The sequence below is a fragment of the Siniperca chuatsi genome, linkage group LG12 (assembly GCF_020085105.1).
Source record: "Siniperca chuatsi isolate FFG_IHB_CAS linkage group LG12, ASM2008510v1, whole genome shotgun sequence".
Classification (NCBI taxonomy): Eukaryota; Metazoa; Chordata; class Actinopteri; order Centrarchiformes; family Sinipercidae; genus Siniperca; species Siniperca chuatsi.
In genome coordinates, this window is record NC_058053.1 from 8105130 (window position 1) to 8221321 (window position 116192).

The following is a 116192-nucleotide window of genomic DNA, read 5'->3' on the forward strand; positions in this document are numbered from 1 at the left end:
ACAGATGAGGAAAGAATGCAGAGATAAAAGACCAAACATAACTTAATGGCACATTAAGTAAATTCCTTTGTTTGGGGGCTCTGAGGTTAAAGGAATAGCTCGACATTTTGTGAAATACCCTTACTAGCTTTCTTGCCGAGAGTTAGATAGAAGACTGATAACGCTTTCATGTCTGTTCGTCCAATATGAAGCTACAGTCAGCAGCTGGTTATCTTAGCTTAGCATAAAGTCGGGAAAAAGGGAGGTTAAGTGCAGGACTATTTCTTGGTTGGGAGCGACTCTGCTGGTTGCCTGGCAGCCTAGCGGTGACGACAAGTCTCTAGGTAGTAGGTAGTAGTCACTGCGCCCGCTTGTGTAATAATTCCCCAAATTGTTGAGCCAGTCTTTTTAGATGTGATCTGTAAGAAATTAAACTACAACTACATATGGTCAATTTGAATGGATCAACAATTTCAGCAATTCATGTTGTCGATGAACATTGCTTATTATAGTGATGAGACCATATGAAAAGATCATGGGAAATATTCTTTGTTGTCATGATCTTGCTATAGATGTCTTCCGGTAAGGAATTGACTTATATTTAAACCACTGTTTGTTGTCTTGCCACTTATCAGGCCATGTCATGCATCATGCACATTTGCTTACATTTGGTCATACATATATATTTGGTAAAAAGGACTTACAGTGGGAAGCTTTGCACTGGAAATGGCTTGGCTAGCTAGAACACTAATCACCTGAAATAGTCCTTTTTCACAGTCTGCATTCTCTTCTGTACTTTTGTTCTCACATACATCTCAAACATCATCAGTCATTGCCCAAGTACTGTCCTGATTCAAAGTCCACATTTAGCCAAGTATGACATTTTGCTGTCTTCTGCTTTATTGAGCTCAAAGTGCAATATCTCAACCAGTTCTAGGTAAATCAGTAGAGCTAAAGGTTCCTTCTGGGGAAAACCGCTGGACCAGAGGGGTTAGCCCTCTTCCATATATAGCCCTTCTTGTGAGGAAATGTTTGACCCTCGCTGATCAATATTTTAGAAAATTGCTCCTTGTGTCACTCCCCATCTCCCAAGCTGACAAGGACGTGATCACAGTATGTGTGTGTGTATGAGGCTTGAGTTAAAGTGAATCCGTCAGCAGGGCCGTAGCATTTCTCTCCACCATCTCATTCCCTGTCAGGCTTCAAGAAAGTGGAACTCAAAACCCAGTGTCAGCTTAGGTCGAGCGGAACATGTTGCAAATGGTGTTAAAAGCATGTACTCGTTGGCCTCCACTCTCAATAATTAATGAGTGGAGGTCCACAAAAATGATCCCTGTTTCCTCTTCGATCCTTCCCTTGGTGGAAGAGTGCATGAATTAGTAACACAGATCAAACTGCAGTGTTAGCGCAGATCAAGTATTTGTAAAGAAGCTGAAAGGACTATATACACGAGAGGTCCCATGAGATAATGTGGATGTGCCTTGCATGTTCCCTGTTCCTGCCACATTGAATTTTAATTTGGAATGGAGCAATTCTACAAGGTATAAGAATGATGAATTAGTTATCAAAACACAAGACCTATCTTTAGATAGAAATGTCTTGAAAAAGAGTTTTAAAAAGCTCTTTTCATACAGTTTAAACTGAAATATTTGCAGCCAGAAAAAAGAAAGAGTTTTCTGGAGAATGCACCTTTATATCTTTAACGTCAGTGAACAAATCACTCAATAGCACTTCAAACTGATTTAACCTCAGAGGGTTGGTCTGCTTCAGCTAATTGGATTAAGCTATCATCTTGTGTGGTCTTCTCTGATCTAGCCTCAAAAAGGCCATCTATGCTGATGTGGTATGTCAGTCAGGGACTGCAGTGCTTCCAAACTCTGCCGTAACATGCATTTACAGCAGTCCCTATTGGATTTGGGGTGACTGGTCATGAGCAATCTATTAAGAGTAAGCCATGCAACAGAAAAGGCCCTAGCTAATATTACTTTGCTACAACTCCCCATATAGCTTGATAGTACTTTTGCCAACTCAGTCTGACTAGCTTTCTCGAGAGCAATTGGTGAGTCACAAACTAATAACTTTATGGACAAATTACAGAGTCTACAGACAACCAAATCATGGATCTGTATGCATGATGCTCTTGCTATTGAGCAAAAACTGAGTTTACTTGTAGGGACTGGTCCATGACATTTGTTCTTTTCAATATCTGCCCTTGAGGGAAAAGTCAAAGAGAACATTTATCCTTCATAAAGCTTGTAGCAGCTAGCTGCCTGTCTGTCTCCTTTTCTTCAGCTTCCTACACGTCTTTCTTTCCATCTTCACACTGTTCTGTTTATCATATCGTTTGCTTGCTTGTACTGTAAATCTGCCTAAACATCTCTCTGTTACTGCACCTTATTTCTTTCTAGAGCTTTTTACCAAAGAGAGCTTTGGTGTAATTCACTGCAGTAATCCACCTACTTACAGTCTTTTGGTTGGTTTCTGCATTTTTTGGTTAAACTAACAACCTAACCTGTGTTTAGGTGACCAGTGACACAGCTCAGGGTCTGAAGGTTTAAACCTCACGAAGGACAGACAACAGGCACTAGATCTTCTGGGTATTACAAAAGATTATTCACGAAAAGGCATGCACACACTCAAACAAATGCACATGTACCTACAAATGATGTATAAACACTTGCATGCACAAACGATCATACACTAACATACAGTATGCTAGAAAGACAGAGGTATGCTCTCTCCTGCCATCTCTTGCACACATGCTTTACACACACACAGGCCGACCAAAAACACTGATTACAGTTTGCATGCTGTGGTGTTGTTGCTTGTAGGAATATGCAAAATGTATGCCTTTAATTAGTTTGTTTACTGTGAGATTAACTGACTGACTGATTAAAATGTTGTTTACCAGTCATGTCAGGCAACAACAATATCAATTAAGCAATTGAGGTTAAGATTAATGAATATGTCTTGCTAACAGTTTGGTTTGCAGTGCCAAAGGATCAACCTTGTCAGTGTCCTGGGAAAACCTTTTATTTTCAGAACAACTGAATGAAAATAGGTAAAGAATCAAAAACTTTCGATTTATACATTTCAACGTACAGATGTTGATCTACAAGGTAATGCAATGGTTTTTCAAGCCATTTCGCTCTGCACAGCGAAGACACACGTCACTACATATTACTTACATGCATGCGACTGTAAATTTAGGCGTCATTGCAAAACAACCTGACCTTGTCCTTGAAAACATGAAAGAAGTGATGCAGACCTGCTAGTTCATGCCAAGGGATCATAACATAATAAATCTCATTCACCAGCACAATGTTGTTTCAGCTCAAACCTGCAGTCACTTTGGGACCTGCTCTCTATCAAAATAACAGCCACTGTTCAAATAAACTCAACACACAAGTCCAGGCCTGGTGTTTCTTCATGGGCAAGAGCTATTCTCATGAAGATTAATGTTTTTTTTCTTTCGAGTAATCTGATATTAAACAAGTATTTATGAAAGATTATGATATCTGTTCAGGTTCTGAATAGTTATATGATCATTTGGCATTTGTTTCTTTCCACGTGAGATGAAATCATTAAAGCAGAAAAAAGAGAAGTGAGCATTTTGATAAATTTCTGTACACTTACAGCTGAACTTTGATTTGGCTGCCACTGAAGCCTACTGGTGGAAGAACCCAGCAGGGATCTCAGCATGTTTTTAACGTTTGCATCAGGTCGCTGTCAACACATAATACGAGCATGCATTATACACACCCTGTCACTTAAATGTATGTGCCCGCGAAAAGAGACACGCAAGCTTGCATAAACAAACACGCACATGCAATTCACACACGGTGTTGTTGCCACAAGAACACATCGGCACATAAACTATTTATACATGTGGAGAGGAAGATGAAGAGCATGCTCACTTAAATCAGTGTACTAAAAGATGCACTACACTTGCTAACCTCAACATACAGATGGTGCACCAAAGAGGAGAGAGAGAGAAAGAGAGAGGCTGGAGCGGCAAAGGAAGCTTTCCTTTTTTTTCTCCCTGAATGTGAGCAGTATGTTTGGATAAGAATAGAACCGCATGACTCTGAAATAGCACCTTTTAACTGCCATCTGTTTACTTTGAAAGTGTATCTCTTGCATTCTTACACTTGACTTGGTGACTTCATCACTTCCCTCAGGGCACAGAATATATATGTGAGTCAGGACGCTCAACAGGATTTCTCTCTGCACGCAAGCAGCAACTGGTAAGGGAGGGTCTACACTTGACCACAGACTTGTGGTCTTATCTGGTCTGGGTATATCTTAAGTTCCCTAACAAAACATTCCGGCTATGTACAGTCAAAAGTAATTACTGTGATAACTGTAATTACAATATGGAGGCCAACTATTCTAATGATGGGTCTTTTTTTGTAAGTTTTTCAGTCAATATGGAAAGAATAAAAGCTTCTGCATACTTTCTCCACAGCAGATTTGACATTTATTAGCTGAGCTTTCTGTCGAAGACCTTTTTAAAGCATGAGAAGCACTTGTACCCAGACTATATGCGGTGGATCCTCCCAATAAAGAGGGCAATAACCAGTTATAAACCTGTGTCAAATAAAGGCTCTGTTTTCTTTTCATATTATTTAGATTATAATCATATAAATATGAGTGAAAAAAAAATAAGATCTACATTTTAAAAACTAAATTGGAAAAAAAAAATGACATAACACAAATATACCCATACACAAACAATAGCACATACTGTATGCAGTATGGCCTTAAAGGGACAATCCACTGATTTCTCACATCAAGTTTAGTTTACTTGCCACAAAGGGTGTTATTCAGCCTGTGAAAACAGGTCTATAATGTCTTCTGTGGCTCTGGAGGGGCTTCCTAAAGTCTAAAAAAATCTCTGATGATGTCATAAGGGTTTTGGACTTGGAGACTACAAATTTATAACAGAATGCCTGTGTAACAAACTTGAGGTGTGGAGTTTGAGATATGTGAGTATTTACTAGGCAGGGAAGATCTGACAACAGTGTTGGGTTGTATTATGGGAAATGTGGGATCCAGTGTTCTTGGGGCTTAAGCAATAGAGAGCCAATGAGAAACCGGATCTAAATTGATCGAATATCATTGTTTATTCAGTTTTTTTTTTTTTTTTTTTAGCAGTCTTTAACAAACATCATTTCCCATAAGTCCTAGACGTTTCTCGAGTGGCCCTCTGGAGTGGCCCATCAAAAGACTTCAGAAACAGCAAGACAGTGAATTTTCAAAAATATCAAATGTTAGACCATTCCAGGTACCTACTGTGGCTGTACCTGAAGCAGCATGTTAGAGATTTGATGTTTCAGACAGCGGACTGTCTTGGTTTTTATGACTTTACCTCATTCCTTTGTGGCTAAAATATCAGATAATAAATATGTAATCTACAATGGCAAAACTGTTATTCTTCTACCTATACAAAATAACATTGGTACAAAATAAAGTAGCAATAATAAATGGAATATGTGTGATCCTATAGGAACCTGAAGTAATCTTACCATAAATACACCAGCATACAGTAACTGAGAGATTCATCATAATATGTATGCTGACAGCAGCTGACTCATGACAAAATAAACATAAAACTGTTCTTTTACCAAATATACTGCTTTCATGTATTTTATTATTCATCACATTAAAGCCCCTTTCAATATTATGGTCTTTCTTTATTGTCTTACAAATATTAAGTTATCCACAAAAATAAAATAACTTAGATAATAACCATATTAAAACATACAAATACATACATACATTACATTTATGACATGGAAAAAAAATGCATATTGCTGATATCTCCCAGAGTATTCCTGGACACAGTTCTGTATGTGCAAACTACTTATCATAACCAAAATAATCTGTTACACTGGAAACATAATTCCAGATTATTCTTTTCCCTCTGCTTTCAACACAGAAACATATTTGCTTGAAATAAATTACACTGTCTGATAAGGAGCCTCACTCGTACATGTTTCTTGAGACCGAATATGATCTTCAAAATGTGCATAGGCAGAAATCCATATCAACTTTGTTATTTATATACTTTGAAGTTGACATCAGAATATCCCTATTTGCACACATCGAAGAAGTGTGTAGAAGGTGAGTGTAGATATATCACAAGAAGCTTACAGTGTCGCACACAGTACATTGCATCACAAAACAGGAAACACTTTGATTGATGACAGCTTAGGATGTTTATAGTGTTAGGAACTGAAGCCTGTTCATGTGCGCTCAGTTTCCTGAGGCACTTTAAATGTATTGATGGTATTTGTGCAGCATTTTTCAGTTTTATTTACAATGCTGTTCAGATCATGCTGAAGATGAAAGCCGTACTTGTTAAGGTCTACTGTGCACTGTACTCTGACAGTCCTCTTACATTACATACCGCACACAACACATGGAACATTGTGGAGAACGTAACTCAGGACAATGCATCTGTGCTGTGTTTCAGGGAGGCTGTAATACACTATTTCAAAACAGCTGTCTTGTCACAATGGTTTTTCACATGGATTCACAAAATTAGCCTTATGGTGTATAGGGCTAGTGCTGGTTCTTACTCTGTTGGAAGCTGATTTGTGTGGATTTTATTTCAACACCCTCTTTTAGAGGGAAGGAAATGGTTTCAGTTGTAAGAGTCTGACATGAGGAATCCCAGGAAGCAGCACCAACAATAAGCCTTTCAGATCGGTCTTTTGATTGACTTCAGCTTCAGCCACTCTGATTCCTCTTTACATCCTTCTTTCCAGTGACTATCACTTATTATGAAAGTGTGACCCTTTAATGCAGTCATCTTATTTAAATAGTCCAGTCTGTCTTGGGACTTAATTTTGGACTCCACTCTGCTTTTTTTTTTTTTTTCTTTTACCAAAATGTGTGAATGTATTTATTAAGGGGTGTCATCACTGTTAGCAGGGTTACACGCGATGCGTACAACATAGTCATATTGACTGACACATCTACAGTGTCAAATGAGCCAGACAATCCCCTGATGTATTTTTAGGTGTAACATGATGATTTGCTATAAATATTGAAACTTCTGAACTGCCCTTGAACAAGGCACTAAATCCTTGCTCCTGCGCATTGTGAATCCTGATGTGTGAAAGTTCTATTTTGTCTCTTTATGTAGTAGATAGGAGACATGGCAAATACTGTGTAATATGACTGTGTTTATGCTGTAAGTCATCATATAAGTGATGGAGGGACTACTGTATAATGTATGATCTGTTCGAAAAACATGAATCATGTCTTCCTCCATTGTTTAAATTTCATGGGATGCAGACATCAGCCTTTTCACCTTACATATTGCTGGTGCTATGAAGCAATATTATTTTCTATCTGCATGCAATCTACTGCTTACTCTCAACTTCCTCTTTCACCTGAATCCTATGCAGCTGTATGTCAGTCAACATATGCTGATGGAATAACAATAAATTGTTTTCAGAGCCCAAATTTCAAATTTGGAGCTCTCAGATATTTATCTGATATAACTATGTTCCTTTGTCTCAAGAGGAAGGCAGTAAACATCCAAGCTCTCTGAGTTGTGGCAGCTTTAGACGTATGCCGGATGTGCACACTCTTTTACCAACATGCACATCTATCTCTGCTGGCTCAACTGCTTCACACTCTGTCCTTGCTCTTCTGGAAAACAGCAGTCCACCGCAAAAAGGTATGGGGCACATATATTATTATCATATTCCCCTTTCAAATTAATAGTCTTGATTTAAAAATGTCTCTTTTTCTTTGTTTTCTTTATTGTGTACAGTCTTTTAGTGTGTGTTTCTTCATTTACAGACACTGACCCACTCTGTTATCCTGCACTCTTCACACACCACATAGCAGCACCAGTGAAACTTGCAGTTGCAGCGTTCACTCCGCGTCTGCTGCAGGATGTTGTGGCCTCTCCCACAGCACAGACTCTCACAGTTGTCCATGCCGGGGCTGGTCTTGTTGCAGATCCGACCCTGCGTGCCCGTTGAGTCCGAACCCAGGTCCCGCTCACAGAAATCCGGCGACTTTTCAAAGTAGACCAGTTCGTTGATGCTTGGCCGCCGCCGGTGTGTGTGGTGATGGTGATTGTGGTGGTTATTCTGATGATGGTGATGGTGGTGGTGGTTGTGGTGGTTGTTGTTGTTGTTGTGGGAGTGGTCGAGCTGTCCGGTGTTTCGGTTGTGAGCCTTGATAAGCGTGGCGATGTGGAAGCGCTCTTTGAGGATTGAGCCCACCACCCGGAACTCTGGGGTGACCTGCCAGCAGGTCTTCAGCTGGCAGCTCCCCGACGTCCCGTGGCACTTGCATTTCCTTCTCATGTGGTCGAGCACCACCTGCGAAAAACACAGATGGAGACAGACAAAAAAGAGAGAGTGGGATGGAGTGAGGAAGTGAGCAGAGGCGAGGAAGTTTAGAGGAGGAGGGGGGGTGAAATCAGAAGGATTAACGACTTCCTTGATTACTGGTTACATTTGAAGTTTAATATATACATGTACAGGGTGTTGCAGACTGCATGTCATATTTCATACTGGCTTTACTTCAGTTCTTTTTTTATTTGCTTGTTCTTCTAAGCGAGGCACTATTCCACTGTATAGTGAATGACACATAATGCCCTGAAGGTATATTGGTCCCGCATTTAAAAAGCCAGGTGGTCTGACTCCGAGCCTGTTGTCAAACATACTGATATCAAATAACACAGATGGATGCAGGCATTACCCAAACAGATAGTAGTGTCATTATTCATCTTTTGGCATCAGGTAATGACTCCAAGCATGACACACATGCAGACTAGTTGAGGCATCAGAGCATTGTAGTATTTACATATTTTCACTTTATTGGTTTAATGCTGGCCAGTGGAACCACATGAATATCAACAGCCAGTGTGTATTGTTTTCATTTTTATTACATTACAGGAAAAAGCATGACTCAATGAAAGCTTTTTACACACACGATGGGCTTGTTCATCTAACAAAGCAAAATACTACAATTTAAATCTTATGTAGGGTATTTAAGGTCAACAAGAACATTTCTGATGTCTGTAGTATATCTGCATGCATAAACAAGCACAAAAATTTAACACAAAATGTCTCATTAGAGCATGACCAACACTGCAAGACCTACTCATCCTACATAGCATAAACCCTGTCATCCCAGTAATATTTCCTCAAGGCTAAGTGTATGCATGTGTGTCTGTATTTATGTGTGTGTATGCGTGTGTGTGTGCCTGCGTGTGTTTATCAGCCATCACCTGTTCTAAACTTTAAGATCCAATTACCAACAGGAACACCAGGCCACCCAGAGTACTGACAGATGCTGCTGCTGTTGCCACCCCTATCAACACACACACACACACATACACACATATGCTGGACACTCGCACAGTTTTACACATTCTACACATGTGCTAGCAATAACGCTCTCTCTCTCTCACACACACACACACACACACACACACAATATGGCTGTCACCCACACACTCGCTGTCAGAATGAGACAGAAATGGCGAACTGATCAATTTAAGGAGATAAGTACAGGAGTTTATTAAAACACGTTGTGTGTGTGTGTGTGTGTGTGTGTGTGTAAGCATGTGGACTATATGGTCATGCTTGTGTGTACATTGTGTGTGTCTGTATGTGCCTATTGGACATGTGTGTCTCTTCTTGCTTTGCTTCAGAACAAGAAACTCTCTAAGAAGAGCATCCCATGAAATTAGATAGTCAAACCCCCTCCATTATTTAACCAGGATGGTCCTTTACAGAAACAACAGTAAGAACAGAAGGATAGAGTGATAACATAGACATCTATCTATGTGTGACAATCCATTCAATTTGGACCGATGCCAAAAATCAGAAACTTCACTTTTCCTACTTCGTTGTTTGATTCCATCTTTCTCAGAAGGAGCAAGAACAAGTTCTTGAATACAGTAGAGGGCTTGGTTTGCGTGCTATAAGGCTCTATTTCATGCTGCACAGTGGGTTTTGAGCAATTGAGCAAACCATGTAGATTAAATAAGGAAGAAAATGTTTTTCCTTGTTCTAGAGCATGAATGAGAGGACAGGTGAATGAGAGAATGAAATAGTGATAAATGGAGCAACCTGACTCATCTGTTTGGAATGAGCAAGTGAAAAAGAGCAGCAAAAAGAAAACACTCATGTTTGCCACAGAGCCAAAGCTAATAGCGATCCGTCACAGTCTAAAAAAAAGTAATAAAATAAATAAATCAGGTGACTGTTGCAAAACCTGTCGAGCAGGGAAGGTTATGATGCATCCGTCTAGAGCTGCAACAAATTAATCTATTAAAGAAATGCTGTTTAGCTCAAACGTAAAGATAATGCAAATGTGTTGAGTTAGGGTTAGATTATGTGCAAATATATGTTTATGCTAAGATATGTTTATGTTGCTATTACTCACCAAAACCCACCGGTAATGTAGAGCATTTAAAAAAAAGAAAAAGTTAGGATCATTGATGCTGCACCTTAAAATCATTTTGATGGTGTGTTATAACAATAGCAAAAGAATGCAAATTTTTAGTCTTCGCATCATTGCATGTTTTGCTCATAATGTCAAGATAACAGAAAATGACTAAGAAGTATGCATTTTGGATAAACATGGTTCTACTGTTATTGAGAGTGTTGAAAACAAAGTTTAAAGAAGCTGTGATCAGTGGTGAGGAGATACTAGAGGCTGTAAGACTTTATAGTAAACAACATTATAATAGCTCAAACAGCACTTGCACTGAGTTCAGTTCAGTTTGGTTCAGTTTTTACACAAGGGCAAAGGCTACCCCAGAATCACAAATGTGCTTAAACACACAGCAAAGTCTGTAATCATGAAACTCTCCAACCCACTTAAACCTTAAAGAGACAAACTGACCTAGCAGTCATAATTGCATCCACATTGCTACTGTTTGAAGGTACATTCGCAGCAGGATAGGGGTTTCAAAGGACAGTAAAACAACAAAAACAGCGGAAAAGTGTTATTTCTAATGGCATTTAGTCACAGTGTTGCAGGGTGAAAAAATAGAAAGCCAAATAGTTCTGGGAGATTATGAACCACAGCAGCAAGTCTCAAACTTTGTGTGTACCAGACCAGAGTAGTTTACATAAGAGTAAATACTTTCCTGAGGCAGAAACAACATATGGAGATACAAAACCATTGCTTTGTCTGGCTTCATTACTTAATGTTGAGAATGCAGCAAAATGCAACAAAACCCTCCTACGAACAGCGATTGTCCAATCATAGCTTAGCAACTGTAACATGGCAGGCCCATCGAGCTTTCTCATGCCATGTGTGTGTACAGAGCTGTAGTAAGAGCGAAACTTTGCATTCAAAGAGTTTAGAGGGTGGTGTCTTTGTTTTAGCTTTTCCAAAAGAGTAAGGAATGGATTCAACAGCTTATTTATCGTAAATTGTTAGCGTGTCCAGCTAACTATATTAATACAGTAGTAACAGCGTTACTTCCAAGTCCAAGGAGCACATCACTCACTAACTACATTTTGTGAGGCTACAGGTTATGTTAAAAAAAAAACATTATTCTCAACTAGCACATCTACTATATAATATTCCAACATTTCCTCAATGTGTGGACCCTGATTCTAGATACTGTTATTAGTTTTGGGGAAGTTTGCACTCAAGCAACCCCAGCCAACATGTTATACAACAACATAGCTTTATGCTTGCCAAACTTCAGTTAGTCCTCATCCTAAAAGACTTGTAATTATGTTAAAAACACACTGTTATAATCAAATACAAGCTAGACATAAGTCCAGTCTAATCTTACATATTTCCTTATCATACTTATAATACTAGTACTCACTAGCATTAGGCTGCAATACAAGAACAATGCTGCTACTTTATTTTCATGTTTTTTCATCAGCTGGTGAGGATGATGATTTTGCCTGGGACATACAGCTTTGGCTGTCTTTTAGCACGATATCATGTATGTAGCCATCAAGTGCACATTAAAAAACCCTTTACAAGATTGTCTTTTTAAAACAACTCAGCTTGAAACATTAGAGACAGCGATTTCAACCAACACAAATTTTGAGTGGTAAATCTGCCACTGTTATAACTGACACATTCTCGTACCACAATCGACGGGCTACAACATAATTATAAACTGCATAGGTGCTGTGCAAGAAAATAAAGTTTGACAGGCATAGCAACAGTAGCTAAGGGGTGGGGCCTTAGCAAAAGTTTAATTTTGCCACTGGTTTCTAATGTGATGCCTTATGTGTCACTATAAATGGATAATGCTACATCCTATATATTTTATGTATTCTGTCAAACAGTTAGGTTTACATCTTGTTGCTACTCAGCTTAAGTCCAGCCTGTTAACCAATGGCAAGGCCTGCAACAGCTTTTTAGATTTTGAGAGGAATACCACACCATTTAAAAATTAACCGGCAATATGCCTATTTAACATCAGGGGAATAACATCTGCGAGTTCTGTTTCATGGTGGATTTATCCATTAACCACCCAAGACATGCTGCACACCCTGTGCTCCGACTGGGCAGAGCTTAAAACAGGTTTGCAGGCTCCTAAAACCTCAACAAAAGAACATAACTCCAGGTGACGAGTACTTTGTGTGTATGGGGGAAATGTCAAATATTCTTTTGACATGTACTTGAAAGGCAAACAGGTTGAATCCAGACTCTTAACAGGTAATAGGAAATGGGGAATCTGTTTGCTCATGCTATATTAGAAGTGGTCTGTCAGTATGACATGTGAAGTGCTGATCCATCTGACAAAGGAGCTGGGGAAACAATAGTTTTTTCTACAAATGAGGACCTGATTTAACTTAATTTAATGGAAATGCTACATTACATTTTAAATTTAAATTAGTTTTAAAGGTGTCTGACAAAATAAATGAAACATATCATACCAGTTCAAATGCATGAAATTGTATTTAATCCAATAACCAGGAAACAAATTGGAGCAGTGAGCTCAGATCATTCACTTGTTGGATCAATCAAAACATTTTGACTGTATTTTTCCAGATCCAGACTACTCTAAGATCCAGGCTGGTTAATTGATGATCACATGAAAGGCTGGGATTTTCTAATTTCTTCCTGTTTTTTCTCATCTGTACCTGGGGCTATGGCAGTGTGTAACAAAGACAGGAGAGAGAGAGAGAGAGAGAGAGAGAGAGAGAGAGAGAGAGAGAGAGAGAGAGAGAGAGAGAGAGAGAGAGAGCACAAAAAAATGTTGTGTGTCTGTCTCTTTATCTGTGGTTTTACGATATCTAACTCAACTACTGTGGAGAGAAAACTGATGCAGTGATTTATTGTTGCCTGTGATTTATTGTAGATCTTGAGAATTAGCCCTGCAGGGCTGGTGGAGGAGGGGCTGGGTGGTGGAGCTGGAGGGGAGTGTACAGTAAATGCGGAGGGGTGGGGAGAGGACGGGAAAGGAGAGGAAGAGAGGATGACAGGAGGGAGAGATGATCTTTGGATTATCTCTTTGCTGTCCCTACACCGCTTGATACACAAAGGCTGTTTGTGTGTCTGTGAGGGTGTGTGTGGGTGTTATTAACAATTAACCCCTCATCATTCACCTGTCCGTCTAGCCGATACTCAATCATCATGTCCTGCTGCTATTAGCCATATAGATTAGATTTTAATCAACAATCAATTACCTGTCATCAGCTGTGATTGTCTTGGCAATGTGAGCCAGGAAATATACAAATATTGTACCTCTCCCACAACTTCAGTCACTTTATACAAGCTATAAAAAGCTTGCTCGTAAAGAACACTTTGCATAACACACTGTCAGCTACGGTGGTGCACGCTAATGTGTCCAGAAACATAGTAATGGCCTGAAGTCTGGGTTTGAGAAGAGTAAAATAGGTTACCATGTTAAACTAAGAAAAGAGCTGATGTTTTATAGATGTAACAAGTGACAATGATACAGTAAATGTCTCATTGCATTCTCCAAGTCTGCAAGTCCTTGCAATTTAAGTTAGGCAGAGTACTGATCTGAACGTTAAAAAACTGTCTTTTAAAATATGTGTTAACTTATAAAAAGACAGAACCCTGCTAATATACGCTATTCCATTCGTTACACATTGGCTTACATTGCACATAAACTTGAGATGCAATTGCCTCAAAGTCAATGGTGGACCACAGTAAGAAACAAACATCTGGTGTCAAGTTTTAATTGGCTTAGAGAGTAAGACAGAGACGTCTATAAAACAACCCCAGACAGAGATCAAATACAACATGTTGGTGGCAGATTAGGACTGCAGGCTACATGATATAGTCGACCGGGGGAAAAGTACAGCATACTGGAGTAGAGCAGAGCAGACTACTGTGCAAAGAAGAGGAGTGGACAAAGTGAACTAAAGATCAGAGCTGGTGTCTGGTCTTGTTTCCACAGTCTGATGTTGAAAACGAGTGCATTAATTAGGTAAAGGTAAAAGACTTTTATTTTTGCCTCTACTGGAGAGCAAACAGCAGGCAGAATCAAAAGCCAGGGAACAAGAGCAGAAAAAGAAAGCTTGATGACATGTGACCTAGGTCCCCATTTTTCATTTTCTGTTTTATGTTACAGTAAATGAAAAAGTACACTATGTATCAATCAATCAATTCCCTATAGCAATAGTCAACAATTATACTGATCATTTTCGAGGACATACAGATTTTATGAGTTTTTCATTCACAGCATGCACATGCCTGTTGCAGCCCTGTCATAATGCAAACTGCAGTATGCCAAAGGTAAAGTGTTACCACACTCATTTTAGACTAATGTAACACCTGATTTTGTCATCCTGACCCAATATCAAGATTTGAGTCAATACTCACTCAGCAATAATGAAGGAGAGAGATGGTGATGACTTACAGCATAGCTGTTTATTGTAGAGTTAAAGTCCTGTGGCATGACACACATAACACCACCAATCTCTGATGGAGGGAAGCAACAGCCATTGAGGAATTGAGCATTAGCTGTCTGTGTGCACTTGTAACATTAATGAGGAATCCCACACCAGAAATAAAATGCATTGTTGTGCTCCTTTTTGTCAAATATGGGATTTTTAAAAAACTGTATATATGTACGCAAGCAAGATGAGAAGTCAGTAATAATTTGTTATGTAGTGTTTGGTCTCAATGTTAAGCCACATTAATAATCAACAACTTTTTGCAATATGAGACTTATTTAATACAGTAAATGTTCACCATGTGGAGACATAGTCACTGACCAACTTCATTGCCAGTCATAACCAGCTACACTGTACCAGTACATGTATAATTTATGCCTTTTTATTGTTGGCCAATCCCTGTATCATCACTGCTAACCACTTTTGGGAAAATCCAAATCTAATGTCTGTATGTCCCAAAATCGACCCTTCTCGCTGATAAACAGCAGACTAGTCTGCATGCTGCCTTGTGTCAGTTCAAAGACAATCTACTAAAGGACCTTTAAAGCCAAGCAGAAAGCCAAGGCGATATCAAAGCACACAAACAAATCCCGCAGCAGCACATTAAGCCCAGACATCACTTTAAACAAATCAAACGCCTTGCTTCAAAAGAACAGCTAAGCGTACGCAGACAAATACACACGCACACATGCAAACACAGTGACATGCAATTACTGAGCAAGCGCATATCTACAGCATGCAGTGAGAACTACATTAGAACGAGTGTCTGTTCGTGTGTGTGTAGTATTTACTGACTGTTAATTGCACACAAAGTCCACAGCTCTCATTTAGAGACTAATAAAATGTTATTACCAGCATAAGCAGTTCCACCTGCTGAGCTTTTACTATGAAACATTTGCCTCTGTGTAATATTTATGTGCATGTGTGTGACTGTGTGAGTAAAAGAAAGAGTTGTAAGGATAGAGTGGGCACGAGTCTATGTGCGTGTACATATGCACATGCATGTGTGTGTGTGTGTGTGTGTGTGCATGTGTTGGTGTGTGTACACTATGTGGTGGGTCAGATCAAATGCTCTGCCTCTGTACTGTCAGGACGCTGGAATGCTCTGCACACTACTGATGATATGAAATGGCCTCTGAGGAGCACAGGACTAACCCCACACTAATGTTGCTATTTTTGATCAAACACACTTTGCTTTTCGTGTGGGTTCTGAGTCAATGAATTAACGTGAATGGGCTCTCCAGAGCAGTTTATCATTGCTTAAGGGTTAGATTAGGCATAAAATGATCCTGGGAGCCCCACTATTGCTGGTTTGGATCAAGGTAGAGGGGGTGCTACAGTATGTTAAGTGCTCTGGTGAATCAATGTCGTGCACACACACACAAAATAGGTCTTCAATTGCCTGAAAACATCAGCTTAAAAAGCATTTACAGTTTTCAGTAAAAACTGTACAGTTTTACAGTTGGTGGCATCTCAGTTCTCACCACATTTCTCTCCGGTATGAGTTGCCAGTGGCTGAGGTTATTTCACTTTTGAATCAATCCAATCACAAGTCCTTTCCTTTGCCACTGAGCATTACAATACACTATCAGTTGCTGCAGTAGGGGCTGGCATCATACACCAGTGAATCCACCTTTTGCCAAGAGGAAGCTGATGTTATTGTAAATTAGGTGCAGATTAACCACAAGAGAATACCTAGCACCTTAAATGAAATTAGCCTCAGATGGGTAAACATATTCAGTTACTGTGTGTCTTTGGTCCTAGGGGAACCATTGCAGATTGTATGAAAGCTAGGTAGAGCCACACAAAGCTTGTACTTACCCCTGACTATGGCAATTGGGCATCCTTTAGCCAGTCCATCACGTGATAGAGGGACTGGCCAAAGAGGATTCGGCCATTTCCACAATTTGGTCTTTGCATCACAGCACATACTCACATTTCTATTGCTGCTATTTTATTCCCTTAGTAGTAAAATTGTGCATTATATCAACAAAAAGGGCCTTTGAATTTTAGTACAGTACAGAATATGACTGCGTTGAATGCTTTTCACATGGTCTGAGCAGACGTGCAGTCATTCTTAAAGACAAAGTGAACACGTGTCCCTGTGTTAATTGGTATATGCCATCAATTATATCAAAATCCCTCTCTTCTCTCTTGCTGTAATATTTTAATGACTCATCTTGAACTCGGGGGTGTATACATGAATTAATCCAATCAAATGCAAATGCGACTAGCTAACCCCTACCATCATCAAGCCGCACTTGACTCACTCGTGGGTCGTTGTAGCAACATCACAGTGTGTTTCGGTGTGTGTTTGGATATCAGTCACCAAAACGTTGAAAGCATTTCCAAATGGGTAGAACAGTCCTCTACAGCTCTGCATAATGCAGCGTCTTTGTTAAGCCATGCCCACTTTTGAGTGAGCCAATCAGATCTGAAGGATTTGATTATAAATCCCTCTCGTAACTATACCCTGACCACCTGTTCACTCAGAAATACATTTCATTACAGATAGTAAAACTGCTGTTTCGCTGTGACTTTAAAGCCAAAACTGCACTGAACCGTTGGATCATTACTGGCACACTTCCTGCTGCACCTCCACTGTGAAGATCACCAAGAGTCAACAAAACACAAGTGCCATCATGAATATAACCCCTGAAAATGATTTGGAGCGAGTCAGGGCAAATGTCTCAAATGTTCATGCTCAGTTCCCAGTATTGAAAGCAGATTGGCATATTTAAAAAGGGTGTCAAAAGAAGTTGAAATGTAGCCTATAGTTTCATTCCTGAAACAGGGGATACCATCTCTCCTTATTGCCCTTAAGTCAGGCCCTGAGGGTAAATTGTAATTACCAGAAGATGCTTGCCAGTAACATGGCACACTGTTGCATAGCCAGCACTGTCACCACCTGCCTAATGAACAGACAGGATTCAACAGAACCTCGACATGGCTCTAAGCTCTGCAACATGAACACAGGAAAGCGTGCCAAGCATTTGTTTTGAGGTGTGCTCTCTAAATGATTGAGAAGAACTCAGAAAAAAAAACTTGGCCACAAAATTTACTACCCTGGTGAAGTGTTTCCATGTCATAAGCAGCCACTTTAAACATGTAGTCAGTCAACCGCTGTTATTAACTACTGAACTATTGTGTGTTTTGGTTCACTGCAACAGCACCATGGAGCCTCTCTACTGTGCACATTCACAGTAAAATTAATGCAGAATTCTGACTACTTGACTTTTATCAATTAATATTAATCTGAAGAAAAATAAAATTATTATAAATCGGTTGAATAAAAAGACTTTCATCACCTTTGTAAAGCAACTTTCACATTAAATAGAACCATGGATATTAGGTTAGAAAATACTTTTATTTACATGTGTTTTTACAAGTTCTAAAATTTGTTTAGAGGGGATTTATCTTTTATTATTATTAAGATTATTTTTCCTACTTACTCTAATTAATATCTTTGGTTTTTTTTCAAACGTAAACAAGCGGCTGGTACAGCTTGAACTTTTCATAAGTATGACGTAAGTAATATGCTGATATCATATGTAAATGAACCTCCCCTCCGCATTAATTTCTTGTGCCTCCTTAGTGTATGGCATTATTTCTGTAATCAGCCCTGTTGGAGAGAAGTTGGAGGAGGCAGAGCAGGAGAGGGGGAGGAGGAGAGGGTAGGAAGGGCGAATCTCTTTCTACTTTCCGCCCCAGTGTTTGAAGTCTAAAATCTTTTGCAGGGTTTTAAACATCTGTTTCCAAACTGCCAGCAGCCACTAATTAGGGCTAAAAACAAGACGGGACGTCGTGAGAACCCTGGGGTGGGCATGAGGCGACATGCACACCCCGCTAAAAAAAACACTGCATTCCTCTGCTTAAAGACTACTTCTCTGAAAGGGGGGAGTGGGGCCGGGGGTGGAGGGGAGGAGCCGGGCAAAGGGAGGTGAGGCGGTGGTAGTGGCAGGTAGGTGGGAGGCAAGAGATACGGGAAGGGTAGGCATTATTTTGAGGCCCCACCTGTCAGTGTTTTCTGTTTGATTCTAGGGGCTGTGTGTGTGTACGTGTGTGTGTGTACGTATGTGTGTACGTGTGTGTTTCAAGGTCTTAAAGGGGTTTTGTTGTGGCTTTCTATGCCATTTGAAGTCATCAAGGTGCGTGGTATTTTACAGTATAACAGCTCTGCAATGACTCATTCTAAGTCTGTTCTCTGTCTCTCCCTCCTTTTCTCTGTACTTCAGTGCCCTCTCTCTCTCTCTCTCTCTCTCTCAAGCTGTTTCTCTCTCTCTCGATCTGTTAATCGCTCTCTCTTACAGCCAACAATTGCCTCTGTACATCACACACATTCAAGCACTGATCTCCAGCCTGTGGTGAGCTGTAACAAGTCAGCTAGACCCCTCTAAGCATCTCCATGTAAACAAAGGTTTGGTATTGTACTAAAAGCTCACATAGTCCCCCAATTCTATACCTCATTACCTCATAAGCTCATTTTATAATTTCAACAACATAGTAACATTCTCCTCTCCTTACTAACAGTTTGGAGATGTTTCCTTTTTTTCTGTGCAACATTGACGTATTACCAGATCTATCAGGTAAGTTGGCAAAAGACTTCAGCTTTGAACCCTACCAAGGTTATCAGGGGTCATCAAGTTTGTGTCAAAATACAAGAGTTGAAGGTCAAGGAGCACTGGATGTCATTAAGTCCTACTCCTTAGTTAGAATCTTTTTCAAAAACTCAGTACAATCTGTTTGAGGTTGATGATTCAGACTCAACGTTTCTCTTGTTTGATTGATGCTTCGGCTTGCTTGGCAGCCTGCCACACTGAAAACAAAATTTATTGTGAGGAGTCTGACAGCCAATAGTTTAGCCTCTCTAAATATCCGTCTGGAAAGATCAAACTGTAAATACTGAGTAGTGCAAGTTTTAGTTTGTTTTCTTTGAGCTACTGTTCTCAAAGTTTAAAGGGTGTGATTACATATTTTGGTTTTGAAAGATTTTTGTCAGGGCACTTCACCTGCCAAATGGTGGAACTGGACTGGTTTGATGAGCTTGTTTGTATTGTATATAATCTAAAAAATTATATAATTTATTTTACTTGATAAACGTTGACTTTAATTGACATTGTGCCTCTGAAATTTAGCCTTCCATATAAGCTTCCACAGTAGCACCTTAATGAACTTGTTCTGTCAGTTTTTGTTTGTCATCTAGAGGTAATGTTGGTTTCCACATCTTTTTATAACTCTCTCTCTATGCAACTTTACAGTGATTCTATCAGTTTTTCAAAACATAAGCAGTGATGTCTTTCTTTTGTCAAACTGATCCCTGTAATAGTCACGTATCATGTGTAATTGTGGTTATGCCTATTGTATAATAAAAGGAGTATTTAAATATGAGGCTAATAGGCTAATTGGTGTCTGTGTCATCATGGTATTATAAAAAGTCAGTGACAATGATATATGGCCATCTCCACATATTTTGAGGGCAGAATTAGCAGCAAAGTGATGGTTAGTGATTACTGCCATTTATACTTACTTAAGCTTATGTTTATGCTTTTTATAACCCATTATTTTGCATTGTTACATATTTTTTTACATAGGTTTCAGTGTCTTGCTCAAGGGCATTTTGACAGGATACATTGCTGCAAAATGACAAACCAACAAGTAAAGACAAAACAGGATCAAACCTGGGGTGTTTGGGATGTGGGACAGTGTATCAGTCACTCTGCTGCCCTCCAAGGCTTCAATTATTGGGAAGCATGTGGCCTCAAGAGATAAAGTAGACAGAGTAAAGACAACATACATGAGGCCACACTGTGATCCTGCCTGTTACCAAGTTTCATGACCTTACTTACTACATCCAAACAAAAAGAGAAGGTCCCAAAAGACAAATTATTCTCTTTCCTTGGCTCATGACCTCATTACTAGTAATGTCATATCAGCCCCCACCCAAAGTTTACTCCCAAGTACACAGCACTGATTGGAATTGATGTCACCAGTTCTACATCTATGACTATGACTACCAATACAGCTACTGCACGGAGGCCAGCTGTTGTTGAGTTCGGCTGACGCACTCCACATTTGTGTTTTGGCTGCATAATCAAGGAAACCAGAAGTAAACTGATGAAAAGATACAGGCCCAAATTACTCAGGAGGAAACAGGGAACAATGAGCAATTTATGGTCGCTTCTTGTCTCTGTTCCACCACAGTGCTGGATATCGTTAAGGCTTATCAATGTCATTTACATCTTTCTCTCCCATTGTCCAAGGCAGAAACCTCTGTAGGAGTGTGTTAGTCCAAAAGAAGTTACGATTTTAACCTAATACAACTGCTTAATGGTTAATTATTACAGTAACATACAATTTAGATTTCAATTAATAGTTGATCCTTAAATACTTTATTTGAAGCTTTTACGCAGTCAGAAATACCCCACAATATGACTATAACAAACAATAATGATGATAATTATTATTTATTATAGTCATCGGTGACTTGATTACTACATAATGATTACTACAAGAGAACGAATAACATGAAATGTAAGTGTACCTACATGAGAAACAGGACACGGCTGCTATTCAGCTGGAAAGATACATAAAACTATAGATGAAGCTTCCTGGTATTGAGTACCACCACTCTACTTGAACATAATGACTGATGTGAAACTACAGTAAGTGACAGAACATAGCGAGCACAAGACCACCATCATAACAGAACAAAGTTAGTCCAACCTGGCTACTTCTCCCGATCTGTCAAACAGATACCACATCTGTAGATTTGTGTATTATCTACTGGCCTTATTGTCAAATGAATCTGACAATTATACAGAAATTACTAATTAAAGCACCAAAATAACCATTTGCATCAAGGCTTCTTTTGACTTTAAAGGGACAGTTCACCTGCTTACCTGTAGTGCAATTTATCCATCTAGATGGCTTGAGTGTGAGTTTTGGAGATACTTAATCAAGATAATCCACAAAACTTGTTGTGAGTAGTTTCATGTAGGAACTATCGGTAGAAAGAAAATAGTTCCTATGTGAAACTACACAACACATCTGTGGATTAGCTTGAGTAACAGGGTCATGATTTCTGGAAAGAGACATTGCTGTTGAGTTTTTCAAATGTATTTTTTTTTTGGCGCTTTGAGCACCACAAGCCTAGTGCCATATAGTCCCATTATATTCAAAAAAGGCAGACATCTCTACAGCCGATATCTCCCAAACTCGGCAATTCAAAACAAAACTATCTAGATGGATAAATAGCACTGCAGGTAAGATTTTGGGGTGAACTGTCCCGTTAACATTATCATCAATCAGTGTTCAAATGAATGTTGATCATTGTTATATTATACTGTAATCAGATTTGTCTAAAGTGGAAAGTTACTCCAGACATCTGTATGTGTTAATGTAATCCCCAGGGTTGTGCATTAAGGCAACCCTAATACATAAAAGAAGAACATATTGGGAATTCCCACTGTGGCCACCTAAACAAATAGATATACCTCTATTTGGTTTGCACTGAGAGAGGGTAAAAGGGCAAAGGCCACCTCAGGCCAGTACATTAGATGAAATTGAGCATATAAGACACCAAGCTCATAATGATATGAAACAATGGTTTGAAATGTTTATGAAAATACTTTTTTAATCAATCAAAATTGATTATCTGACCTGTTTTGCAAGTTATCCAAACAAAACTAAGTTGATGTCAACAAAACCTAGCTATACAAATATGCTAACCAGTGTAACTAAATGATAAAATACATTTTTGTCTTTGTCTTCTGCATATGAAAACGAAAATACAATAAAAGGAAAATACACTAGCAATGGCAACCAGTGTAGAAGCCCCACACCCTGTCTCTGCTCCATTAATAAGGTTGTTTTTCAAATAATTCCTCTTTAGGAAAAACAACTTCTGCTGCCCTGTAGTGCCACAAAAGTGTTTGAATTGAACCTACCATTACAGTAACCATTACAGCGAGTGCAGCTTAGGCAAACTAAATTCTTTAAATACACAGACACACACAGTCTCCACCAGCAGAAATAAACAGCAATGTAACAATGACGGACCACTGTTGACCTAGCCAATAAAATCAAATTCCATTGTGCACTGTATTGTTATCATAGGCCCAGTAGCACTCGACCCACCCACTCTCCACCTGTTTTATTGTGTAATATGTTTTCTTGTAGAAATGATATTAAAGATAGTGTAATAGTTACATTAATATCAGAGGGAGATAATGTATCTAATTGTGTTAGGTAGGTTTGTAGATACAGTAAATAAGGCATAGCAGTCAACTTATTTAACTTGGTCCATTTAAAATGGAAGCAGCAACTACACCTGTTGATTTGTGGTAATATGGTAGTAATAACACAAACCACCGTCTCACACTAAATTATTTTCAGTCTAAAGGAGCACTGTGGTGATTTAGTATTGCACTTTCATAAAGTTGTGAGAGACTGGTCAGAGAATGGTCATTATTGAAGCAGCAGAGGCCTGACCTTTAGTCCCAGGTATGGGTCAAGATCCAAAAACACTTGATCCTACATTTCCATTAATGCAGCTGGATAGCATTTTTCATTAGACCCTCCCTGCCTGGTAAATGTACACATACATGCAAACTTTGGAAAGCTACCTTAGAGAGAGCCAAAGTAATTGATTTCAAAGTGAATCAAGGCCGTTAGATACAGGTCCTGGAGTTATAAAAATCACAGAGAGCAAAATTAAAATGTGAGATTTGGGCCCATGAATGTGTCTGATATGAATGGGTAAACTGGATCAAAATCTTGCTCTTAGAGAAAATGCTGCAAGGCTTACAGTTGCAAGAGGAAAATATTACAAATACAAAAACAGTGATACAAACTTGGAGAAACAAAAACACTCAAACGCCCACATCCTCTCACTTCCGATCCCCTCCCCACTCACCTGTCTCCCAACTCTATTATTATGCAGCCTCATACGGGCATGGATGTCCTTGTAGGTTTCGCGGGCATCCAAGAAGTCCCTTGAGAACTTCTCGCCGAATTCCACATCGGGGCTACAGCCGCCCCACTCCCAGGAATCCTGGGGTCCCGGCAAGTCGGCGGGGAAGTGCTCCATGACGCCGTGTACCATACCCTTCCCTCGGTGGATGGCCTCCAATTGCAAACGGTGCAGTTTGATGCGAAAGGCCTCCTCGTCCCCACGCCGCTTCTCGTCACAGCTGCATGCCTTCAGTTTGCCCATGGAGCAAGCGTTGGCCACTGCATGTACCACGCCTGCTGCTGCGATGGCATACGCAAAGGCACTCTCTCTGAAACCTGTGGGGTGAAACGACAGGATCGTGGTGTTGTTATATAGCCTAATGTGGAAGTAGAAGGTTATAGGAAGTGCTACAATCTGGAAACAGAGTTTGGGAAAGTAAAGACTGGGATATTTTGTCTAAAAAGAAGTGTCATAACACATAGTTTCATAGCTTAGTTGAAGACATGTTTTTTCAGTTAAAATGGCAGTTGGAATGGAATTTAAACTCTTCTTAACTGACACTGTGCTTCACTGCTATTTCCAAAATTACACAAGTATCATACAAAAACCTTACGAAAGCTGACATGAGGATGGCGTCAATATCCGGCAATGTGCCACGTTTCTTTTAAGAAGCCGCTGTAGAGGCATTTATGTTATAAGATGGAGGGGATGTAAAATGTTAACAAATGTTCAATAATAACCTGCAGGCAGAACATACCAGTGTGCATGTCAGGTGATATGAGAGGTTTACCAGGTAGATGGAGGATGGAGGATAATATTTGCCAGATAACAATACTATGACTAAGGTGCTGTTTGCAAGTGGTTTTTAGTTGTGGTATATTTTTCTATTTTTAACTGAAAAGCTATCAGAAATAGCAACAAAACTGTTTAATTCCCCTCATTAAAGTTCCATTGTAAAACTGCTGGATGCAACTTTAAGATGTCAAGTGATTTTCCTAGCCCTAAAACTCAGTTTAACAACAGCTAAATGAGCAAGACAAAGAGATGTTTTAACCTCTCTGTTAGCAACATGTGTCATAATGCCTTGAGAGTTTGCACGCTTTGTTTCACCCACCATCAATAATGCTGTAGTAAAAGAACTTCCTCTATTTTGTTAAAGATCTACATAAGAGTTTATTCACACGTTTATACACACACATGTCAAGACTCATATAACCAGGGGAAATATCTGGGACAATAGCAATTAAGTGTTCCAAACACTTGTAAACTTCGTCTCTGTGGGCCAGCTGAACATGAACAGACCCCCACCACTCCCATCAGAGGACTCACACACTAAACAGCCCTGTGTCTCCTTCTGTCTGTCTTGCTGTTTATATACAAGATATGTGGCTGTGCAACTCACTGCTGTCTACTTACATGTACTATCTATGTAAGTGAGTAGAATGGTACTAGATCGTGAATGTGTGCTGCAGCACTGTACTAAACATGCCCTCTTGAGCTTTTGAACCACTGAGCTTTTTGGATGCATTTCTGGCTCTGCATGCCTCCCTCAGTCAATCCTCTTCCATGCTTTCCTCCACAACTGTTCCTGATACCTTCTTTAAAGTCTTCAACCATTTCAAGAGATCTTTCATCCAGGTTGGTTATCTGTAACTATTACCTTTGCTATTCTGAGGTGACTGGTACTTGGACTTACTTCTCTGGCTGACTGAGTGGCATCAGATGACTGGCGTTTGATCATTTTATCTGTTTTTGTCATATTATATCTTGCAATGAAAGTTTAGGACCAAACTACGTGTTACTATACATGCATGTGTTTAGGTTAGATAGGATGATTATTCCATACCGCAGCTTTTGCCTTGTAATCACTTCAAATTGGTTTAGACGGACTACTGCATGTAGAGGAGGTGGTTAAATGTCTGTGTGCATGTAATCTCTCTATACGACGTAAGACTGCTTTTGCCTTTACAGCTAAACACATCCCTTTCTCCTCGACAGCAAGTCTAACTTGCATGCGGCAGATGTAATGAGTGCAACTCCACCACAACTGATCTGTAATTCAGCAGACTAATGTTACAGTACTCTTCTCTTACAAACACACGCACTGGTAATATAAACACACATACACATTCACCCTGTCCATGTTGATATATTTCTGTGACAAAAAAACATCCATGTCCAATTGTGGAATCCGTGAATATTGAAGGATGAAGTGCGACAGCAGCACTTGCACTTGTACCCTCTACAGTGTTTGTTGTTAGATCTCACATTACTGCCTGGGAGCATGGTGCCCTCAGGTTCTATAAAAGCAGCCCCACTGGCAGTCACTTACTGGTGTAGAAAACAGTTGCGATTATAATGGAAACTTGTAAAGAAAACATGAAAAGAAACCACTTAGCAGTTTATAGCACACCGCTTGAAGGGGAAATGATCCAGGCTGCTTGTTGGAGTCAAATAAAAAGCTATTAACTGGAACTGCCCCTTTTAGCACTGTTTGATGTTACTTCCTTATTTATATATTTAAGTAAACTTGACATTATTTTGTTTTTGTGAGATATGATGTAAAGGTTGACATATTTGCTGGACTTGTATACTTGACATTAAAAAGTCGGAGACAGCGCAATCACAAGGAGATGACGAGAAATTCATCCATAGAGCAAGTGACGGTCTGTAGTTCTCCCATGCAACTGTACTGCACATTTGCCAGTAGTAGCAACACTATTGTCACTGTAAAGCAACTTTACCGACATACTTATTCAAATACAAAAGTTGTGTCACTCCATCAGACCATCATCTTGCTATTTAATGGCTCGGAAGACAAACTTATGATTCAAACACTCCTGCCTGGATGAAAGCATGCGGATAAAGCAGAACTTAAAGGATATTTACAGGATATTGTCACATTCTGAATGATCACTTCTATGCTTTGCTTTAGTTTCCACTAAATCAAGCTCAATTAGTTTTGCACAAGACAATACTAGTTGAACTCACTTATGCAATTCTCCCACTTGAATTCAACTAAATAAAGAGATTTCTGTCTAGAAAAGTTTCTGTCCTTATCTAAAGAAACTGTGTATTCGTGATCTGTATATATTACAGTCAGAAACAAGATGTCCACCGGCAGTGTTATACTGTACCAGTGTTAGGCCGCGTTCAGTCCGACTTGAGCCCTGTGTGAAAATGTCATCTGGCACAGCGCTGGAGTAAACAGGCCTTAAACCAAGGTAGCCCCCTGCACTGTTGTAATGTTTTAATTCAGGGCTGTTTTCAGTCTGAATCACTGCTTAACATCTTGTAACTTTGTCAGTCAAGCAGATGCAGGTTGCTTTTCAATTAGCAAGGAAGCTGATAGTCCTCCTTTCAACAAGCTGGCGACAGAACCCACAGTGTCTCTAGCTGCACACTACCTGCCCGGAAACCTGCATCAACAATTGGAAACACATAACACAACATAGACATATTATCACCTTTTAGGTTGATATGATGACCTTGTTAGCAAAAGGTTGCTTGTTAACAAGTCCAATATTCACTCTCATTTTAGCTCTGTTTTGGTCTCCACCAACTCCTGAGGGAAATATCTGGCTCTTTAGCAGCTATGTGCTCCACTATTACCAGCTAGTCACTAACTTTGTCTGCTTTTTGATGGGTTTATCAGAGCTTTATTTGCTGAACACAGCTTCATGCTGCATCTGAAAACATGAGAGCAATGAGACATTAAGCCAAAACAGTAAAGCTGTTTGGCCATAAATCCAAACAATGAGCTTAAAGACTCTAAAACGCTCTGTAGATCTGAGGGGAACGGCATTGTCAGGTAATAATTCTCTCTGGGTTCATCACTAAGAGCGATCCCTTTAACATAACAACTTACAAGGAGTCATTTAATCTATTGTTATAAAAATATTTACTGTAGCAGCTTTAATGTTCAACATCTGATTAAGGATGAATGAATGCGGTTTTATAGCAGCAACAACAAAAAAGATGCACACAGACAAACTCTGAAATTGCTGAACTGACTATATATATATATATATATATATATATATATTCATAATTTGACTCACTAACTCACAATATGTTGCCCCCCCCACACACACACTACCTTGTCCCACACAAGGTGGGGGAAGTGAGAGGGATGGCACTTAGGCACATCCTTATACATAGAAAGCCTGTTTTAGCTCTTGCCCTGCTCTGAGCTGGGCTCTGCGACGCAGGCCCCCAGAAGACAGGGAACAAATCAATCTAACAAATAATTCACTGGCTGTGGCACGCCCGGCTGAACTGATGGCAAAGGAAGTGACAAAATGAATTAAAGATTCAAAGGAAACTGTCACTTTGTGTTACAGAAACCGACTAAACAGGTTTATGCTTTTGCCGCAGAGAGTTGGGAAAGTGCTGAGAGCAAATTCACAAGCACTTGCACTGGCAAGGGAAGTAAGAGCATTAGGAGCAGCCCAGTGAGGGAGGACGCAGACACAGGGACAGGGAAAGAGAGGGAGAAAGAGAGAGAGATTCTCCTATTTCTGTCTATCCATGTATTGCCTGACGTCCTCTTTAGCCTAGTTTTTAATGCAAGCTAAACGGGAATGAACATGGGCCCATAAAAGAAATCAGAATCCATCAGCAGAGAGACACGTGGCACAGCCAGAGAGGATCCGAGCAGCATCTGACGTATTAAAATTAGACACCACAAGAAACGTTGAGATGCAGAGCCCCTGATACGCAACTCAAAAACTTTGTGGACTATCCGAAGATTTGAGAAAACTTTGCAAGAATATTTGAATAGGCGTGGTTCCAAAACCGACAAAAGTCATTTGTATCAGTTTTACTAGAATGGTTTTGTGTCATAGTGTAAACGTTGCTTTACAGGCTTTTAAAAACATAGATAAACTTAGTTACAGTACAGTTTGGTATACATAAGCCTTGTGTGAGACTAGGTCATTTATTTTTCAGTGGGCAGTTACATTGAAAACATGTGTTAATTCCATCTAATCCATGTCTGTAAATCTCAACGGAACTGCCCTTTTGCAGTAGCTGCATGCACTAATGGCTGCAGCATGTTAACTTGTATCAATTTTTTAGCTTCTGTGGAGCTGAACGTATCAACATGTAACAGATGAATCATCCGATTTAAAGAGATTGTTTATGTCAGTGGTTTGGAGTTTCTGCACCCGAGGCAAACCAGGGATGCCAGACAACTAGCAACTGCCTCTACTAATAATGACAAACAGCCTTTCAATGAGTCAGTGAGGAGTGAAAGTAAGACCAGAGGTGTGTAAGCATATATTGTAATTAAGATTTTTTTTTAAAGTTCCACAGAGGTGACAGGATATAAAGTCCTCAATGAGGGTTACGAAATGAAAGTTTCATGTTTGTATTGCACCCAGATTAAGGAGAACATAAATTATGGCAACACTCGTCCAGGAAAGATCTGACACATTTAATCAGTTTTTTTTTTTATGATGGGGAATTCCATCAACAATTCAGTGCTGCTGAGTACACACTTTTTACACTTTGTGCACTTTTTTATATACTAAAACCTCCAAACTCAAATTAGCAGAGAGATGTCATCATACCAAGACGAGTGCACTACAATGCAATATATTAATATGATATGCAAGAAGTGTCATTAGAGCACTATGATGCTCTTCATCCCAACATGCCAGGGTCCTTTCAGTAGAAATTAATTTGCTAAAAACATTTTAGAGCCGTGTTTGCATAGGAATCTTCTTCCTCATTTGGTGAAATTGAAAGCAAACTCAACTCAAGACTCAAACTACCAACCACAATTGTGCATTGTTCATCCTGCTCTAAGAAATTGATCCCTTTTCCAGTCAATAACCTGGGATGGGTCCATCTGAGGGCTTCCCAACGTTAAAGATCCTCTTTCATCCTTTGTGGCTGAGTTGCAAAGCTCCCAGCACTACAAAGTGTTGGAGAAAACTGATCTGCATGAGGTTTGGTATTCTTGAGGTGACTAACTGCTTTTGAAATTACCTGCTCTTTTGTACAGGCTATTGAGGAGATACACTAAGGTGGTTAGAAAGTACATACCAGTATGCTAGTCACCAGAGATAACCTAACCATTTGGAGTTTCATTTCATTCCTGTGAGATAACATTCAATAATTGTATCTATGGGGGACAATGATGCCTTTTGATAATCTTTTGACTGTGTTTGGAGAATAATATTACACCAATGCTTGTTTAGGATGTGTATCTTTGTGGTAACTAATCTTTCTAAGCCTATCCTTTCAAGGTATTCAATCAAAGTGTGTTTGAGGATGAAACCACAGCCTTGTTTGAAGACCAAACTTTTGAACTGCATGCCTGTACACCGTTGTTTTTTTTTCAGCAGGTAGCCTGTGATGACATCTCACCTAGCCTACACATGATTGCCCTAAAGGTGTCTTGTACGTTTTCTACAATCTACAACATTTTGCTTCCCCCAGTCCTGTAACTCAAATTTAGAATGGATTTGATGTAAAATGGGTACAAGAAAGGCAGATGTGAATTCAAATGAAATTGTACAGTAGGCCCATTTCTGTAGTATATTGTATTGTGACCATAAAACTGACCTCTTTTAAAGACTATGCTGTCGTAGGGTATTTTGTTCCTAGTCTCCAGACTGGAGCAGTTCCAGCGGTGTCCTCTGAACTGGTGCTGGCACTCGTGGATGGCAATCTGGATTCCCTGGATTGCTGAAGCTGTTACGTCTGGGTTCCGCATGCACACCTCCAGCTGGCGTCGCGTCAAACCTGGCAGCGTCAGACACACCGTGTTGGCATTCAGGATCGGATCGATGTTGGGGAGCTTCAGGCCCAAGATTTCATTGGAGTCTACCCTGCATGGAGCACATAAGTCAGGTTATTGACAAGACAAATGTACAACTCATAAATCTTTTGTCTCTGTTCTGTTATCTTTTGTTGCTCACAGAAGTCTACTTGGGACTTGTACGCTTTCTATTGAAGTTCTTTGGGTGTCACACCAAAGCTCTTTTCCCACAGTACCAAACAGATGCCCTGACTTGATGGTCCCCAGTGTAGTCGATTCCTATAAAACCTCAATAACTGTGGGTTGATGGTTGCAAAACCATCCCCACAGGCAGTTTAAAGGGGAAATGCATCAATTTTATTTTTGTTTTTCAAATTGTTGTCACCAATATAAAAAGGGAACTAAAACCAGCAACATACTCACATTTGGTGTTAATTCAGGCCAGATTCAGGTTTTGGCACCTGATCCTTACTTTGATGTTGATTTATCTGTACAGTGCGAGATAATAACTATACAGTGGAACAGGTGAGTTGAAATGGAGGATGAGGGAACAGCATCCACTTTGTTGTAATGAATCCAATAGTTTTAGATGCACAGCAGGGAAGAAGCAAAGCCCCTCCCTCATATTAATCACCTCAGGAAATCAGTTAATATGTAAATTCAATGACATTTTAGTTGTAAGGTGTGTCTCTGTACTCAACCGTCTGCTGCTTCTGTTGCAAATCAATCATGCGAACAACAGTAATTGAGCTGACAGCGGTCAAAGCTCTTTTCTACATCACAGAGAAACAGTAACAGCAGTAACAAGAAAAACACAGACTGGGCTGATGATGGCTTGAGAGCTGAAAGGTGCCCAGCTTTTCTTTTCATTATCATTACAAGTAAAACACAGGTTGTGTGTCTCAGTGTTTGTATGACCGAGACACAAAAGTCAGGAGCATGCATGGCTGTGGGCGCGCACACACACACACACACACACACACACACACACGCACATCTGTATATGCACATGCTCAAGCACACCCCTGACATGCAGACACAAATACCCAGGTGTAGGGAGGAGTGTACACACAGAGACACTCACACAGCTGCAGAAACTTTGCAAACTATTTCTTTCCATATTTTCTTCAAAATGTGTAACTTCTGCAAGTTTCTCTGCAAGCCACCTTATCAAAGACACAGACTTAAAAGACAAACCACGTTCTGCTGGAAAAGCAACCAGTAGCTTTTACTCACAATCAGATATACTTGCTGTGACATCAAAAGTTGTTCATTTGAATAGTGGCGTCCTACTTTCTATGTGGCATTGCATTTTGCCTCTGTAATTCCAGTTAGGCTTCTGTTGCTACCTGTTGTGTTTCCTGCTTTGAGAGTAAACCTGTTTCAACAACTGTCTTTCCAAAGGGCAACTTTGTATTGATTGGCAACATTGTCTGGGAATGAGGGGTGCATGGGAAGCAGGTCATTATAGATTGTAAACTTGTAAAAATGTAGACTAATGTTTCATTATTGATTTTATGTTTTTATATTTTAGCTTTAGGCAGATGTCAGCCAGAACAGTGGGGGTTATTTAACTTTTGCTTCCATGAAGGAAAATTACTTTTATGTTGTTAAAATAGATAATTATTTAATTCACAATATCCTCGTGATAACTAATAATTTAGGCTACGATGAAAACAAATACAGTTATTGAACACAGTTATAAAAAATGAAGAACCAGAGATGCTCTTTCAGTGAATTAAACCAACACAGAGATTCACTTTTTTAGCTTGAATTCAGACATTCCTTATTAAACGCAACTCACCTTTTATCCAAGAGACAGATAACCGCCAAGACGCATGTTATTCTGAGGACTGAGTGTTCCATTCTGTGCCTTGTAATTATGGAAAAAAGAAAGAAAAAAGTTTTAAAAATAAACATGCAAGAGTTTAACGTCCAATATTCCGCCTTAAAGTTTAGGGAGGACAATAGAAGAGGGTCAGGTCAAGTCCGGCTAGACGTTGGCGCTGGACTTGACAGCTCCGACGACTCCGAGTCCAGATGTGCCAGCCAGCGGCGGGATACTCATTCAAAAAAAGTTTCATCAACCTCTCAGCTTACTGAATGGAGGAGGTCGCTACAAGTTTGAGGAAAAGTCAGTGTTGTCTTTCTCATACACATCCGTACACATCCCGGTATCTCCGCCAAGGTATTTGCATTGGTAACATCCGAGAGAGACGGCTGAACCAAGATAGGCGCTCTAAATGAAGTCTGCTTGACTAGTGATGTTTCGGTGCGCACCGATAGTCCTCTAAACTACGGCACTTAGCGCTTCGCCAGCCCACTTTTTTTGCGTCACCCAGGGAGAAGGAGAGCGCCGAGGGAGGTCAAGTGCCTCGTTAAAGCAGGATAGAGATCCTTTTAGATAAGGAATCCAGAAACACTTAGCCTGCGCCCTCTGTGAGGGAGAACATTCACACTCACAGGCGGGCTGAGGGTGACGGTGATGAGTGTATTGCAGAAGTGAAGAATACTTTTGTGTTGATTTCAGCGATCGGAGATTTGGTTAAAAAAGATCATGATGAAGATGATTATGAGGAGGAGGGATGAAGATGTCTGAGTTGTAAGAGAGCAGACTTATTTGAATTTCCAAAATTGGTGATTTATGATGATTAGATGTTGAAAATGAAAGACCATTCGATTTCCTCCATGATTTTCAACTCCTGTGTGTGTTTGCATCTGCTTACACTGACACACTTTTACTATCCTGCAATGACAAAAAGAACTAACAATTGGATAGATTGAATCCTTTACTTTATAACTAAATTCTTCATTTCACTCTTTACTTCATCTATTTCAGAGTAGATCTCATTTAGCAATTCAATTATCTTCAGCCTACAGTGAGGCTTATTTTGTGACTTGAGTTGAAGGGGCACTTTATTTTTTGTGTGTTTCACTTCCATAAAGTTGGGGGACTCTAAATGGATGCATTTTAAAAAGAAAGGTCAAAATTGAGCTGTAGAGGCCGAAATATCCTGACTTTTAGTCTATATGGGTCAACATCTTCCTATAATGCAACAGCATCTTTTCCTTACACCCTCCCTGCCTGATGTGAACAGGGGGTACCGTTTACATCATCAGGGTGGGTTATTTTCTCAGACCCTAGAAATCTCTTCCAGAGCCACACATGACATTATATAACTGTTTTCACAGGCTGTGTAGTGCTATCAATGACAAGTAAACTGATTTTGATGTGTAATATTGGTGGAGTTGTTCTTTAATAATTTTTTTTTAGTGAACAAGCATCTCTCTAAAAACAATAATGTGTGTATTGCAGGTGGGTTTGCAAAGTTTGAATTCTGTCACTGTGAGGACCCTCTTGTGCTCTGTGAGTAGAAAAAGTATCATGAAAAACTGAGGGCTTGTTAAAATTGTCGGCTGAAGTTCCCACTGCTCTCTAACCTTGCCTGTGTGTCACGGCCTTTAATCTTTCCATTTAAATAACTATAAAGTATAACAAAAAGCTCCCTTGTTGATGAAGACCACATGATATCACTCATCTCAGTGCTTTATGAGTAGCCTAGAATAAAGATTCAAAAACCACAAATAAAAAGGTTTTCCCCCACCAGTGGAGAGAAGCAAGCATTCTGCCAGCATGGAGTCACCAGAGTAGTAAAACACTACACAAGTTTAGCATTCAGACGCAATTAAGTTGCCATACACAAATCTAGAAGATCAGGGAAACAATCCCACATCAAATTTTCTCCCAGAGAGATTTATCACAGCACCCTAATCCGGAAGATTTGGCTGGGACGGCAACTTTGTGCTTAATTATTTCAAGGCATGTCAGGAAAGCAGGCTTGTTAGTAGACTTAGTGGTTTTTGTGACTTTGGGTTCGGTTCTACAGCAGGATGTGTTGCACACTGTCATCCCGATCTTTCTGTTTTGCTTGCTGTCATCATGACTGATGATAGCATTACTTTCTGATTCACAGTTGCTTATAAACATGACTCCACTTGGAGAGTCAAAAACAGCAGCAGAGAGGACCTCTATTGTGACGTTATTGTGACCCAGTGAGGCCATTCTATAAAATAAATCATGAAAAGTTGTTAAAGGTGTTTTTTTTTTCTTTACTGCATAAAATGTATGGAAGCCCATTACCACCAGAAAAAGAAAATTAATATAGATGAAAAATGCAGTCATGATAAAGATAAAAATGCTCATGGTAGGTCACAACATAGACATTTTGACTTACTGAGTCAGAATTCTGAGATAACAAGTCCAATATTTGACTTAAAGTAAGACTATGTAACTTTTGAGAAAAAAGATTTGATACATTTTTCCTCTTAAAAATGGAAAGTTGAATATATAAACTGTAAAACACACCTTTGCTCAGGTCAATATGCTCAGTGATTTTGCTGCTACAGCCTTACTTGGTCTGGTATGACCAATAGCTTATCGTGACTAATGTTAGCTAATGCTAACATACTTTAGCGAGAAATTGTTTTGTAAATGACATTACTCAGTCAGTTTGCTAACTTAATGACTCTTTTATCCCACAATTATCACTTAGGTTCTCTTTAAGTGACCTGTTTCATATATTGTTTAAAGCAGGTCGATGTACAGTAACTTCGGCTGAACAGCTGCCACTGTGGCAACAAGCTTTAATAAATAAATATCATGAGGTAGTAAGTAAAAAAATATGAGATAGTGAGTAAAATTATGAGATAAAAGGATAGAAATTTGACATATTGTGAGCGTTTTTATAATTTATCATCTACAATTTTGTCTAGTTTTGACTTCCTAAGTCAACTAATAAACTAGTAAAAATTTTCAAAAAAGTCAGAGTAAGAGAGTAAGTCAAAATTAGAATTTTGACTTACTCTCTTATATTTTGAAAATTTTTACTAGTTTTCTAGTAAGAAAGGTCAAAATTGATCTGTAGAGGCCGAAATATCCTGACTTTTAGTCTCTATGGGTCAACATCTTCTTATAATGCAACAGCATCTTTTCCTTACACCCTCCCTGCCTGATGTGAACAGGGGGTACCGTTTACATCATCAGGGTGGGTTATTTTCTCAGACCCTAGAAATCTCTTCCAGAGCCACACATGACATTATATAACTGTTTTCACAGGCTGTGTAGTGCTATCAATGACAAGTAAACTGATTTTGATGTGTAATATTGGTGGAGTTGTTCTTTAATAATTTTTTACCATGAGTACTTTTGTTTTTATCATGACAACATCTTTTTTTCCTTTTCCTTGCATATATGGGCTTCCATTGGGACTCTACTTTCTTCCATCTCCTCCAAGTGTCAAGTTTGTGCTCAGATTGGATGTCTCTGACCTCAAATTATTTGCCTACTATTTAGTCAGCATGGTTTAAGCAAATATCATTTAGGAACTATAAGCCCCACCTGTTTTTATTTAAGCATTACTACTCACAAAGTGTGTCAGGGATGATGACTTTGGGGCCTCATTTTTTTAAATTTGAATGTAGGTTATAGCAGGCAACAGAACATTTTTTACACACGTTACATATTCATGCTATGGACCTATTACACATTATTCATAATGAAAGGTATATTGTGCACACACACTCACGCACATGCAGACACATAATACACACAACTTCCACATCTGGACAGTAGTCCTCTGCCAAGGAGTTGGGTCTGCCGTCTTCCTTGCTCTCTCTCTCTCTCTCTCTCTCTCTCTCTCTCTCTCTCTCTCTCTCTCTCTCACACACTCCCTCACACACACACACACACCTTTAATTGTTTCCCATTCTTCAACGGAGAGCATGTTCCTGTTCAGTTACATTCATTAAAAATGATGTGGGAAACATTTCAGTGCTAGTCTCAGTTCAACTTGACTCCTGTGTCTAGAGACATAAAGACTTTATTTTTGTCAAATGCTGATGCCAGGTTCATTTCATAGTTCCCTCTTTTGTGCCTGAACGTTTTTGTTTTAACATGATTTTCCTGTAGCCCTGGAAAACATTTATTGTTTTTTATCTTGCACAGCTCACTCTCACTCACTCTGCTGCATGAAATATGAACCTGCTGAACATTTAATTCAATCATAAACCAAAACACTGAGTTTTCCCAACAGTGCCGATATTTTTATCGAGTTGCAGTGTCTGGTTCAATTGAAACTTTATTGTCCTGCAGGGAGAGACATGGCCGAGCTAAGTTTTCACAGTCTGGTGGCGAGTGCCATGTAAACACATTAGGTCATACAGTATTTATGAATATATAGTTTCTGGTCTTGTGCAATCAGACTGTTAACTTTTAGTGTGGCAGTATAGTGTAACAGAAGTGATTTACTACTGAAATGTAAAACATGGAAATATAAGATTTTATCTTTAAGCTTCTTTATGTTTGCCTTCTGTCAGACAAATCCACTTTTATAACTTTAAGTTCATGTTGGGCTTAAGGCCTAAATACAGTAAGTGTTTTGGATTTGTCATGTGGCCTTCGCATCAGGCTCAACAGAAAGTCTCTCTCACCAAGACAGTGGTGGCACTTATTTCCCTGTAATATTGTCTTGTAATAAACAGTAAATGCTTTGCCATACAACTTGTACCATGCTAATTTAGATTCCATGTTATACACAGCTATTCAGTTCTAGCAAATGAGTCATCCACCACACCTTTTTCCATATGAAAAAGTGACATTCAAAATGTTTTATGCAACAAATGTAAACCAAGTACATGTGAAATGATGGTAGGTAAAAGTAAATTCTGGCTTGACAATATGATTGTGCTTTACATACTTGACTGTGTCTTTCTAGTGAACTTGCAAGAACATAAAGTAATGATTTTTCCCCAAAAAACATATTTGCTCCAAAACCAACTTACAAGATAAAGTTTCCCAGATTTTTTTAGGTACACATTTAGGATTAATACCCACTATATACACAGTAATGGCAATATGTTTAATTAGTATATCACCATTGTTACCATGGTTTTAAATCAAGCATGAAAGCAGCAATGCAGTGGTTATATACAACAGCCAGATCATTTCCTTCCTTTCTGTTCAACAGCATTGGTGCTTTCATGCTTGGTTGAAAACCATGGTAACTTTGGTCTGATTATCTCTGTCACATTTGTAAACTGAAAGGTGCCATAGAAATGGTCCATCCGTCCATTTTGGGGGGGCCCAGCTGACATTGGGGTACACCTTGGACAGGTCGCCAGTCAATCACAGGGCTGATACATAGACAGATATAAATGGTGGTGCAGTATACGACTGCCTTTTACACTGTAGAGGGTTCCCATTGTATCTTGACTTTGGTGCATTTTACACAGTACAGTAATGAGCTTTCATTAATTTGGACTGTCCCTCCTTTACTGTCATGAACTTTTTAAGATTGACTTCATTGTTGCAGAAATAGCAGAGCAGTCGTCATGGTTACTTTCACCATTTAATGCGTGTGCAGGACTACCATGCACCCAAACCACTATTACTGTCAACCTGGGCTCTCATACATCCCAAATTAAGTAGAAGGTAATTTACTATGATAGGATTTATGATAGAAGGTCAGAAATAATTACAACATATAGTAATTTAAAGATAGCTTGTGGCTATTTTGCAAAATCCCTCATCTTCTCTCTCCGGCTAGTCTTGGCCTTTCTTCGCCTCACTCTCTCTCAGCACATGGATTAATAACACTGTGATAGTACACTGTGCAGTATATTAACTGACAGAAGTTATGTTTGTCACACCCTTGCTCTCTCTGTGTCTCTCTGAGAAGGGAGTTCAAGCGAAGTTCACGTTTCTTGGAGAGTTTTGGAGTGAGCTGACGAAAACGAGCAAAGCAGAGGAGAGCGCGGCAGAGCAGAGGTTAGTCAATTACAAGGCTCTACTCTAGTAACAAACATCTAACAAGCAAAATTCTTGGCTCTGCGTGTGTGTGTTTGTGAGAGTGTAGGAGACAGAGAGAGAGGAGAAAAAGAGTGTGGGTGCATGAGGCTGTCAATATGGTGTAGATGTTTGTATGTTTTTGCATGCAGGGACACATGTTGTGTGAGTGATTTTGTGTGAAATGTGGAGCGCAGGCAGGGCAGGACAAACAGTGCAAAGGAAGGGACAGCTGTGCAATTACACCATAGGGAGCTGGGACAAATGACAGGCCTGCCAGTTAAACAATCAGTATTCAAGATCGATGGCTTCTGTGATTGAAGTGTAGGTTTGAAAAAGAGAAAGTTAAAAACAAAGTACTCATATGAAAGCATTTTTGCTCTCTTTCATTCACTCCACACTCCACTTCATTTTTCTTTCTTCCTCTGAGTCTTTTTGCCCAGGACACTGACTGAAGAAACAACATGACACTGTTTGGCTTTATCTTAACAGCACAAGAGGGATAGAATTGTAAATTAGCTGGTAAATCAGGGCTCTAAATTTCTTCACTATGATTGATTTTTCATACTCTCTCATTTACTGTGTTGCTGTATAATTACTTTATCTCAGTTTATCTTAATAAACTACCAAACATACATCCACACATGCTATGCTGTGCTGTAGCTCTAATGTTTGCAGTATCTTCCAGTGCCAGTAACACATGCATGTTATTAGAACAGTCACAGAGTTGTTTCCTATGTATTGTATCTATGTTGCAATCCTCATGCCGAGACCCCAGTGTGGTTCTAATCAATTAACCCGTCATTGCGTGGAATGAAAATATCCCGGGGTTGTGAGAACTGGCTTTATTTTGGATGATCCTGACGATTCACAGAATGTACAGAGAACACATGCCTGAGGGGAGGTAAAACTTTGCTGAGGATCCTTTAACAAAACAGGCACCAAAGTGGGATGCTAAACTTCTGTGAATCCCCCCTCCCCCCCGGTGAATGGAAAAGAAAATATTTCTCAGGTTGTATTTTTTGGGAAAGGGAGAAAGTGAACAAGTCATATTTTAGACTCTCAGTTCAACCAAAATTACTACAGGAATTGTTGATTTGAAAAACAGCTCACATGGAATTTTAACAGTTTCACAATAGTGCGTTACTTAGAATTAGCTTACTTCTGTCATTCCACTTATTTTTCAAATGTTGAGGGAAAAGAAATGATATAGAAAACAAAGTTTTATGCATCAAAAAGCAAACACTTTTGACAATTCCAGTATTGTGAATTATGTACTTTGTGTATGTAGCCACCCATACATTCGGGTGTTTAGGTCACAAATTTTTCCCTAATCACCTGAGCTAAAAAACAACTCAACAAGCCATCTAACACACCCAGCAGAACACCAAACCAGAGGAGCCCATTACGTGTGTTATGTTTTTTAATTTGAGAAGTTGAAGAAGCTGCCTCTGTAACTGTGTTGGTAAAGCATGGATAAGAAAGGCAAATCATGCTGTTCTGAAGACTTAAAGACTGTTCAAAAATGCAAATACATGTATGGATTTGGGCGCACAGAGTCACTCACCCAGTCTTTTTGTCAAGAGAATCAGAAGTGCTTGTTTTCTTTGCCGCCTCACTTACCCCTGGGTATCCCTAATTGGGGATGATTACAACATGTTTGCATGCTATTGTTGTCTCAAAATGTTGTTGTGTGTGTGTGGGTGTGTGTAATTCAACTAGGGAGGTATACAAGGTAGCAGGCACAGCCGATCCAAGAATGTGTTTACAAACCCTTATCGTAGCTTCAGAGCAAAATTGCCATATGAAGAACAGTTGGATAATTATATGGCTTACTAAGCTAAAAATGTCAATAAAAATCTCTCTTTCTCTTTCTGGCACACGTAAAAGCAGTGCACAATGCTCGCGTACCAGCACAAACACACACACACACACACACTAACACAAGCACACATAATCTAAATCTTATACATATGCTAACATTGGCTGAAAATTTGAGGTGACTGAAACCAAGCCAGCTGATGGACAAGTCTACTTAAAAAGCCTTGAAGTGCGAGTCATGTGTTTTGTGTCATATTTCCCTTTATTATTTCATATATGCTATGTCTTACTTGATTTTAGCTTAGTGGAATTCAGTTTAATTCATATTAGTTTATATTTAATAGTCTTTTTTGTCTTTTGTTTTTTATCATAACTACCATCAGTCCTCTCAGTGAAGTCTGTCATGGTGGGTAGGATGGAGGCGTAGCGTTACAGTAACTTTCTGCTCCAAGGACGCCATCTTGTGTTCAAACACCAAAATGAATGGACCAGCTCTGTCCAACATGTGTGTAATATTGTGCAAACCAGACATAATTGATGTAGTTTTATAAACACTGCTTAGACCTATTATACTGTACAGTATTAGTGCCACGCTGTATCTAAATGCCATACTGTATAATAATGGCCCTTAACTGCAGAAACGCTGTAGCAGCTCCACTTGTAGCTGAGGTTAAGGGTTGTGCTGAGCGCTGGGACATTATTTCTCACTTACGTGCAGAGAAACATGGAAACGCGTAGAGAAACATGGAAACAGAAAAGATGCTTTGTACGCTGATCACAAGTTGCCCATGCACATGTGCACACACTTTAGCAAGCTGGTTGTCTGCTTCCCATCAAGGCATTCCATGACTGTTGTTGTACAAACAACCTTGTTTATTGACTCTGTCCTAAAGAGAAAGAGACCTGCCCTGCCTTCACACAGGAACAGACACTGAGCCAAAGCAGCCACAACAGACAGCAGGCCCCCCTTCTGTCTCCCACCAACCTCTGGCGGCCATGTTTTCACAACCCAAGATAACAGAGAGAAGGAGAGGAGGGGATGCGAGACGCAGTTACGGAGTTTGACAAATGACACCACTGCAAGTAAGACGTGATGGAGGGAGAGAGACAGGAAGCGAGAGAGAGATGCAGGGAGATTTAGGGGTGTGGGGGTGAAAGAGATGAGCAAATGATACATTGCGAGGTCATCTCAATGTTTATCCACCCACAACAATGATGTGGGTCAGTGAGTGTTTCTCAAGGCAGCAAGTGTTGTTTCAGGATGTTGCAATGATGACAGGTTCCTCGAGGAAAGCACTCATATTTTCTCAAGGAGGAGGGTTATTTTGCCAAAATTAATTTTAAAACGAAACTGAGCTTTATCTGACTCACACTCAACTCACCTCATGTTCAGGAACAACCCTGTGCATGATAAGTCAAATTCTAATGATGTGTTCTGTTGTACAGTAAATGTCATTTAAGGGTCCTGAGGCAAGCTGTGCCTAAAAGGCAGAGAAATGGACTATTAAATCTCCTAGCACTAGTGGCCTAGTTGGGTGGGCTGTGGAACTTAGGCAGCAGCTGAGCCATCACCTCCAGGGCCTGCATTAACTCATAAAGATCACTGTCTCCTCCAAACACGCTGAGCCAAAGTGGAGGTCAGATATGTGTGTGTGTGTGTGTGTTCATGCGGATGTGTGCAAATGTGAGAATGTGCGTATTTCTATCTTGGCAGCATGATAAATTATACTTTTAGTGCATATTTCATCTAGGAAAGAAGATTGCTTCATTTCACGCTCTGTATTAAACTTGTTTCTCTGTGTGTGTCTGTCTCTCCCACTCCTGTAATTACAGTCATTGGTATCAGATGAAACCCCACACAGAGTTGATCTCTAGATGTGCCCTTTGTGTAAGCAACATCTCACTGCTAGATTGATAGAGGATTGGAGGAGAGTTCACACAAATGGAAGAGCATTATAGTGTCGGGTTACCACTAAGTTCTCTTTCTGTGTCTCGTTCTCTCTCATTATCTTTCTCTCAGTCTTTCCCTCCTTTTCTTTTTCCTCTATTCATTAATAATTTTCCCTCCCTTGTCGCTCATTTCCCTGTACTGGCCCACTCATTTCTCATTTTTATATAATCTCATCCCTCCTATCCATGTTCTAGCTCTCTCCTTGTTTTTCTGCAAGTGAACACACACATACATGTACAGTAAATGCATGTAAATAAAAGCAGCAGACCACCAAGACTGCACTGTAGGAGATAAGAAATAGCAGGAATCTACGGAAATGACTGTCTGCAGCGTAACCACTATAGATCCATTTAAAGTAGCAACCCTTCATTAATGCTTTGTGTGAGGCTGTGTGTGTGTGTGTGTGTGTGTGTGTGTGCGCGCGCGTGTGTGTGTGTATACTCATTGTAGGTGGAGACAAAACTCATCTCTAGTAGGGACAATGTTGCATTCCTCAGGCACAATTTCTCTCTCAGAGGGACACATGGAAAAATACACCCATTCTAACCTGGCTGCGCACTCCCACGGACACACACATATGGATACATGCACGCAAACACACGCATGCACGCACACACACACACACTGACTGACAAAGACAGACACATGCAGCCACATGCACACAGATGTCGACAGGCAACTATATTTATACCAATGCTCCAATAAATCTATCTGCTCACTTGTCTATTTTCTCTGGCTTTGCCCATGCAGCACTGAATGCCTGCACAGCTTAAAGACAGAGGGAGAGGAGAGGAGAGGAGAGGAGAGGAGAGGAGAGGAGAGGAGAGGAGAGGAGAGGAGAGGAGAGGAGAGGAGAGGAGAGGGCGAAGGAGCTACAGTAGGAGAGATAGGAGGAGACAAGTGCCCCATGGCATTTTCCTCCTCTTTGGCCTACCTCTCCATGTCTTAAACACAACTGCTGGCCCGACTCTGCTGCACACCACCGTGCAACAAATTCCTGGAAAATATGAACTTGTGTCAACTTGTACAGCTCAAACTAATACAGGCCCACTTTTCTTTTTTTCCCCCCTTGTCTTTTCATTTCTGCAGCATAAATACCTCCAAACAACACCTCTTTTTGCTGAGTGGCAAATCGAGTCTAATTGAGGCAGAGGTGCGGAAAGGATCTAGTTTGGTGAAAATCATCACTGAAGTGAAAACCTAACTCGACCCTGTGCCTGTATATATATATATATATATTTTAAAAAAGCATGTTACACTCACACAATGTCTGGAAGAACTCCAGAAGGAAAAAATGTAATTAAATTAGTCTGTAAATGTTTAATGTTTATATTAATTTTGGCAGGTTGAAATCTCTGCTTTGTGCTGCTTCTCCTTGCTGGATATAGTATTTAGTACAAGAGGTTTGATGTGGAATATTTCTGTCAGGACTGGGCTCAAAGCCACACTTAAAGTTCAAACTGACACCTACACTTACCGTAACAACAAAAAAACTTACTGAGATAAAATATGCTATACAACAAAGATTAAGTCTTTTTCTTCCATGGGGATCTTGATACTTACAATCAGTTAATTTTATGAGCGCCAGTGTGTCAACATAGTTCAAATAATGAATTTGTCCAAATATACTGCAAAATGCATCACCGTTAAATTATCAAAAGGGGTGTCTCATCGCCTCATGTCTCATATAAGTCCGATACTGCACTTGAAAAGAATGAGATTAAATAGGAACATGAATGTTTTACTTTTTATTTGAATAGTGTTTTGAATGTGAGTCACAAACGGTAGTTTTATGCTAAATGAAAATGCAACATAACATCCAGATATGAAATGATTTTTGAAGAATACAAAAATGAAGAGCATAACAAAATGTGAAGCAAACATGACAAAATGTCTTTAAATAAATGACAAATCCATGAATTCTGTAACACCTGTGGACAGGTACGTTGTTTGACACCAGCACAACCTAGTTGGGCAAAATGGGTTGCATTATGTGGCTGAAATGTTTTACAATTCCATTCTGATAAAAAAAAAGCATTATATCCTCTTTCCTTTTGCTCTCTTACTGTTACGTTCTGTTGTTTTCTGATTAGAATTATGTCCAAACATTGGAAGTACTGTAGTTGGAATGTGCTTAATTTAACATTCGCAGATATTGAAATGGTCTTAGGTTCACCTCACTTGACAGGTCAGATAAAGAAGTACACAAAATTAGAAGGCACAGTTAATGTGACTTTGGGTTGAGTCATTCTGGTATTCCCATTAAAGGAGTTACAGAAGTTATAGCTATAAATTGTGACGTCAACCCAAAACATCATACGAACATCACATTATGTGACTTCTGTGGGTCCATTATTTCTGATAATTACTACCATCATGAGGCCTTATATTAACACAATCAAAGTTACAGCAACAATAACTAACTGAAAAGCATGTCATCATGATTACCATGTACATAGATTTACTGTTGTGCCAGAAAAAAATCAGTGGTGGTACTGATAAAATGTGGCCCTTTCATAACCAGTGTGTCTGACTGTTATTTTTTTTTTAATTATTGATCTCATTCTAATATTAAATACATGTGTGCTGCTTATACTGTAGAAATACTCTCATTTGCTTGATTGCTGCATTAGTGATCATGTTAATAATGACCCAATATGTTGTACTGAGTCACTGTGCACTGTGTCATTGAAATGACAAGACTGCTGTCTTGCAACTGCACATGCTAACTGCAAAATATGACACTTTGGGGGCATTGTTCATACAAATGGATTCAGGCTTTTGTCTTAAAATAGGTGAGTGGTTTCTTTCCAAAATGCTTTATATGAATATTTCAAAAACCAACTGACTATTGTCCCTTAAATGTAAGGATAACTGCTAACATCCATTGTTACTCAAAATGTACTTTACCTATTTACCAATATTTTTTTGAATGATGGATATCTCACTTTGGAATAAAAATTATGCTGGTCTAGTTGAAAAGTTACTACAATGCTGCACACTCAGGTTTTACTTTTTATACATTATACATTTTATGAAGGGCTCGGGAGATATTGCCCATAATACAGTCATCCTAAAACGTGTCGCTAATCAAGGTGGTTATTTAATTTTGGCCCAGCAAAAAGCTGTTATACAGCAGATAATGAAATTAACAATGTAACTTTGGGAACAGCCAGATCTGAATCATGATAACTTCCTGAAACATAAACGCCACCAACTGTAGGATCAAAATGAGAATCCTTTTGGGTAAGATAGGATCCTACTTCACTCACTCATAAACAAACAACCTTAACAGAACAAGTGGAAGCAATGCAGTATTATAGTTCAGCATACTTACTGTACATTGTCTGGTAATAAAACTTAAGTGTAAATGAGATGACATGATTTATGGTTTATGGGAAACATACTTCCTCTGAAAACAAACAACAAATAAAAGATCTAGTCTGCCTCACACAGAGACAGAGAGTCAAAGAGCAGTGTGCTTTTAATAACCAACATAATGCAGTTTAACGTCAGACAGCAACTTAAAGATATATAAAAGGTACTGTCAACTGAAGGATACGGTGATAACTGGCCAACCTGCACAAACACACACTCAACACTTTCTCTCTCTCTCTCTCTCTCTCTCTCTCTCTCTCTCTCTCTCTCTCTCACACACACACACACACACACACACACACACACACACACACGCACACACATTATGCACATACACACACATTATGCACATACAGTATCAAACAAAAGCTAACATCCAAAGTGCATTATTACATTAGCCCTGTATATCATAACAGATACAAACAAAATGCATTATATACATTTTCGTGATGCCAAACAATGTCATGTAAATATAGGTTTCTCTTTTGGTTTAATAGAAACAGAAAACCCCAAAAGGTTTTATTGCCAAGCTATTGAGGAAGTCCACGGCACCCATCGTATCCAAAGTGCTTCTGAGAGAGATGGAAGTGAGTAGTCTTGTGATCATATCTTTATATAAATAACAGTCTTTGATGGCAGGCCAAGTCCACACCTTCAAATATGATAATGTGATACCATTTCCCTTTTTTGTGAAAAAAATAAAAACAAGTCAAGACCAGCATCTTTTTGTATTTGGTGTGCCTGTTCAATTAAACGACTAGGCTACAGTAACTGAGAGACAGACTGATATCAACATTTTTAAAGATTTTGGGGTGGTAAAATATAAAGATGCTCTGATTATCGGTAATGAATAATCATGAATACTGTAGCCATAGTGAGATCCTTAATCTTTCTATGATCCTACAGCATATTGTAGATAGAAAGCAATGTCTCTGAAGGACTTAAAACAACAGATAGTAGAAAAAGAATCCTTAGATGCTCAAAAAGTTTCATAATAGTTAGTGTGGACCTTGTAGAATAGCGGCCAGTTTATACAATTGACCTTTCGCTAAACCCCTCCCATGAACAGCAATTGTCCAATGATAGTTTAGCAACCGTAACAAGGCATGTCAAGGTCCACATGCAGAAGCGATGTCCATGGGGCTGTAGTAAGAGTGATGCTCCGTATATAAAGAGTTTATAGGGTGGTTATGTTTTTTAGCCTTTCTGAAAACCCAAAACACAAGAGTAAAAGTGTATAGAATGGATTCAACAGTGTGTTTACCTGCTCTAATGAAGGCTGCAAATTTTAGCATGTCCATCTAAATAGCATACTACCTACACTAGTAACCTAACACAGAGTTACTTCCAAAATCAAGGAGCAACTCTTTAACTGTTCCCATTTTCATGTCAGACAGAGACTGCATTTTCAACCAACTCATTCGTGTAATTAGCTAGCTAGCTTCAGCTGATTAAAGCTATAAGTGACATTTGTAACTTCAACCGACAAAACTGAAAACTTTGGTTTACCTCTGAATTTTGAGTGGTAAATCTTCCACTGTTATTGTAAACTGCATATGTGCCATGTGAGAATGGGAAGCTCGGCAGGGGTAGCAACAGAAAATAATAAGGGGTACGGGGCTTAGCGAACGTTCAATTAAGGAAATTCCATAATCAAATCAGGTGCATCGGCACAAGTTGAAGCTTAAAACTCTTTGGTTTTTGATAGCAGTCAACATCAAGCTCTTCTGTTGAACTGATAGTGGAAGTGAAACTGTTCCACATGTAGGTCCTCCGTGCATAGGTCCTCCTCTTTCACTGAAATGGAAAATTTTCACATTCTTTGGTCCTTTTTCATATACAAAAAAAAAAAAAAAAAAAAATAGGTAGTACAGAAAGAAACATCTTACTTTCTATTTTACATATTTTATTCCCCCTTGCCATTGTTTCCATGTGTTGCATTTACTATCTGTACCTTTTGAACTTTTGGCTAGCACCTCTTAAGTCAAAATTCCTGGGGACCAAACAGCCAGAAATGGGACCAAATACTATTTGAAATGAACATTTTTGGGGCATTATCTGACTGTGACTGGTGCAAAAAAGTCCATACGTTATCCTTCTTTCACACTAGCCAAACTAAAGCAAAAACCTCAAAAAGTAACAGATGTAATTATAATTAACCAAGTCATATTGGTTGTTCTCAACCTCAGTTCATCAGTTCATCAGTGACAGAGACTAAGCTCTTTTCGGACCAAGCATTTCTTGCACTGGACCACACAACACCAGTGGAAACGACACAGACAGTTCTCCTCAAATACCACTGTTTCCTCCCGGTAACCACGCTCGCAGCACAGCAGGTCGCAGCCACTAATGTCCATGGCTGTGCTATTGCACACGCGCCCCCGTGTCCCCAGTGAACCAGTTTTCCGATTTGCAAGGCAGAAATCGGGCGACTCGTCAGAATAGATCAGATCCTGCTTATCTGGCGGCTTTATGTTCTGACCGACAGGGATCAGGGTCTTGCCGTCGTTGCCACCCATCACCTTGGAAGCGCCGTTGAAGCGCTCCAGCAGGCGGTCGCCTACCTCGCGGAAATGAGGCATCTTTTTCCAGCATGTGCGCAAGGTGCACGAGCCCGACAGTCCGTGGCACTTGCACTCTGTCCGCATGTAGAGCTTCACTGCCTGGGAGGGGAAAGCATGGAGGGGTGGGTGGGTTTAGGGTTTTGGGTGGCGGGGGAAAGGAGAGAGGTGAAGGAGGGCAAATGCGTGAGAAAAATAGAGAAAGAGAGAAGGTTGATCAAACACAAAAGAGGGGACAAAGGAAACTTTTAAATGTGTACCCTGAAGTGAAGCAGAATTGACAAATGACAAGTTCTCTAAAGAAGTAATTTACTATTGTGTTTTCATGATATATCACAGACAAAGCCACTGGATCAGACACACACACACACACACACACACACACACACACACACAAATACACACACTGATAGATAGGTAAGATAAAAGCAGACGCTGTTCAGAAGGAATTTAACTCCCCAACCCCCCTCTCCTTCCATGTTGCCTCTGGCCTTCCTACATCTAACAAGCCTTGACAACAGATCATTCACTTATACTGCACATAATTAACCCATCACACACACACACACACACACACACACCTGCCTGTTCAGACACACACGCGCACACACATACTTGCAAAATGTGTATACAAGTACACACGCATGCATGCACATAAACATTTGCACACATCACAGCACGCTTATTTCTCAACATCTGGGCATTTCTGTGCAGGTCTCATCTTTTGTTCAAATAATTTTTTCACTAATGCTGCAATTGGACTATATCCCAAAATTCTCCTCTCCTCTACCCGCTTTTGACCCCAACTAAAGTGAACTTTGTAACTCCTGTGTTTTTCTTGTGCATGTGTCAACATTTCTACAAGTGGGTGTAACAAACAGAGGCAAACAAAACACTGACAGCTAAAAGTAAATGTGATCTGGAAGATTATAATAAAATTTCACGCTACTCTAAAAGGTTGCTACTTTATCTCCACTCTTTCGGTAGCATGACTTGTCGAGGCCATACTTCACTTGGTGTTCATACGAGCCACAAAGAGGGACTTCTACAAGGGCTGTGGAAATGTTAGAAGCTACCTGCCTTGGAGGCTTGAAAACAAAATGTGTGGCACGCTCTTGTTTTTGTGTTTTAGAAACCTGATTCTTGTTAGAATATCAGCTTACAAATATGACTGGGGGCAATGTCTTTCGATGTTCGTGGAATGATGGAACATTCCACAGGACAAGCAACACCTTTCCTGCTAAAATCTTTATATAGTGTATAGTGAAATATCAGACCTGTGTTTAATACAGTACAGTAGCAGTTAAAATAATTTTTTCAAGTGCACTGTAAATGGGTTCAATCTATTTCTAACTCTAGTCATTCAAAATGTAAACAGAAACTGCACATATATACTGAGGTATTCATTCTGTAACCATTTCTTACCAGCCGCCCAGCCTCGTTGTTGTGCAGGTCAATGAGTGTCCTGATGTCGCTCTTGCCCCTTCTCCTCTTGGCATCCATAAACTGTTTCGACTTTTCATAACCAAACTCCACATCATCTCCGCAGCCCCCCCACTCCCACTTGACTCCATCCCCAGAGGAGGAGGATGAAGACGGCCTTGGAGGTGCTCTGTTCCTGGTCGCCTCACAGCCACACTGCAGGAGGTCTCCCATGCTGCAGGCCTGGGTCACAGCGTGGGTCACACCAGCCGCTGTGATGGCATAAACAAACGCTGTCTCCCGGATATCTACAGTACAAGGGACAAGCAGAAGAGGGGTTTTTTTATTGTTTGGTTCCCATGTTTGGTTTGCACACAAGTCGCACAGCTTAGCTCAAGCGGGTGACCCGGTGGGCTTTAAAAGGTTTTATACATCCAAAGAACTTCTATAAAAAACAGACTAATTGAGACCTGCATTTATTTGTCAAAAGGTGTAGTCACACCTGGCCAGTAAAAGGGATCAGCTTTTAATAGATTTTTGATTAAGTTTTACAGTAAGCATATTCCAAAAACTATCCCTCTAAGTAAATTTAAGCAGGAGGTTGAAAAAAGGGCCGTTCATTTGGAAGGATAGGTTTTGGAAAATAGAATGAGCAATCCAAATATGCTAATGCACACAGGCAGGCGCAGGCATTTCTTTTTTTTTCTTTTTTCATTTTAACACTTTCACTTTCAACATTTTCATGATGACGCAGAGATTTGTTGATCTTTTAATTGACATACGCTTTGATGAAGTTCTTTATATTTGACCATCCCCATGTCCTCCACAATCAATCACAGGACAACAACTGGGAAAAAGAGAGAGCACTACAAGTGAAAGAATCTGGTTTCCATCCATCCATTCATCCAGGCATCTTTCTCTCCATCCAGTCAGTCAATATGGAACAGGATAAAAGCACCTTTCTCTCAATCCTGGTCCATTACTACGATCTCAAGCGTCACTGGATTTGTGGTGCTGAGAGGATGGCTATTTCTCCTTCGCACATGCACATTCATACACATTCTCACACGCTCATACACACCACAGCTGCTGGTTTATTTTGGGTGCAGAGCTTAACACTCCTGGCTAAAGGCATGTCCAACCACAACTGCAAATTGATCGTCTATCCTCGCCAGTGGCTTCAGCATCATTCTCACCCTCGACTCAACACATATTTATCCTAAGTTATTGTCATTTACTCGACAAGAAAAGAGCAGCTATGAAAGAATCTCAGAGACCTAGTGAGCTGAAACAAGAAAATGCTTCTTTATGCTTCAAAATATCTTATTCATTCTTTTTCATGAATTTTATTTGTGTGCTACTGACAGTGACTTTAAATCAGCCTATTGCTCTTGTCATAGTTAAAACACTGGTTATGAAAACCTGACTGTCTTCGTAACCTTTCTTTGTTGGCAAATCTTTATTAGAGCTGATCCAGGACAAATCTAAACATCTAAAACCTTCCAAATCATTCAAATCCTTTTAAACCTCTGTGTTTAATTACTGGGATTAAATTAAGCATTGCTTGGAAACAAAATAGTAATAAAAAGGATAAAGCTGGCAATATTCTATATTTTTTTTACTATTATGAGCAAATCCCATGAAAAGACCAAAACCAACAATAAACTGATGTAACTAAGAAGTATGTGTATCAAAAGCCTGATTTATCTTATTCCTCTGTGACACAGAGCTCAATTTTTGTCCAAAGACAATTAAAAACACATAGATGAACTGGAGGACATGTTCTGGAGGACATGTTCTGGAGGACACTGGAGGACATGTTCCTTCATTAACATGAACACGGGCACTGTAGATTATTTTGAGTCAATCTTGCATACGTTGTCCTGCTGCCATAAATACTCGTGAGAGCACTAAATGTGTATTAATCCGCTGCTGAAAATAACAAATGCACTATTTACTCCTGTTTGAATAACGTATGCTGAAAACTACAGTGCCCAGCTGTTTTATAAAATGACTGAGCCTTTTTAAAAATTGATATATAAATATATAAATAAATCTGTCTGTCTGTCTGTCTGTCTGTCTGTCTGTCTGTCTGTCTGTCTGTCTGTCTGTCTGTCTTCAGTATGAATGGGTCTGGGGCTGAGTGGCACAGTACTGACAGATTAATGCCTTGCTGAGTTTTGGTCTTTTCACGGGATTTGTTAATAAGAGTGTGTAAATTTTGCCTGGAAACAAGCAAGCAGTGGGAATTGTTGGGGACACTGATGATTTCAATGGCAGACCTCTGCCTAGATAGATGAGAAACTAGGGACTGATTATATATATGTATATATATGTGTGTGTGTGAGAGAAAGAGAGGGAAAAAAAGAATAGCCACTTAGCAAGCCATTGTATGTGTGTGGAGACTGTTATTCCTAAGAGCTGGAAGGCGGCGAGCGTGCAGTCATCACCGTCAACACTGCCAACTCCATATCGCATGATTCAGTGAATGGGATTCATTAGGAATGGTAACACACACACACACAGAATGGGTGGCGTGCGACGAGACCTGCACACCCCAGCACGGCGTGATATCAATACCAGCTGTACACCCCAACACAAAGAGATGTCTCCAATGCAGGCACATTTGTAAGTTTGTGTGTCAATGCGTACGTGTGTGAAAAGTATCGTTTTATGCAGATTTGAAGCATTTATGACATTTTAGTAATAGTCAGCTTGTCTAATGTTTTGTGTGTCTTATTTGTATTGGCTGTGATGGAGGTCAGATTAAATAAATCACATAATTTAATTTGTATGTGTGACTTTAGCTCAGTTAAGGCCACACCTTGCTGTTCCTGCTGTTCAGCAGAATAGGGCTGATATTTTCAGGAGCAGCAACATACTAAAATCAAGATGTGTCATCTCTAAAACATCCCTGGATCTATTTAGAGACACGTGTGTGACACATCAGCACACAACTCATTATTAGTACAATATGGTGATAGCAACACAAGCTGTGTCCAAACAACCTAGGAGCCTATCCAGATGTCCTCGGATACACTGGTGAAACTGCATTTAGTACAGGAAATCTTCACAATATATGATATATGTTTAATTCAAGCAAAAAAAGTATTATCACTTCATTTGCTGGTGGAAAAAAGGTATCAGTGATCAGGGGCGAAATATCATCCAACTAAAAGCGGACAAACAGAGAGAAAGCCAAACAACAGAGAGTAAGGAGATATAAAAAAGACAGAGAAGAGGGTTGCAAATCGATAGAATACAAAGAGAAGAGTATTGTTATGCGTAAAAGAAGCTATCAAAAATCTGATGATTTGAGGCACCCTGTTTCATATTTTCCTTGGAGACATGAATTCCAAACAAATTCTCTGCCACGGCGGGTGTCTGGGCCTGTCTACGTCTGCTTCTAATTCCAGAAGGCTCATCTGCAGGAATTAACACATATTCTTTTAATACTCTGAGTTTTAGGCAATCGTACAATGGGTGTCTGGGATGTTAAAGCTGAAAGTAGTTCAATGTAAAATCACCTCACAGTCCAGATAAGCATAGTTTAATAAAAATGTGTTTTCTTATAGGGTGAGGTGTTAATTCTGAGGATCATCTGTTTTAGTGGATTTGATGACACCTACAGCGACTGGTAGCCACATCAGGTGCTTCTTCCAAATACACATAGATCGGAGCATGCAGTGAGGACAGTAGGAGACTGCAATTCATCCTGCAGCATCTAGTCTGACAGAAAGTCACTGGAAGAAGTTCTCTGTTGCAACTGAGGCTAACAAAAGGTACAACAAATGCAAATAAATACAAGATATTTTTTTATGCTTTTTTAAAAAGCATAACAACATTCCCTAACCTTAACCACATGTTTATTATTGTAACCATGCTGATGAAGCTACCCTAACCTAAATGAAGTAGTTATTTTCATCCATACCATTATCTTATTACAGCAGCGGCAGATGGCCGCCCACCATTGGGTCTGGTTCTGTCCAAGGTTTCTGCCTTTTAAAGGAAGTTTTTCCTTGCCACTGTTGCCAAGTGCTTGCTCATGGTGGGATTTGTTGGTCTCTGTAAAAAATATTATAAAGAGTATGGTCTAAATCTGCTCTATAGGAAAAGTGCAATGAGATAACTTCTGTTATGAATTTGTGCTATATAAATAAAATTTAATTGAAAATAAATTGAATCTTTCTCTAAAGCTGACCAGTCATTTTGTGCCTAAACTTATCCAAACCTTAACCAGCGTTGTCACATCATTAAACAGATTTATGATGGAAGGTATAGACAAATGATGTTTAGAGGGGTTGGACAAACAATATATTTTGCTGTTAAATTTGTAGTCCATTTTCGATACTATACTATCTGAGTTTCCATGTTCTGGGCCACTGGGGGTTGGAGCCAAGCCCAGCTCACACTAGCGAGATGCTGGGTATAGACAGCTTGCCAGTCTGTCAGAGGGCTGACACATATAACCATTCACACTCTCAGCAACTGGCAATTTAGAGTCACCAGGTAACCTAAACTGCATGTGTTTGGACTGTGGGAGGAAACCGCAGCACCTGGATGAAACCTAAACTGACACAGAGAGAACATGCAGAGTCCACACAGAAAGGCCCCTTTTTGTTACAGGTCTTCATGGATCCACTTGGTTCCTAGTAACAGAGTCTGGTCAGGTCCAAGTTATATTCAGTCTATTCAGATTGGCTAGGGTCCCATTGAATTGCCACAGGTCTCGGTTCTGTGTTATAATATGTCTTACAGCTGTGTGGATCTGAGCGTACCTCACTAACAGCTCTGATAAGCATCGCAGGGGGAAAAATGTGTTTTTCGAGGCGAGCCGGAGAGTGTGAACTGTGACATAGAGGGGGATATTAAGTGTTGCTGCTGTTGTAGACCACAGCTGCTTGTTAATTGTTGGCTCATCATGCTGCTGCTAGCATTGGTGTCTATAAGCGTCTGTTCGGGTCGACAATTTTTTAGATATTTAGTTTTTTTAAATGAATTCATACATGTTAATTTATGTTATGCATTTATTATGTTATTTATTTAAACCCAATCAGCATTTTATGTATGACACTATCTGTGTACTTGCCTGATTTTTGCTTAAAACGATACAATAGCACATAAATCAAATCTTGAAGGGTGTTTTCACGATCAGGTTAGGGGGAATCACTGCATCATATTGTCAGCCAAACATACAGTCCTGTTGTTCTACTCACTTACTTTAAATAACAGTTAAATACACAGGAAAACACAAAGGTGTAAACATGCGTATACCTGTCTCTATACCTGTGAAGATCATGAGTGATAAAATATTTGAAACGATTGATGACTGGTTTAATTACTTTGTAACCACTGTACAGCCCAGAGCAAGAGTCCTTGTTTATTCTACAGCAGTACAGTACTCCGAACACACACACACACACACACACACACATAGTGCACAATCTATCATGATTTTCAAAGAAGAGCCGCAACATCCCTTAAGTGATTACTAGCATCACTGTATGCTGGCTGGCTCGCACTGCGAGTCATGACCACTCCAGGGTCTGTATGTCTGTATGCTGTATTTAAACACAGCGGAGATCAAGGAAAAGAGGATAATAACTACCTATTAATGAGGAGAAACCAGAAATTCGACCTTGTTTTGAAGCTGACTGTACATGAAAGCTTCATGTCCAGAGGTGAGAACATTTCAATTCTGACGCAAAATAAGTTGTCATCCTTGTGCCGACATGTTCATTCATTCACACTTCTTGCAATAAAGGTGTGTAATGGCAGTGTTTCAGTAATGTTGTGAAATCAACTAAAACCCCTATTATCTGAGCACACACACACTAAAACATTATACTGTATGAAATACACACACACTTTCACATACAGTTATCATCAGTACAGAATCCCTTCAACTCATCTCATTACTCCACCGTCAAGCTTTACAGTCTCAGACAAACATGTTGACATACAGCAGCCGTGCCACCCTTTAACATGTCGCAAAGCAAAGCCCATTTCTGAGGAAGGTTAGCAAACAAACTAGATACAAGTGCTGCAAGGTTTATGTTTGAATATTTGGTTGAAGATAGCACGGTGATATTTTTGTGGGAGGCAGAAAAGGAAGCTTTAGCCAGCTTGGTTGTGCTCCAGACCCAAACACCCTGTGGCTTACACTGTACACTTAAAACCCTAACATAACCACACAATGAAATATTCTTTGTCCAGAGATCCAATTTAAAGTTCTACAAAAACAATCCAGGCTGCACACGGACGTCATCATTACCATATACTTAGACCAGCTTTTAGACTATATGGTCATCAGATGGACCCAAACATGCATGTGAACACAGAAAATAATTCTTTATAGAAATGTATACACACAGACACATGAAACTCACATTAGGGATTGATGCAACTACATAAAACTTGTTTCAGACAGAAACATTTTCGTCATAGTTTACTGTCACGAAGCAGCTTCCCTGCCTATTCAAAAAGCAATTTCATATCGGCAAAGAAACCCCTAAAAACCCAGGGGAAATTCAGTGAATGCGGCATAAGGCAGTTTACACTGTTCAAGATACAAGAAATATTATAAAGAGTACGGTCTAGACCTGCTCTATAGGAAAAGTGCAATGAGATAACTTCTGTTATGAATTGGCGCTATATAAATAAAACTGAATTGAATTGAATTGAAAGATACAAGATACAAGATAGATTTAATTATCATTTTACAACACAGGGTTGTATATTGAGATTTTGTTTTGTTTTGTAGTTCCCTTTATGCTACTCAAAAAAATTATATACAGTAGATATATAATAAATGAATAATAATAAGTCATAGAAATAAATATACATATATACATATATATATTTCTATGACTTATTATTATTATTCATTTATTATATATCTACTGTATAAGTTCAGTGTTCATTGTTGCTGCTGGTCACCAGCGAAGGGCAGTTAGCAAGCATTAGCAGAAATAAAATATGACAGGAGAATAGCAAAAGATAATAATTGTATTTTCAAGTCAATTTTTAAGACCACCCACAATTTCACAATTTACATTTTCAGCGATTCATGACTGTATTTGGGGAGCTGAGCTTCAACTGGAACCCCCTATAATACAAACAGTATTTGAGAGTGTTCTACAGCTAAATTAGGCATGCAATCCACTAATAGGTCATGCCCAACATCCCCATGGACACAGAGATGAATGGACTGAGTTCTCACCAGGATTGTCTTATTACTCTACAAAGAAAAACTTAGGTCATTAGAATAATTTGAATCTATTATCACATAAAACTCTAAATAGAGGTAAATGAAGTTAAGTAAACCACTTAGAGAGCGTGAGCAATAAATACAAAGCCATTATTTTGACATTTACTGGTACTAGTTCATGATAAACAGCCATTAAGAGCAGATCCAGGCAATTGAGGACAAAGCCTTCAAAACAGAGGAGCACTTTGGCCTCCCTTATAGACATGCAGGAATTTATGATTAATTGCTAGTCTGTCTTCTACTGGTAGATTCTTGTCCCTGTTTCCTTCTTTCTTCCTCTCTATCTCAATCTGTCTTTCTGAGCATAAAAACTGCATATTAATGCAGCTTCCTGGCTGCAACATACAACACAACTATGTTTGAAAATCTGCAGTGTTTGGAACAGGACAGACACACATTCTTATAAAACTTTGTCTTTAGAAATTATAACAGACTTCTAGGTACAGACTGACTGTAGCAGTGCAAAGTTCTGGCACAGAGGGCTTCTATTTTGATAGCAGAGTCCAGGATTTGACACATCTAACTGCTATTTTACATATTTCTGATTAATTAAAAATGTCAATATTTTTGGCTTTGATTACCACCTTACACTTAAAGTTAAATGCTTGCTGTGCAACTGCTCCACACCAAGATGTCTGTATCCAAGTCATTCTGGCTGTCGACTTTTTTTTTCCCAATATAGGAAAATGTTAAAAGTTAACATAAAGCAACATTTAAAGAGTAGTGTACTTCCTGAAGGGAACTTTTTTAAGTACGCTTAGGCTAAGAAGTAATCACAAGTTTTCCAAAATGGGAAAGTTAAGTAGCTTTGATGTAAAAAGCCTGAAAATAACAATTGAAATTGAAGATTGAAAATAACAATTCAGTATTGACTGTTATATTACAGCACGATAAATGAATATGATTAAAATGTCATGTGCCACTTCCTTGTGACATTAATGACAGGTGAGCACAAAACTTCAGTATGCACATCTTTTAGCAGTGAGACCCAAAATGGGTTTAATAACATGCTTGACACATTTTTTATTGAATATTAACATTGGTTATTCCCTGTTTGTTGACTAAACACAGAGATAAAGGCTCTCTGTGGTACCAGTCAAAGAAGAAACAGGCAGGTCTCTATGAATCTAATCATACAAGAGAAAACCCAACACAGTAATTGGAGAAGACCCAGCAGTGACCCAACATCAGTTATATTACAGACTTCAAAGAGCTGGAGGAAGATGTTAAAAGATCTTAAGAGAGATGTTAAGAGAAAAGGCAATTTTAGCTGATCATTTCAAGCGTGCCCAATCTGATGAAGAGGAGAGTCAGTCAAGTGTGAATACGTCTGGTCTGAAATACAACAGCTACCCTTGTCTGTTGGAGTGCCATGAGACAGGGATCTGACCTCAAGTTGATGTAAAGCCGTCATGAGGTCATGGGTTCAGATCCTAAGGTACTCATGACTGAAAAATAAGACATGACAGTATTTTTAATGTTTTTTTCAAACCATGTGAAAGGCTTTTGGAAGGGCTGATGGAGAGATGAAAGATGATTATGGGAATTTATATCTCTTCCATCAGCTATGTATGTCTAGGTTAAGGGTCAAAAATCCATAGAACTGAGTCACATGCAAGTGTTTTGCCTGACCAAATCCAAACAACTAGTATGACCTGATTAACGCAATTTGGTTGATGCTAATGCTTATTTAGTCACTTTATACCTGTGTAAAAAAATTGACAAATTACAATAAAGTTTCTGCCTGTGTTAAAGTAATAGTTCAATATTTTGGGAAATATGATTACCAATACCACTCTCATATCTGTCCATTCAATGTAAGGCTACAGAGACAGGAGACAGTTAGCTTAGCTTAGCAAAAATACTGAAAACAGGGGAAAACAGCTAGCCTGACTCTTTCAACTGTAACAATATCTGCTTACAACCACCTCTAAAATTCACTAATTAACACGTAATATCTCGAAATTAACGCGTTAACTTTTGACAGAGCAAGGCTAGCTGTTTCCCCTTGATTCCAGTCTAGGTTAAGATAAGCTAATCTGCTGCTGGCTGTAGCTTAATACTTAGCATACAGACATGAGAGTGGTATCAATTTATCAATTTGGTATTTCCCAAAATGGCGAACTATTGCTTTAAGTAGGTATAAATGGCACTCCATACTAGATAATAGGGGTAAAAGACAGGGGGGAATAGAAAGACACAAAGGTAGATTTCGACAAGCAAAACACATCCATTCCTCACTCACCTTGCTGCAGTATTTTGCCAAAGTACTTGTTGTGGCTAGTGCAGTTCCACCGGCGGTACCTGAACTGGTACTGGCACTCCCTGACGCCCAGCCTGGCTCCTTTGGCCACCTCACTGACAATCTCTGGCTGAGTCTGGCACAGCTCAGCCTGCTTCCCCGCTAGACGCTTCGCCTTCCTGCAAATGCTGTTGGGGTCCATCACCAGCGGACTGCCCACCGCCCTAGAAAAGTTTAAATATTGTTAGAAAAGAGAAAGGAACAATCTCTAAGTAACATGACAACAATACAAAAGTTCCCACTTTTCTTTTTGGTGAGCAACACCTGTTAACTTAATTACACAGTGTGTGTAACAATGTGGCTGCACTCATCAGAAGCCACAAACCAAATGCAAGTTTTTTCTGTGGCTGCTAAGCCTGCCAACTCTACCCACCACTCCTCAGCTGTGGCGACAACGTGCTTCTTGAATAGGCATGTGGGAGACAACAGAGCACCGAGTTTCCCAGAGGCAGCTTAGCTCTGACGTCAGATTCTGTATTTTGCTATTGGACTGCACTCGGGAGAACTGTGTGGTCCTCACAAAGTTGGAAGTGAAACAGTTGGAACTCTCTTAACAGACAGGCCGTTTACAGTTGATCTTAATGCTAAGTTGATTTTGGTAAACCAGAAGGCAGACTTTCTAGATTTCCTGATGATACAGCTTCCCTGGAGATTTTGCAGCAGTTAAGAACTTCACCGCTTAAACCACACATATCCTTTGAATCAGCACTACTAAAAACAAAATCCCCAGATTAAACCCATCTAAATGAAAAATGTACATCTTATATTACTAAAAAGAAAGTTTAAAAGTGTGGCAAAATAAATCAAGCGTGCCTCATGTAGTTCAAATATTTAAAACGTTAAAATATATATACATATATATACATCTTGTACTTGATGAATATGGACGCTGGATCTCATCAATAGCTTTGACAGATGAGTGTATATAATAAAGATAAATAGTTTATTCTAACTCTTAATGGGAAAGAGGGGCTTGGCTCTACCACTTAGAAGCACTGCCAGCGGCTGTGGCCACTTCAGTGGCATAACAGGAAAGTGGCTTCATGAGATGACTTTATTTCCATTCTTTTGCTCCTCTCCTGTCCCTTACTCATCCCCTCTATGCTGTTAACTTTATGTACATTAAATTCCTTTTCTCACATCCCCCCTTTCATTTACTCCATCTCTCTCTTGACTCCTCTCCACAGTAGACTTTTAGTCACTGAATCTCAGCAGATGTGATCCATACCTTCAATTTTTACCATGAAATAGGAGTCAGAAGGGTATGCTTGACAGAGAGAGGGAGAGAAAAAGAGCGAGCGTGAGCAAAAGACTACCTCATAGGTTTTCATTCAGCCCTGTCCCTGTTAATCGCACCGCCTGATATCATTCATCTGCTTCGAGAGTTTGTTTTAAGAAGCAGAACAAACGCTCTTGCCAATCCCCTCTCCTGGCGGTCTGATACCGAGAATGAGATTTGCGCACACACACACACACACACACACACACACAAGTGCATATTCATCCTTGCACGCTCAGTCTCTGTGTTTTTGAAAACATATCTATTTTTATTTTAATAAAGCTATTTATATGACAGACTGACATGTCAACACGTGATGCCAAATGAAAACACCATTCGTAGGGACTCTTATGTCAGCCTCTTAGCCAGTAACATCATGGAAAGGAAGATCCAGAGGCAAACTGCCCAAATACGGCTATCCATCACGTCTTAAACATATGATAATGGCAGACAGCATGGATTACAGTTATGGTTCCCTTGTAATCCATTCTAATGATTCAAGTTACCAAGTAGCCTGCAGATTAGGGGGAGCAAATGTACTTAATCCTACAGTATGAGCCATGATATCTGTGAAAACCTGGAAATTATAGTAAAATATAATAACTGCAATGGCACATAAGAATACATGCACAACTGCATGTATCAGAGTATGCATGCACTGTCTACACACACACACACACTCTGTATGCACACTCCAGGGACACCCACCGTTGCATTCTTTCTATGATTATTAAGAGTGTATTGACAACATCGCTATGGAAACAATGCTGTATTTTCAATACAGGTGTTCTGTGTGTACAATGTCTGTGTGTGTTCTCCTCAAGTGTGTGTGTGTGGTAGTTACACAGACAATAAAATCATACAGACACTGTAGTGTTAATTAGCAGGTACAGGTACAATACTTAGCAACACACACTCCCTCTCAACAACCACTCATTATCTACCCTACGCTATCAGGCTGTGTGTGTGTGTGTGTGAGTGAGTGAAAGAGAGAGAGAAAGACAGAGAGAGAGAAAAATGAAACTGATGTACACTCATGCAAGTGTATTTCTATACAGTGTGTGTAGATTTTTTTATGGATGTGAGAAAAATTATTTGTATTTGCTTGTATGAGCCTGTGTGTGTTTGTGTGTGTCTGCTTGTGTGTGCATGTGCCAGGGGCAGCGCTGGGAAGCCAGCTCTGTCAGCAGCTCACAATAGCCAGCCTGGTTTTTACAATGGGAGGTGTAGAGTTGTAAAACTAGTGAATGTACTGGATGAAGTTTGGATGGAGTCCTGGAAGCAAAAGACAGAGACAGTTAGAGGGCTTTGACAACGAGAGAAAAGTTTCCTTAGGATCTCTTTTTGCACAAAAGAAAATACGGCAAAGTAGACTGGTGAAAGAGATAAAGAAAGATTGCTTCTGGTGGAAGATCAGATGCAACAATAATTGTAAAACAGAAATTTTTGTGTACTTATACACTTTGTAATGAACTGTGGTAGTTTGCATTCACTTTGTTTGTAATGTTTCTCCGTGAGTGTTGAGTCAGAAATGGACTGATTGTATATTAAAGAAAAACTCATCTTTTGCTTTCTCTTTATTCAGTATCTAAGACTGAGCAGCTGTGCAATAATTGCAAGGGGATACTGGAAACAATGGAGAAAGACATTGGTTAGAGCACATAAAGGGAATGTAGTCTGAATCGCAAAGCGGAGTGAACTGAGGTGGAAAAGCGCATTGCTGGCGATATACCCAAAAATGGGGTGCGTTAATTGGATAATAGGATGACTGTAAGCACCCAACATTCTTGCCCTTGTTTGGAGATCGGTACATAAAAGTGTGCATCCCTGCAAGGTTGAATAGAATATGGGATGGAATTCATTGCAGACTCCCAAAATTCATGTGGCAAGTGTGAAGAAAAGCAGAATTAATAAATTTATCAGAGCTAGGGTGGCTTAAGGGGGTGTCTGCACAGTGCACAGTGGACATTACTAAGACATCAGAATATGTCATTTATGCATGTCACATGCAGTATTGTCTGCTGCTCACTTCTCTCTTTTGGTTTCCATGCAGTAGTGGACCGAATGGTGCACTGAAGTAACATGCTTTGCGTCTTTTCTTTTTTCTTTGATCTTATTTGGTTGGTTAGAAATGCTGCTGTGGAGAAAGATTGTATACTGCATTCTGTATATAACTGTTGGCCTGACCCAAATCCTACTAGAAATATCTTATGTTTGTCTCCTGCTCTGTGGCCTTCTGCAGCCTCAATGAAGTGACCCTCTTAAAGCTCAAATACTCATAATGGGATGCTTCAAGTGGATGCATACATACACTCAAATGCATGTTGCACAGAAAACCCTGCATATACAGTACATACACGGCCATTTATCAAAGCAGACACATTTACTACTGTGCAGGCATGCAAAGAGATAAAAGCATGTGTGTACACTTGGAGAAGGAAATACAAAGTCAGACAGTAATCAGATCCTGTCCATGCAAAGTGCCACTGTTCCTCTGCCTGTCATTTATGATATAGCTCCTGAACAGATAACTCAGTGCAAAACACCAACTAAGACTTGTAGTCATTGATATTATCGGGGCCTGTACGGAAACACTGTCTCGCATGAACAGTTCTTCATGATGATAAAGTCCCAAAACAGAGACAGAGTCACTGTATGAACCCAGTGAGCGATAAAACAAGACAATGTAACAAAAATACCCAAATCAAAAGCACTGATAGCAGGACTATCAATGCTGCTGTCACCTGCGACAACTTAACAGCTGGTCCAATTCAGAACTAAACCTTTACCTTGCGGTTGCTTATATTGCTTGAGAAATCTAAATAAGCTCATTTCAGTGATGTCTTTTTACATTTGTTTTAAAAAAGGCTTGGATGGACTGTCTTTCAGAATGTAGCCGTAAACTGGAAAAAAAAAAACTGAGGTTTCAAATGAAGATATTAAAAATAGATGCCTTATTCAGTGTTTTCTGGGCCCAGAGGTGGGTCAGAAAGAGATTAAACATTGGTGCTCAGAGCGACCTCAGGTTTCATTAAGGATCTCACGGCACCATAGATAAAGTGCTGAACTGTACTTCAGTCCGCCCACGAATGAGTGAATTTCATCCCTCCTTAATCCCTCAAGTATGCTGGAGATGAAGACAGTCACGACAAGCGCTAGTCTGAGACACCCGAGTGAGAAAGGAAAATAAAAAGGGTCAAAGAGAGACAGCTAAAGAGAGGGTGTCTAGAAATAGAAAGAGACGGTGGGGGGTTCAGTGTAAGATACGGAGGAGAAGAGATAAAGCAATGATAAAGTGATAAAGAAATGGAGATGGAAATCAAAACACATGTAAAATTTGTCTGCCGTCCCAAACAAAGAAGGTGGAAGATTGATGGGAACAAATTCAGCACCTTGCCAGCATCCCTGTGTGGACAGTGTAAAAGGTCTGTGTGTCCTCAATAATTGCTTTCCTGTTTTCCTGACCCTGCAGTCTGGGACATGTCGATTACTTTCAAACATCATGTTGTTTTTTGCTGATGTAAAACAAGGTTAAGAACAATAAAATTTGTCTCAATAAAAAGTTTCAGCACTCATAATGTAATGCACCCAATTTAAATTGTTGCAATAAAGTGTGACCAAGGGGAACCTAACAACACCAAACCAATTTCACATAAGAAAAACATCCACAAGTTTGTTCGGTTATAACCGAACAGTGGCACACCCAACAGCACTGACAGCCAAATGATACAAACAGTCCAAGAATAGATTCAGATGAAATGTAGGGGTTGGAAAGGTGCGTGTATGTTTGTGGGGCTCAGCAATGGAATATTAAGAGCAGGAAAGTTGATATAGGCTGGTGTTTTTTGTACCACATGGGCATCTAAAGAGGCAAGTGTGACTGAGAGGAGTAACGTGCATTATATATGGAACCGAGTAATTAACTAATAGCAAGTAAAGATGAACTCTATCTTTCTTTTAGTAAGTTGTTTTATATTATTTTCAGTGTGAAGAGTTACATTAGCAAGAGCCTCTAGCGAGCTGTGGTATGTTAGCTACTGTATCAGAGATGCTAGCTGCAGCTGCCTTCGTCAACAATGTGTCTCAGGAAATCAAGTATGCTAACAGATGTTAGCAAACTGTTTTGTGTTCAAGAAGTTAGACCATGGAAAAAACAAAGTTTTCTGATGAGACCTCTAGTGTTTCTGTAAGTAGAGAACGGTATTAAATTTGAAGCTATACCAGAAACAACTTCAGCTACAGTAAATCAAATCACAGACCTTTAGAATGACGACGTCTGTCCTGTTATTTGATGGGAATCTTGCTTGTTCATCATTTCAGGTAGTATGACAAATGAGAGCAGATCGGAAAACTGTGCTAAAAACAGTAACATGTAACAGTCACAGTAAAATGAACAGTAAGAAATAACAGGAAGGGACTCAAAACTATCCACAACAGCAACCACTACTTTACGCAGAAATCCGAAAGGCATCAAAACCTGTAACACTGCAAGCTAACGTTAAGTCTACGTTATCTTGCAATGTTTCATTTGCATTTCAAGCTGGCTTCTGCCAACCCCAAAACTGTGAGAACTATTTTTGCCCCTCTTCATCGAATTCTAGAGGCATTTTGACATTTCTTGGACCATTTTTACCCTCTGCCCTATATATTTCTGACACTGGAATATACTTAAAGTATGAATGCCCACAAAAACACAAAAATGCATGCATGCACAAAAGCGCAGACACACACATACCCACACACATAAACACATTTAACTCAGTTCTCGATCAGATGCCAAACCCACATCGTCATTGAATCTTTATCTGTACCCATCTCTCTGGTCCTGATTAGACATCTAGCTTTTCAGACCAGGAGTGGAGTGGACAAGATAAGATCTGTTACAATGAAACTCTCCTCTGGTGATGACTATAGAGTCTGTGAGTGTGTGTGTGTGTGTGTGTGTGTGTGTGTGTGTGTGTGTGTTTCATGTTTTTATATCCCGGTGGGGACTTTAACCTGAATGCACCCTAACCCACGGGGACTTGTGTCACCGTGGGGACAAAAAGCGAGGTCCCCATGGGTAGAGACTGCTTTTTGAGGGTTAAGACTTGGTTTTAGAGTAGAGGTTACAGTTAGGTTAAGGTTAGGCATTTAGTTGTGATGGTTAAGGTTAGGGTAAGGGGCTAGGGAATGCATTATATCAATCACAGTCCCCCATGGGGATAGTGAAACAAACCTGTGTGTGTGTGTGTGTGTGTGTGTGTTTGTGTGTGTGTGTGCATACATGTTCCCATAACTCCATGGTTGAATGAGTGCATTTGTACATCGCTGAGTGCATGTTAAACAGATTAACCAGGATTCACTGGCTGGAGATTTATTTGGACTGACAAACACATAAACACACAAAAGAGAAAGCTGAAACACACACACATGCACCCACACCCACCCACACACAGACACACACACACAAATGCAGTGTGTGTGCACCTGTAGGCCTGTGGCACGCTCCAGGTGGGCTGTCCGCCAAACTGGGGCTGTGACAGACACACACACACACACACACACACACACAAAGTTGGCCCTGCTAAGCACAGCAGTCAAAACCAGCATAAGAGAGCAAAGGCATTCCTCACTCCTCTGAGTATCTGAGCTGTGCTCTCTGCTCTCAGGCCAAATGATTAGAGTGCTTTAATCTGCAGAGGCTCTGAAAGGACAGCTATATCCATGCATTTCATCTCTCTCACTCTGTCTATCACTGCAGCTCTCTCTCTCTTTTCCTTCAGCGACAAGCTATCTGTATGATAGGTATTTTCCTTCAGAAGACAAGTAGGGCTAATGACATACAGAGATAGAGACATTGAAGAGGAGCAAGTATGAGACAGAGAAAGAGAGATGTATGATGGTATGTCCAGCAGCTTTCAACAGAGAGCATCATTGTCCTGGCAGACTGGGGAGCTACCCACAGGTGTGGCTTCACCCTAGCTGCACCACAGTCGGCCACTGTGTGTGTATGAGTGTGTGAATCTGTGAGCGAATGTGTGCACTTCTGTGTGTCTGTGTGAGCGAATGTGTAAGTGAGTCAGCGAACAAGCGAGCGAGTGAAAGAAGATGACAACGTATGTCAGTGGGGATAAAAAGGAAGTAGCTGATTTCTTAGTGTTGATTCCCTTAATCCACTACAACTTCATTTAAAATAAATGTCCTGAGTCCTGTAGAATGTGCTGCCGCCAGTAGAACGCTGACATTGAACATTACTTAGTCAGAGCTTTGTTCTCTCTCTTACAAATTCAGCTCTGAAGTTCTAATGTATCACTTGTGTTTTATTCCATGTTCTTTGCTCTCTTCCAATTGATCACACCACAGATTTGGAATGTGGACGTAAAAACAAATGATGCTTTGGTTGGTAATAATGGTACGATGATCCATAGAGGTTCGAAATGTACAGAATTTTGGCACTGTATATGTCTTCTCATGTCTGCCTTTTTTAAATTCTCTGTCTCTTTTTGAATTGGATTCAGCCCTGGCAGATGACAGGATTTTGCCAGATTTAGCCCAAAGAAGCCAAGTGTGTGAAAGCAATGTAAATTACTAACCCCTGCAGGGACACTGTTTTTCCTCTTTCCCTGCACAGCTGGGTCACAGCAGAGTTCAGCCACAGACCAGCACCCCTCTGGCTAAAAGTGACTTGTCTTTGTCGATACTAAGCCGGCTAAATTTCACATTTCAATTTTCAAACACATCTCTCTCATTTATGCCCTCCAACCACACTGAGCCGGCTGAGCTTTTCGAAAACTGTTTCCAGTAATTTCTGTAATAGTGGACAGGGAAAACTGAGCTTTTGGAAAATGATCATAAAAGCAGTAAAATTATTTTAAAAGTCAATATTGCTGATATTATAGTACACATACTGTCACTAACCCGTATTTGTTGATTTTTTTCAGACAACTTTGCGATTATAAAATAGCAATTCGATCAGCGTTGCATAGGAGTTTCTGTTTGCCTGATCAACAGGTAGCATTTTTGAGCCAATATCCAATGACTGTTTCAGACTTGTTCAGTTGACTGAAAGCATAAACAGAATACTATATAAAAGAGAAAAAATTATGAGTTTGACTTCATGAAGACACACTAACAATGATGATGGAGATCATGGGGCAGACAGGACAGAGGTTTATCCAGCTGAGACTCAGCAGAGTAACCGGTCTGTGTCTGTCCCTCTCCTTAACAGATGTTGGCTATGATGCTTGCTTGTAGTTTGCCAACCAAAAGAAGGACAAAAAACAGATTAGCCAATTCTGAACTGTTCCGGCGTTTAAATGTGGATGTAGTTGTTGATGTAAACTGGATTTTCAGATTTTGTCCTCCACCTTATGGTTTCTATCCAAACTCACCAAGCATTCATCCTGCTGGTCCGTCAGTACACAATGTTAACCCCACATTTACAACATCAAATCAGTAATTTAACAAAGGCAATGAGGAGCAGCTACTTTTGTCTGTTCCATATCCAATAAATTCTGTAGATACTGACAGATTCATTTTTCCTAAGAATGGCCATTCTCTGTAATTCTAATCAATCCCCACAGGTTACCATGCATTTACCTCACATCTACAGTGATCGCATGTGAGGTGACAAAATAATGGAAAAGTTGGTTGGGGAGACACACACTCTAAAGCAGCCAGTCCATCTGCCAGTCATACAAGGACATGCAGTAGACTTACACAGCCTCTCTGACACTACAACCCACATTGACCTTGACTGGGCTGTGAATGAACAGTGGGAGGATTCGCTGGGAGAAAAAAATCACAAAGCTTCACATTCAAACACTGTGGCTTTGCAGAAGTGTGTGTGTGTGTGTGTGTGTGCGCGCGTGCGTGCATCTGTGTGTAAAAGAGAGAGAGGGAAAGAAAGACAGAAATATTGGATGTTGTCTAAACACAAGACAACAAAAGTACTACACAGACAGACACACAGACAGACAGAGACCCGCATGGATAGAAAATATGTTATCAGCAGATCTGCAGGGGCTGGGCTGTCTGTCTGTCTGTCTGTCTGTCTGTCTGTCTGTCTGTCTGTCACACACCTTGTGGAGCTGAGCCTTTATGGATTGTTTTATGATGACATATCCACTGCGCCTAGAGGGCCACCTGACATTCCTGACTCTGAACCCCCACCACATACACCACCTCCACCAATCTCCCTCTCCTCCATGTATTACTGCAGGCAATGATCAGCAGACACCTCTCTCACCACCTTGTTTTTCTCTCTTTGTCCTTCACCCTGAGGACCCATATTTCCCAGTCTCATTAAGACCAATTTTGACGTGAGGGTGAATTTTTATTTTATTTAATTTTTTTTATATCTCTGGGTTATTAGAGCATATACAAGCTTCAGCTTTGTTTAATTTTTTATTATATAAAAACATAAAATGAATTTGGACCAGACCCCAAAAGAGACGCAGACGGTATTTAGGTGAAAAGCCGGTAAGCTAATGCAGCGTGATGGTGCTGTGGATAAATATAGCCAACATGATTACGCCCCATGTTTGTGCACAGAAATCAAATAAAACTAAATCAGGTGAGATTATTTAAATCCAGGGTTGACACGAGACAGTGAAACCTAAAACACGTGGTAAATACAGAGCACTTACCACCAGAGTCCGATGATATTGACTGGACAGAGCAAGATAAAGAACAGGGCCAATTGGATCCGTGATAGACGAACCGTCATGGTGAATGCAGCAAATCCTCAAGGAGGTTCCCCAGCAAAGTTTAAAGTACTGACGAGCTCAGCCAACACCGAGTTGGATTACTTCTTAAATACATAGGAGGTCCTTGTTTTCTGACGGTACACTCAGCAAAAGCTCACTGGAAACTGTCTGTCAACAAGAGCGCAAAAAGTTCATCATCCAACTCCTCTTCTGTCGGGCGCATCTTAATGCGCAACAAAGTTGGTCAAGAGGCTACTGAAGAGATGTCCGCTTTCAAAGGTGTGGTTAACCTCTTCATTGTCGTTCTGCTCTATCTGTCGCAGCACACTGCATGCTTTCAAAACGGTCTGAGCAGGAACGAGAAAGTGACTCCAAGCAGCGAAGTCCTCTCTGACTGCGAAACAGCGCACGAAACAGCTCCGGTCGTGAGGACAGTCGGAGTCTCGCCACTCTTTGGGTGATGTTTAACCCGATGAAATGATGATGTTAAAGAAGAAGAGCACTGCTGCCTCTCTTACAAATAAAACAAAGCGTTTTGGTGGTGCTGCTGGATGTTGGTCGTTCTCTACGCGCTGTGAACTGACTCACCGATGAACTTGAAGTAATTTTTTGGTGCGCACCGGCGGCAGGTAGAGGCGTCTGTGTGCCACAGTCTGTCGATGTGTTTTCCTTGGATGATAAAGGGAGGAAAAAATGCGCTCCTCTTCTTCCACCTTGGTGTGACGTCGCTCCGGGCGAAGCGAAATCCTCGCTGTCATTCAGAGAGGGAGAGAGAAAGAAACTGCAATTAGTTTTAGGAGGACCCGGCTGAGAGCAGAACGGGGGTGAACATACACACACACACACACACACACACACAGTGAACTGTCATACATTGTGTTTACGGTGGACCCGAAATCAGAGCCTATGGAATGAGGTGATGTCAGCACAGGTGTGGTTGTACCTTTCTGATATTTGTGCCAACAGACTGGCACATATTTTTTCTGTTGATAAAGTTGAAAAGATCACATAACCTATAAAGAGAAAACGGTTGTTTCACATACAAACAGACAAAATAAGCAAAAGTTTAAAAAGAAAAATTATTTTGCATGTTCTAAATGTGTGTGTGTGTGTGTGTGTGTGTGTGTGTGTGTGTGTGTGTGTGTGTGTGGGAACTGGATAGTATCATGGCCTATCTGGCCAAGGGCATATCCATTGAAATTCAACACCACTGTACTGTAGTCGCCCATAAAAGCCCTGACACCCGACTTTCCACTGCAGTGATGCAATCAATCACAAGTGTAACACAAGGCGAACTCACCCAGTCAAGTACTGCTGTCGTTCACGAGGGCCTCAGTTATATTCACTTATGCACAAACCACAACCATGGCTGTGACTCTGGCCAATAACATGCCTTCACTCAGGCCAACACTCGCTATGACCCCTAACTTAAGGCTGACGATGTAAAGTCTTGACTTCTAAATTTTGACACAAACTCTATATATTTTACTCAAAGTGGAACTTCTAAAGAGTAATTTTTGCCCATAGTCATCAGAATATGGAGTCTGACCAGTAGTGGCAGGTTTCATTTATTTATCCAAACTTTTCAGCCATTTGAATATTTTGTGTGTCAGTGCCATATGCAAAGGTTGAAACAACTTGAAACAAATCCACTGAAAACACAATAGAGTTTCTTCTTGATTTGGTCCATTTCATTCATGTATACTTTACATTGCTGCTGACCAAAGCTTTTTAGAACGTATGATGCATTTTCCCTAACTTTCTGTCACACATGGTTTCCATTCATTTCCCTGCAGCATGAACATCAAACTGTACTTGAAGCTTGCTTGAGGTTATGAGTCACATTCAATTTCATGCTTTCTATTGGTCACAGTATCATAGTGTGGTAATACAGTTGAAAATGTGAACTTATCATCACTTGTCATTTGGAAAGGTGCATTCATGTGCTGTCAAAAACACCTTTCTTTCTTGGGTATTACAGGTAGACTCATTTTGTGTAATCTTGTCATGGCATCCATATTTTCATATTGTTTGTCATCCAAGTTTGATTTTTTTTTGTGACAATCTAGCATGAGAAGCTGTTTGGCAGCCAAACATTAAGTCTCAGTTGTCAGAGCTTTGCACGAGCACACGAATCCTCTGGAATCCACTGGAACACGTTTCAAGTCAGCCCACACTCTTTAAAACCTTGTCTGCACTGCAGATACATTTGAAAATGTTTTTTTTTTGTCTCAAGTTTGGCCTTAAATCCACACACATCCCCCAAACCTGAAGTTTTTCAAAAGGTATGACTGACAGCTTGTCAAGCTATTACAAACATGGCCGAATTGTCGCTTAGCAACAATGTTATCAAGTCAACTTTCTGACAACTTCAGTTTCTTCTGTGATCGTTTGATTTTGTGCTTGCTGATAACTTGATACAGGTGTTGTCATTGACTGTATTTTTCTCTTTCTGTTTAATGGCAGTGATTAAGGGTCGTACTGTAATGCAGAAGTCCAGACATTACCATAAGCCTTGCTTAGCAGGAAGCATTTATGACCCTCAGTCTTTATTTCAAACTCTGGCAACACAAGTTGAAAGATGTAAATAAGAAAATCTATTCGAAACATAATCATTGAGGAGTCTGAGCTGACAGACTGGTACTTTACTCAAAAGATCAGGTGGAGTAAGTGGTGATGTATATCGGTTCAGTGTATCCATTCAACCAGGTTTGTCATATGGTGAGTGGTGTGGTGACAAGATTGAACTGTTTTGTACTGTACGTAGAAAGTTTGGCATTTCAGGGTGGATGGCTGACTATAGAAAATGCAGGTATAAACAAAAACCTTTCACACATCAGTGTATCCACACTGTTGAGGTTGTGACCTAAAAATGCTATTGATCAGATCAGGTCCTGACCCTCTGCAGTTGTTAAATAAAGGCAAATTTCTCTTTAAACTAAGAAAAGCTGAACTCAAATGGCATAAAACCCAACTTCAAATACACTATGATATCTACAAAGGCATGCTCCACTCCTACAACAATACAATTTGCACGAAATAACAATCGCACAAACAAAAATAATGCACACATCTAATTTGCTACAGTAATAAGACTGACAAATCCTAAACAACTAGCTCCTGATTTTCTCTCAGCTGATAAGTGTGATGAATTTGCGTCCTTTTATAAAAATAAAATTTATGGTATCAGACTTGAGATTAGCTCAAGCCTGAGCCAAACTCTCAATTTACCAACTACAACTACAAGGAACCCAGTCCTGATGTCAGAGTTCAGGCCCATCAACAGAGATACCTTAATAGAAATAGCGCAGCACATTAATTCATCCACTTTTTGTCTTGACAGTTTGCCCACTAACTTTTTAAAAACTGTTTTTAGCTCCATATAAATTGATGTTCTTAACACAGTGAATGGATCCCTTCTGTCTGGCACCTTTCCTTCATCCTTGAAAATTGCAGTTGTTAAGCCCTTATTTAAAAAAAGGCAACCTGGATACTTCTACCCTCAGCAACTTCCGAGCCATCTCAAACCTACCCTTTTTAGGCAAAATTATAGAGGCAGTTTCTAATCAGCTAACACACTTCTTAATTTTAAATGACTATCAATTTCAATCAGGCTTTCAAGCCAATCACGGCTCTTATAAAGGTTTTAAATGATATTTGTTTTAATAGTGATTTAAGCAAGACATCAATTTTATTTTTACTTTTACAACTTTTGGATCTTAGTGCGTCCTTTGATACAGCTGATCACTGCATACTTTTACATAGAATGGAAAACTGGGTTGGCTTTTCTGGAACAATGGCTGAAATCATAGGCTACTTCGAGGGTGCTATAGCAACAAACTTTACGTTTTGGCCTGTAACTTTTGAACCGTAAGTCTCAGAAACAAATTTTTTTCCTTGGATTCTGTAGGTCCAGATGAATTTATCCATATAAGCCACACCCATTTGTGTTTTTCTGCCATTTTGAATTTTGTCCAAATCAGTTTTTTCACTACTCCTCCTACACATTTTGAGCAATCGTCACCAAATTTGGTACAGAAAATCTCTGGACCAAGCCGGAAAAAATTACTTTTTTGGATTTTTGATATGCATGCAGTTTTGCTCTAGGTGGTCCTCAAAGTTTGCTCAAGTGCTGTGGGCAGGGCTTATATTACAAAGAATGTATGAATGCCTGATGGTTTTAGGAATGCCCCAACCATTGCATATTTTAAATCCACTCCGAAAACCTTATTGTTCTCAAGCGCTTTTAACTAAATGTTTTTTAGACCTTATTATCATTGTATTATTATTTTAAATCTTTTATTTATTTTTATTCGTTTGCTCTTTTATCTTTAAAAAAAATTCTATATAGATTTATCTCTTTTACATTGCTCTTTTCAGTTGTGTTGTCTTAACTTTGAATTGAGTTGTTTTAACTTCTCTGTACAGCACCTTGAATCTAAGTCTGTATGAAACATGCTTTATAAAATAAACTGCCTTGCCAAAGTCATTTTTATTATTCATTTCATTTCACCAAACTGTCAGCACACTACACGTATATGAATGAAGATACCACATAATATACTTGGACACACTGGCATTCCTTGCACATGACCTGTGGACTAGGTGCCCGCTGCGCACGCAAGGCCTTTCATTTCAAGATGAACAAGTTTGAAGGTTTTTTTTTTTTTCTCTGAATTCAAAAGTTCAAACATGAACATGACATTAGTACATTACAACACAACTGAGAACATGACTGCAACAAATACTGATAAAAGCAAATAACTTAAATTAAGACATAAAGTAATGAATTACTATTAATACTCAATTTTAAATGTTTTAAAAATAGGAGATCTTAAAAATCTACATTTGAGTAAATAATATTTTTCAATTGTTTGTTCCAAATACTTGACTTCTCTCTTTACAGGGGTTGCATAACAGCAATAAAGTCCATGAATAGATATGAGTTTACAGTTAATTACAATTCTTCCTTGGCACTGAGGAGCTGTGAAGCAGAGTGTGCAGCCATTTTGGGTCTATGGCGTTCTTCTGGTAACACTCGTTGACTTCTTGCTTCTTCACAGAATGTTTTGTTTGTACGCCCCCTGACGTTTTAGAGAATACTGCAACGGATAGCGTGTTGAGCATAAACACTTCTGTGCAGAGGCCCGCTCCACGGTGTCTCAGGTGAGCATAAACAAAGCTTAAAAGCCTCCAGAGGATGTCATTCAGAGCAACGGCCAATGGGGAATGGGGACAGACTTTCGCATTTATAGATCTGGCCCGGCTAAAAAAAAGCAAGAAGAATGACATTATCTTCAACGAGTTTGCCCATCCTTATGTGTTTATCAGAGAGCAAGCACTTCCACTGCATTGACAAAAAAAGGCTATAAATGTAAAATATTTTCTTTGTCCCGATGTCTTCTTCTCTTCTTCTAACTGAAAGAGAAGCATCTGATGTCCTTCAGTTTGAGTTTTCCTTTGGATTTGTTCAGTAGAAAGAGACGGCGTAATCCCTCATTTCAGTAGAAAGAGTTTCCTCCTAATAACTTAAGCTATGTTTCATTCCAAAGAGATTATGTCTAATGCAGCATTCACATCATGTCAGGTGGAAGGCAGTGACGGGTATGATTCTCATGGTTATAACTTGAAAGTTAAGATGGTGAGTGCTTCCTGCTGTTTGATAGGCAGAGTTGGCCATGTGAAGGTAACAAATTATGTGCATGATCCTGACATTTGGGTTCAGTTACCTTGAGTGATGGACTTTGACTGATATTAAGCTGCTTTCCAGACACTTCTGTGCCATTTATTGTGAATCAGATACATTGTATTGCAGAAAAAGCAGAAAGATTCACAAATTGCCAGTTCTTGTGTTTATATTAACATTGGATCAAATTACTACGTGTAATGTAAGAGGGTTCGCTCACAGTGATTATCCTGCAGACCATTATCACTTGACTCTGCATTTCCCTTTAACTCTACATGGAGTTCTAGCATCTTTCAGCTCATTGTTTTGGTTTACTCTCACTGCTCTCATCAACCTCGTTTCCAGTCGCAGCAGGCAGCTGTTTTTACCAAAAAAGCTCTGTTACTGTACACGACCAAACAGCACCAAACAGCAGACAAAGTTAGCAACTAGCTGGTGAACATGATGCATCTAGTGAGCTTAAAACCCAAATATATTTCTCAGTAGTTTGTTGAGATCAAAGCAGAGCTGGGATAGTGAATATTGGGACTCGTCAGGTCTCCAGGAACATGACTCCAAATGATTGCTTCTCTGTTTCTGCTGGATGTGCAATGGTTTGCTAACACATTAGCCAAAATATCTTTATAAGGTCATAATTTAATAGCTAAAGTAGCTAGTTAGTACAATAAACTGCCTGCTAAATGAGGTAGATTGAGAAGATGCTATGCAATTTGTACAGAGTTTGACTTTAATAGTCGCTTGTGGCAGAATTTCCAAGTTAGCTCGATGATGGAGTGAAACTTATGTAAAGTCAAATAATTTTTATATATATTGGCCCAAATCTCTCTATCTCAGAGGGCTTCACAGTCACACGGCACTCCAAGGGTTCCCTGTAGGGTTGGGCAATATGACATTTCTATCATGACATGATAGAGATTTGTAAACCGGTACAGATTTCACATTTTTACCAAGGTATCCCCTTAGTACCTCTAGGTATGATAGCCCTTTGCAAGCAGTGTTACAAATCAGTGGGCAGAACCCTTAATGCAGGATCTTTTGCATTACCGAGATGATGATAATTTGATTCAACATATTTGTACAGCTGACTACATAATTCGGCTTTTCGAGACATGCCTAATTCTGTCTAAACCTTTGCACCATTAGCACAGAGCCACACAGTCTTCACCAAATTCAAATGTGATACTTTTTGCATCTTGTCACCAGCTCATTGATTTCTCTGTATAGCTTTGGTCTCAGATGAACAGATTCTTCTTCTTTCATATTTCATTTATGGCAGCTCTTGCCCGCTGGAAAATCAGCCTCTGGTTATCTTTTGATCAGGCTTCTCGGAATCCACCCTATTGTTTTCTTCAGCAGTGATGTAAGCAGTATCTGCTCTTCCTCCAGGTGTGTCCAGGCCCCTTTAGTTTTCTATTGCTTTACAGAAACAATGAAGAGTTGAATGTATTTTACTGTAGAAAAATCCTCTCCCTTGCATATCTCACTTCATATGTGGTCAAAACAAGGTGAATAATTTGCATGCAGTGGCTGAAACAGTACTGTGGTGAGAGGGTGCTGTATTGATATGTGAACTGGGACCCACTGCAACAAAATTAGAAAGTTATGAAAATTGAGCTATCTCTCAATGACCTATAAATAACTGTGGCATAGTTGTGAGCATGGCCATTGTTCTATGCTTTGTACTGGCTGTTCTCTCTCCACATCTATCTGTCAACCACCTTACCCTCTTTCTTCCGTGATTTCTTTCTCTCTGTCTGTGTCTCACTCACCCCCAATTTCTCTCTCGTCCTGTCCCGCTCTCTGCTGGAGGAGTGTGTTTTGTTAGGGAGGGCTGATTCTTCATACTTGGCTGAGGCTTTATGGACAATAAAGATCTGATTTCAAAGTCCGGCAGGGTGTTGGGCCTGGGGTCTTGGCTCACAGCTTTGGTTGCCTGCTGGGAGGAGACACTGCACAGCCCCTAACCAGATGGCCATCAGCCCACATACAGTAGATTCATATTGTACATTATGTGTATTGTTCAAATTCTTGTCTGTGTGCAGCTCCATACTTCACCACCACAATCTTGGCCAGAGTCACTGAGCTGCGCTGACCTCCTCAAAATGTTAGCTTCACTGTTTTAATACTTTGACATTGTGTATTGTATGCCCTGTACAACTGAAAGCAAAAAGCTTTTCACTTAGAAGCTATTCTGTCTGTAAATAAAAGACAAGCAATATGCATATGAATTTTGTATGAAAATGGTTGATATTCTGCAGCTGACTCTCAAATGTTGGGAGTTTCCTTGAACACACCAAATGATGGATTTTTCAAAATAGTCTGTGCTTGCAATTGCATTGCTGTGCAATTACGATGCAAGTTTGACAAAGAATAAGTTCAGTGTGAATAAATGAATTACCAATTTCATGCTGGTTTTAACTACAGTTTTCATAATAAATTGAGTAAAAACCAGATGACTGCCTGCTCAGTACTAAACCAGTCCAAAAACATATGTGATGCTTTGGCAGAAAAGTGTAAGCGATTTTGGTTAGTGGGCTAAAACCAGTGGCTTTAAGTGTTTCTCTGGCTCCTCTCTGCCTGTTCGCAACAACAGCTCTCAGAGCAGGAGATTCAGTGTCCTGCTCAAAGACACTTCAGCAGGGCAAATGCTAGCCAACACAGGAGCTGGAACCAGAGTTCTCTGGTTTAAGTGTACCCTCCCTCCTTCCATCTCTCCCTCTCTCCCTTCCCATGACGCCATGTTGACCTTAAACAGCTTTGTGATCAACTGGAGTCCCCTTAGTTGTTTATTCCCTGACTGTTTCATCTTAATCACATAGCTCATAGTAGAGATATGTGACATGTCCTTCCAGCATGTCTAATACATCTGTAGGGACTTCAGCATTGTAAAGGAGAACGCCCTGATAGATACAGGAGCTTCACTAGGAGCTGCCAAAAGTGCATTTTTCAGTTATTACATTTAACTTATAGCGTTATTTTTGTTCTGTAAGATGTTGTGTTGGAGAAGAAGAGAAGAACGACAGGGCTGAAATATATGATATTGTGTATTAGAGAAAGAAAAGAATGTCAGGGGTGAAACAGGGATTTACTTGTGGATGTTGGATGTGTTGGATGTATTGCTATGAAATTTTGAACAGACATTCATGGCCCCAGTGATGACTTTGGTGATCCCCTGACTTTTCCTCTAGCGCCATCGTAAGCTTGACACTTTTGGGTTTGAGTGAAATGTCTGAAATTTGGTACACTCTTTGTGATCCCCTGAATTTTCCATCAGGTCACAATTTTAACGTGTCAGATACTTTTGTTTATGACAAAATACTCACAAAACCAATGACATTCCCATCAGACTCAGCTGTAAGCTAATTTGCAAATTAGCATGTTAAACTAAGATGGTGAACATGGTAAATATTATACCTGCTAAACATCAGCATGTTAGCATTGTCATATTAGCATTAGCATATAGCTCAAACCACCACTGTGCCTGAGTTCAGCCTCGCTGAGCTGCTAGCATGGACTCTCATGTTTACCAAAAATCAGAGTGGATATAGGACCTAAACTATCTGCACCCTGATTCTGAACCCAGCCTGCACAACAGAAATATGTCCAATCCACTTTCATGTCACACAAGTCACAGTGGATCTTTATAAAATATTACTGTACTGTACTGTAATATTGTATTATACTGTAAACTGTGTCATACCGTATTGGACAATCTCGTATGAAAGGGCTTATCTGTACAGAAAAAAATACTAAATAAACAATCAGTTGCAATAACTTGTGGTTTCCCCTTGGGCTTGTCACTGATTGAACTGAAAGAGCATTGGTCCGGGTTATGAAGTGTTTCCTCCCTCCCTCCTCCACCTAGGAAAAGCTAACAGGCCTAACCCCTGTCCTGCCACACCTATCATACACAGGCTACACACACATTCCCCCTCTCACACTGCTTTCATCTGGGCGTGAAATGGATTCCTACTGTCTGCCAGAATGCACCACCTATCTCTGGATGTGATTCTCTTTCACCCTCCTTCTCTTTTTTCCTTTCTTTCTTTCTCTGTGCCACACGTGCACCCTATTGTTTCCATAGAAAAATGCCTCGCCCACACTGTAAAGTCCACAAAACACATTCCCGGGCAGTTATGATTGAAAATGATTAGAAATCCCACCGGAGCTAATATTTTATATGACAAACTTGAATTAGATCTAAATCAGAAACACATGACGGCCCTAACCTTTTTTTTTTTTAAACGAACCACAGTCTTCCCTGGAATCCCCAGGAGAAAGGCATGTTCATGAAATTCCTTCATAACTGGCACACACATACACACACACATACATACTGAAAGTGTGAGAGGGGTTGTATTATAAAATATTGATACCTCCCGCTGCCACATGATTTTACATGTCCAGAAGCAGAAAGTCTGTTTTCGGAGAGGAAGGAACTGAGGTTATGCAAAATTATGGTCTTGTTACAGCAAGTAATGAAAGTAAACCCTGTTCCAGGCAACTGCCTCTCACTGAGAACGGCTGCAATCTGTCAACAAAAGCTACATCGTTTGGTGTGATTCAGATATATCCTGTTTTTTGTCTCTAATAGGGTTGGCCCAATGTTGGCTCAGTGACCCTATCATAATTGGACACACATTATTTGGATCATAACAATCTGCAGACACTTGGAATAGACCAGCTGACCAGTTATCTAGAAGAATAAAATGTTACTTTACATAGAGATGAAGATAAGGAGTTAAACTTTAAGGTTCCAAAGAACCAGGTACAGATCTGGTCTACTAAGGTCTAATTTACATCACTTGAATTGCCAGAGGAATTTGGATTGTTCAAGGGATCTCTGACAGAATCTCCTCCTGCAGTACCATATTTGTACACAAGCAGAGAGTAGAGAAGAAAACACATAACTACATGGTGTCTGTGCTTGGCCCTCAAGTCTTGCCCTCAAGTTTGGCAAAGTTTTATTCAATTGCTTTTATAAATGCATTTCTTGTAACCTCTTTTTAGAGGATTATTCCATTGCTTTAAAGGCAGAACTATAAAGAAAAAGCCAAATTCAAAACATAAGACTGGAAACACTTTTACATTCTTAGTTCTCAAGACACATTTACAAGATAAATTCTAGCTACATAAAAGTGCTTGAGCTTTCTTCACATAGCTTTGATAGAGTTAATAGTGAATTGTACCCAGCAGCAATGGTGGAATGTAACTAGCTACATTTACTCAAGAAGTGTGAGTAAAGTTGAGAAGAACAACATTGAGATACTTTCTTGAGTGCTTTACTCTATATACTGTATACTTTAATTCCATTACATTTCAGAGGGAAATTATATGACAGCTATAGTTACTAGTTACTTTGCCGATTAAAGGTGCCCTATGAAGATTTTGACTGCTATGGAGCAATGTTTTTAAGAGTGGGCCCCTGTTTTGTTTGTTATCATGCATCGTACACAAGGACATTCTGCCAATGGATTCATGCTATTCCACTGATCTACAGGTGGCAGTAATGTGCCAAGAAATGCAGCAATGTGCCAGTAAAGGCAGGGAAGAAAAAAAAACGCAAGCTAGCAAATATGGCTGTAAACAATGCAGGTTTAAAAAAAAAAACAGGCTTTGCGAAATGTTTTATGACCATTTGCATTCAAGTTGTTAGACTTCAACGATACACACGATGAGTTTAGAGACACTAATACTGGTAACACTGAATGTTAACAGAAACTTTGTTGACGCAAACCACTGGGCACCTTTAAGGTTTACATTCAAAACCTATTATCAGTTAATAAAATATGATGCATTATAACAGATTAAACTACCCAACAGTATATAAAAAAGTAGCAAAATTAGCTCCCTCTCGTCACCACTGTCGCCTCACAGCAAGACTGGCCATTCTGCTTCATCATGAGTAATTTTACTTTTGATACTTTAAGTACATTTTGCATGAGTAAAGTTTTGAATGCAGATAAATGAGTAAGTAAGTAAAAGCCTTTACAAATTCAGTGATTTTACAGGTTAAGACATCAACCCTTCAGCAGTTAATAAGCCTTTTTTAAACAGAATCAGAGCTGCTGGGAACATGGGAAGTGCTGACTGTGTGAAAACCTAATAACTCCTTTATTTATTAGATGCTGTGATGTTTTTAGAATTTGAACTGAAGCTTAACATGGTCCACCAGCGTTAAGCTTCAACAACATCGGTGACGTGAGGCAAGAGAACTAATTTGACATCTTCTGCCAAGTTTTTCAACATTTTGTAAGTTTCCAACACTAGCACAAGGAAGTTCTTTTTATCTTTATAATATTTGTTTAAATGTCTAGTGTTTGTAAATTCAAAAGTGCATTTCTGTCACAACAAGCTGGAACATACAGTAGGTACTTAGTGAAATGATTATGATTTATGATGATGAAATGGGTTGATTTAGCTCGAGAAAGGTATTGTTTGAGTTTGCATTGCTTGTAAAAATGTATTTCTGATTGAAGAAATTATGCTGCCTGTTTAACTATTGACTACTGCAACACAAATGTATTTTCTCACGAAACGAAAGCTGACATAATTTTTACTCACTCTTCCACTTCCCTCACTCAGCACACACACAGAGACACACAGCCAGAGTGACTATTCGGTGTGATTCATCAGCATTACCGGCAGAACAGTAACTTTATTATAACAGATCTTATCTAGTCTGCCCTGCTCACCATTTGAAAGCTCCAGGTCTTTTTACTCTTTCTTCTTTGTCCAACTCGTGTCCAGAGGGCTTGTGGTGTTGCAAAGAGATATGAAGAGAACCAGCCAGATGGGTAACACACACACAGACAGACACACAAACACACACCCACACAGATTGTCTTGGAGATATGGGGTGCAGATTACTTTTGGATCAGCTTTCATACAGAACTCTGTGTCTCACAAGTCACACACATAAACACAGAGCACTCAACACAGACACATAGCTTTTCTAACAGAAGCACATTCCGGTATTGACCTTCTTAAACTCTAATATCAGAATCTATCCTCATCATAAAAATCCCTCCTTTTTAGGGCCTGCGTTTCTGTGTTTGAAGAACAACAGAGGGCTCCATTTCACGAAGAGTGATGCGCTTCAATGAATTAACTGCGACCTTGATTCCAAACAGATCAGCCCAAGTACAACCTCAATAATTAACACAAGAAAAAACCTAAACAATGTAAAAGCAAACTCTGCATTTGAACTGATTTCAGACACAGTGCATATCACAGCAAAAGCTGTGTATCACTGAATAAAAAGTAGTGATTTGTCATTTGTTTGACAAATGATAGAATTTCCAGCTTATGTGATTCCATTATGGTGCTCTGTATTGGATGGAGATCTTTCTGACTCATGTTGAATATAGGTTCTCTGCTGTTACTGTAACATGCCCACTAACAGCCTGTTTCCCCGTTAAATGTGGATAAAATTAAGCTCAGCTGTGACTTGAGGCAATGTGAACTATGTGGCAAGTCAGTTTGTTTGTATATAGCACCATCTTGTGGCAATTGATAAAAGCTGTTAATGGGCACTGCCTACAAGACCAGGAGGGGGAAGATGAAGTTGAAGTCAGTAATGCTATTAAGCAAATTATGATTCACTCTTTAAAGGAAATAACACAAATCCAAGTGACTACACATTCAAAAAAATATATAAGCCTTTGTATCAATGAAAATCTGAATAATTTAAATAAACTGAAAAGGTCAGGTTAATCAAACTGTTTAGATGCTAACAGTTGTGCAGTTTTCTTTTGAGTGTATTTTATTTTTACAGAGGAAAAAAGTCTTTAGTGTGTTTTGAATGGCTATTTGAAGAGTAGCTTAAAGGTCATGGTGCCTCTTTCATGAGGTCACTCTTCATGAAGGGTTTGTAAGTTGGAACTAATGGCTTTATCAAATACTTTATAGATCAGTTTTGAGCTATTATTATGAACAACTACTTGGCTGCCAGATTGTGAAAAGTCCTCTGGCAGGTGTTTATCCTTCATTCATAAGGAAGACTCGCTAATGGATAGCAACTTATTAACACTCAGAACTGCAGACCTTTGGCTTATTTGGAAATGTGAAAAACACAAGTATTTATTAATGAATTACCAACATTAATAACCGTATTATTACCAAACATAAATGATAAATATTAGGGAATGTCACAACCTTGCAACCCAAGATGTTGTTCTTATTAACGGATTATACTATAACTGATCTATCAAGCATTTGTATGATTTATTAACCATTAAAAGAAAGGAACAACTGATGGATATTTTATAGGTTGATTCCAGTATTTTTAGACTTTTACTACTTTTAGGTCAATAAATAAATATTGAGCTATATTCCTGAAATCCAATTGATTTGATTCATTTAAGAGACTTTTTAATTGTTATTGTTTTATTTATTTATTTAATGCATCATATGAATTCACTTTTTTGGAGAGCGATGTCACTAAAGTTATGACATTAACGATTTAGTGCTGTTTAATGAAGATGATAGGCCTGTGACAAGATCGTATGTGGCCACATCTGGACTGTAGTCTTTCCTGCACTTCCTCCTCGCCAGTCCGGAGTGGCACGGCTCGGCCAGTCAAAAAGCACGTGAGTGCATATGCGCAGCCAGCCTGCAGTATACGGTTTGACCACAGAATGGCAGCACGTGTAAACACATGGAATCTTACACAACCTATTACCAAACGCTGAAGGCGAGTTCTGTAACATGTCGCACCCACTCTCCATGATACTCCTGTCCCGCTGAAGGTAAGTCGTCTGCAGTCCTAAAGACAGTGTTAAGCTGCTTAGCGCAGAGATTTGATTTAAGTTTCATTCACACCAAAGTGTAAAACCATGGAAGAACAAATCCGCTATAGCCTATTCATTTTAAAGTTGACAGTTACCTTGTGTATCTGTTTCTTTGTTAAAGTATTTTATGTTTCTCTTTCTTCAGCTTGTCCGTTGAAATCACAAAGTTAAGCCCTGTGTGTAAAAGCATGGAAATGCACTGACAGGGACTGTCTATATGGTGTTCTGAGACACCAAGAAACGGCTGTTACATCACTGAGACAACAATGAAGTCCATCGCCTGTATCTCCTCGTCTGTCAGAGCGGCGTGTCAGCAGACCTCGGCTTGTTTTCCTCTAAATCATGGTCTACTTCTTTGCAGTCCAGTGGGCAGATGCTCTAATGTGGATTTTGCCAGCAAAATTGTAGTTGCGCAACAACCGTGCGTAACCGGTGTGCGTACTTTCCATGGTACGAACGTCAACACAGCAGTGGTCCAGCAGGTGAGTGCAGCCCCTCTCCCTACCCCGGTGCCCATACCAGGGAAAAGAGAGGATGAACTGACCATGTACCAGCTTGGCAGACGCATGCCACATGCAAGACCAGCCCCACACATCTCTCCATACAGCCCATACACCAAACCACAGAGCAATGCAGCTGCACCAGTCAATATCCAGTCTCTGTTTGAAGGGGAGGTGATCCCCGAGCTGTGCTCCAGACTGGCAGACTTCTCCAGCAATGACAGGGCAGAGGGACTGGCCACTTTACTTGGAGCATGTGTTGAATTTGGCTTGGAGGTCCACAGCCCTCTAGTCCTCAGACTGATAAATGAGTCCCTGGAGCTCGTCTCCAACAGGGACATCGGGGTGGCACAGCTCTGCCACCTGGGTGAGATGGCACACGCCCTGGAAGGCCGCCAGTCAGCCATGGTGACAAAGGTCCTGGACTCTATAGGTGCTACTTTAGAAGAGGATGTGGTCTCTCCCAGCGAGGCTGCCAGAGTCTACTCCCTGCTGGCTCTGTGTTACGATCCTGCCAGCCAGCAGCAGGCATTCATGCTGTCCACTTTGCACAGACACACACAGAGGCTGGTTCACCGGCTGAAAGCTAGTCAAGTCAGCGATATACTGCAGTCCCTGTTGACGTTACAGCAGAGACAGGTAGGTAGAGCAGCCACTCCTCAGCTTGTCTTTGATTTGTGATGTAGAATGAGATTTCACACTTGTTAAGGTTCTGTGCAGTAGGTCTCTTAAGGGACACTATGAATGTTTTTCTGTCTCTTGAAGCACCACCCTGTAATTAGATTTTTTACACTGACAAGTTTAGAACAAAACAAATGTAATGGTATAGATCTGTCCCGCTATGTAAAGTATTATCAGAGCCTGGGACATTAACACTGATATTTGTTTCACAGGCCATTTCCCTGGTGCTGAGGCTGAGTCACAGAGCATCGCGGGTCTTTAAAGCTTTTAGTGACAATGCAGTAATTAAGGTGCTCTCTGCGCTGATGAATCTGGGACAGCATGATGAAGAGCTCCTGGCTGCTATGGAGAAACACCTACCAGGTGTGGTTTCCTCAACTGGGTTTAGGGAAACTTGTCCGGATAAACTGGATTCTTTATGCCTTGTCTATTTTTAGTCACAAGGATGTTTGTGCTGTACGGTGGCAACTATGTGAGCATGGGAACATTTTTAAGTTAATCCTGAAGTTCTGTGCTGTGTGTGTCAGGGAGGCTGGGGAAGTGTGATCCGGAGCTGATCAGCACCGTCATGGAGTACTGTCTGCAAATGAAGTGCCGCTCTGAGCCAATCTTCGAGGCCGCGGCTGAAAACTTTGTATGCCATGCTGAGAGGCACACCACCCTTCAGATAGCCAAACAGATTGTTGCCATGGGGAGACTCAACTATCTGCCACAGGTGAGGCCTGTTTATAATGTTGTAATACTGTATATAAATCAAAAGACTATGAAATGGAATGAGTAGTGAGTTTAGCATATTGAAATAATTGAGGGATAATCTTTTAGTTTTAGAAAAATCAAAGGACATTTTTAACTTAAGAACTATATTACTAATCTGGACAGTCCTTGACCCTAAATTTGTTATTACCCCTTCCAAAAGTTCAGATCATTTCTTAAAGTAGGAGTACCAATACTACACCATACTTCATTATTAGTAAAAATGATGTTCTAATTATTCTCTCATTTACTCCTAAGTGCTCCAGTCAGATGTTTAAGAAGCTGGAGAGCATTTTGTCGACAAGGTTTTCCCAGTTCCAGCCTCGCTCCCTGATAGAGGTGTTGCACGCCTGCATCCACCTGGAACGCTTCCCACTCAACTACATGTCCAAAGTCTTCAGCCCGTACTTCCTACAGAGGCTGCAAGGTATGTGCAGTATACATAAGGCTGCTTACGGGGAGAGAAGAGAGGTAGAGAGACAGTTGGTCTCACTGTCCATTCATGAGGTGTTTCTTTATTTCCGGTCTGAGGAGGATTCAGAAAGGATGCACGCATAGTTAAGTTGAATAGTGTCAGGGTCAGTCGTGTCCTTCGCTGCTTGTTGCTTAAATAAAGAGGCACAGCGTAAATTCTGTCTTTGCAAAGTTTATGTTTTTGTTGATCTCTATGTTAAAACCTCTATGTGTCAAAAAAAGTGACCATTATAGGCATTATTAAAAGTAGACTTTATGACAGGACACTTGTATAGGATTGCATTACATTGTGTGATTGTTGACAGGTGTGTCACTCCACATATAGAACTGTGCATAAAAGATTGTGTAGTATTTTTTGCTGTTCGTCAAAGATGAAAAGCTGTCATACAGAAGTTATTCATTCACAGCACATCTCAGTGTATGTAATATACAGTATGTGTAATAGGCTATGTAATGTCTGTGATGTAAGCTGTCCTTGTCTGTCCTACAGCACAGGGGGAGCCACTGGACACAAAGGCACTGGGACAACTGACACAGCTCCATCTCTCCACCTCATTAGAGTGCACTTACTACTGGGTGAGCATCACACAATCTAATACGTTTTGGAGTTTTCAAAGTTTAAATAGTGCTTATTCACTGAGTGCCAGAGTATTTACAGTAGTTGCCCAAGTAAATTTAGGGTAAGCAATGTGTTTTCATTTTGATTATAGAAGAATGATTGATAACAGTAATGAATTCTCCTTAATGTCTTCGTCATCAGGGTCCCAGACTGCCCTACTTCCTCCATGTGAAGAGGTTTTCCTCTGTGGACCAGGCCTTTGAGATACCAATGGAGAGTCTCTTGTACAAAGAGGTCAAAGGGCCACTTACACAGCTGCTGGGGGGGAAGTTTTACTCCACCAGAATCATTACTCACAGTGGATATACTATAGGTAAGAAATAGCCATACAAATATACACAACTATATGATCAAACTGGGGAAATATCAGTTTAATGCAACCACTGAAGCAAAGGTTAAGGTACATAAAATCAATATCGACTTTATTTGCCAAGAACATATTATTGGAACATTTTATGTGTATGTCTTCAAAATCCAATAAGAATCAACCATGTGGCTCATTTAGTCAGCGGTTAACCGAAACTCCACGTTGTATTGCACCTTGTTACTCCTGCTGTACTCACAGACACCATGTTGGGTTTTTTTCACTTTCCTGTCCAGATGTGGAAATATGCCTGGATGAGACGGGATGTGTTTTGCCTCTGTCTCAGTGGGATCACACTTACAGAAGGTAAGACCCACATTCTGCAGTGCTGTGGCAGGTGCAGTTAGATTTTCTTCAAAATGTAAATAGTGGGTGAGAAAGTATAGGTATGTGAAATTCTCATCCAAATGTACGTAAATATAAATATCAGACTGGCACACCATGAAATTTGCACTTAAGTGATTATTTGAACTTTTCCTTTATGTCTTGTCCACGTGTAGGATGGTACTGTGTTTGGATGGTCAAAACCGTTTCTGCAGGAACACACAGCACCTGCTGGGGAAGGAAGCCACTAAAAGGAGACACCTCCGCAGGATGGGCTATGAGTTGGTGCAGGTATGCTTGAGAAAATTTGTTGACATTGTGAACTGATTTGTTGTAAAACTAGATCATTGCATTTAGGCCCCACAGCTTTGCTAATTTGCCACTTTGTCTTGGTAAACTCTGAAGTTTACTAGTTATCCAATATGTTTCAGCTAACTTGCATTTATATCTGGTTGAAGTGGTTTTGTGACTTTTTAATGAGCTCTACTGTAAGAAACATCAGTCAGTAACATTGACATATTGACAGGTTTACTCATCAATGCATGATATCCAAGGAAAAGTTGGTTGTCAATAAAATGCCCAACAAGATCTTTGCTCCTTTTCTCTTCCAGATCCCTTACTTTGAATTTGAGAAGCTGAGAACTCAGGAGGAACAGGTCCAGTATCTTCACAACAAGATATTTTCCACCATCTTCAAGTTTAGTCACTGATCTTAGTCGACTAAGTTCAACCAAAGATTCCTCAGTGACTTTTATTGGTTGATCCTTATGTTGCTGCGCAAATAAACCAACCTTCCAATAAATTGTATGGACATTTAGCTGAGTGATGCACTCTTGGTTTGTGCAATTCGAAGAAGATACAAGATGTGGCAGAAAATGGACAGCAGTTTTGTCTGTGATATTTAGCTTCAGCACATACATATCCAAATGGGAGGATACTAATCTGACTGTTTGGAAATAAAGCAGAATAAAACATTTCACAGGCATATGATGTGCCCAATAACCAAGGCATAAGTTACTTTAAAATAAATATATGACTGCTCTGGCATTTTTGTTTGTTTCCATGTTCCCTTAGTTTTTTGTCATTCTATGAAACGATGTACCATGTTTTGAGCATCAAAGTAAAAAAATGTCAATCAGAATCAGAAATGGAGAGTTTTACAAGGATAGTTTTACAAGGATAGATGTTTAACACTAAGCCATCTGATATCAAAGCTGTCTGGATGTGGGTAGTCTTTTAAAGATTTTAAAAAAGATGAATAAAATCGCATCCCTTGAGGGGAAAATGCAGCTGCTATAGAGGGGTTGACTTAGCAGCTGAAATACTACTTCCCTGGTCATTTGTGTGACTATATATCTTATATTTGCACCTGTATTCTGCGGTTAATTTATTAAGTTGTTAAATGGACATGATAGGGACTATTTATGTCATTAATATGAATACAAAATATAATATGTAACTAATCACAAGGCTGGATCACAAGACTTGACATTACAGAGTCCTTCTCTGTTATTCAGTGCTATTCCCCCATATGAACAAATTTATGAACTCCACTGCTGATAAAGCACCTAACCATATACAGACACTTACAGAAAAACTTTTTTTTAGTCCTGAAGTGCCCTTCTGAAACATTTTTAAAGCAAAATACTAAAATAAGTTTTAGGGAGGGTATGGATAGAGGGGGGAGCGGGGAGAGAGAGCAAAGCTGTTGAGTGAAGGAGCAAAGTAGACAGCAGCCCTGAAGTACACCCATCTTTGTAAAATTGATTCAACTGTTACTAGTTATTTTGCAATACGCAGCTGTGATCATAAATCTTCTCTTCAATACTTATTCCAGGGAGGCATTGCCATCCTTATGTATGGATACATGTGACTGACAGACACCTCTCAAAAATGATTGTCTGGCTGGTGCAGCGGTAACAGATTTATTAGGGACACAGCAGAAAGCAAGCAGAGACCAGTGATGGTGAATTACTTACCGAGTCATAGTCACAGCGCCCAGGAAAAAGGACAACTCCAAGCAAGGCCACCACGACCAGCGAACACATGTCAATGGCCTCGAACACATGTCAATGCATAATACTTCAATGCAGGAATATGCAAAGTAAATGAGCAGAAAGCTGCAAACATAGTAAAGCAAAGTTTCTTGGAGACTCACCTGCAGTAACGAGCTTGATACCGACCTCCCTGCCAGGCTTCTGATCTGGGAATCGCCAAGCCGAAATCAATAAGCTCTGTCTTCAATGATACATCAGCATGATGATGTATCTAATTTAAAGGCCTCATCAAACCGGACTATGTTGTGCTTATCCAGTCCTTGGTTCATGAGGTTTTGCAGCATCACCACCTGTAAAATAAAAAATAAATAAATAAATAAACAGGTCCGGGTCAGCGGTAACACTATAAAATAAATAAATAAATATATATATATATATATATCCTATTTTAAATTCCCCCTCTCACCCCGTGGGGTGGCATGTGTCATCCTCAAGCTCGGGTCCTATACCAGAGGCCTGGTTTGAGGGTTCTGCGCAGTGTCTTAGCTGGTCCTAGGACTGCACTCTTCTGGACAGAAACTTCAGATGTTGTACCTGGAATCTGCTGGAGCCACTCTCCCAGTTTGGGGGTCACAGCCCCCAGTGCTCCACTGTTGCTTTTACTCTCCACATCTCTTCTGGCTCCTCCTTCAGCCCATGGTATTTTTCAAGCTTGAGTATTATATATATATATATATATATATATATATATATATATATATATATGTACGGACGCCCACAGGTGACCGGGATTTTGCTCGGTTTGCCTGGCCAGTACCTGCCTTAAAGTCTATACGATCTTTATCTTGCTAACAACGTTGGCTAACTGGCTCAGATGTCTCCAGCGTTGATGTTATGCATGCGCAGGCTACACGGTTTAAGCAAATTTTCCAGTCGATGCACGAGCGTCTTCCCGCAGTTTCTTCTTTTTTCTCTTCTCTGCCCCAGACTCCTGTTGCCTTTTTGGGGCCAGTCTTCCTGAGCTTGTTGCAGCAGCGTTACCGGGCTGGCTTCAGGACAGGCACAAACCACTACATGGCAGCGTCTCTCAGTATGATGATATACAAAAACTAGGTACTTTTATTGCATGCATCCCAGGTCAACAGTATGAACACAGTAACACATTTCTGACCTGCTAAAAAGAGTACCTCATTTCCGCGCATGTGTGTGTGCGAGCAGCCAAGGAGGTAATTGTTACAATTGACGCCCAAAGGAGCTCCTTTTATTATTTCGAGCTATTATTATGTAGACTATATCTTGTATTGTGTAATAGTGCTTATTGTAGTTGTGCTGCATCTTAAATTGAATTAATTAATCATCATGATTATTATGATTGATGATCATTAGGCTGTTTTGGTGCCCACGCACAGCGCGTGGCTTACGTAGCAGCGGCGCTGCATAAATTGCCTCACATTATTTGGACTGGTGGTTGATCCTTCAAAACAGGAAGCACTGCGAGACCATATACAGTGCCAAAAAAAAAGTGCAGTCTCTAATTCATCTCACAGAGATCTATTGTGAAAAAACGATTTATTATTATTATTTCCATTTTTGCTGAATATCAGCAATTAAGATATTCCCCTACTGTACCATTAACCATATTGTTATTGACTGCTACTGCTATTCATTTGATCAGAGAGACAAACATAGCAGCACTGTGAAAAAATTAAATAAAGGCTTAAGGTTAAAGAATGAGACAGTACTAAACCGGATATGCAAAATGTTCAGTCCAAACATTCTGTTAATGGTTGTTTGCAATACTATTGGTGAACGAAGTCAGACAAAGTCAACATTTAAATATACTGTTGTTGTTTTGTATCCTCAAGCACACAAAAGTCTTAATCTTGTCAGTTTAAAGTGTAATACTGCCCCAGATGTCATTTAACAGTCTTGCAAATTGTCACACAAATGCAACAATAAACAAAATCTTGTATTCAGTACATCATGGTCAAGTAACCTGTGGGTACATTTTAAATCACTGCCACAGTGTGAAGTTTCCATGTTTCTCATTAACCTGCCATTCAAACCATTCAACTGATGAAGTTTTTGGATGCTAAAACGCAAGTGTCAAAACATAGGATGCTAATAAGTTGGAATCTCTTTTATTAATGCCCAAAACATTTGGTAACGTATTAATACAACTGAAACATCATTTATGAAATGTTTATGGAGTCTGTGAGGAAGGAGGCTACAAAGACTAGGAAAAAGAGACGTGAATGAAGCAGCTGGGATGGAGGAGGGAAAAGGTTGGATGGCACTGGGTGGGATACAGGAGAGCTACAGGTCATGTGTCAGGGCAAAGTAAACATGGAAAAGAGGAATGCTGATGGACAATAAGTTGGATTTTAATGAAAACAGTACAGGGAGTCGGACCTCTGGGACATTGGGTAGATGGTGAGACTTAAGTTCCTGTTGGTTCCTTTCTGTTTTTAAAATGTTCTCTCTCCTCCTCAGCCATGGCTTTGGACATCCCCCTGGTTCTAATGGAACACAGAATATGTTAATAATTTTATGTGTAATTATTTTATTTCTGACTAATGCAACAAATATAGCAACAAATATTGGAAGGTAACACTACCAGAGCTACTGTGAGTGTGTGTGTGTGTGTTCAATGTGTGTCTGTCTTCACCTGGTAGAAACAGGTGGCAAGATAACAGTGCGGGGGTATGCTGTAAGGACAAGTTCTCCTCTGACAGCTTCCATCATCAGGTTCTGGAGGGTTTTCAGCAAAATATCTTCACTTATGTCAGCAGGCACATGTCCAGTGTGTAGCGTGTTCTGTGTTTGGGGCCTGTTTCCCGAACATCCTGCAGCCCCTTCACTGTCCACTGTGTTGTGCTGTTCTGTCTGCTCAGCCGTTGTTCCACTCAGCAGGACCTGAGGTTGGGGTGTAGGGTGAGATGATGTAGGACATGGAGGGGGAGGTAGGGAGGATGGGAATGAGGACCAGTGAGAGGGACTAGTTTCTTGAAGCTGGTAGGTGATGGGCTTGGATGCCAAAGTAATCAGAGAGTGGGTGAAGGCTGGATCATCAAGTATGTCCCTGGAAAGGGAGAGAGACTCATAAATACACACACAGACACACACACACACACACACACATAAATACACCATTTCTTGCTACAATGCTCTTAACCTAAATCTATATCACCCATCTCCATTAAAACATATCCTAAAATTCCATCTAATATCAAACAAGTAAGTTCACTCCAGTGTATAGGTCAGGGTGGATGTCTGAATATAAGTCTTTACTGCATGTATCTGGGTGTCTGTGTAAGTGTTACCTGATCAGAGTGGTGAGTACGTGCATGGTGATGTCTCTCTCAGGGCCATGTATCGGTGAAGGCAGTCCAGCAGGGAGGGATGTGCTTGAAGAAGTGGTTTCAGGTTGCTGGGGCTTGACTGACTGGAGCCATCTTAGGACGACAGCACAGATGCAAAATGTGTCTTCTACTACATACAGAATGTGGATCAGGCTGTTCTGGGTGCTTAACAGGAGTCACAACGTATTTTCCTAAATCTTAAATTACTTTTTGTATAAACATACTGTATGTATAAAGGGCATTCTTATATAAAAGGTGTGAAATGCTTTACCTATAGTGATCATTGAACTGATCAGGGAAGTGTGTGAGGTACTCCAGAAGCCCATGGGAGTGTGCTTTAATCCCCAGATGCAGCAGAGCAGGTTGGGGGGGGTCAGGGCGCCTCCACACTCTTACTGTTTCTCGTTGTGCCCGCCGCTCAGCTCTTGTTAGCTTGGTACATATAGTGCCCACTGTTTCACAACTACTACTGGCACAGATAGGAGGAAGAGTCTGGAGGGGAGAGATAATGAGACATAAAGGGGCAGTGAAAATGAAGCCACGCTTTATAAACTCTCAAAGACAGGCCTTATTTTTGCAGCAAATGAAGACCACCTTGTATTTCCTAAGTGGTGGCCCTTTTCTTACTGGAGCTGCTACAGTTTCCTGTAACAAGACAAAGGGTGAATACAGTGAAGAAGACTACATTGCTGTCAAAAATATGACTTTGAATTTGAGGAAGGACCTTGTCTATCAGAACTCCTTGGCTCTCTCTAAGTTTTTTGTCTGTGATAGTGAATTCATCTTGCTGTCTCTCTTTCTCTTCCTCCCAACGCTGCAAAGCATCATGATATCGAGTCAGTGCAGCTTCCTGAATAACCTGGAGAGGAGAGGAGACTGTGCGTATCAACCCTCATGCCACTTAATGCAGCTTTAAATCTACACTAGTACTGCTGTGGTACCTGACAGATGACGTCTAGCTGATAACCAGTGGGGTAGTCAGTAGAAGTGAAGGTAAGAACACAAAGGGCACTCTCCCCTGGACGCAAACTACCTTGCTCTGGATGGATCTGCACCACCTGACACAACACAAAACACACACACACACACACACACACAGACACACATGCAAACCACGTCAGCAGTGATATTACAGCAGTGATACATCACTTGTACCTCAAATTCTGGATTTAAATGTCACATGGCACACAGATAACAAAGACAAAGACAAATATGGGAGAATCACTAATATACAACCTACGTATACTTCTGCTTGTTTCTTCCTCAAAATAGTGAAATTTACACACACACACACACAGACATAAAATGTTATTTGCAGGCACAACTTCCAGTACCTGCTGAGTGCTCTGCTGGAGCAGGTCCCATGTATAGTGGACAGTGTCTCTGTGAGACACATTGGTCAGGAAGAAGATTCTTGAAGATCGTGAGCACACAGGGATGTCACCTAGAGAGACACTGTCCTCAGACAGGAATACCATCTACAAACACACACACATTGAAATTAATGCATACATCCTCAAATGATCACAGACACAAAGACATGAAGACTTATAAAGAGTAGACTGCTGGTATTCAGCGGAATAAATTAAAATTCAAATATGATTTGAAAAGAATAAGAACTGCTCTCACCTGTCCTGGGAAGGGCAGCCTTTGGACACAGGGTGCAGGTGCTTTAGTATCACTGCAGTTAAATGGGTTTGTGGATCCCAGTGTAGGAGAATTAGACCCACATCCCTCAAACCTTACCAGCGTGGAGTCCCCATGCTGAACGTGGATAGGAATATCCATCTGGTGATGCACACACAAAAAAAGACTCAAAATCACAGAGATATAAATGCTAAGGTATGTGTCATTATTCTGAATGAATGTATAAATAAAAAATTCATTAAATTGTTTGTCTGTGTATCAACTCCTGTTTTTGTTTAGCAACTTGAGTTTCTGTTCCAGCTTGATTTCTAAATTGCTATTAGCTTTATTATAATGCTACAATGGAGAGAAACATGGTGCCTACAATAAAAACTGCCCAAAACAGTTGTACAAAAGGTTTGAGGGGACAGTTGGATGAGGGCAGCAGAAGGCAGGCAGAGACCGGCTCGATCCTTACGTGGTACATCTTAGCCTCCAATGGAGAGAAGATCCACTCCAGCGTGGCCGTCTTCCCAGGAAGGACCTCTCCCTCCGGATTGAGGCAGCACAACACTGGATGGTTAAAGTTGTCCACCTGTAGCTGTGACAACGCAGCCGTATCCACCTCATAACGGACTGGCACTGCACCGCCATTGTGTAGTTCATACACCTGTAGGTCAAACAAAGATATACAAATGCCAAGTCACCCTAGTTTTGTTTAGCCTTTTGTTGTAATGTTAACAGTTTGAAGTATTTTCAATAGAGAGGAACACACCAGTCTAACAAGCAATAGACAGTACAATATATTTCAGCTCACTTTGAATAGGCCACTCCTTATAGGCTTTATGTTAGAGAAATTAAACACACACCTGCCTCGGAGGAGTACAGTCCCCAATAGTTACAGAAGTGAAGACATGTCGCTTGGAGGCAAAGTGGAGATATGGTCTGTCTCTCTCCACCGTCACCCCCTGAAAGTTCAGCTGCACACAGAACCACAACACAAGCACATGAATTTAACATAAAATATCTAACAAATATAAAGAGTTAACTATACTTATATTAGGTTACTGCATTTCTCCAGCCCTACATCAAATAAAAGAGACAATACTGGAATAGCATTACTGAAGTGAAAGAATTGTGAATTATAGCAAGAAACTACTGTAACTAAATGTGAGCCTCGTATAAAGTTCTGCCTCACCAAGATCTCTCTGCCATAAGAAAGTTTGAACACAACAGGAAACTGATCTGTCCCAGCAAAGTTGTGGCTGTAAAAGACAAAAGTTTAGATTATTTTGGGATCACGTTATTAGTGTAATCTGTTGCCTAGAACAGCTCCATTCTGCTAAAAAAAAAAAAAGACACCATTTGTATACATTTCCCTTCAGTGCCAGAATTATTTAATACATATCCATCCATCCATCCATCTTCTTCCGCTTATCCGGGGCCGGGTCGCGGGGGCAGCAGTCTAAGCAGGGACTCCCAGACTCCTCCTTCGCCCCAGACACTTCCTCCAGCTCCTCCGGGGATCCCAAGGCGTTCCCAGGCCAGCCGAGAGACATAGTCCCTCCAGCGTGTCCTGGGTCTTCCCCGGGGCCGCCTCCCGGTGGGACATGCCCAGAACACCTCCCGAGGGAGGCGTCCAGGAGGCATCCGGATCAGATGCCCTAGCCACCTCAGCTGGCTCCTCTCGACGTGGAGGAGCAGCGGCTCTACTCGAGCTCCCCGTGTGACTGAGCTCCTCACCCTATCTCTAAGGGAGCGCCCAGCCACTCGGCGGAGGAAGCCCATTTCGGCCGCTTGTATCCGCGATCTTGTCCTTTCGGTCACTACCCAAAGCTCATGACCATAGGTGAGGGCAGGAGGCGTAGATTGACCGGTAAATCGAGAGCTTTGTCTTTCGACTCAGCTCCTTCTTTACCACAACGGTCCGATACAGCGCCCGCATCACTGCAGACGCTGCACCGATCCGCCTGTCAATCTCACGCTCCATCCGTCCCTCACTCGTGAACAAGACCCGAGATACTTAAACTCCTCCACTTGGGGCAAGGACTCCCCACCCACGCGAAGAGAGCAAACCACCTTTTTCCGGTCAAGAACCATGGCCTCAGATTTGGAAGAGCTGATTCTCATCCCAGCTGCTTCACACTCGGCTGCAAACCGTCCCAGTGCATGCTGCAGGTCCTGGTTTGAAGAAGCCATCAGAACGACATCATCTGCAAACAGCAGAGATGAGATCCTGTGGTTCCCAAACCGGACACCCTCCGGCCCCTGACTGCGCCTAGAAATTCTGTCCATATAAATTATGAACAGAACCGGTGACAAAGGGCAGCCCTGGCGGAGTCCAACATGCACCGGGAACAGGTCTGACTTACTGCCGGCAATGCGAACACAGCTCCTGCTCGGTTATACAGGGACCGGACAGCCCTTAGCAAAGGGCCCCGGACCCCATACTCCCAGAGCACTCCCCACAAAGCGCCCCGGGGCACACGGTCGAATGCCTTCTCCAGATCCACAAAGCACATGTGGACTGGTTGGGCAAACTCCCATGAACCCTCGAGCACCCGATGGAGAGTATAGAGCTGGTCCAGTGTTCCACGACCGGGACGAAACCCACTCTGCTCCTCCTGAATCCGAGGTTCGACTATCGGACGAATTCTCCTCTCCAGTACCCTGGAATAGACCTTACCGGGGAGGCTGAGAAGTGTGATCCCTCTGTGATTGGAACACACCCTCCGGTCCCCCTTCTTATACAGAGGGACCACCACCCCGGTCTGCCAGTCCAGAGGCACTGTCCCAGACCGCCACGCGATGTTGCAGAGACGTGTCAGCCAAGACAGTCCCACAACATCCAGAGACTTAAGATACTCAGGGACGGATCTCATCCACCCCCGAAGCCTTGCCACCAAGGAGCTTGCCAACAACCTCAGTGACTTCGGCCAGGGTGATGGATGAGTCCGCCTCGGGTCCCCAGCCTCCGCTTCCTCTTCGGAAGACGTGACAGCGGGATTGAGGAGATCCTCAAAGTATTCCTTCCACCGTCCGACAACATCCCCAGTCGAGGTCAACAGCTCTCCACCCGCACCGTACAAGGTGTTGGTGAAGCACTGCTTCCCCCTCCTGAGCCGTCGGACGGTTTGCCAGAATTTCTTTGAGGCCGACCGATAGTCCTCCTCCATGGCCTCTCCGAACCTCTCCCAGTCCTGAGTTTTTGCCTCTGTGACCGCACGGGCTGCAGCACGCTTAGCCTGCCGGTACCTGTCAGCTGCCTCGGGAGTCCCACGAGCCAACAAGGCCCGATAGGACTCCTTCTTCAGCCTGACGGCATCCCTTACTTCCGGCGTCCACCACCGTGTTCGGGATTGCCGCGCGACAGGCACCAGAAACCTTGCGACCACAGCTACGAGCCGCCGCGATCGACAATGGAGGTGGAAAACATGGTCCACTCGGACTCAATGTCCCCAACCTCCCGGGATCTGGGAGAAGCTCTCCCGGAGGTGTGAGTTGTAGACCCTGCTGACAGAGGGCTCCGCCAGACGTTCCCAGCAGACCCTCACGATACGCTTGGGCCTGCCAAGTCTGTCCGGCTTCCTCCCCGCCAGCGGATCCAACTCACCACCAGGTGGTGATCGGTTGACAGCTCCGCCCCTCTCTTCACCCGAGTGTCCAAGACACGCGGCGGCGGAGGTCAGATGATACGACAACAAAGTCGATCATCGACCTCCGCCTAGGTGTCCTGGTGCCACGTGCACTGATGGACACCCTTGTGCTTGAACATGGTGTTAGTTATGGACAAACTGTAACTAGCACAGAAGTCCAACAACTGAACACCGCTCGGGTTCAGATCAGGGGGGCCGTTCCTTCCGATTACCCCTCTCCAGGTGTCACTGTCGTTGCCCACGTGGGCGTTGAAGTCCCCCAGTAGAACAACGGAGTCCCCGGGTGGTGCACTGTCTAGTACCCCTCCCAGGGACTCCAAGAAGGCCTGGTACTCTGCACTGCTGTTGGCCCGTAGGCCGCCACAACAGTGAGAGACCTGTCCCCCACCCGGAGGCGGAGGGACGCGACCCTCTCGTTCACTGGGGTAAACTCCAACACGTGACGGCTGAGCTGTGGGGCTATGAGCAGGCCCACACCAGCCCGCCGCCTCTCCCCGCCGGCAACGCCAGAGAAATGGAGCGTCCAGCCCCTCTCGAGGAGACGGGTTCCAGAGCCCAGGCTGTGCGTGGAGGCGAGGCCGACTATATCTAGCCGGTAACGCTCAACCTCCCGCACAAGCTCAGGCTCCTTCCCCCAGCGAAGTGACATTCCATGTCCCTAGAGCCAGTTTCTGTGTCCGGAGATCTGGTCGCGAAGCCCCTGCCTTCGACTGCCGCCCAGATCTCTCTGCACCGGCCCCTACGGATCCTCCTGCGGGTGGTGGGTCCACGGGAGGGACGGCCCCACGTCGCTCCTTCGGGCTGTGCCCGGCCGGGCCCCGTGGGGAAAGGCCCGGCCACCAGGCGCTCGCCGTCGGGCACCCACCCCAGGCCTGGCTCCAGGGTGGGGCCCCGGTAGCGCCAATCCGGGCGACGTAACTGGCCTTGATTTTAAATAATCCATAAGGGTCTTCTGAACCGCTCTTGGTCTGACCCGTCACCCTGGACCTGTTTGCCATGGGTGACCCTACCAGGGGCATACAGCCCCAGGCAACATAGCTCCCAGGGTCATTCGGGTACTCAAACCCCTCCACCACGTTAAGGTGGCGGTTACATATATAAAAGCTTAATTGTTACTGATTTTAACTCTCACCCTTGCCAACATTAGCAAATTCTCTGATTTATGTTCTGTGCTGTATCCTTTGCAATAATCCCTGACCTGTAGCTGAAGTGTACTGCCCTCTGCTGGCCAGGCAGCAAAGTTCCAGAACGGGGAGAAATGCTGAACAGATGGTTGTCCTGAACCTGCCAGTGAGATGAAGAAATGTGTGCGGTTTCTGTATCTGTTTTTAAAGGATCAAAATGGTCATATTTTGATATATCTGAATCTTTGTCAATTTCAATCACATAGTTATATTTCAATGCCTGACCTTCATCTGGTACAGCTCATTTCTGCTGAACTCTCCTGTCTCGGCCCAGTACTCCAACTCTATCTGTTGGTCCTCTGGAAACAAGAATGCCCTAAGAGTGAAGAGAGGGCCAAAAATCAGCACATCAAAGACTTCAAAGATCAGTAGAAAAAAGAAAAAAAGTTTATTCATTTTGTTTCTATCAAGCTCTACTTCACAGTCCATAGGAGTGTAACCCGTATTTTCATCATCAGTAAAATGGTAAAATGATTAGTTGCATATGGCAGTCTGGTCTGTTGTGCAGCACTGTATGCATAAATTGAGCAATTTTTGACAATTATAAATAGAATGCTAAATGCAGTTATCTCTGACGTGGACTGACTGTATCCTCTACAGTCTGCTTTTCACTCACCAGTCTACAGGCATGGAGCCAGGGTTGTGAAACATCAACACAAAAGTTGAGGGGTCTGAGTTCAAAGGAGCTGCACTAAAGTTGAAATCCAACATGGCTTTGGTGAAGATGGAAGGACAAGAGTGCAGACTAGAAACAGGAAGAGAAGACAAGGTCATGCACACACCACACCCTGACAATGTAAATACAAGATAGCTATTCAAAAGATGTTTATTATGCAAGTATTATTTAATTCTCTTCTGTAATAAATAAACAATCGAATTAGGCTTGTAAAAATGGAATCAAACAAAAACTGGATGACACTCAAGACCTTTCCAATTCTCATAAAATAATCTATCGTGGTCTTCTATTGTTTTTACAATGTTTAAATGAGTATAGTAATAGAGTATGGTTCTGCCCCTAACCTGTGCCGTGTGGGGGTTCTATAAGTGAGTTCTGCAGGGGAGGGGTTGGAGAGCAGGTGCTCGTTGAGGTTGTCCAATGAGAAGAGTTTCCACAGATACACCTTGCTGAGTTTGTCCACACTGCCACCACTGCATGCATCAATCACCTGTAGGGTGGGAAACACGCCTTTAGCTCGCACTTCACACACTGGTCGGGGAGGTGATGACACAAACCCTGGGGAGAGAGACAGACAGATATAGAAAAGGAGAAAGCCGTAGGTATCAAGTAATACAAAATGGCAGAATATATTTAGGTTTGTAGTGTATGTATGTGTATATGGGTGTGTGTGTGTTATCTAACTACCACTGGCATTCAGTGTCTGGTAGCTGATGGTCCACAGGTACTGGACTCGTCTGTGTGGTCTGACAGTGGATCGAAGCAGCATTGTGGAGTGTGAGGCGATGGTTCCCCTCTCACAGTCCAGCTGTAGGGCTAAAAGGGCCAAACAGAACATTTTTAATCTACAACACTGGTCCAACAACTGTATATCTGTCTCAGTCGTGGTCAGCAGTCTTTTTGTTACACCTACAGACCAGACAGGCACTGCAGTGAGGACTCCTCATTCACCTTAATACACATGCTAAAATCAAATACTCTGTCACAGAGAAGTGATGGATATCATGCACATACATAAAATGACCACAAAGAAGGCCACAAAAGAGAATACCACTTGGCACAGTCTCTGGGTCATAAATAGGCCTCTCATCCAGAAGTCTCTGCTGTACAGAGAGACAAAAGGAGATAGGACAGGGGCTGTTGTTCACGAGAGGAACCTGAATTGACCGATAGCTTCCAACCAGAGTCTCCCCCACATCCAGAACTGCATTCTCTGCCTGGGGAGGAAACAAACATGCAAACACTGCTTGGTTTGGTTCACTTCAAGAGTAATTCATGCTCCAAAAGGTGAGTGCATCAGTCATTTGAATTTTGACATACAGTTCCAGTACATGCATACAATGACAGTCCCACCTCTATGAAGCCTTTAGAGCCAATTCCCACCACTTTAAGGGTAAGGTGTGACTCGTTGGATCCAGGTGTCTGGATCGGCCAGAAGGTGAGAGTAGGTTTGAGTGTGTATGTTTTCTCTGCCATTGGGCTGAAGGACCATATCTGGACCTGTAACGTCAACCAGTCAGGAACAATTTAAGAAAAAAAGGTAAATAAAGTCAGTTGCTAATAATAATCTCTGCTTGCATAAATGTATGTATGTATAATTCTTTCAGTCTCTCACTGAGCTCTCATTGGGATGCAGTTCACCAGCATCTGGTTCAACAAAGATAAGCTCCTGGTCTGGCTCTGGAATGCTCCATTGGAACCTATCATAAAGGACAATCACAGAAAGCTAGCTGTAGACAAGATTAATGATGCTGGGATAAATCCAGACCACAAACAATACACTGAAAAATGTCAGAAATACAACACTGGAATAACAGCTATTATGCCAACCAACCGTAGAGGTAGTCGGCTGAGATTCCTGATGTAGTGGGAGCGCTGCATCCGTGAGCCCACCGCTGTTGGCTGGAAATATAAACTGCTGTCTCCTTCTAGAGACACATGCAGCTTTTCCACAAGACTGAAAACTGTCAGTTCCTAAAGAACACAGAGATAGATGCACAGATTGCAAAACATGCAAGAATAGTGTGGTGAGTGCTACTGCTTTTGTCCTCTGTGTTCCTGTGTAGTGTGTATGGTACCTGTGTGTGTTTAGCTGCATTGAGCTGAAGGTGTAAACTGAACCCCTGCTTGGGACTGTCTTCTGTGGGAGTTGTTCTGAGGGTGAGGATTTGATGATTCCCAGGCTGGATTAAACCACAGCTCGGCACTACAGACACAGATTCTGCCAAGGCAGGGTTTGAGATGTGGTCCAGACAGAAAGTAAGGGGCAGGTCTCCAGAATTTTGGAGGAGCACTGTTCGATAGGAAAGAACACTAAGGGCTGGGAACACCTAGAAAGAACAAAATATTACAGTTACCAGAGTATCCTGTCTTAGTGTATAGCAGTGTTACGATGTCCTTTATACTGGTTTCAAAGGAAAGTTTTACTTTCGACTTTTTTCTATGGGGAAACTATGCATCAGCTTGAACGCCATCTTAATTTTTTGCTTTTTATTGAGTGAATGGCAAAACTATAGATAAAGGACAGACTGGAGGAGACAGATAATTACACAGAAACAGAGAGAAAGAAATACTGTAACATTTGTGTTCTTTCTTATGCTTGTGTCTCACCACTCGAGGGGGCTTCAGGGAGCAGCATGGGATGAAATGCTCTTTGCCTGGCTGAAAGGAATGCCCTACGACTCTGACAGTCACACACCAGGGTGGACACAGCAGTCGCTCTTCTTTGTGATGATTTTCCTGCAGCATCCAGAGAAGTAAGAGGATAGAGTGGCAGCAAAACTAGACAAATGAGAATATGCCTCCACAGAATTTCAATGGACATATTTTTTGAGACGTTTATTCAAAAAAGAAAGGCACCATCCATGTGATGGAGTTTTTAACTGTAGATTATCCAACCTTACCTTGTAGTATGCAAAGCACTCAAGCTGCGCTCCGTGCAGAGTATTGAGCTGCTTGGGGTCATAGGTCACCCTGAATGAGGTGGACTTCAGTGGAGCCAGGTTACATGATGAGGGAGAGACAGTGAACGGAGAGTCTTGGACAGCAGTCCACACCAGACTGGAGCAGAATCACATGCAACAGAAACCAGATTGCTCAAGAAAAACAAAAAAAACAGATATTCTAGTCAAGTTTCATATAGAAAACTAGAATTACCACCCCACGGTTGTATGTCTCCACCAACCAGTCAAGCTGCAGTTTAGATCCTTGTCTGTCCAGACTCATATAATATATGTAGTGAATACTTGGAAGGAATTGAATAAAAGGGATAAAGTATATTTTTTGGTTAAATGGAAGTTATCACTATATTGATGATACATATGTATGTATCCAGTGAATATACATGTTGAACTGATTAATGAAGGATTAGCATAGATGTATTGGCTAAACAGGTACACATGTACTTGATTACTATGTAAAGATGGATTCTTATAGAGTATAGCTACACAAAATGTGGTGCTTTTGTTTTGTGGCATTTTTAGATATGAAGCCTCTCTATGAGCCGTAGGTGAAACTCACTCACTCACAGGATCACGATTAGCTAGGCGCGCTTCAATACGTTGTTTTCCGTCACGTGTTTCCGATGATGCTCAAAATTCAGAATGCAGCAGGAAGTGAAAGGCAGAATGGACGAGATGGAGGAAAGCCCGTACTGTGCTAGTTATTGTTTACTCATTGTGTTTCTCAGTCAACATGTGTGTGAAATCTGGAATCGCCCAATTCATTTTAAATTATGGCTGAAAACCTATTTTGAGGTCACAATGACCTCTGAGTCAAAAGTGTCACCTATTCAGTGTTCGACCAACTGTGAAATATGGTCACAATCTCCATTCAGTTATGGTGTTAAATAATGGGCAAAACAGTGTTTTTCCAGGATATTATGATGTCACAGTGAAGTTGACCTTTGGCCTTTTGGATAAAAAAATGTCATCACTTCATCAATGTATCCCATTAAACATCTGTGTGAAATGTTGTCTTAATTAACACATCACTTCTTGAGTTATGGCCAAAAGCATGTTTGTCAAGGTCATTGTGAGGTCAAAGTGACCTTGACCTTTGAGTCAAAAGTGTCACCAATTCATTCAAGTCCGACTAACTGTGAAATATGGTCATCAATTCTTGAGTTATGGCCAAAAACGTGTTTTGTGAGGTCACAGTGACATTTTGACCTTTGACCACCTAATTCTAATCATTTCACCCTCGAGTCCAAGTGGAAGTTTGTGCCAAATTTGAAGAAATTCCCTCAAGGCGTTCCTGAGATATCGCGTTCACGAGAATGGGACGGACGGACAACCCGTAAACATAATGCCTCCAGCCATGGCTATCGCTGGCGCACAAGCATAAAAACATACAGTATGTGTGTAGTACCATAATGAGAAAGCCAAGCAGGAGTACCTGAGTTTCCCCCTGGTGTGGTTGGTGATGGACACAGCCTGAGAGGAAGTGGTTGAAGTAGACAAAGAGGAGGACATTTTGTGATTAAACAGTAGCTCACTGGGCACCACAGATACATGTGGAGAAGATAAAGAAAAACTGGAAGAGAGGGGATCCATGCACCCCAAGCAGGATTGGTAATATTCCTCCATGGGAGTTCTCAACACAACACCAGCACTGTCTGGTCTCTGATGTGACTGCTAGAAAATGACACAAAGAAAGAGTCAGAGAGACAATACTAAACCAATAAATACTGTGCCCTTTACTAGTGACATCTGGTGGTCTTTGGCACTTTACCTCCTCCAGGGGGCAGAGCATGCCCTCTTGGTCCAAGTGTACATTATGCTCTTGCTGCATGGCACTGAGCGTGTCTGACGGGTCCTGTCGGCGGTACCAGTGGAGCTCGTACAGAACTAAGTGTTCAGGTTTCAGTATGGCTGGTTGCTGGAGCTCTGAGTGACAGGTACCAATCAGGTCAAGGAACATTGGGTCCTACATGGGAGATTAGGTAGGTAGAATGAATAGTATTGATGATGTTTGTGTTTGTGCTGTGAATGTGTATGTAACTGCATATTGGCTCCTACCCTGTGCAGTATGAGGCATGCCACTCTCCTGTGATGTGCAAAAGGCTGTGTGGGCCTATAGACCACCTTCAGTGTGGTATGGCTATGTGGGCGTACAGTGCCACTTGCTGGCTGGATGGTGAAAACACTGTGCCCACTGCAGTCAAGGTCCCATTGGTAGATAGCCTCAACGGGCGAAGAATTAACCAGCTCCACTGTCTTTCTGACTTCTCCTCGTTCCTCAACACAGCCAAAGTCCACCACAGATGAGGACAAGGAAACTTTGGGACCTAGTTACAAAAAGAAATATTTTTCATATACATGTATCTAATTCTAGATTCTGAGTTAAAGATTCCCTTCCTTTTTTTCATTTAAAAAAAGATGAAGAATATGCTAGTGGAATACGCATTTATCGGTCTTTCTAAGATTGCAAAACAATGTATTTTTAGATTGCGTATGTGTGTGCTTTTCTGTGTCCCCTACCTACACAGTTTCCAGTGAGTTTGAGTAGAGTTTCCTTGAGTGATCCTCTACATTTTAGAGATAAGTACTCAACAGAGACAGTATCCACCACAGCAGGAGTATAGGTGACTGCAGCTCGCAGTGATCCACCAGGCGCTACCTTACCCTTGGTCAGATCACAGCTGAACTCTGACCCCAGCAAAGCCACCCCACTGGACAGTCGTGAAAGAGAGACAGACGCAGTTACCTGGAGGAGAGGGGCAAAAAGAGAGATGATAGGGAAGACCATTGAGAGTGTACATTTGCATTTGTGTATCTTTATGTACTACTCACAGGGGAGGGGTTGAAGATGTCAAAGTCTTTCTGCAAACTTTGGCCGACTGGCACAGAGCCAAAGTGCAGCACTGGACCACACTGTTCTTTTTCATCCTTGGTAACTGCATTTCTCAGTTGAAGATATGGGTATTTGGCTGAAAAGGAAAGCAGAGAATTAAGAAAATCTGCATTTTGTGTTGTTTTGTTTTCAGTTTTACTTACATTACTGATGTAACCAAACCAGCAATCAAATTTAGAGCAAGTTGCCATCTTATTCTTTGATTTTGGTAGTGGACCTACCCCATCCATTTACATCACAAATTGTGCCCCCAACAGTTATTGATTAGGTACTGTTCATACAGTCTATGGTACTGATTAATGTGTCTACATAGGTAGACATGTTTCAAATCCATCTAACCACATATACTGTATAAAAAGCTGCAGATCTATTAATCTCATCTTGTCCTGTCTCAGCTGCTCTTTACAGTACCTAGTCCCTGCAGGAGCACAGTGCAGCAGCTCTCTGCCTTGTCCCCGTCTTCTCCAAACCTGCAATAGGTCTGTTGCTGGTACACCAACGCCTCTTGTGGCTGGAAGACCACAGTGATGTGACACTCCTGGCCGGGCTTCAACAGGCCTTGCTCAGGGCTCAGCTGGAACGGTGCTGCACACTCCCACTGGAAGAAAGTCTGGAGTTTACTGTGGGAAGAAGAGTATGCAGAGAAATGGGGAAGACACAGAAAAAAGGAGAGAGGGATTGATGAACAAGAGTGAAGTGAAAGCACAAACACACACAAGTAAACACCATTCACTCCAAGGTTATTCATCCCTCCTACTTTTCTGCCTTGATCTAAGAGACACTCATATGTACCTGACATTTTTTAGCAGGAAAGTAGTACGTGAGGAGTGCTGAACAGCACAGAGGGGCAGCAGCACAGAGTCAGGCACCTCCAGGGCATGACAGGGAATGGTGGCACGGAGGCATACTTGGAAGCTGCCATCTTTACCTTGAAACTCAATGCTGTCTTTATACTCACACTGTCCCAAGAAGGCAGACAGACACACAAATAGAAGACATGAAACAGGAGAAGTACATCATGTTACATCTCTTATGAATAACAATCTTTCGTCTTTTTAACGCCATATATGCTTCTTGTGGTGCTGTGAGTCATTGTGTTCACACAGCATTCTCTGCCCACATTTGAATGCCCTGGGGTTACAATACGTTAAAAATACTGATGAGAGCTATTAATAGATGCAATTATATATAGTTTTGTGATGTGTTACCCTCTGGAGCGGTCTAAAGGTGATTGGCAATGAGAAAGAAGTCCCTGGGCTGACAACAATTATCTGGGGAATCAAGGTGGTGAAAAACTTGGACTCTGGAGGCCTGTGAGGGGACAAAGATAGGATATGATAGCCTGTGGATACTCATCAAATCTACATTGCATTGCTTGGAAGTAAACAATAACACGTAACTTTTGTGTTTCGTGTGTGTTTGTGTGAATATTTGAGCTTACATGTGTGTATGAATATGTGTGTCCATGTGTGTTTGTAAAACCTGAAGTGCAGCTTCTGCAGCTTGCTATGAATATTCTTTAACACTAATGTCTTGGTAAATTCTTTTCGGTGGTCCCAGTCCTCCCAGACCAGCTCTGACTTCATTTCCAACCCTAAGAAGCAGCTTCTTTGGCTGGATGCTTGTCGCTGGTGCTTTCCACCCCGATGTCTCTGGCGAATCCCTGGATCCTGCCGGGTGGGACAATATAGAAGGTGTGAGTTTTGGAAAAAGACACAAATAGATGACTTTTAAAGAAACTGCAAAAGATACATTAGACATTATAAATTGAACATTTAGTATGTCATGTTTATTGCCAAGCTTAAATAGCCATACTGATAGCTATATCAGTCCACAATTACTAAAGCTGAGCTGAGTTCTGTAATTCAGACTAAAGTTTTGTGCTAACATTATATTGTGGGATAGACCAGTAAGAAAGGATGGAATCAGTCATAAATCAATGTGTTTTGCGCGTGACATTATGTCAGAACAAATACACAGATGAGGAAGATTTTATTTCAGTGCAGTGACCATCAGTAGACACCAGCTAATGTATAACTACTGTAACTGTTTTAGGACATACACATTATAAACTTTTGTTAACTGTGATAAATTTTTTTAAGGACTTGTATGGTGCATCCTCTCTGCCATTGCCCATTTAATAGCAGACCACCTGGTTGATTTTCTCATAGGTATATATAAATAGGCAGAGAAAAAATACAAGGAAAGCTTTATAATAACTTGTAGACTTAGGTATAGACTGCTGTGGCTCATGGACCATTTTGCTTATTCATGGAGGGATATAAACTGATCACATTTAACACACAGGTTCAGTGAAACTTAAATGTCTGTTAAAAAGGAAATGAAGATATAATTAAAGATATCAAGTTGTTTCAAGTCAAACTTTAGTTACTTTGATATCCTTCCCAGCGTTGGAGGGCTTCCATGGTGCTCCTGAACCCAAGGTGTCAGTGCCCAGAGCCTCAGCTAACATGACTGGAAAAAGAGAGAAGGCATTTAGACATTTATAAAATATAAAATACAGAGTAAAGTTTTTTGTGGCTGCCTGTTTACCATGGTTTTGAGGATTTGTAATTTTACACAGTTGACACGTTTATTACAGTCTCAATCTAAGAGCTATATAAAAACATAGCTAGCTAAGCTACATCTAACTATACCACGTTTAGAGAGTGTTTTGAAATTACAAATTAAGACATAACTTAGTTATTGGCTAACAGGCCGTAGAAAGCTGGCAGCTAAACACTGTTAAGTAAACAGACTAACGTTTTTGTTAAACTAAGCACGGCTGGTGTAATAGACTAACGTATCCTTACCTTCTTTCAAACGTTAAACAATAAAGCTTGCAAACTACTGCTATTTATTCCATTTGAGTTGTGAAAACACCGCCAACAACAGTCACTGGAATGGGTTTGAGAAGTTTGTCGGCATGGCGTTACCACGGCAACAAGCTGTTGGTTGTATCACCCTAGTAATTACGGCAACCGAGGAGGGTCTTTTGAAATTAGCGAAATGGTAGTATTTTTAAAAAACAGAGGGGGAGTTCACATTTATGACATACGACACTACGAGTTATACTTATTAAGGAGTTGTGATAGGCTATTGTCGATGAAGCAATCACCCTCCAACTAGAAAGTAACTCATGCTACTTCCTCATGTTAAAAAATCTGAACTATCCCTTTAATTGTACATCGCATTCATTGACATTCACACTCTCAGTCTGAACATATTGGACTCAAAACACATGAATTTAGTTTATTTTTCAAACAAAACCACACAAAAACCACTAGTGATGCTTTTAATGTGAAATATATTAAATTCTATAATGTTAAATTATATTGACAACATAACATGCTTAATATGAGAACAGTTTACAAAATACAGGGAAAATGCCATATTAATAGTACATTTCAAATACCACGTGCAGCCATTTGTGTGTGTGTGTGTGTTGCTTTAACTAAATATAGCTAACATGCAGTTTCAAGAAGATATTACAAAACAAAGACTTGAATATTGTACAACAAAAATTGATCACCATATAGTCAAAAAAGTACTACCAAAGCCATAGTAGCATTTTCCTTGCCACACAAAATGCCCCAAAACTTTAACTGGGTTATTATGAATCCATTATTTTTAAAGTCTTCTTAAAAATATGAAACGTTTCGAATATTGGTGGAATATTTGTCTAGCATTTGTAACAGCCCGGGACGCACTGATAACAATGTAACACTGACACTCTTTACAACCTGAGTCTACAAGTTAATTTTTCTCTCTCTCTTCGTCCACTTCCTTCCATGAAAGCGCTATTACCCACCATTCATACAGTTTAAGTACCTGTACATTTGTCGGTAACTTTGTGTATTGCAGATGACAGGACAGGAATATAGGCTCTCAGTTTGTTTGTATTGTTTAAATCATGCAAGTAAATCATGCACAAAACTGCCCATTATAAGTCTGATTTATTTGTTGATTGTGAAGTCATAACTCAGATGGATTACTGACCATTAAACCATTAAATGTCCAGGTACATAGAGATGGCATTATCCTGGTTTGAGGTAATCAGTTTTCATATCCAGCCCAATGTGCAGATGTCGACATACCCTTTTGCTAATTTGGGAGCTCCAGATACAGATATGGCACTATGGGTTGGGCTGTAAAAAATGAATGATCCTCTTTATGCCAGCATGTTTGTGCACCTGATTGCATTGTATATTGTCTTCTCAAGAGTTATAAACATAAAAAGATGTACAATAAAAGCATGCTGAACTTTGTAACTACGGGAAAACCCCATTCCTTGTTCTTGGGCCTCCCTCCTCCAGCTCCTCCTCTGAGTAAGAGCTGTAGTTCCCTGTTCCTCTTCCAGCATGCCTCATGAAGCCTACAGAGCCTAAAGAACCTGCCCTCAGCACCTCTATCTCCTCTTTTTTATCCTCGTCCTCCCCTTCTATCCCCTCTTCATCCTCCAGGCTCGAGCTGTGTGAATCACTCTGAGGCTTGGCACTGTGTATATCCATCCCAGTTCCGTCTATGTCAGTCAGTGGGGAGGTCGGGGTTGCTTGTTCCTTGGCTTTGCGACCTCTCTTCCACTTCATACGTCTGTTCTGGAACCAGATCTTAACCTGGTGAAAAACAACAGGAAACAGTTAAACAGTGTTAATATATTTAGTTGTCTGGGGTTCAAGCAAAAAATGCATTCTCCTTCTCTTAAGGGTTTTGTTGCTGGGGAGGAGAAGAATGTTAAAAATAAGGATGGTGGTAAGCAAGCTTACACATACAGTACAGTACATTGGGAGGGCACTTTTGTGAGTGGTAATTAAACTGAGCAGGGATTTCACTGGGTTCATAACTACTTTAGGTCTATTATACAATTGTTTCACCAAAGTCATATAAACACCAACAGTATTATACCACTTTACTCTTGTGGCCGTGTAAAAAGTCACATCATAGCATTATATAGCAGTGAAACTGTTGCTGAGAAGTATGTACAGAATGCGTTTCAATCAAAAATCATTCTTATTGGTTACAATGACAATCACTTCATTGTTGCACATCATTCAATTATCATAAACTCATATAACACAAATCCCATCAACCATTGTTTTTTCAACTGCCTTTTTAAGGAAAATAAATGAGGAGGAAGCTCATGTACTGTAATAAATGTTGAACTGTCAGCTGGTGAACGATTTAATGTTACCACCTTTCCTTCCACTTGTTTACCATCCATGCTGTTGACTGCCCATTTTGTAGCAGCATGGTTTAACTAAATTAGCCTGCAAAACTTTGTATTACAGATTTTTTTTAAATTACAAGATAGATACAATACGCCTTAATTTAGGTGCCAACACATTAAGTCTTAGCTGGAAAGAAAAGCTTGATAGCCTAGTGTTTTAAAAATATTACCAATATAATGTAATGGATGAAAAACAATGTATTTTTTTCATTTTCCTAATATTAATAGAACTGACCATGTTTGTTATTTACTCTTGTAAATATCTTATGTAGTTTTTACAAACCACAGAGAGGGTAATGCAGTAACAGAAATGTGCCAATATTGGCTTGTGAGAAGTGATGTCACTGTTGTAATCTTGGCAGTTCAATAGAGTCAATGTTACAACGATACTCAGTCAGCAGTTAATTGTTCTGTTGCAATATATTCCAAAAGTAAATAAAATACAATGCATTAAAGGCATTTCTGGAATTGGTATTCATTCATGGTAGTGCTTTTTAGCAAATAGTGGGCATCCAAAGAAATTTCTGACCCTTTCCTCAATCAGCAATATATCACTTCTCACTTCTCCTACAGTGCTCCTACAGCGCCCTGCAGCATGAACCCAACTTGACAGAGACTAGGAAGGATGGGGATAAAGGGAATATACTCACACACTAAAGTAAGGTATAAAGTGATACAATAAGACAATACAATACAATACATCCTCTGACTGTCTCACCTGAGTCTCAGTCAGCATGAGCGAAGTGGCCACCTCAAAGCGTTTAGGCCTGGACAAGTACTTGTTGAGTTTGAACTGGTTTTCTAATTCCAGCAGCTGCTGGCTGGTGAAAGCTGTCCTGGGCCTCCGACACTTCCCCAACAAACCTGCCTGGGCCGCGGCTGAGAGGGGAAAACAGACAGAGGCAGAGCATTTGTCATTATTTACATTTTTATCATTTTCATCTATTTTTATAAGACCCTCATTACTGTTATTATGAATAGTGGGCATATAAGTGAAAGAAAGAAAGAAAGAAAGAAAGAAAGAAAGAAAGAAAGAAAGAAAGAAAGAAAGAAAGAAAGAAAGAAAGAAAGAAAGAAAGAAAGAAAGAAAACATTAATTTCACAGATATTTTTCGAATGCATTTTCAAACGAATCATCCCAAAATCTTCCAGTTTGGTTTCCATGTCACTGTTTGGATTCCACAGGCCTACCTGCCTGCCCGCCTGTCTTCCTGCCTGGACATCTTCTTTCTTTCTGTCCGTTAACATTTATTGCCGTGGTGTGAGGTCGTGGTGAGAGGACAGGCTATTGCTTTGGAGGGTTAATAAACCATCACAGAGGACCATTACCTTAATGAAAACACTGCAAACTGTTTGCAACTGAGTAAGTGGTAGGTCTATTTCAGGTATTAGATTTACCGTAAATGTTGCGAGTTATTTTTATGAGATACCCTAAATTGTCCTTAAGACAGCATCTCAATGTCACGATCCTTTCAAAACCAATACCAACACACAGGTGTTAGGAGGCTCTAAAAACAGAAACACTTGATTTGATTTTAATCACCTCTAAGATGTGTGCGTAAATTAGCCTGTAAGGGTACATGCAATTAAACTGACTATGACCTTTGATCCATGTGTTTTTAATGGGATTGTTTAAACTCTGATCCAAAAATTCAGAGGTGCATAAACATCACTGCATCGTGGTTCTTTCACTATCTTAAGTTGCAGGAAGTAAGATTTCTAAAGTTCATAACTACAGGAGACGGGGAGATCCGCTCACCACCATATTCTCCGACTCTGGGTATCATCATCCCGGCTCTGATCCAGGGCTCCAGCGGGTGCGTCGCGGCGGTGGCCCCCTTCAACTGCTCCGGGTATGGTTGGACCAGCTGCGTGAAGCCGGGGTATATGAAGGCGTGGTGCTGGCCTCCGAGGGCCGCCAGAGGATACATGGAGCCCGGGTGCATTCCGAGGAGACCTCCTTGGTGCAGAGCAGTGAAACCTGAATGGGACAAGTTGAAGAGCTCGGATTTGGATAGGACTCTTGGCTGTGCTGGAGGGGAGTTTGTTGGGTTTGGATGAGGGGAGGGCGTCTCTGAGCCGCGGTTTGACACCGGACTGCCGCCGGGGCTCCGGCTGTAATACAACACCGGGGACGCTCCATCGCTGTCCGTCCTCTGTTCCACGTCGTGCGCCAGTAGCGCATCGATGCGAAAGTTTTTAGATTTCTCCATGGTGGTAGTCATTCTGTCCCACAACGTCTCCAATCAACAGCTTTTGTTAATTAGTTTGAAACACAACTCCTGTTATAGTTAATACCTTATATTCAATATTTTCAAACTTAATAAGTAACCCCCTCTGATAATCTTTAAAATGGTATTTAATTTCTGAACACACTAGGTAACAGAAACTGCTATATCTTCACTCCTCTTCCCCGAAGAAATGTCTTCTTTCTGACCTACTCCACTTAAGCCCTGTGAGTAAAGACCACTTCATTCACTCCAGGAGCGAGCTGAAAAATTACTCGCACCCAACAGCGCTATTAAGTTTGCTCCGTTGTGATTGGCCAGAGCCCTGCAGCACAGGGGCAGGGTATACGTTTTCTATTAAAGGGTTAATTATAAGCGTTGATACACTCCTGTATCAGCTGAATGTGTTGAATTTTAGATAAATACTACTCTACAGCAAAGTTATAAGTATTTACATGAGCGTTGTGGCAACAACATGATGCTACAGTAGGAGGCTCAAAATATAGGCAATATTTTCTGCTTAATTTCCTTCTTTCTTAAGCATTCACAATCCGATTCATATATAAGAACAAGAATGTTTTCTTTCTGTCTTTCTTTCCTTCAGTTTGTCTCTTATCTGTCTGGCAGTTTGACCTCTATATGTCATCCCTGTCTCAGGTGTGACTGACTTGTGGCTTTCTCACACACTGTCTTGCACACACATTGTATTACATATTCACAAGCATGTGAGACACACATTTGAAAACTATATTGCCTTAATTACTGTATTCTCACTTTAGAGAGATGACGAAATTCATCATTTTACAACTAACTCTTCATTAAACTTTATCGCCTGCTAAGGTTGACAGAAACCCAACCACTCTTATCAGTTGTTGCTGCTATGATTATCGGTCATCACCACACCATGGAGCAGATAAAGGGGCAGTAAAGTGACAGAAAGCAAACTCATTTTCTCTCCCTGCAGACCAGAGCCACACACAGACAACGCATGGACAGGTGACACAAAATCCTGTAGTAGTTGTCTGGTGTTTATTCCTTCACTATAGATATTATAACATGCAGGACTTCTTACAAAAGGTAGTCAGATATGTACATGTAGTAGCCCATGACTTGATGAATCTGGTTCTCATATATTGGTTGCAAAAGTACATTTTATATGTTACTGTAAACCAAAGCATGGCTCGAAACACAGCTTTGCAGAAGACATCTTCATCTGATTCCATACCTGAAAAGATACCTCAATGTAAGGCTTCAGGTGGACCTGTTCAGTTTCACTTAAAGGGTCCAAATTGCATCTATATACTTCTGCCACAGTTAAACCAGTGGTGATTTCCTGCTGGTTTATACAGGCCTGATAAGAGACAGTCCGAGGCCTGGGAAAACAAACTGCTCTCACTTGAAAGACAAACACAGCAACACCTGCTGAACTACCCAACATATAAACCAAACGGCCCATGGATGCATGTGTGTATGTGTGTGTGTGTGTTTGTGTGTGCGTGTGCAGGCATGTGTGTATATGTACATGTGACCATCTAGGCAAACGATTATCTGCATATTATTATGTGACAGTTTTCAGACATTAGGATTTGTCAGAATTCAAAGTTGTCTGAGTTGCAGAATAGAAAGGTTTTTAATTAGTGTCTGTTATGGCATAATTGTAGCATGAACAGCAGTTGTAGACAAGACTTAGTGTAATGAACTCATATAAAGTATTTTTCCTCACTTGACATCATGCTGCTGCTGACATAACCAATTGTTTGGATCTGTGAGAATATGAAATATATACAATAAATGCATAAGTGAACTAGTTAAAAATGGAATCAATGCATTACACAGTAAGCTTGTGCACAAACCAAAATCAGCTTTAGTCCATCAAGTCCACAAAGTAACCTATACCCACATGAAGTATAATATTTTTTATCTCTTGTCTTTTTGTTGTTTAGCAAGTGAAAGTGATTAAAGTGCAAATTAAAGGCTATCAGATTCTACATGAAATTATTTATGACAAAATAAATGCTTTATTTGTTAGTGATTAGGTCTTATTTTTCCACTGCCCTTGATAGTCAGGCAGGTCACAGTAATGTGTGAAGCACCAGGATAGAACTGAGGTTGTAAAAGCCAGCCGTAAAAGAATTAACACTCTGTGATCTGTTCTACATTAGATAAGGGCGAGAACGGATATATCTTACCATTTAATAAAGTTTGTACAACATATCTTGATGGTGATATCCTAGCACAAATATCACATAATTTGAGATAAGGTTCCGTCAATATGAAAGACACGGCATTTGCAAATTTCACACCACTCCGAGATATTATGTTTGGTAATATAATGGAATTGTGATTTATGGTCATCAGATTGTCGTGTTAATAACCCTTAACAAAAGAGTCTTTGTGTTTCTATAACCCAAGCACATAGCTTTTATCTATTCACAAATAGACAGCAGTCATAACGTGATACTTTGTACATTAATATCAGTTCAGGTGTATGAGGTCGACCTATTTATGTCATGTCTGATTAAAATGGAAACCTTGTTCATCAATGGCATTCCTTCATCTATAGCAGCATTTATTAAACCAGAGGTCAGGAGCCAGAGCCTAAACTGGACTGCAAGTCTATTTCATTTAAGTATTTCAGTGTCAGAAAAGTATGTTTTAGATTATATATAGGGTTAAATCTCATAGACTCAGGTACAAATCATAAAGTCATACTGCCATACAAAGGCAGAGAGCAGTAACTTGGCCTACAGAAGGAGTGAAGTTGAGAAAAAAAGGGTTTCAAGTTTTCAGGGTGGCCGGACAAAAATGTTTTTGCTAGGTTTCTGACTGTCCATACTATTCAAGTTCATATTGGATACAACATAATAATCTTCTTCCAGTGAGACACAGCTCTACAGTCACGGACGTTTGGCATTGCAACCACTGTGTTATAGATGAGCTGGGAGTGTTTTCTGATAACCGCTTTTGGGTTAGAGCCACCTTACATACGAAGCAGACACACACATATTTGCATGCACAGGCATTTACACACACACACACACACACACACACACACACACACACACACACACACACACACAA

The 116192-nt window shown here is 40.6% G+C and overlaps 5 protein-coding genes and 1 long non-coding RNA gene across 8 annotated transcripts; 1 reads left to right on the forward strand and 5 right to left on the reverse strand.

The window, feature by feature from the left end:
• Positions 1 to 5597: 5597 nt before the first annotated feature.
• wnt10a (wingless-type MMTV integration site family, member 10a) lies at positions 5598 to 32967 on the reverse strand. Its single transcript, XM_044217673.1, has 4 exons — positions 32397 to 32967; positions 30397 to 30662; positions 23785 to 24158; positions 5598 to 8327 (listed from the first exon to the last, which is right to left on the reverse strand). Exons 1-4 carry the CDS (start codon positions 32510 to 32512, stop codon positions 7788 to 7790), a joined length of 1296 nt encoding a protein of 431 aa, XP_044073608.1. The 5' UTR covers positions 32513 to 32967; the 3' UTR covers positions 5598 to 7787.
• Positions 32968 to 43942: 10975 nt separating this feature from the next.
• On the reverse strand, positions 43943 to 73574 carry wnt6b (wingless-type MMTV integration site family, member 6b). Its single transcript, XM_044217732.1, has 4 exons — positions 69050 to 73574; positions 59084 to 59304; positions 49572 to 49876; positions 43943 to 48248 (listed from the first exon to the last, which is right to left on the reverse strand). Exons 1-4 carry the CDS (start codon positions 69127 to 69129, stop codon positions 47787 to 47789), a joined length of 1068 nt encoding a protein of 355 aa, XP_044073667.1. The 5' UTR covers positions 69130 to 73574; the 3' UTR covers positions 43943 to 47786.
• A 9626-nt stretch (positions 73575 to 83200) lies between these two features.
• LOC122886042 (FAST kinase domain-containing protein 3, mitochondrial-like) lies at positions 83201 to 88349 on the forward strand. Its single transcript, XM_044217909.1, has 10 exons — positions 83201 to 83545; positions 83733 to 84726; positions 84981 to 85131; positions 85296 to 85483; positions 85780 to 85948; positions 86486 to 86571; positions 86756 to 86927; positions 87215 to 87284; positions 87479 to 87593; positions 87914 to 88349. The coding sequence occupies exons 2-10, from the start codon at positions 83854 to 83856 to the stop codon at positions 88010 to 88012; spliced, it is 1923 nt and encodes a 640-aa protein (XP_044073844.1). The 5' UTR covers positions 83201 to 83545; positions 83733 to 83853; the 3' UTR covers positions 88013 to 88349.
• A 787-nt stretch (positions 88350 to 89136) lies between these two features.
• LOC122886043 lies at positions 89137 to 89903 on the reverse strand. The gene is made up of 3 exons (XR_006380241.1): positions 89766 to 89903; positions 89461 to 89649; positions 89137 to 89359 (listed from the first exon to the last, which is right to left on the reverse strand). It is a non-coding gene; the product is annotated as an uncharacterized LOC122886043 (long non-coding RNA).
• Positions 89904 to 91424: 1521 nt separating this feature from the next.
• On the reverse strand, positions 91425 to 108607 carry cfap65 (cilia and flagella associated protein 65). Of its 3 annotated transcripts, XM_044217808.1 has the most exons (35): positions 108470 to 108607; positions 108049 to 108131; positions 107139 to 107326; positions 106865 to 106967; positions 106449 to 106615; positions 106068 to 106276; positions 105596 to 105732; positions 105284 to 105509; positions 104822 to 105090; positions 104535 to 104729; positions 104199 to 104437; positions 102707 to 102863; positions 102414 to 102542; positions 101882 to 102133; positions 101638 to 101777; positions 101419 to 101503; positions 101157 to 101303; positions 100855 to 101020; positions 100491 to 100619; positions 100148 to 100361; positions 99744 to 99872; positions 99353 to 99443; positions 99142 to 99227; positions 95486 to 95552; positions 95157 to 95267; positions 94766 to 94957; positions 94291 to 94449; positions 93996 to 94139; positions 93603 to 93719; positions 93386 to 93520; positions 93256 to 93306; positions 92933 to 93153; positions 92623 to 92754; positions 91968 to 92381; positions 91425 to 91818 (listed from the first exon to the last, which is right to left on the reverse strand). In XM_044217808.1, the coding sequence occupies exons 2-35, from the start codon at positions 108127 to 108129 to the stop codon at positions 91740 to 91742; spliced, it is 5361 nt and encodes a 1786-aa protein (XP_044073743.1). In that variant the 5' UTR covers positions 108130 to 108131; positions 108470 to 108607; the 3' UTR covers positions 91425 to 91739. The 3 variants fall into 3 exon arrangements, with proteins under 3 accessions (XP_044073743.1, XP_044073745.1, XP_044073746.1); XM_044217810.1 differs by lacking the exon at positions 93386 to 93520; XM_044217811.1 differs by lacking the exons at positions 93256 to 93306; positions 93386 to 93520.
• Positions 108608 to 108937: 330 nt separating this feature from the next.
• On the reverse strand, positions 108938 to 113388 carry LOC122885485 (motor neuron and pancreas homeobox protein 1-like). Its single transcript, XM_044216602.1, has 3 exons — positions 112643 to 113388; positions 111602 to 111762; positions 108938 to 110272 (listed from the first exon to the last, which is right to left on the reverse strand). The coding sequence occupies exons 1-3, from the start codon at positions 113106 to 113108 to the stop codon at positions 109928 to 109930; spliced, it is 972 nt and encodes a 323-aa protein (XP_044072537.1). The 5' UTR covers positions 113109 to 113388; the 3' UTR covers positions 108938 to 109927.
• Between the last annotated feature and the right edge of the window lie 2804 nt (positions 113389 to 116192).

Excerpts from the sequence above, each read along its gene's own strand:
- wnt10a (XM_044217673.1), bottom strand. The coding sequence starts at position 32,512 with ATGTTTATTTTTAAAACTTTTTTCTTTCTTTTTTCCATAATTACAAGG. Across the intron at positions 24,159-30,396 it reads CAGCATAGTCTTTAAAAGAG|GTTTCAGAGAGAGTGCCTTT; the intron begins GTCAGTTTTATG and ends TTCACCCCACAG. Across the intron at positions 8,328-23,784 it reads ATAATAGAGTTGGGAGACAG|GTGGTGCTCGACCACATGAG; the intron begins GTGAGTGGGGAG and ends TGTTTTTCGCAG.
- wnt6b (XM_044217732.1), bottom strand. The coding sequence starts at position 69,129 with ATGACGGTTCGTCTATCACGGATCCAATTGGCCCTGTTCTTTATCTTG. Across the intron at positions 59,305-69,049 it reads AATATCATCGGACTCTGGTG|GGCGGTGGGCAGTCCGCTGG; the intron begins GTAAGTGCTCTG and ends AAACTTTTCTAG. Across the intron at positions 49,877-59,083 it reads TGGCAAAATACTGCAGCAAG|ATATCCGGGAGACAGCGTTT; the intron begins GTGAGTGAGGAA and ends CTTGTACTGTAG.
- LOC122886042 (XM_044217909.1), top strand. The coding sequence starts at position 83,854 with ATGAAGTCCATCGCCTGTATCTCCTCGTCTGTCAGAGCGGCGTGTCAG. Across the intron at positions 85,949-86,485 it reads CTTCCTACAGAGGCTGCAAG|CACAGGGGGAGCCACTGGAC; the intron begins GTATGTGCAGTA and ends TCTGTCCTACAG. Across the intron at positions 86,928-87,214 it reads TCACAGTGGATATACTATAG|ATGTGGAAATATGCCTGGAT; the intron begins GTAAGAAATAGC and ends TTTCCTGTCCAG.
- cfap65 (XM_044217808.1), bottom strand. The coding sequence starts at position 108,129 with ATGTTAGCTGAGGCTCTGGGCACTGACACCTTGGGTTCAGGAGCACCA. Across the intron at positions 106,968-107,138 it reads CTGCAGAAGCTGCACTTCAG|GCCTCCAGAGTCCAAGTTTT; the intron begins GTTTTACAAACA and ends GTCCCCTCACAG. Across the intron at positions 104,730-104,821 it reads CATGCCTCATACTGCACAGG|GACCCAATGTTCCTTGACCT; the intron begins GTAGGAGCCAAT and ends TCTCCCATGTAG.
- LOC122885485 (XM_044216602.1), bottom strand. The coding sequence starts at position 113,108 with ATGACTACCACCATGGAGAAATCTAAAAACTTTCGCATCGATGCGCTA. Across the intron at positions 111,763-112,642 it reads CAGAGTCGGAGAATATGGTG|CCGCGGCCCAGGCAGGTTTG; the intron begins GTGAGCGGATCT and ends TTCCCCTCTCAG. Across the intron at positions 110,273-111,601 it reads TCATGCTGACTGAGACTCAG|GTTAAGATCTGGTTCCAGAA; the intron begins GTGAGACAGTCA and ends GTTTTTCACCAG.